This window comes from Mytilus californianus, unplaced genomic scaffold (genome assembly GCF_021869535.1).
Source record: "Mytilus californianus isolate M0D057914Y unplaced genomic scaffold, xbMytCali1.0.p SCAF_1, whole genome shotgun sequence".
Lineage (NCBI taxonomy): Eukaryota > Metazoa > Mollusca > Bivalvia > Mytilida > Mytilidae > Mytilus > Mytilus californianus.
Window position 1 is genome coordinate 122187961 of NW_026262581.1, and position 138906 is coordinate 122326866.

The following is a 138906-nucleotide window of genomic DNA, read 5'->3' on the forward strand; positions in this document are numbered from 1 at the left end:
ACAAATGTAAAACAATTCAAACGCTGAGTATATTAAATTGACTCACAAGGATTATAGTAAAACCAAACATTATTTTTGACAAAAACAATAAGATAGATATAAAGTACAGCTGTAGCATTATGAAGTGATTTGTAGGTGAAAAATATCCACAAACAGGAGATATCCATCACCAAATAAGAATGAGGAGACGAAAAGTAAAGTTTTGCACTAGTAAGACTCTATAGAACCATTTTCATTGTTTGTATTGCCATCCTTGCAGCTTCTTTAAAAAAATGAATAATGGATAAAAAAACATGCATGTAGTGACGTTTTGGATTTCAATGAGCGTAATCTATGTATTACTGGTAAATTATTAAGTCAGGGATTTCGTTACCAAAAATTACTTAAAACCTTTACTAAAATCTTCCATAGATACAAAGTCTATAGTGGCGTAGCTAGGCGGAAGCTCGGAAGCCAAGGCTTCAACATCGTTATGTCAAAAAAAAAACATAATAACAAAAAATAGAATAAAAAGGAGCTAGAGGGATGAGAGAGAGTGAGGAGTGAGAGAGAGTGAAGGGGGAAGAGAAATGGGCGATGTGCGCTTGAATAAAAAAAGTTGTAGAAATCAACGAGTCGATATAGGGATACGGATTTATATAAGTTCTTCTTGTTTCCGAATCCCTGTATTTCTATTGTATAATTGTATTTTGTGCACTTTTGAAAATAAAATATTGTTTAAACTAACGAGTCGATATCACTTCTCAGACTCCCGGCGTTCGTTCCCATCACCTGCGCTTTATTTCACCTCTTTTTATAGCAGACGAATATTGTGTCTGCGGGGTGTTCTGCTAGTTACAATGCAACGCATAATTGACAATGCCTGTGACCAATGCCACAGCTGAACGCAGTTTCAGTGTCAGGCGCCGAGTTTAAACATATCTGCGTTCTACGATGACAATCGAACGACTTTCGGGCTATGTATCTTTCACGCATACAAGGAGACGCCCATTGATAAAGTAATTGACTGTTATTCAACCAAAAAGGACAGGAGGCATGCTTTTTTTGTTTAAAGTCACTGGTGAGAGAGATTGACTCTGACTCTCTTAATAATTCATATCCACACATATATATAAGGTTTCGACCGGCTGTATCTACAAAGTGAAATGTTCCTAAAACAATTACCCTACTGATTTTTTTTTTTTTTAAATAAAACAAGACAATTTTTAGTTTATTCACTGACAAACATGGCAGGAAACTTAGAATCATGTATAATGTTGTATCATAAATATTGCTCAGCTTTAATACAACCAAAGGCAAGGATGAGCCATCACCTTCGTTTATTTGTATTTAGTTGACCTCGTAAGTTGTATTCCGCTGCCCATCAATATAAAAAAAAATAAGATGTGGTAATGATTGCCAATGAGACAACTCTTCACAAGAGACCAAATGATACAGAAATTAACAACTATAGATCACCGTACGGCCTTCGACAATGAGTAAAACCCATACCACATAGTCAGCTAAAAAGGGCCCCGAAATGCCAAATGTAAAAGAATGCAAACGAGAAAACTAACGGTCTGATTTATGTACAAAATAATGAAAGAAAAACAAATATGATACACAGCAACAAACGACAACCATTACACTGAATTACATGCTCCTGACTTGGGACAGGCACATACTGAATGTGGCGGGGTTAAACTAATTTGAAAGCGCCAACCCTGCCCTAACCTGGGTACCCACTATAATATTAAACTGAATATATTGTGTACATTCCTTTTCCTAACAATTCATAATGGTGTGGTTTTTATTATACTGGTTTTAGTAAACATAACTTTTTTACCCCTCTGGAATCTCCTGGTTTTTACAGTTTCTTTTAGGAACAATATATATTTTTTCACAAAATTATCTGACTTGTATCAAACAAAAATGCTTTTGACTACACCTTAACATTCAATATTTTCAGTTAATATTTGTGGGTCTAAAACCCTAAAATCCAGGAGCTTCCGGGGGCTTATCAATCCTTTAAACAAACTTATTCTAAAAGGTTACCAATTCAACACAGTAATTAGATCTTTGAATATTGTTTTTATTGGTATAAATATTGATTTTGTTATCAGTAAATTAAAATCATACGAAATAGTTTTGTTATACACATATGCACTTTAACGGTACTACAGTCTGTCGAAATCTTTATTTTGGCATTGCACAAGGTCATGTTTTTCTCTGATGGTTAATGACGTCTTTACACTAAATCCATTGGATGTTGGATGTGTACTAATTGATATTTTAGTCTTAGATACATGATTTTTTTTATTAGTTGTTATTGGCTTTGAACGATCTGCGAGTACTCTCAGATCTGTACTTAGTATCCTTTTTGTTGTTCTGGATGAGGGATGGATAAATACCCTGCCACGTCCGGTCTTTGTTTATGTTTGATGTATTTCTTCTTTGTATCGATCTGTAAGTTTAGCGTTTTTCAACTGATTTTTATAGTTAGTTGTGCTGTTACACCACTGTCCCAGGTTAGGGAGAGGGTTGAGAGCTCACAAAGTTAACATGCTAAACCCCGCCACATTCTTTATGTGGCGTTCCCAAGTCAGGAGCCTGTAGTTTAGTGGTTGCCGTTGGTTCATTGTCTGTCATATTTGTTTTTCGTTAATTGTTTTGTTATAAATTAGGCCGTTAGTTTTCTCAATTGAATTGAATTGTTTCATATTTTTCATGTCGGTGCCTTTTATAGCCGACTATACGGTATGGGTTTTTATCATTGTTGAAGGCCGTATTGTTGCCTATAATTGCTTACATCCACTTTATTTGAACATTGGTGGATAGTTGTCTCATTGGCAATTATACCTCATCTCCTTATTTTTATTTAGATTCAGATTTTTATTTTATCATGTATCTCTTATCCAACTAGAGCAGTTATTCAAAGGTAACATGACTACTGCTGGAATCTGTCTTCGGTGTTTCGATGTCTTGTGGTTGAAAATTAAAAATGTAAAGTATTTTTTTCGTATTTTTCATTTGTATTAAGTTTATTGACGAAAGTAAGAACTTTAAGACTAGAAAAACATGATTTATTTATTAGTTTCAATGATCTTTGAACTAGCTGTCAGTCACTGCGAGGTCTTTTTGATAAGTAATTTGTATGTTTTTTTATTAGTAAGTTACTATTTGTGCTTCTTAATGATCTGACAACTCAAACCCTTTTCACCTGATTTTTACAGTTTGTTTTCATGTTGTCCTGTTAGAACACTGTCCCAGGTAAGGGGTAGTACTAAGTGCTCACGCACCTGTGTATCCCCACCACATTATGTATCTGCCTGTCCCAAGACAGGGGCCTTTCAATTCAGTGGTTGTAAATGGTAGGTATGCCATATTTGTTTTTCATTCATTTTTTTTATCATAAATCAGCCTGTTACTGGGAGGGGGCACCAAAGCAACGTTAGAAGTATGAGTAAAGAGTATATGCATAAAAATCATCTACTTAATAATATTTGTGTAAGTTTCTGCAATACAGTTTATCGAAAGGTTGTAGTTATTCCTATTGGCATCAATTGCGCCCCTTTAATAGCAAACTTGTTCCTCTACTGTTAGGAATCACAGTTTATGGCAAAACTCAGTTTTAAAGGATCCGTCTAAATTCCATTAATTGATAAATTCAATAACACTTACCGTTACCTTGATGATACCTTTTTTATCAAGATAATTCAGAAATTCTCTAATTGTACTGCAGAAATATACCCAGGGAAACTTACTTTATATTAATCTGATATAAACAGTAATCATTATCCTTTAATTGATTTGGATATTTCAGTTTCACACAAGAAAATCAATTCCATATTGTTAATTTCTTATTTTAAACAGTGATGTTCCTTTGGTCCCTTCTTGTTCGCCCTGCTCGTGTCTGTAGTGACGTTTCAGACTTTAAGGACCTCTCGATTTCCACATTTTAAGTTAAAAATACTCCCATTTTGAGCATCTTATCCGTAATTTTAAGTATGTCTTGAATAATTAAGTAATTGTTTTTGACGGAATTTATTTCTCCCTTATTTTCACTTATTTCAGCTTCAGATTGAATCCAATCTTTTTAATTTATGACGAAGAATATCTACTTCAAAATGTGTAGAACTTTGACTAACTTTTTTACAAAAGTGCAAAAATCCCCAATTTCCAGCCTCAATTTTCTCGAAAACAAGCACGACGGCCTATGTTTTATTTGGTGATTTTTTTTTACAAATCGCCGAGTGCTACAATATATTTCAAAATTATAAAAATCCTGATAACGTGAAACTGTATCAGATGTCCTTAATGAACGTATATGACTTGTAAATTATTAACTTAAGGCTTGAATTATGTAACCATAGATTATTTAAAACTTTTACTAAATTCTTTCGTAGATACAAGGATTTGATTTTGAAGTTTAAATGTATCTGTAGAATTCTTATCAAAACGGAACTTTGTACTGATTGATACTTTAGTATGGAAGAACATGATTTATTTATTAGTTGTTATCGGCTTTGAACTAGCTTTCATTAACTGCGAGTATTCTTAGATCGGCACTTTGTCGTTTGTATTTATGTTAGTTTTTGGGGGTTTTTTTTGTGCTTCGTGCCGATCTGACGAGTCAAGCCTTTTCCAACTGAATTTTATATTTTGTTCTTATCTGGTGCTGTTACAACACTGTCTTAGGTTAAGGAGAGGGTTGAGTGCCCTCAAACATGTTTAACCCCGCCACATTTTATATGTGCCAGTCCCAAGTCATTAGTATGTAATTAAGTGGTTGTCGTTGGTTACTGTCTATCACATTTTTTCATTTATTGTTTTTTTTAAATAAATCAGTACGTTTGTTTTCAAAGTTCATTGCAGTCTATACGATATGGGTTTTGCTCATTGCTTAAGACCGTAAGGTGAAATATAGTTGCGTAAATCCACTTCATTTGGACTCGGTTGGATAGTTGTCTCATTGGCAATCATACCATATTTCCTTATTTTATATTAACCATATAGTATGTAGCTTCATAAAAGGGGGGAGGGGGCTAAATCTGCCGTTGACCTATTGTTAATAACATCTACGTCACTTGGATTTTAGTGAATAGTTAATGTCTTATTACCAATCATACCACATACCACACCTCCTTATTTTGATATCGTACTTGTATCAGTCATATTTCTACACTCTTCAGACTACTGATATCAGGTCAACAACACAAAAATTTAATTCACTAAAAGACAATACCAAAAAGACTGTAGATGAAACAAACAACGAAACATATACTGGATATCCTGACAAAATAACACCTTCACAGAAGACCTCCACTATGATTAGCGTTTCGCAAACTGATCGAAAATTATTCTCACTTTGTCGTTTTTGCATACTCGCTGTGTGATAGAATCGACCTAATACAAAGGGAAACACAATATGTGTATTGAATTTTTCATTAAATTAAGTTAATCATGTTTTAAAAATGATAAACAAAACAATTCAATTGATATGACATATTTAATTGCTATGTCTAGTATACATTGAAAGATTGTTCTACTGAGTATTGCTTGTTTCTTGTTAAAGCACTTAATATTCTTCCCCTTCTTCTTCTCCCTCGCCTTCAACTGAATCTACACCTACTTCTTCGTAGTCCTTCTCTAGAGCAGCCAAATCTTCACGGGCCTCTGAGAATTCTCCTTCTTCCATACCTTCTCCGACGTACCAATGGACGAAAGCACGCTTGGCGTACATCAAGTCGAATTTGTGGTCAAGACGAGCCCATGCCTCAGCAATGGCAGTTGTGTTACTCAACATACATAATGCTCTCTGTACCTTAGCCAAGTCACCTCCTGGTACAACGGTTGGTGGTTGGTAATTGATACCAACTTTAAAACCAGTTGGACACCAGTCGACGAACTGGATGGTTCTCTTTGTCTTGATGGTAGCAATAGCGGCGTTGACATCCTTAGGGACAACATCTCCTCTGTACAACATACAGCAAGCCATGTATTTGCCGTGTCTTGGATCGCATTTTACCATCTGATTTGCTGGTTCGAACACTGCGTTTGTAATTTCAGCTACAGATAATTGTTCGTGATAAGCTTTTTCAGCAGAGATAACTGGTGCATATGTAGCAAGAGGGAAATGAATACGTGGGTAAGGTACCAAGTTGGTTTGGAACTCGGTCAAGTCCACGTTCAAAGCACCGTCGAATCTGAGGGAAGCAGTAATTGAACTGACGATCTGGCTGATAAGACGGTTCAGGTTTGTATAGGTTGGTCTCTCAATATCCAAGTTACGTCTGCAGATGTCGTAGATGGCTTCATTGTCTACCATGAATGCACAGTCGGAGTGCTCAAGAGTTGTATGAGTGGTCAAGATAGAATTGTATGGTTCTACGACGGCAGTGGAGATCTGAGGTGCTGGGTAGATGGCGAATTCCAGTTTTGATTTCTTTCCGTAATCCACACTGAGACGTTCCATGAGAAGTGATGTAAATCCTGATCCAGTACCACCACCAAAGCTGTGGAAGATGAGGAATCCCTGGAGGCCGGTACATTGATCAGCCAATTTACGGGTTCTGTCAAGGACTAAATCGACGATTTCTTTTCCGATTGTGTAGTGACCTCTGGCGTAATTGTTTGCAGCATCTTCCTTCCCTGTGATCAGTTGTTCTGGGTGGAACAGTTGACGATAAGTACCAGTTCTGACCTCATCTAAAAGGGAAATAATTATTAATTATATTTTTATCTAATTTAATGATAAGCCTTTCATATTAGCCATATTACAATTCTGGGACTTAAATAAATTAGGGAAGATTTGCATGGCCAAGCAGTTCAACATTTGGCAGACACCTAATCCAGTGAAAAAAATAGTTATTTGTTCCTAATATCAAAACAGTTTGGAAGCTTTGGGAAACAGAGAATATAAATAGGACACGGAAACCAAAATGTATATAGATAAAACAGTAGCATTCATCGAATGCTGTTAATTCAAACAACATGAGAACATTTTCGCTACACTGCTGCAACTGCATAAGCCAACAATCACAATTTCTGTACTTTTTTATTATTTCAAATTATTTTCTTTTACATATATGTGTGACAGCGATATTTTCCTCTTTGTTTTATCTCGTGGAAATTCAAACTGTATCTAAAAGCAAGCGACTATTGTTCTCGAAATAGTTAGCTTACATGTTGAGAAGTTAATCCATTTTAATCCTAGCATTGTCCATTTCTTGTTATCATATATATGTTTTTTTAATTTTATTATTTGTTTGAATCATTAAGTGACAAATTTCATTATTACATGTAGTTACGATTAAGTAAGATTACGTAATTCATATTAGATCGTTTTTATGTAAATGGTCAGTTGGATGCCAGCGGTCAAGCTGTACGGACGCCGTGCATTCACAGTGACATTCATTGTGTTTAGTAAAGAACATTTATTGGAATTACCATTTGTTTTATCTTTTCGGAATATTACCGTTGAACTTTTAATGTAATTAGTGTATTGCACTATTGGAGAAGTTATATATAAACCATCGTAAAGCTTAACTTAGTTTTGTTGACTTTAGACAGTGACTTTCCCCCAGAATTCTAAATATAACAGGAACGACGAAAACCCCTGTTATAAATTGTCGGAGGTACCCGGGACAGTTTGCTTAGTTTCACACTTATCAGACAAACTGTACACAAGATCATACCTACGCTCTACAACTGTATAATGGATTACAAATTGAGACACAGATTTAATTGGTGGTGTCCACCTGATCTTAGAAAGATGTGCAATGTGAACAATCAGCCATTTTTCGTAGAAAACGGTTATAATCTAGAACCTTCGGATTTTCTTCGTGTTACAAATTCAAATATCGATAAAACAGTGAGATGTTTCCGCTGTGGACAATCAGGACATTTTTATAAACAATGTTGTGCAGAAATCAGAATAAAATCAAAGAAAAAGCTAGACAGAGATTTCGAAAGACTTTCCTTATTTATACAGCGTAAAACTTGTGAGAATTTCCCTTTCTTCGCCTTAAACGATGCAGAATTTCGTAAAGCAACACGGACAAATTCAATACTACATTTCCAGGTAAATTTCCTTCAAACAAGTCAAACCCAAATTTTGAAAGAAAAAGTGAAACTTGAATCAGTCGTTGATTTAATAAAAGATCAATTGAAAGAAAACAGAAAATCGCTCAGACAGGAAATCGAGTTTCTTAAGCAAGAGAACAAAACATTAAAAACCAAGCTCCAGAAAGCAATTTCTAAAAGCACAGAACTATCGCGAGAAATAGAATTTCGGAATCTTGAAAACGATAAATTGAAGAGAACAATCGGAACGCTCTACATCAAAATATCAGGCTTGGACGTATCAGAACTAGCAAACCAAAAGAAGATAAAAGATTTAACCACTAGTTGCAGGAAATTAGAAACGGAAATTAACGCTTTAAGAAATGACTCTTGTGACTGCAAAATTCGAAATAAATCGCGGTCAAGACAGAATCAAAATAAAGGACAAAATGTAAACCACGATCCATCCCGTGGAAGAAGAAGACAGTATTTTTATTAGACTCTGGGACAGAGTCTTTTTCAAGTCGGAGGGAATTTGTGACAGCGATATTTTCCTCTTTGTTTTATTTCGTGGAAATTCAAACTGTATCTAAAAGCAAGCGACTATTGTTCTCGAAATAGTTAGCTTACATGTTGAGAAGTTAATCCATTTTAATCCTAGCATTGTCCATTTCCTGTTATCATATATATGTTTTTTAATTTTATTATTTGTTTGAATCATTAAGTGACAAATTTCATTATTACATGTAGTTACGATTAAGTAAGATTACGTAATTCATATTAGATCGTTTTTATGTAAATGGTCAGTTGGATGCCAGCGGTCAAGCTGTACGGACGCCGTGCATTCACAGTGACATTCATTGTGTTTAGTAAAGAACATTTATTGGAATTACCATTTGTTTTATCTTTTCGGAATATTACCGTTGAACTTTTAATGTAATTAATGTATTGCACTATTGGAGAAGTTATATATAAACCATCGTAAAGCTTAACTTAGTTTTGTTGACTTTAGACAGTGACTTTCCCCCAGAATTCTAAATATAACAGGAACGACGAAAACCCCTGTTATATATGTATGCAGTTCTTTACTATCTACGAGTAATGAAACAATCCTTTACAAAATAAACGGTATCCTTATACGATATCAACTTACCGACAACAGTAGGTTCCAGATCAATAAAGACAGCCCTGGGTACGTGTTTACCAGCTCCTGTCTCACTGAAGAAGGTGTTGAAGGAGTCATCACCGCCACCAATGGTCTTGTCTGAGGGCATCTGACCATCAGGTTGGATACCATGCTCCAAACAGTACAATTCCCAGCAGGCATTTCCTACCTGAACTCCAGCTTGTCCGACGTGGATAGAAATACATTCCCTCTGAAATAGTAACATAAAATATTTCAATAATGATCAAAAAGAACCATCATTTTTCAAATAATTAAGAAGTGTTTTTTTTTTTTTGGCAATTGATAATTCTAACAATGTGAAATAGTAACGCAAATTGTGATTTTTATATTTCATATTTCACCAGTAGATAAAAGCTTGATCCGAGTTTAGCTTTTCAATTCAGAATGAATAACCCGAAAAAAGTCCAAAATATCTATGTATAACATCTTCGTATTCCATATCTTGTTAAAAACTGAGTAAATTCTAAATTATTCGATTTAAGCAATGATTAGCATTCCAATAAATAGATTAATAACTATAAAATGATATATTTTCATTGAAAAAATATATAAAAAATACCTAAGACTTACCATATTGATTGGCGAAGATAAATGTCAGTAAATTTGGTATAAAATCTCTTCGGGAACTCACGAAGACGTTAAAGTGTCGTTGTGAGTCTGTGTGTGCGTGTGAGACAAGTTGAAATCACTTGAATATATACACCCGTATAATCCCCTAGGTAACAACACACAATGGAAGTCTAAACATAATGATAAACAAATTAATGACTGCAGTACTTTTAATTATGTATGGTTTACAACAGTTTAACAGATTATAAGTTCATTGCCTATTGTTATGTATGTATCAAATATGGTTTTGAAATAATATTAAAAGTCCCGCAAGGGATTTATTAATGATTTTTATTGTTAGTGGTTGCAACATAACTTATATTGTTACAAACTGTACAGTAAACATGCAAATTACAATTCAAAGTTAAATACTGTGTGGCTTTTTTATTAATCAAATCAAATTGAATTTGATTTGTTATTTAATATTAATAATTATTATTTTAAATAATCAATTTTTTATTACTTTCAATTATAAAGGGCTTCACCATCGTGATATAATGTAAGAAATTTTGGAATATAAAATGTATTATAATTATTAAATGCTAAAAATTAAGGCATATACAGCTTTAGTAAGACCGACAGTTGAATATGCAAGTTCAGTATGGATCCTCACCTACAAAAAGACAATCATAAACTAGATATGATACAAAGAAGATCAGCAAGGTATGTTACAAACAGGTATCACAACACATCATCAGTTGAATTCATGCTACAAAAACTACAATGGCAAACACTAGAGGAGAGAAGAAAGAACGCTAGACTAACCCTCTTATACAAAATTTCGAATGAAGAAGTAAAGATTGATGCTGGCGACACATTGATACCACCAGACAGACTATCAAGATATACTAACGTTCACTCTTTCCAAATACCATCATGCAAGACCAGCATCAGGAAAGAGTCCTTCTATCCACGAACGATTAGCGATTAGAACACCTTACCTGTCTCGGTGACCGCTGCAGAAAGTCTTGGCTCGTTCAAGAGACTACTGCATGCACATTAGATCTCAAGTCCCATGATTTTATTTGCACAATGTATAAATGATATGTACAGCACACATTTTTCATTTCTGTTAAATTATTTTATTGGAATTGTTAAGTAAGCAAGCGCACACCAAACAGTGACAGGATAGTCAACCTAATGACGGTGGTCACTTAGAGGTAGAAGTAGAAGTAGAAGTGTCCATTAAATTCCTTGCTTGATTTGTAAATCGACTATTTCTCTGTTGCGACATTAACATGCAGGCTCTAGGGAAATGACGCCATCAGATTCGTGTGTCATTAAATAATCTTAGACGTGTTTAAGACTTCAGTTTGATTTTTTTTTCAACCAGATATACGTCTATCCTCATCAATCAAATATTACTTTATTAATTTTGGTTTTAAAAACCAATGATTATGTGTTTGAAGTCTTGGTGATCTTTTACCTTTTTGTTTAGTATAAAACTAAATCAACAAAGACGGAAAATGGAAACACAGATATTTAAGCAGAAAAATGTCAAGTGTTTCACTAGATAATCATAAAGGCTAATAATTGAATATAAGGAACTACAAATGGAACTTAACAGGAAATATTTTACAGGAATAGATGGTTTATAAGTTATTCCTCAAACTCAAAATTGACAAATATGGACGAGATAAACCACATTCTCGTCTACTAAGAAATTTGCAACAGAACTATCTACACCACCTCTATGCATTATTTTTAGACAGCCTATAATTTAGAATAAAGTCTGAACAGAAAAACGGAAGATTGAAAAAAAATAGTGCAACATTTTGATCTATAATGGTTTACATTTACAAATTGTGACTTGGATGGAGAGTTGTCTCATTGGCACTCATACCACATCTTCTTATGTCTATAACATATCAACATTTTGTTCTGGATGAAACTTGAGTGACCATCGGTCATTCCATTTATTCATACTGTTTAAATCAGATTGTAACGCTTCATGGTCCTCTTTATAGCCCCAAAAATATTGGTTTTATTCGCAAAAAAGTGGGTTTCCAATCAAATTGGAAATGTTGTATCCATGTGATAATACAATACTTCAATACTTCTGCTAATGCCGAGAGCTTCTGTCCATTTATCTTATAACTTCAATAGATGAAACCAATTGGTTTGTTTGATGAAAAAAGTTAATATTTTTAATGCACAAAATATATGTGAATGATTTCTTAAATTTTCCTCCAAAGTTATGATTACTGCTAAAGTGAGACTATCTGGCCTATAGCTCCTGCTAATGCCGGTTGTTTATGCTGTACATAGATATAAGAAGATGTGGTGTGAGTGGCAATGAGACAACTATCCATCCAAGTCAATTTGTAAAAGTAAACCATTATAATAGGTCAAAGTACGGCCTTTAACACGGAGCCTTGGCTCACACCGAACAGCAAGCTATAAAGGGCCCCAAAATGACTAGTGTAAAACCATTCAAACAGGAAAACCAACGGTCTAATCTATATAAAAAAAACGAGAAACGAGAAACACTTATGAACCACATGTTGCATGTAATATCGCAAAATCAAGGAACCAAAAACTCTTGCGAATTGAATTAAAAACAAAACAAAAGGTCACTTAAATCATACTTTTCAAGTACAGATTTAAGATCAGAACATTTAATTGGAAAAACAGTAACAAATTTTCACATATCTCATCTCATCTTTGAAAAAAGGGTATTATATAGTGCAAGTAAACAAATACAATTGAATCAAATAAAACTGATTTAATCTGCCTTATTAAGATCACCATTTAGTAAGCAATTATTGAAATAAAGTTAACTTTTGAACAAGTTATCACTGGGTTTGTTCTAACATGAGCAACACGACGGGTGCCAAATGTGGAGCAGGATCTGCCTACCCTTCCAGAACAACTGGGATCACCTCAGTTTTTGGTGGGTTCGTGTTACTCAGTCTTTAGTTTTCTATGTTATGTTATGTTTTGTTTTCTGTTGTTTGACTGTTTTTCTTTTTCTTTTTTACCCATGGCCAAGGATTTGTATAGTACTATACCTCGAGTACTCATACAAATCATTGCCATGGCGTTGTCCGTTTATTTTCAACATAAATGATTTTGAATGTCCCTTTGGTATCTTTCGCCTCTATTCTACTCAATCATTGAAATCAAATGTTTTGGATGTATCGCAGTGGCGGATCCGGTGGGGGGGGTTCCGGGGGTTGGAACCCACCCTTTTTTTTACGATCAATGCATTTGAATGGGGACATATAGTTGGAACCCCCCTTTTATCCTGGGTTAGGAACCCCCCTTTTATAAATGGCTGGATCCGCCCCTGTATCGGTAGAAACAGAGACATATAATACAATTGTATTATATGTCTCTGGTAGAAATGAGACTACAGTACTACAGAATTTGTTTGAAACATTGTAGAAATGCATGAGTTATCGAAATTCATACTATGTTAATCCGACAGCAGATTTATTTTTAATATTTCTACTGGTAATTACTATTGAAGCGAAAAAAAGAATGATTGCAAAAACAGGGAACTAGTAAAAATGTTCATAGTCAAAAATATGCTTACTTTTAGGAATCTTCGTTATTTTTGATAAAGACTTTATTTGACATCAATTTTTTTCCCCTGGAATAACTATGTACATAATCTGAAAATAGACTTTCATAGATCAATAACATAACCCTGTCCGTTGGTTATCCGTCGTGGCTACAATCACGCCCCTTCACCCCTAAAATATAGAATGGTGTCAACGTATATTTTTTCCGCCTAACAGAAGTTCCTCTGGAAACTTTGTTATAAACAATGTCATAAAATATATATGTTCCTGTTGGAACATGGAAATAATATTACCGAATATTTCTTCCACTTGGTCTTGGAACATATATTATGAAGGAACTTCTATTTCGTGACAATGGAAGCCCAAAAATTTCACAAATTATGCATCATTGACATTGAAATTTGGGAAAATATCTGTCATCTGAATTTGATAATTTGATTTGAATTATTCTTTTCTGTGTTATCCAATAATTTTGTCAGTTGGATATAAGATTTCGACTATTGGAATATGTCTGGGATAAGCCAGTATAATTTATATGGGGACAAAGTCCCAAATTACGGTAGAAAAATCAACAACAAAAAAAATCAATCTACTAATGAACTCAAAATCGTTAACTTTCTTTTTTCAGACTTATTATTTTCCCACATTTGCGCAGACATCTCTTTCTTTCTTCTGGTCTCTTTTGTCCAGAGACTTGTAAAATATTGCAAGGAGCATCATATTGTTTCCCGTAAATTTGTTGTTTTTGATAATTCCTTGATATGAAAAAAAAAAGTTACCTAATGATAGCGTTTCTTTGTTTATATTGAAAATGACGTCACAATAAAAATCCCTAACAACAGGACCATCATCAGAAACGTTTCCGTATTTCTGTTTCTTTTTTAACAGATTCTGAACTAAAATTTGCTTGAATTAAAACAAATAATGTATACAGACTTCGTCCCCTTTCACAGGTAACGCCTGCCTCACATTAGACAGAAATGTGTGAAAATTTGAGTTTTTACAAATGATATAATTTCAACAATATGTCCAACTTTCAAAGATTGACCTTTTTGGTCAGTACTTCAAGTACTATATATAAATGGAGCCAATACTAAGAGAAAAACAATTGCATTTCATTTCTGGATAATATCTTAACCCTTAGAGTGCTACGTTTTTTGTTGTTGTTAAAATACCGTTGAGTGCCATGTGATAGGCCCTAGATTTGAAATTTGAACGGAAAAGGTCATAAAGAAGTGTAACAATGCACAAATGCCATGCAATATATTGTTTCCGTATGGAAACCATTCTGTTTCGACAATTGGCGTTTGTCAGTTAGATTTCTTAAGGTAACAGGTTCATAAATGGGCAATACAACAGATTTTTTAAAGAAATTTTGAAGGCAAATTGATCCATTAAAACCGCAGATAAATATTCATAAAGTATGCAAGAAGAAATTCGACCTTCAAAGATAAAGGAATCAGAATATTCTATAAAACGTAGTACAAGTATATATATTGATGCACATAAATACCGCAAACACTATTGAATAATTTGATTTTAAATTGACTTTTCTTCAAGACATGTACAGCAAATTTTCTTTTAAAAAATATATTTCATTGTCACTTAAATTTCCGTTTTGTTGATTATATAAAATTTACAGGGGCTACCAAATTCATTTTTGTTGTATGCATCGATCTTTCAAATGCATATGTTTCATCCTATACATGATTTTGCCACAGCGTTTTCAGTTTCTCTTTGAACTCTTTGAATGTTTTGGGTGTTCTTTTGGTACCTTCCACATCTTTTTCAAAGTCAAAGTTGCTGAATTTCTTGCAATATTTACAAGTATTCTATACTTTCGTACCTCAGATTTTCAAATATCTAATTTGCTATACATATCGGAGAGTAAATAGCTACATATATCATTTTTCTATACTGATAGGTGTCTGTCTGTTGACTCTGACCTTGTGCATCTTGTGTTATCTTGATGAATAAAATATTTGCCACTGGACATTAAGTAGCCAAGAATCAAGTAGTTAATCCATAATTTCACAAACATTTGTACTTTGGATAGACTTTTAAACATCTAATGTTTAATTTTTCTGTTCTTTTTTTGTGAAATTGTTTTTTTTTGTTCATGTTGTTTATTGTTAAACTCAGGACACCAAGATCAAAATTAGATTTGCCACTTCTATGTTGTGAAAATATTTTTTTAAGGTATGAGTGAAAACCATTGCAGTCACAGTGATCATTATTTTTGTTTAGCACGGTTGTCACACGTTTGTTTTTTTTTTTAGTGTTTTGCAAAAAGTATTCGTCATCTACGATCTTTTGCTAAATCAAATGAAAACACATTTTATAAAGTATTATTTTGAATGCATATATAATAATGTATGGTTAGATTGTAACAAACTAAGAGTTGAAAAAAAAAAATTGTTTGTAGTGTATTTGTCTATTTGATCATAACGTTGTTTTCTTTCGTTTTATCATGATGTTGTCATGTATAATTATATATTTATTTTAACTGTACAACAAATTTCCTGACAAAAATAATAATTGTGTTTATATCATTAGTAGAGGAAAACGCTTCTCATAAAAAATATAATCAAACAGCAAATATGACAATTTTCTTTCTATTGGTACCAAGTTGATTAAATTCCAGCCAGAACTGATCCCACAATATTTTTTGGAAAATACAGTTTTAAGGGAAATATATGACAAAAAAAAACTACATAGGTGATGAATATTCATTGCATATCATTGTAAATGTAATCGGAACATGCTTCATTGTTATCTTTGTGCCACTTTGTCTGTAAGTATTGTTTGTTTTGTTTAGCTGATGAGAGATTTTATATAACCTCATATGCATTCAATAAAGTTAAAGAGAAAAAAGAAAACCCGACGAAATTTATCAAATTCAAGTTACGGCATTGAACACACATTTTCAATAGTTGATACAGGTAATTTTTTTTGAAAGTTACTAATGTTAAATGTTTATTTTAGTAATCCGCACTCTAGCATTATGAATTGTTCATTATTACGTAACTTCAAAATTCTGTTGGCCTTTGGGCCTCACCAGTGGTACTCAAAGATAGTGTTATTGAATAGGTCTGATAGGCCGTATGGCAGAGAAAAGGTTAAGTATAAATAAGAAGATGTGGTATGAGTGCCAATGAGACAACTCTCCATCCAAATCAGACTTTTAACAATATTAGGTGATATTGCAGCTTAGGATGAAAAGAACTTCTAGTATTGATTTTGAGATAATTTGGGCAAAGGTCAAGTAACAACAGCATCTAACATGTCTAACAGACCATAACTTGGTCAACTATTTGTTTTCCAACTTTTGAAATAAACTGTCAGGAGACAGAAAATCCAAACAATACGAAAGCACCTGACACAAATGTATAAAAGATTGCCAAATATACCAAAAGAAAATAAAAGATTGAAAGACAAATATAGTCCAAAACAATGAATGAAAACTTAAGTCTGAGTAACATAACCTCCCACATTACCCAAGATAAACCTGCAGTTCCTGCATCACTAGTGGTTCTACATAAGTTGTAACAAAGAATGAAAACTTAAGTCTGAGTAACATAACCTCCCACATTACCCAAGATGAACCTGCAGTTCCTGCATCACTAGTGGTTCTACATAAGTTGTAACAAGGAATGAAAACTTAAGTCTGAGTAACATAACCTCCCACATTACCCAAGATGAACCTGCAGTTCCTGCATCACTAGTGGTTCTACATAAGTTGTAACAAGGAATGAAAACTTAAGTCTGAGTAACATAACCTCCCACATTACCCAAGATGAACCTGCAGTTCCTGCATCACTAGTGGTTCTACATAAGTTGTAACAAGGAATGAAAACTTAAGTCTGAGTAACATAACCCCCTTCATTACCCAACATGAACTTGCAGTTCCTGCATCACTAGTGGTTCTACATAAGTTGTAACAAGGAATGGAGGACAGGTTTGTGGCTAAAACAAGAGTAGAATCAGATAAATTGGTCAGATATCTCATAAAATTTAAGATGACTCTTTTAATATAAATCTTTTTTTTTTAACATTAACAAATCCTTCATTACACTATCTAGTTATTAACAACTGCCCTATATAGCAAAACCATTCTATATGGGTTTATCCCTGTGTGTTAGTGCACAATTGAACCAGGGGATTTACTTGATGAAATTATGTTCTTCTTTGCTTAAGTTATACAATACATTATTACATTTATTTCAACTTTGTGGATATCTGTTTTCTCTGTTTATAAATCTTTTTAAATGAGACAATGCACCAGAAATCTAACTAGACCTTGTAGACTTGCTGCTTTCATTGCATAATGTGATATTAAATAATAGTGTGTATTTAATTTTGTAGAGAATTATGACAACTATGGAAGAATATAGAGACCTTCAGGAAAAGTTTGTAGCCAACCACACAGGAACCAGTGTATTAGAAATTTCAGTTGTTTTATCAGTTCCAGTTGTGTCTGTATTTCTTAGAAGAGCTTTACTGTTAGCCTTTCATATTCATGCACAGTTTTCATTGGGCCAGTCAAGTGTTTGGTATAGTATTTTTATATAAATTTCATCAATATGATTTATGTATGGTACAAGAATGAAATCAAATAAATAGCACCTGAATTTAACAGAATCTAAGAATTTATCAAACAACAAAATAGTGTTTCCTTTAAAATGTAAACTGAAGTTAGAACCTATCCACTAACATATCAGAGGATACATGTAATATGTAGCTAAGACAATGAAATAAAAGATATATGCATATTTTAGTAAAGCACATTTTTACATATATCGCTGTGATTGTTTGTTTATTCTTCTTTAAGATTTTTATACGGCGGTCGTATATTGGTATGACGTTGGCGTCGTCGTCGTCGTCCGAAGACAAATTGGTTTACGCACTCTAACTTTAGTTTAAGTGAATGGATCTCTATGAAATTTTACCATAAGGTTCAATACCACAAAAGGAAGGTGTGGATTGATTTTGGGGGTTATGGTACCAACAGTTAAGGAATTAGGGGCCAAAAAGGGTCCAAAAATAAGCATTTTTGTAACTTCCAGACATAACTTGTGTGTTAGTGTATGGATCTCTCTGACATTGTACCATAAGGTTCCATATCACAAAGGGAATGCTGGGATTGATTTTGGGGGTAATTGCCTCCAAATTTTAGGAATTAGGGGCAAAAAAGGGGCAAAAAACAAGCATTTATCTAGTTTCATGACAATAACTTGTGTGTAAGTGTATGGATCTCTCTGACATTGTACCACAAGGTTCCCTATCACAAAGGGAGTGCTGGGATTGATTTTGGGGGTAATTGCCTCCAAATTTTAGGAATTAGGGGCCAAAAAGGGGCAAAAAACAAGCATTTTTCTAGTTTCATGACAATAACTTGTGTCTAAGTGTATGGATCTTTATGAAATTGTACTACAAGGTTCCATATCACAAAGGGAAAGCTGGAATTGAGTTTGGGCGTAATTGCCCAAAACATTTAGGAATTAGGGGCCAAAAGGGGCCAAAAATAAGCATTTTTCTAGTTTCCAGACAATAACTTGTGTTCAAGTGTATGGATCTCTCTGAAATTGAACTGTTAGGTACCATACCACAAAGGGAAGGCTGGGATTGATTTTGGGGGTAATTCCCTCAAAATTTTAGGAATTAGGGGCCATAAAGGGGCAAAAAAACAAGCATTTTTCTAGTTTCAGGACAATAACTTGTGTGTAAGTGTATGGATCTTTATGAAATTGTACTGCAAGGTTCCATATCACAAAGGGAAAGCTGGGTTTGAGTTTGGGGGTAATTGCCCTAAACGTTTAGGAATTTGGGGCCAAAAAGGGGCAAAAAAACAAGCATTTTTCTAGTTTCCAGACAATAACTTGTGTTCAAGTGTATGGATCTCTCTGAAATTGTACTGCAAGGTACCATACCACAAAGGGAAGGCTGGGATTGAGTTTGGGGCCGATGAATCATAAGGGGGTTAAAAAAATTTGGGGGGGGATTTTTTTTTTCCTTTTTTTTCTTTAAAATTTTCCATTATAAATTGGTTATTTCTGATTTATATATAAAAGCAAATAATAATGATATGGTTTGAATAGGTAAATTAAAAAATTTTAAGTTCTTAGACCACATTCATTCTGTGTCAGAAACCTATGCTGTGTCAAATATTTAATTACAATCCAAATTCAGTGCTGTATCAAGCTTGAATGTTGTGTCCATACTTGCCCCAACTGTTCAGGGTTCGACCTCTGCGGTCGTATCAAGCTGCGCCCCAGCAGGAGCATTTTATTTGTATTTGATTTGTGTCAAAATGAAATATAATCAAAAGATAATTCAATTTAATGTTTATGGATGATTTTTTTTGTTAATGATAAGTTTTCCATCTTTACAAATTAAGTATAGTGCACAGAAAAATAAAATGCAAATTCATTCCAACTTTGAACAATTTAATACAAGAAGTTTAAGCTGAAAAAAATAGCATTTTTTTGTTAATTTTTATGATTCGGAACACAAAAACTAAACGAATGCTAGATAAAAATTAAGTGGAGGATAAAAATTTAGAATAGTCTGGTAACCTGAAACATAATATTCATGTTTTAAGCTTATATGAAAAGTACATATTTTGCAGGAGGATTTTTATGATTGACTTTTTGTGTTTGGTGCTGCCAACACTCTTGTCAGCTACCACTCATTCAGAAAGTCTTTATTTCCTATTCTCTTCTGTACTGGTGGTAGCAAGTGGTTCCATCATTTTGCAGTGTTACAGAATTCCAGGTTTAACATGGAAACATGCAAAGACAAGAGTGAAAGACTTCCCAGCAATCGAAATAAATGACAGGTTTCAGTTCATATCCAATTTTAAAGCCTACACTTTGATAGGAACAGTGATTTCAATATTAGCCGTAGATTTTACAGTCTTTCCTAGAAGATTCTGTAAAACTGAGACTTATGGCACAGGATTAATGGATGCTGGTGTTGGGTTGTTTGTTGTTTCCAATGCAGTTGTGTCTCCTGAGGCACGAAACAAAATGACACAAGGTCAGAATAGGTAGAGTATAATTGTATTTTTAAAAACACATTTTAAATATATCATTACAATTAGAAATCACAACCATATATTCATATTAAATCACATGTGATTTTTTTTTATCTACAGAACAAGTTTTCCTTGAGACTAATTAATACCACAATCTTGATTAAAATACTTTCTTGTGTCCATGCTCCGCTTATAAGGATCTGAAAACATTGCGTTCTACTTTCTATTTTAAAGACCTTTCTGGATCCTCTGGTTTTATTATAATGTTACACACCTTCAAAAATTTGAAGGCAGGACTTCATTGGCTGATGTAATAATTAACAGAAGGGAAAATGGAACAGAGTGTTGTTGTATCTGTGTAAGCAGAGCTTTGACACAGAATCTGGGGCTCTTTTCACAAAAAATCTTAAGACTAAAATAGGTTGTAAGTTATACTAAAATGTTCATGACTAAAGAGTATTTTTGCTTGTAAGATTTTTTGTGAATTGAGTCGCTGTATTTTAATCAGATTTTCAGTACCAGGGATTGGCTACTAGTGAAATCTCATGTTTGTCTCAAATAAGTTTTTGAAAGATTTCATATGAAATATTTTTAGCCTAAAAAAGGTAGAATGTATTTTATAAATGTAACATGTTCTTTTCCATAACGGCCCTGGAATCATCCTGAGACTCCCATATTAGCCCAAGGTGCCAGCTGAGGGCTCATATCGGTGGAGGGATGATACCAGGGGCCCATATGGAAAAGGACATCAATTTATCACATATTATACAAATGCTTAGTAGAAAGAATTTTATCACTCCATCTGGCAAGATCATATATTTTTGTCCTCCACTGAAATAATTCTGCTGTCATTTTAATCAAAGTTCCTCATACGTCATTGTTATTATAAATGCTTATGACGTCATTACAGGGCACAATAACCATTTAAATGCCCTGGGCAGGAATATGACTAGGGCAAATCTGCGTTTATTGCATATGCAAAACCCAATGTTTTCGTAACAAATATGTGATAAAATTTTAAATTGATATTTTTGCAGTTAATCTTAATATCTCCCTAAGTCAATGGAAATAAATGTATTATATCCCCCTTGGAGTGTGGAAGTAACTGTAAATAGTGTGCAGTATACTCTTATAGTACAGTGCAATGTTGTTTGATAAGGATGACATTATACAATTATGGCCCGTTGAAAAGGTGAATATCCAAAATTGTCAACACGAGAAGGTTATTTCACTGAGGGCGCAGCCCGAAGTGAAATAACTTTTAAGGGTTGACAATTTTGGATATTCATCGCTTCTAAGGGGCCAGAATTGTTTTATTATACCGAACTAACAGTGGAAGGGCATTTTGAATCATTGTAAAAACACTTACCCTTACTTGAGTCAGTAACAAACACAAGTTGACGTTCAAAAATACATGTAATTTGTGTCTTAGAATTCTCGTATGTACACCAAAGGTAGATTCTTTTTGTAAAATATTGATGGCTCTGAAAAGGACCGTTATTAGAGATATCATCGGCACAAGATGCATGTCAAAAGCCTTATTTCCTCTTCTCTCGATCAATGGGCTTCCTGTAACTTGAACGTTGCCATTTTGTTTATTTACGTCTGTGACGTCATTTTCATTAGTACAAATCAACAAACTAAAAAGGTTATTCGCCGGTGAATAATAGGGTTATTCAACGCTGGTGTACATTTTTAGGGTTATTCGTTCTTCCTTGCAATTGAATGAAAATTAACTGAATTATTCCATGTCACATGATAACGTTTTACCCAATAGAATTGTTTGAAATATATGTAAGGTATAATAATATTAGTTAGTAGGTAAATGTTATCTTTTGTAATTTTGTTTCAAAAGTTTAGTCATGCAAAAAAAAAAGTTATTGTATGAATATTGGTAAACAATATCACCCTAAGAATATTGCACTCAAAATCTTATGCAATATAATATTTTACTGTTTATTTCACCAGTATTTTCTGCAATAACCATATATTTTTAGTCATGATTTTATTATAAAAAGTAACATGAAATGAATACATATGAAAATATATAAAATTGTAAAACTGATATTTTATTTTATTTTAAAGGTTTTCCCAAGTCTATAAGTCTATCATATCAAGCCTTCCATTATTAGTATTAGGATTAGCTAGAGTTATAACGACCAAAGGAGTGAACTACCAGGAACATGCAACAGAATATGGTACACATTGGAATTTCTTCTTTACTTTAGCAACTGTCAAGGTAATTGTTTTAGTATGACAAACACAAAAAAAAATAATATAGAAACACCTTGCTTAATGCTCTAATTTGTATGAATAAGCTTCTCTTTGTCAAGAACTAATCGTTTATTCTTTATTTAATGAGTAGGAACACCAGATACCTTTGGCTATCTTTCTTTTACAAGTTGTGTCTGTTGCATGTGGGATACTACATGGAGATCATTGTTTAGTATAATTATTCCTGAACCCTAGGTCCATGATTGTTGAAATCTCTGTAAGCTGTATCACAAATACTGCGCACATGATATTTATATGATTGTTTACTGCCATTAATAGAAGGTGTGATGTAAATAAACATGGAATTGTTAGTTTGAAAATGAAGGTTGCTTACTATGTCTAACACTACAGACTGGAGGATCACATTTAAAAATATGTCCACACTTTGTCTACAGTCTTGGTCAAATTAGCTGTATTATTATCCAGATGAGTGCATTATGTATGAAACTGCCACTTTATTAAAAAAGCAAAAGTGGTCCATTACAGACTAACAGGGCTTTAATACAGGGCCATTATGAATAAACAGAGTTATAATGAAAAAAACAGGGCTATTATGAAAAAACAGGGCCATTATGAGTATTCAGGGCTATTACGGATATTTGATTGCTATCAATTCAAATACATTTCTGGTGAAAAGAAACATCAAAAATTGAAAGTTCCCAAGAATCCTGACTTATCTTATTTCACCCAGTTGTCAAGTCAATAATTACATAATAAATTCCATGATGTGTATCAATTTATTTATTTTTGAGAATGAAATCTTGTATTTTGTCTTAAATTGCCATAAATTGCCTTGAAAAAGGACAACAATAAGACTATATATACATTTACATGTTATTCCATGACATCACTTTAAAAAGTTCTTTTTAATATTGCATTTGGTTTAATTATATATATTTAATTTCTCCACAAAAAAACTGATTTGGCTTGGTTAAATATTACAAATTGACGGTTTGGATAATAAAAATGTTAAGAAATGGGTGTTTTCAAATTGACCCTGTTATTTGTACACGGTCAGTAATAATGGCCTCGGAGGTTGTTATGTACTTTGGTGTTGCCCTATGCCATTACAGGCATCCTTGTTCATTATAACAGACCTTGGACATATAACAGGGCCACTATGAAAACACTCATTAATTAATACTATATTAATAAACATATGATAACAATATCAGTGCACACTTTCTGGAATAACCTTCCAATAACCAAAGTTTGGGAAGCTTAAAACATACATTAAGGGCCTTAACAACAACCAAAGCCATCTCAGGTCAGATTTTTCTAGAGGGAGTTGCAATTTTAAATTTATTCAATTTTTGCACCATTATCCTAGTTTTGAAAGGAAAACAATGTTATTTAAAATTCCACAGATGTTGTCATTCTTGTATTTTGTCAGAGTTGTGTCCCCTATACCAGTAGGTATATTTATTGGACAACTCAATAGTTCTGGAGGATAACACTCCTAAAACAATTCATGATGAAATCAGAGGCAGACTTGAGCCTTCGGTGTTTTTTTGCAAAGTTAATGAATGAGAGTTCATGTTTTTTGTAATTTCTTTACTTTGAGCAACGCTTTAATTCTACTATCAAAACTTGACTCTGATAAAAGTTTTTATAGATATTTTTTATTTTGAACTTTTAAGATAAATTAAAAGATATATGTCTATGAAAATAGCTGTATTCCTACGATTAGTTATCTGTCATTAAACTATTCACAAATTGTTATGAAACAAAACTGTTATTTAAAATATTATAGTTTACGGCCATTGCAATGAAATGAGCGCATGAATGAAACTTTTTCACTACAGTATTAATCATTACATACTAATACATTGTATAAACTTATATAGTTGTCATATACCTTGACCTCGTTAATGTATTGATTACTAACTTATTGCATCAATTATTTTCTTTTTTCAGATATTAGCCAGTATTTTAAGTTTTCTACTATCAGTAGTGTATTGGAAGTTTGTTGTGATTTTATTGTGTGTTGTACATCAATATTTACTGACATACAGAGGCCTGAGCCAGTACATTATACAGGTAAATAAAAGAACAGTTGTTGTTTTGCCCATTGTGGATAATATATATATTTGCTATTGACTGTTTAGCAAACAACAATCAAGCAAATGAAAGTATGCCACTGTCGATTCATCTGTCAGATCACACTTTTAAAATAAAATAAGTAAAATTTACTTTTTATTTGCTTAGATACTACTAAGATTTTCTTGCCATTCAGAGAATCCATTATAGAGGCATCCTACTACATGTGAAAACAAAAATTATCCCCCTTTTTCATAATAATTAAAGTTATGTAACTCCAAAATAACAATTCAAACAACTGTCAAAAAGACACTTATCATCACTATACCTGTCTAATCAAATTTTTGAAATAAAGTTTAATGATCAATAAACAAAAATTTGACTTATTGTATTTTGTGTAAAAGTTGCTCATTTTTGTTAAACCCCTTAACTTCAAAATGACAATTAAAACAATCATCTAAACCAAAACAAGTGCTTTTATCAATCTTTCTATGCATTTTGTTAAATTTCCTGAAAATCAATCAAGCAAACTAAATTTTTTATAATAAAACTGAGTCAATCAAAAATAAAAGGTGTTATTAGTTTTATCTATAAATGCCAGGTAAGCAATACAGGCTTCTTGAAGTTATTACTTCTATTCATCTTCTATAAAATATGAAAAAAATGATAAAGAATAATTTTAGAAATTTACACCATTTACTGTTTCTAGGGCATAGATGGCCATGGTGGAAGACACGGAATATTAGACAGTAATAGAGAAGGCATCATTTCAAGTGTGGGTTATTTCATCATGTACTTGTTTGGGGTTGAGATAGGAAGATTAGTTTTTAAAAAGGAAAGGTTTGTATAAGAAATCATATATTTTTAAGTCTGCAGATCTTTCCTGACTTTTCTTCTAATTTGATCTGTGGTTTTAAAAGTTAAGAAAAGAATAGGAAGGAATAGCTAATATGAAAGATTAAAATTCCAAAATCACTGGGAGAAAAGTTTCTTGGTACAGGGTCTTTGCACCTGAAATTTGTGGGTTTAACCAGGTGTTATGGTGTTAAACTTAATGTTTAACTTCTGACATGTCTGACACTTATAGAAATGTATTATACCAAAATATCAAATAAACACAAACTTTTTTCTGCATCTTGATCTACACACAATTTACAGTAGTATATCGAATAGTCAAACTACTTATGCACTTGCATGTATGTCTTTGAAATTGCGTGATGAAACAGCATAGTACAATATAGCTGCAAGGTTCTTATGATATTTTTTGACATGTCCGCAAATTGTCAAAAAATATCATAAGGACCTATGAGCTATGGTTTTGCAGCTAAGGACAATATTGACTGATGTTAAGTTCCAAATTTATATGTACACAACCATCATATGATATGTATGGATTGCCAATTTATAAAGTAGCAAATCTTGCACCTAACCAACACAAGAGGATTCCAACATCTCTGTTTATTCTATAAATAGTGACATAAGTAATCACACAATGCACTTGATACTTTTCCACATATTTATTTTGTATAATTATTACAGGAAAACAGTATCAGATTATATGAATCTGTTAGGAGTATTAGTTATATCAGCAGGATCTTTATTTACTGTATTACCATACCTGACACAGATTGAACCTATATCAAGGAGATTTACTAATGTACCTTATGTTATATGGATGGTATGTTTGTATTTAATACAAAAACAATTTTAAAAGTTATAACAGTTCTTCATTCTTTAAGTGTAAGTTTGTGTTTACCTGTTATACATCTAATATAATGGATTCTTTGTTTCCCCTTAATGACAATTATTTACATTTTTTATCTTCATTTATAAGATTGCAACTTTCGGAATATAAATTGTAAGAGCAATTCCTTGGGATAAGTTATGCTACATGTTTTATTTATCACACAGACTCAGTCAGTTGTGAAAACACGGAAGACACTTACTTGGTGGGCAATATAAATGGTAAAAAGAAGGCATGTAGAAATCATGAACTATTTATGAGTTCTAGTGTGCACACTATTGTGTTTGTACATTTTGAAAAAATCCCTTTGAAAGATGTCATGTTGAAATCATGATTTCTTCCTGCTATACACACAAGCAAACCTGTTAAAATATTAAGGTTTGATGAGGTCCTATACATTTAATGACAAAATAAGAAGAATATGGATAAAAATGGGTAGAACAATTGGTTTATACACAGAAGCATGCAAATACATGTACAAAGAGAACAGAAAGATGGCATTCCAACAGTTAATTTTGAAAATGTTCATCGAAGACAAACTTTTTAAAAGTAGATAACAGTTTTTTCTCAATGATCTTTGATTGGAAACATAACATGACATGATGACCACATATTAGTTTTGCTATCTGATGTATTCCATAGTCATTATGTTTCTGCTTTGCACCAGCAAATTATTAAATGAATTTTATTTTGTTTTAGATTGGAATATGTTTACAGCTAATGGCTTCTTATTTGTTAATAGATTTGATTTTCCTCTTTCTCAAAAGTTTACAAAATAAAAAAGAAAAAGGTGAGTTGATTTCATGCTCTATATTGTAAATATGATTAAGTATGATTTCCAATGAGACAACTCTCCACCAGAGACCAAATGACTTAGAAGATAACAACTATAGGTCACCATACAGCCTTCTATAATAAGCAAAACCCATACCGCATAGTAATGTTTGTTTTGTTCAATGCATTATTTATTTTGATGAGCCAAACTCAGTTGTTTTGAAATCTCATTTAACTCAAGTAGAACAAACGTGTCAAAGTTTGAAATGCATGAAAATTTGAAAGGAAAAGAAAGAGTCAAATAATGAAATTTTATTTTCATGTTATATTGAAAATTAAAATGACATGTTAATTGTTTCCTTCATACAGTTTAAAACACTTGAAGTTTTGATTGTTACAGGTATAAAAGAAGATAAAGTATTGTACAGTTTAATAGATGCTGTGAACTACAATGGCTTGTTATACTTTCTGATAGCCAATTTATTGACAGGGATAATTAACCTGAGTATAAAAACTATTTTGGTGCCACCAATTTACAGTGTTATTATTATTGTTATTTATATGATTATATTATCAGTCGTATCATTTATTTTATATGTAAACAATGTTAAAATGAAATTCTGGTAACAATATATATGGTTCCTAGTGACTTGACTTGCAGACTTAAAGATAATCATTTAGTTTTGATAAGGTTGTTAAAACTGTTATAAATACTAGTGACAGACTATGGAAAACATATTTGTATAGGAGTCAGGACTGTAGTTTATGTTTTGTCTCCTAAGGCAAAAATAGTTCGTCTGTTATAAGTGATTTATACAAAAGAGTTAGCAACTGGCAATATCAATAAAAAAATAAAGATGACCGAATTTTTAGAGAGAAGACAAGCATAAAATTGTTTATGGGGATTTTTTTTCTCCAAAATTACATGAATATAAATTCTAAATTCAAAAGTAGCAGTTGGGCTTAGTGTTTCTTAGAATGATTAAAAAACAATTTAAACTGATGTCTGTATCATTTGTTCTCTTTTAAATATGTCACAAGAAAGAAACTGTTGGGCACTTTATAGAACTCCTATGTTCTAAAACAATTCAATCATTGCCAATCACGGTAACTTATTTTTCAAAGTTGTGGGATAGGTGCAATAGAATGAGAATGAATAATTGTAGTAGCTTTCACTTAATTTTTGTTTTGTTTACAAAAGCATAAACTATGTTTTGATTCTTACTGTATTGATCAATCACTTTAATGTCTAGAAAATTAATTTCAATTGACAGAGAATTTGAATTTACTTTTTTCTGATGTGTGAACTTTCTTGTATGACATTAAACGATTACTCAAAACCACAAAAAGTACCAGGCTGAGTATTCTGCACAGTAACATGCTTTGATATTTAGTGGTTGTACCTTTGCCCTGTTTTGATTATCTGACTACCAAGCATGTATAGTTGTATACATATTATATACTTACTTCTATTGCAGTATATATTAGTAATTTAGTAAGATGCAAACTATGGAGGGCCTTATCTATAAAATATTAAATACAATATAAGGTGAAATAATGTTTGAGCTCAACCTAAAAAAACTGTGGCTTTTTTGTTAAGATTTAACATTAATTTTAGTTTTAAGGTTAAACAAATTAATTTAACTAAATTGTTTTTTTGTGCAATGTTTTATGTCTGTGATCATTCCAATTTGTAATTTTGTAATAAAAGTGAAAAGTAACTACATATTTTTCTCTAATGTGTTCTTTTTCAGTATCTTACATGTTTAGCATATGTGTTTGATTTGACTTTGGAATGATATAATGGATGACGCATGCGTTATAAGAATAACTGGAGATGCTTATCATGTTGACATTGTTATTGTGAAGAACCCTAGAGGCTTTGCCTTATCAGAGTACCAATAGACCATGGATAGAGAAAGGTTGTTAGTATGGAACAAGTCCAATGCAATGATAATATTCTTAATATCCAATTCTAATTGTTGATTACCCGTTTCCTGAGGATTAATGAAACTGATGGTTAATATACCTTTTTTTATATTTTTGGAAAAGAAAGCTGCAAAAATAATTTTGTTAAGACATGTAATTATTTTGAGAAAATATTAAATACATGATATGAAAAGGAGATTACCTTAGTCATGTTCAACATCATGGTTTGATATTATTGATTTTGCTGTAAAATTATTTCCCTTCTATATCCTTAATTTTCTAATCATGTAGGGAGATATATTGTTTAAGTGGTATTACTTTTTCTTGTTATTGTTCTCATACACCTTGTCTGTGTCAAGACACCTTTATTTTTTGACATTTACTTGTAATACTTGGCATGAAGGTGTATTACCATATGAAAGTGTGTCAGTCACATCTCATCATGTCCTTCATTTGACCTTTACCATTGACCTGATGGTTAAAAAAACAAATTTGGGACATTTTCTTATACAAACCATAACTTTTTAATCAAGACCATGTGCCACATACCATTGAAGACGACCTCTGATCTAATCATTTGAATGTTTTTTACGAACATTTTCATCACTGCTCAAAACCATATATATTCTTGCTTGAAATGACAAGAACTTTTTTAGTGCATCTAATGGTAAGGACCTGGCAGAAATGCACCATACCTTTCATATAATAAATTGTAAAATATCTCTATAAAATGTTTTAGATCCCCACTCATTGACCACTTATTTTCATAATCATTATGATAAGACCTTTCTAGTGCACTATAGATTTTGCTTTGGCTTCAGGGGACATGGTTCACCACTTTCATATCATTAATTATCAAATATCTTTAATTTAAAACTGTTAAGATCACCACCAATAGATTATATACATTCTTAATTGTCATGTCAAGACTTAACAGTTTCCTTAGCTTTACCATAGGGATGTTCTCTTCTTCATTTATATCATAAATGGTTAAATATATAAAAATAATGTTCAGATCCCCACCCTAAACCAAATACATGTATATTCTAAATTGCCATGATTAGACCTTTCTTCTGCTAGATAGATTTTGTCCTGGAAGTGTTTGTCACACCCAACTTCTCTTCTCTTAAGGATGTACTTAGGTGAAATTAAAAAAATCTAGAATTTAAAATTGATACTATAAGTCAGAAGAGCATTAGTTAAGGAACAAAATAAGCTAAATTATTGATAGTTTATGGAGCTCCTTTTCGAGATATTAATTTTTTTTAAATGGCGGGAAACGGCTGACTCGGACTTTTACCTTATATTTGCATTGGTATTATTTGGGTCTCAAATCAAAAGAAAAGAAATCTAGAATGCTTAAATTTTGGTAAATAACCTTTTATGAGCTATTGAAGTCTTGTATGAAAAGAAAAATGGGTGTTATGGGGCAAAATACTTTACCCTGTATTGTAGGAAAAAAACCAAGGAGTCCAACATCTGACACAAATTCCTAAACCTGACCTAAGTACATCCTTAAACTGCTGTTGAATATATAGAAAAAAAACAGAAAAAATCCTCACCAATTTACCATGTGTAGTCTTAATTGCCATGACAATACCTTTCCAGTATTGGAGTACTAGAATTTGTTTGTTGAGCTTTCCTTTACAGGAATGACTTGTATAGATGAAGGGAGACATATATTTAGTCCACTAAAACAATTCCACTTTAATATTTTAGAAAACATATTTAAATAAAGAAAAAATACAATATTTGTTTTGTTAGAAAACTAAGCAATACTTTATTGCTATACCTTTAACATTGTCTGTAATTTCTGTCTGTTATTTATCCATTCTCAATGACATTATGAAGAAATATAATTACAGTATAGTTTTTGGTAAAGTTTTCCTGATCAGATTATCTTTTTAGTTACTAAGAGTAAAAGGTGAACTATATTTGGTCAATGGAATCTTTGTAAAGTGTTGATACGAATATAAGAATATTTACAGACAAAAGACATGCAGTCTTCAACAATAGAAATGTTCCTACCATATGTCAAGCTCTAAATAATATCAAAGATCTGCCATTAACACAGAATTCCCAAAACCATGTTTAATATTTAGACATAACATACCCTTAGTAAGTTTGATCCAAGTAGCAACAACTTGATCTCTAGATTTTCAAAATACAATGTACTATTCGGTCATTGTCGATTACACAGGTGAGTTATTTCCAATACGTTCAAGTGTTCGTTCTGGTATGGATTTGTGTCTTCCAAATGATTGTAGTTAAAGGAGTCTTATATGTCTTTTGATTCCTTGTCCGAATTTGGCTATACTTTAGGTTCTTTTTGGTTTTATCAGCTCTGCAACGTTTGTATTAGGTTTTGGATTTACAAATATTGTGGCCTCGAGCGTTACTGAAGAGACATTAATTGTTGAAATGTGCATTTGATGCAGTAAAATTTGTTCCGTTTATATTATTGATGCAAAACCATCTTCAACTGTCATATACCTAGGAGATTTGACGGTGTAAATTATGCTCAACCACACCATTTTGAAGAAACTGTGACAAAGTGTACCTCGTCAGGAATATAAGTTGGTCTCTACTTAGTGTTCTGATAGTCTTGTATTTCTATATTTTATCTCTCATGTACTCTTGAACTGTGGAGTTTTATTGGATTATTAGTTTACTTCTTCTTCCCAATGTACATTAGTTTACTTCTTCTTCTCAATGTACATTAGTTTACTTCTTCTTCCCAATGTACATTAGTTTACTTCTTCTTAAGGAATGACTGTAATATTTTTTCTGTCTATGAAGAAATAACATCAAAAATGTGGTGCACACTGAATAACCCACGTAGCGGGTTATTTTAAAGTGTGCACCACATTTTTTATGTTATTTCGAATAGACAGAAAAAATATTACAGTCATTCCTTATAATTTAATTCAAAATTCCGTTTTAAGCCGGGGTAAATCATGACAAAACGTTCATGACGTCACCGTCACATGACAAAATTATGTCTATGAGCTGATAGACAAAACACTGTCAGCCAATCAGATGACGCGTTACATCCAAAATTAAATTATTTCCCAATGTACATTAGTTTACTTCTTCTTCCCAATGTACGTTAGTTTACTTTTTCTTCCCAATGTACATTAGTTTACTTTTTCTTCCCAATGTTACTATGTAAGCTTGGGCTAAGGAGACGGTAAGCAACATCGAATTCAAATCAAAAAGACCATCAGTGGTAGACATGCGAACTTAACACATGTTAAGCACTAACAGTGACACAATGGGAGTAATGAAAATAATTTGTGGAAGTAAAAAACCTGAGGAAAGAGTTAAAGGACAAACACTAGTCCATATATATAGAACACTATACAGAAATCTTAACATTGAGCAACACTAACCACATTTAAAATCCATTGGTATGTCAATTATGAATCATATTAAAACGAGTCAAAATAGGATGGATTGTGGTGGTCATTTGTCACACTAACGTTCTGTAGCGATGGTGTGATGAATTGTGGTGGTCATTTGTCACTCTAACGTTCTGTCGCGATGGTGTGAAGCCTTAGTTCAGTAGTTTCCTTGTAAGCAACAAACCTCTATCAAGAAATTCACGATAGGAAACATTAGCTATGGAATATCGTAGAAAAAAGTAAGAAGATACCAAGGGGCAATCACAAACCACATGTTGAAGAAAGCAGACATTAACATGAAAAAGAAAAAGACAGATAACAGTCCACAATCACAACACAAAAAATTAAATTGGGCAACCCGAATACCACAAAAATATAGAGCCACCTCAGATTATCATGATACTGATACCTTCGTGTTACTTATTATAATAGAAGTAAACACCCTGAGATAAGTTTACATACGGATGATTTTATGAAAGAGGAAAGGATAAAGGAATGATAACCTTTGCTTCAATAGTTTTTGTTTCAAGTAGTAATCTTTTATGATGATATGATAGTGAACGCAAGCCCTACATATAGATTATAACATGGCATTTTTCATATCCGACCCCTTATCAGCCCTAGGTCACGATATCAGCCCGAGAGCCGACAGGCTCGAGGGATGATTTTGACTTTGGGCTGATAAGGGGTCTGATATGAAAAATGACATTTTATGTTCTTTTTATCAGAGACATATAATACAATTATGTCTCTGTTTTTATCATATACTTCAGCAGAAGCCATACAGACAAGGAAAACTTGTATTAATATTTGTTTTGCATTTTTTAATAATATATTTTCCTGTTTCCTAATATTCGTTCTTTTATTCTACTTAGTTATTATCACTAAAATGTACCACTGAGGTTTATTTTCCGCAATTTGCAGAATGACGTCGAAATACTTTGCGATAACGTTAAAGAAAGGCATGAGATAATTACCGGAAGCAGTTGATATATACCGGAAGCAGTTGATAGCTAAGACAATTCTTCAAATTTAATGAATAAATATATGTATAAATAAGTTTTATCAAGGGGTTCAATTATACTATTATTTTCTACAAGTATATGATAAAATATTATATCAACTGGATGATATATAAAACAACCCAACTCCACACAGGTGGTATTACATAAAATTGGAAAGTCCACCATGCGAAAATTGAAGTCATCTAAGTCACCACAATTTTTAGATCGTCAAACAACCTTTATGTTTATCATTAGTTGTGCATTTGAAAATTTTGTACAATCTCAATTCTTTATCCTAATAGTTTCTAATAAAAGAAAATAGATAATTTAGAAGCATTTGTAACAACACGAAGCATGTAAAGATTTCATACACATAAAAAAAAGTACTTGTAAAAAAATATCGTATTGCGGGTTTTAAATGAACTTGGTTCACTGGGTTTAACTATATCAAGATTATGATGATTTTATAAAGAGTGCTAGAGTTTGATATTGCAAAAGGTATGTCTTTTTCTAATTTTTTATTCGAACTCATACTTATCGCTCACACTAGAATGATATTGAAACAAAGGTTTCGGTGAAAAAGAAATATACATTTCTGTTATTTTTTTTACTTCCGCCTGTTTTTCTTACAGGTTAAAACTTGCTAATACTTATTTGTTTGGATTCGTATATGTATTTATTTTTTTCTACTTTATGTGCTGCAGACTTATCTGTTGAATTTATTAAATAAAATGGAAATGTCTTTAAGATGATTAAGAGGAAAAGAATTAATAGGAGAGGAAAATTTTAATTGGCTGTTAGACATATTTGATTTAGAGGAATGCTGCCAAAGTTCGTAATAGAAGTATAATACATACTCGGTAATACTACTTTTTCTATGAATAGAATATTTTGTTTGTATACTTTTAGTATGGCTGAAGGTTTTACTTATGTTCCAGAGATAGAATTATGGAAAAGTTTGAATGTGTTTTATACTTCATACGGACATCTTACCAGATCAAAAGTTTTGCCTGAAGTTGTAGAAACTGCTTACGCTATTCTACAAAAAATACAAGAAACAAGTGAAATGTTTAAAGGCGAAGTGGTAAAAGTTGGAAGTTCAGCTTCTAAGGTGTCAGCAATGTTTGATGACGAAAGTGACGTATTATTTCCTATCTATATTGAAGGACAAATTGAAGCGACTGAGGATCCGGAATATGTCAAGTTTAAATTACCGAAGCGCTGTGTGAAAATTTGGGAAATCTGTTCTGATAATGAATATTTAAGCCCAAGTAAATTTTCTAATCACTTTTATGATTTGGTAAACGATTGTTTAGAAAAACTGAAACCGGATGGTAAGATCGAATTAGAAGGAAAGGGCACAGTTGCAGCAACTCTAAACTGTTGCCATGAAAAGTTCGATTTTTCTGTTGATTTAGTTCCTGCAGTTAGATGCAAACCATGGAGTACAAATCCATATTGGATGACTGACAAAACAAGGCAGTGGCCTCCGAGAGATATACTGGCTTCTTTTATTGGAAGGGGTACAGAGCTAGTTTCAAAGTCATCTAGAGGTGGTGGAAATAATTGGCGTTTGTCGTTTTCCCATGCTGAAACGGAGCTAGTTACAAATGCAACTTTAATATTCCCAACATTTGGAAAGCTCTTGATTATTTGGAAAACGCTACGAAAGCTTTATTTCTCACCACAAAGTAGACATTGTACAATATTATTTAAGTCTTACCATCTTAAGATATTATTATTACACGAGGCAATAGATAACCCGGACAAAGAAGCATGGGAAAACCAGAACCTTGCTCTTAGATTTAAGTTGTCTTTGGAACGTCTGCGACAACATATAAAGGCAGGATTTTTACCTCACCTATTTATCCCCACAGTCAATCTGTTTTCCAATGGCACACCTCATTTCGTTTTGGACCATAAACTGTTTACAACTAGCGATTTGGCAGACGTCATGAGAAACATTCGAAAATTGGACAGAACGGACTTTTACCCCGGTGGATTTTAAAATGTTTTAAATGTGTTGCCGATTCTCATTTACCATGTCTAGATATTTGTACTCATCAGAACTTAGTTGATTTTATGTTCTTGAAATTTTATCGGCATTTGTTATATTGCGCACACTTGAATAACTAAAGCTTTCACATAAAACGAATACTCATATCAATATAAAATAATAAGATTTAAGGTGAATTTTAAATTAGAACTCAATCCAGTTTTACGAACTATAATAGATGCAAATATAATTATAACTTAAAACGTTATGTTGCATTTTTCAGACAAGGATACAAGATCAAAATGTTATTTTTATGGCTTTATCATTTGTAGATACGCAGGTAAATTTTCAACTTTGCATGGATTCGCTCAATGAGTTATACAAATTCAATGATGGTGATGTGGACCTTGTCTTCATAAATATAGAATTTATCGCTTTGAAACCATGTTTAGGTGTGTAAAAGGGGTTTCAAATTTTGATTTCTGCTTCAAGAAGTCAAATTTTCGGACCTTAAATGTAAGCAACTCTAGAATTTGTTGCGCTTGTTTTGTTGTCACAAACTTTGAGATTTTGCTTAATATAAGAGATGTTTCGACATGTCATTTTCTGACAAAAAATGTAGATGGTGATGTATTTAATCATGTGTTGTTCGCTCAAGGACCAAATTCTGAACCCGCAATTTTGAACTGATAGTATTTTTATTGTGAACTGACAACCTTTTTACATTTGCATTTAGGGGTGGTCTTTTCATAGAATTATTGTTTTACAACTACATCGCTTCTGCATACAACATTTTGTTTGTAGAATGCAATGTCCAGCCTTTTAAAAAAACAGTCGAAATATATTAGAATATAGAAATAAGAAGATGTGGTATGATTGCCAATGAGACAACTCTCCACAAGAGACCAAATGACACAGAAATTAACAACGATAGGTCACCATACGGCCTTTAACAATGAGCAAACCCATACTGCATAGTCAGATATAAAGGCCCCGAAATGACAAATGTAAAACAAACGAGAAAACTAACGGCCTAATTTATGTACAAAATAATGAACGAAAAACAAATCTGTTACACAGCAACAAACGACACCCACTGAAATACAGGCTCCTGACTTGGGACAGGCACATACAGAATGTGGCGGGGGTAAACAAGTTTGAAGGCGCCAACCCTCCACATAACCTGGGACAGTGGTGTAACAGTACAACATAAGAACAAACTATAAAAATCAGTTGAAAAAGGCTTAACTCATCAAATGGATACAAATAGAAATACATCTACCAAAAACAGACAGTGGACGTGGCAGGGTACTTATACATTCCCACAACAAAAAGACACTAAGTACAGATCTGAGAATACTCGCAGTTACTGACAGCTAGTTTAAAGCCAATAAAAACTTATAAAAAAAATCTTGCATCTAAGACTAAAATATCAATCAGTACACATCCAACATCCAATGGATTTAGTGTAAAGACGTCGTTAACATGCAGCCAGAGAAAAACGTGACCTTGTGCAATGCCAAGATACAGGTATCGACAGGTTGTAGAGCCACAAATGTGCATATGTATATAAAAACAATATTTAGTTTGATTTTAATTTACCGATAACAAAATCAATATTAATACCAATAAAAACAATATTCAAAGATCAACAGTGTTGCATTGGTAACCTTTTAGAATAGTTTATTTAAAGGATCGATAAGTTTTCCCGGATCGTATATAAATCTCCAGGCTCGGTAAACAACATCTCCGTAAAAATTAGGATGTTCTATCCCGATTGAAATAAGTTTTCTACAGGTACAACCAAACTTCAAAACTAAATCTTTATATCTATGGAAGAATTTAGTAAAGGTTTTAAGTAATTTGTGGTAACGAAATTCCTGACTTAATAATTTACCAGCAATACATAGATTACGTTCATTGAAATCCAAAACGTCACAACATACACGGTAATAGCGAACGAGTTGTGATATATAAACACCGTAAGATGTACCAAAGGAACATCACCGTCCAAAAAATGAAAATTAACAATAGGGAACGAAAAATCGTCCCTTTTATCGTAATTTTAGTGTAGAGTTTCCCCTGTAAAACTGAAATATCTAAATCTAGGAAAGGACAGTTATTACCGTTTATATTTGATTTATTTAAAGTAAGTTCTTTTCGGTAAATTTCGGGAGTATATTTAGAAAATTCTTGATTATTTAACGAAAAAATATCAAGATAACGGTAAGAGTTGTTGAATTTATCAATTAAATGCAATTTAGACGGGTCTTTACTGAGTTTGGTCATAACAATACAAGAACAAGTCTGCTATTAAAGGGGGCGCAATTGGTGCCTAAAGGAATACCCCCAACCTGTCGATAAACTTTATTGCTGAAACGTACATCAGGCAGTTTGTCGTTTCAGAAGTGTTTTTGCTCTTGAATAATATCTTGATATTTCTTTAAAAATAAAAGTTTACAAATAAGAACAATTCACTTCGGCTATGAATATAAGTCGTCTTTTTTGAGAGGTTTAATTGGTTAAAATAGCACAACCATGCAATGAGCTTACATCATAAGCTTCTCTCTATAAAAACACACTTTTAATGTTCTTCTTGGGGATTCCATTACATTCTTATATATAATTTATGCATGTCTAGACCAATTTGGTAAAACAAGGTATTTGTGTGCATGCATGCATATGATGAGGATTAAATGTTTATCTTATTGATTTATGGTTTCTTGATTTTTTTTAGCGGCAACAATGCTATGCATTTAAATGGTCATTACGATTCTTTGTATGTCATGTATGTCATGTAAATATTCGAATGATGTGTCCTGTGTAGCTATGATACCAACTATAAGTTAGTTACAACCTAAATATTCCAGGTGTCTTAATTATCTCTCTTTAAATGGTTCATAATATGTGTCTCTGTTCATATACCAATATATCATAATTTGCACATATGAACTATATACAACCACCAAAAGGCACATTGACTACATAATCAAATAGAGAATGGAAACGGGGAATGTGTCAAAGAGACAACAACCCGACCAAAGAGCAGAAAACAGCCCAAGGCCAACATATGAATAAAATCAGGAGTTGCTTATACAATAAGAAGGCAGGCCAACTACAAACAAGAGTGGACACGCTGAAATGTCTCGCCTTCTTTACTAACCGTTGATATTATGTTGATAATCATTAATGAAAGCTTTACTACAACTATTACATAAACTTAACATGATCCAAGAAAATGAAGTCAAGGTCATATAAACCAAACAAGAAATACATGTACACCTTACAATCATTCAATACACTAAATATAGTTGACCTATTGCTTATAGTTTCTAAGAAACAGACTTAACCAAGAAAACTAAACATTGACCAATGAATCGTGAAAATGAGGTCAAAGTCAAATGAACCATGCCAGGCAGACATGAACAGCTTACAATCCTTCCATACAACAAATATAGCTGACCTATTGCTTATAGTTTAAGAAAAACAGACTGAAACACATAAACTTAACACTGAGCAATGAACTGTGAAAATGAGGTCAAGGTCAAATAAAACCTGCGAGACTGACATGTACATCATAGAATATTTCCATACACCAAATATAGTTGACTTATTGCATAATAGTATAAGAAAAAAGACCAAAACTCAGAAACTAAACTTTGACCACTGAACCATGAAAATGAGGTCAAGGTCAGATGACACCTGCCAGTTGGACATGTACACCTTACAATCATTCCATACACCAAATATAGTAGACCTATTGGATAAAGTATAAGAAAAACGGACCAAAACACAAAAACTTAACTATAACCACTGAACCATGAAAATGAGGTCAAGGTCAGATGACACCTGCCAGTTGGACATGTACACCTTACAATCATTCCATACACCAAATATAGTAGACCTATTGGATAAAGTATAAGAAAAACGGACCAAAACACAAAAACTTAACTATAACCACTGAACCATGAAAATGAGGTCAAGGTCAGATGACACCTGCCAGTTGGACATGTACACCTTACAATCATTCCATACACCAAATATAATAGACCTATTGCATACAGTATAAGAAAAACTTAACTATAACCACTGAACCATGAAAATGAGGTCAAGGTCAGATGACACCGGCCAGTTGGACATGTACACCTTACAATCATTCCATACACCAAATATAATAGACCTATTGCATACAGTATAAGAAAAACAGACCAAAACACAAAAACTTAACTATAACCACTGAACCATGAAAATGAGGTCAAGGTCAGATGACACCGGCCAGTTGGACATGTACACCTTACAGTCCTTCCATACACCAAATATACTAGACCTATTGCTTATAGTATCTGAGATATGGACTTGACCACCAAAACTTAACCTTGTTCACTGATCCATGAAATGAGGTCGAGGTCAAGTGAAAACTGTCTGACAGGCATGAGGACCTTGCAAGGTACGCACATACTAAATATAGTTATCCTATTACTTATAATATGAGAGAATTTAACATTACAAATAATCTGAACTTTTTTTTCAAGTAGTCACTGAACCATGAAAATGAGGTCAAGGAAATTGGACATGTGACTGACGGAAACTTCGTAACATGAGGCATCCATATACAAAGTATGAAGCATCCAGGTCTTCCACCTTCTAAAATATAAAGCTTTTAAGAAGTTAGCTAACGCCGCCGCCGCCGCCGGATCGCTATCCCTATGTCGAGCTTTCTGCGACAAAAGTCGCAGGCTAGACAAAAAAACCAAACGAAATCTAGAGGTCAACAAATAGACAAAAGGTTGTACATTATGAAAAGCTCTATATTGCCCCAAGTCAGGAAATTTTTTAAATATATTCAACAGATACTATACTCAATATCTTCCAGGGTAATGGTCCGTTCGAAACGGTGTGCACATGGTCATATGATACCAAGATATCATACTAATGTAACTTAAGTTTGCCAAAAGATAAAAGATTAATACAATGCAGTTACGAACGGACTGACAAGGCAACCGGCCTAGTACACATACCTCACCGAGTCATATGGAACGCAGTCATTTAACGCAACTTTTTAAGATCACTCCTTGAAACGGTTTAGATCCAAAATGCTATGGGGTTTAAGAGAAAGGTTTTTGTATTAGCATACGGCAATTAGGTGAAATTTTAAATAGTCGTTCACTTTCGAATCATACCTGTTAAATTTGGAGTTAATGAGATCTAAAAGTTTAAAGATTTTTCACATAGCTATGCAAAGTTCAAATCCGGTGAATGTTGAGCTGGCCTGTCGATGAGTTAATTTTAGTGAAATATATATAGAACTTTTTTATGGTTTTTTAATTCAGAGATATCAAAATTACTAGATCGTCAATATATGGAATAAAGATATCCACCTCACTTTGTGTAAAAGAGAATGAATACAGTTTTACCAGATGATGAAACTAGTTCCAGTTTTTGACAATTTTATCCGGTTTAGCTAATATCTCCTGAAAGACCGTAATTTTCATTTATTTCTTTTTACAAAAATCAGCACACTCCCCTTTTCCTTAATATTGACCACTCAAATATGTCTTCTCAAATACTTTAGTAGTAATTTCATTTCCATTTATATAGACCTTTAAAACCAAAAAAAAAATAGGGAGTCTTAGATCGACAAGTGTATGTGTGGAGGTTGAGAGACATTTGACCGACAAGTGTGTGTGTGTGTGTGCGGGGGTTGGGAGTCATTGGACCGACAAGTGTATGTGTTGAGGTTGTGAGTCATTTGACTATAAGTTAAATCAGGCAATGTTTGGGTTGAAAATTAACAAATGAAAAAATGCAATTGTCAATATTCTTTGTCCAAGTTGAGCTATTATGATTGGTATTTTCAACTCAGTGACAAGTAATAATTTGTTGAATAATTTTAATAGTTACTACTTGGTAACAAATTATAATGTTCTTTGCTGTTATTTAAACTGTTCATTTAATACTCTTCTCCTTCTTCCTCTCCTTCACCTTCGACTGAATCTACACCGACTTCTTCGTAGTCCTTCTCTAGAGCAGCCAAATCTTCACGGGCCTCTGAGAATTCTCCTTCTTCCATACCTTCTCCGACGTACCAATGGACGAAAGCACGCTTGGCGTACATCAAGTCGAATTTGTGGTCAAGACGAGCCCATGCTTCAGCAATGGCAGTTGTGTTGCTCAACATACATAATGCTCTCTGTACTTTGGCCAAGTCACCTCCTGGTACAACAGTTGGTGGTTGGTAATTGATACCAACTTTGAAACCAGTTGGACACCAGTCGACGAACTGGATGGTTCTCTTTGTCTTGATGGTAGCAATAGCGGCGTTGACATCTTTAGGGACAACATCTCCTCTGTACAACATACAGCAGGCCATGTATTTGCCGTGTCTTGGGTCGCATTTTACCATCTGATTTGCTGGTTCAAACACTGCGTTTGTAATTTCAGCTACAGATAATTGTTCGTGATAGGCTTTTTCAGCAGAGATAACTGGTGCGTATGTAGCAAGAGGGAAATGGATACGTGGGTATGGTACCAAGTTTGTTTGGAACTCGGTCAAGTCCACGTTCAAAGCACCGTCGAATCTGAGGGAAGCAGTAATTGAGCTTACGATCTGTGCAATCAAACGGTTAAGGTTTGTGTATGTTGGTCTTTCAATGTCCAAGTTACGTCTACAGATGTCGTAGATGGCTTCGTTGTCTACCATGAATGCGCAGTCGGAGTGCTCAAGAGTTGTATGAGTGGTCAAGATGGAGTTGTATGGTTCTACGACGGCAGTGGAGACTTGAGGTGCTGGGTAGATGGCGAATTCCAGTTTTGATTTCTTTCCGTAATCTACACTAAGACGTTCCATGAGAAGTGATGTAAACCCTGATCCAGTACCACCACCAAAGCTGTGGAAGATGAGGAATCCCTGGAGACCGGTACATTGATCAGCCAATTTACGAATTCTGTCCAAAACCAGATCAACAATTTCCTTTCCAATTGTGTAGTGACCTCTGGCGTAGTTGTTTGCAGCATCCTCTTTTCCAGTTACCAATTGCTCTGGATGGAACAATTGACGGTAGGTACCAGTTCTTACCTCATCTGCAATAAATAATATAATCATGTAATGAAACCTAAACCCATCAATATGAAATCCAAAAACACGAGATTAGAATTAAAAAGGTTATGATTGATTTGAATGCAAACTCAACTGAGTTAAATAACTAAGTTACTACTTTTCCAACGATGTATGACCAAAATACAATTCACTTACCTGTTTAACGGGAAAAACTATAAAGTGATGTACATGGAACACCAATCTAAATAAACACTTGAATTTAACGATATATCAAAGGAACAGCTCTGTGTCGCTGTGCATTATCTTTAGTGTTTCTTGCACAGGCACTTGTCTCTAAAAAAAAATCCTATATACCTTAATGTTATATTAAGGTATATAGGATTTTTTTTTCAGAGACAAGTGCCTGTGGTTTCTTGAGGGGTTATAATTTACGAGCTGGTGTGCTCATGCCTTACAACAAGATCATGGAAGATATAATACTTTCATGACAAGACCTATAGACCACCTTAGCCATTTGTTTATTATGGTCTATTTGATACTAACACTTGTTTAACAATTTGTGGTTTAATCTGATTGTTTAACAATTTGTGGTTAATCTGATATTTGATTCATGCTCTCCTTAACGGTTTTGTTCTGTAACTCATTTATATATTTATTTCACTTTGTTTCTATTTTTTCCGTATTTTGGTCAGAGGCAGAGATAATGATGATTAAATCAGAAAAATACAAAATGTAATGGCAATTTAGCCCATTTGTTAGGTTTAATTTGTTTTTAATTATATTTTTTCTTGTTAAGCCGACTTAAATTCTTTTATTTTTCTGTATAAATGTTAATTGTTAATCCTCTTACATTTTCAAAGGACAATAATCGGAGAAACAATTCGTTTCAAGTAAACTTGCCACATCCCGTTTTGAACACGTTTTGAAACAATCCTTGTAAACGTTTAAAATTTAGTTTAATATTTGAACTTGTGAACTTGTATATATTCAATTGTTAATAATAGAAAACATCAACTTTATCTGCCATTGGTTTAACTACTTAAACTTTTTGGTTTTATTCTATAAGGTAAGATAAGAATAGATCAGATATTTATTCCAATTAAAGGGTCCATGACGAGCAAAGTAATTTATTTCAAGGAATTTTTTTATTTTTATAATTGAGAGACACAAATAATTTTGACAATCATATATAAATATGAATATAATCAACTTCAATGTTAAGATCTTAAACCACTTATTCTATATAATGATATAATTTGAAATATTTTTATAACCACGTTAAGGATTAAGTACCCTTTTGTTGTTTCAATGTTATACATGTGAGAATCATTATAGAAAATCCACAGCCTTTACCCTCGTACTCTTATATTTGACAATTCTGGGGAGATAACAACAACGTTTTCCCTAAAACAAGTTTTTAAACGTAGATACAAGTTGAAATAAGTACAAATATATCGTACAACATCTCGGGTGGGCTCGACTTTAGTGACTCAGCACGAGGTTTTTGGATTGTAAAGGTTGTTACTGAAATTTTTCTCAACAATAAACGCTAGCAAAGCGTGGACATTCAAGTGAGTAATATAAAGTTAAAAACCTGTAAAAATATTGGCTTTAACACAAAATTACCATTTTCTATTAGATGCAATAAAACAACAAAATTCTTACTGTGAACGACGTTTACCCTTTGGTAGATGTTCAAAATTGGCAAGTCTCTTTTATTCAGTATCATTTTATTGCACCTTCAAATTTTCGTAATACGCAATCCTACAGAAGGGTCATAAGCCTAAATGTGTTATAATATCCGACTGCACGTTCCATGTAAAATAAAAATAAAGGAGATGTGGTATACATTTTGCCTGTGCGTATATGTGTAAATCTTAAACTATCTAAATAAAACCGAAACACGCGAATGGGTGATAATTATCAAAACCTTCAAGATCAACGAAACAAATTGTCACAATTGCCTAACTATATTCGTAAACTATCCAAATTGCCTAACTAAATTCGTGTGTAGAAGAAATCAAATCGTTTAAAAGTTACAAATCTACTTTATAATTATGAATTGGAAAGGCCAATCTTAAACATCTATCAAAGTCAAGCAAACGCTCAATTAAGTCAAAGTGGGGAGCAATAGACTGAACATTATACGCCATTGCTAAGAATACATACCGACAACAGTTGGTTCCAGATCAACAAAGACAGCTCTGGGTACGTGTTTGCCAGCTCCTGTCTCACTGAAGAAGGTGTTGAAGGAGTCATCACCACCTCCAATGGTCTTGTCTGAGGGCATCTGACCATCAGGTTGGATACCGTGTTCCAAACAGTACAGTTCCCAGCAGGCATTACCAATCTGGACTCCGGCCTGTCCGACGTGGATAGAAATACATTCCCTCTGAAAGTTAAAACATAAGTTGTTAATTCTACTCAAAGTACGGAAAATGTCTTCAACAATATACAATTGATACTTTCAGAGAACGCACGATTGTTCTATTTTTTGTCTTTTAAATTGATCATTTCGATAACATTGTATTCAGAATGTATCTTTAACACTTTTGAATATTTGAATTTAAATATTAAATGAAAACTTACCATTTTTCTAGAGTATATATGTTACCAAGTAAATAAAAACAAAGATACAGCTCAGGGTGAGTATGATGCGTCACGTTGAGCAATAACTGACATCTGGCTGATTTGTTAGATACTTACTTATATATGAATCAGGGGGTCGTTATGGTAGCATGGATTTAAAGGTCTATCGATCAGTTCATTTTTGCTTTCGGCAAGGCCAAACAAAGTTAATATAGTTATGTTTAGGAATAACAGCTGTTTACTAGTAATTAAATTAACTAATTTTTTTTCAGCTTTAAATATTTGGTAAAGCTTTTTGTTTTGACATGTTATCGTATTATCATTATTATTTTAACAAACGTAAGTTTAAAATTCAAATAAAAATAACAAATATACATGTAGATGCGTTCATTTTTATACGTATGTGAATAAAACGAGGTGTGGTGTATACGTCAATGAGACTGCAACCCAATAATATAAAAATAACCAAGATTCCAATATAAAGTCTTTATAACAAGAAGATATATGTGTCTGTAATATGTCAAGCTCTAAATCAACTGAATTCTAGAAAAGTAGGGAGAGTATGTCATAGATCTGCCATCAAAACAGAATCCCCCCAAAAAGAAACACATCATATATGACAAAAGACAATCTGTTTGGAACAAGTACTAGTTCTTTAAAAATCTTTTGCAATTATGATTCGAATCGATGATACAACTTGAAGCATACAATTTATTCGAGAAAATTGTAAGCAAATATTATACATTAAAATTGATTTTAAAAAGCTGTGATTAAAATTATTCTGCAGCTACATTAAAAATGCTTGGCCTATTTAATTTTTCTCCAAATTACAAAATATATTCAAAATTTGGCCACCTTTGTTCTTGCAAAATATTTGTCTCACGTTCAACAATGCAAACAATATTTGTAAAAATCCATAAGATCTATAGAATGTTTATTGACGTTAAATTGTCAGATTACATACAAATTTTATATTAATGCGATTCAAAGCTGGAGGTTTACATTTAAAATTTAGCATTGATACTATACAAAGCTTTACATTTAAATGTGTAGTTGATAATATCCTTCCAAACTTTAAAATAAGACAATCCCATATTTTACATTGTAAAACTTTAAATATCTGTGCAAAATCTATACTTCATATTTACCAACAATAAACAAATACATTTTTGTCGTGTAACTATGTATTTGCGTGTGAATTCCTCCGTCTGACAAGCGTATATTGTTTCATTTGAACTTCTATTGACAAATTGTCAAACTCCGCTGACTAGCAACCAAGAAATAGTAACGTTCCTCTCCGTTAGTATCTGAATTGTATAATTCTGGTGGTCGTTAATTACTAAAACATAATTATTTTAATTGAAGGTTATTTGTCATTAAAATCACGACCAATTACACAGAAAAAAAGTATTAGAAATACATATTTTCCTGTTACATTATATACAGTTATTTTTTTTTTAATTTAATACTAATTAAGGCGATATACAGTGTAGTGGGTCAATGTCAGAAAAATATCCACTTTTTTGTACGAGGCTAAGAAATTGGAGAAGGACGAGGTTTACATTGACTTGCAGAAATATTGTTTTATACTGCAGCTAAAAATTGCTACTATTATATTTATGAAAATGCTGACATAAAAAAAAACGTATTTTCCATCCCTAACCGAACAACTACCAGATTGTGAAGAAATGACGACCGAGACATGAAATCGACATTGCACGAACTATCCCTTTACTACTATATTTGGTAAATGACAATAGGAAGTGTTCCAGCTACACTATATAAGGCTTACCCACTTATTATACTTTTCACATGCTTTTTTTCCCTTTCCAAACTTTTGTCTCGAGAGTACATATTAAATTTTTTTCAAAAAACACGTGACATCCACAGGGATCTTGGTATCTAAAGTCATCTATAACTGTTACAATGAAATGTATGAAATTTATATAGGCCAGAGACTTTTAAATGAAAACGTTCAATTGTGGTCTTACGGCGCACTGGTGAGGTTTCAGGTCAAAGACAGATGTGTCCTACATTTATCATAACAGACCACCCTTATTAAAGGGGCATTATCTGTCAAATTCATGTTCACCGATTTGACTCAAATTCAACTTATAACATACTAAAACGCATATCCAAATTATAAAAAGTCTAAAATTAACAATTTACGATGCATAGACTCGACAGTGTATGTCAACATTTCGTGTGTATTTTAGTCTAGACGCCATCTAATTAACCATCGAGGTGATCTAAGTTCACATGAATACGGATTCAATGAGGTCGAATTATTCACTTGCAAATGAATAATTCATTAGCGATCTTTCTTTGCTTAATTTGACAAAACTGAACCAAACAGGCTGTTACAAGCGAATTATTATTTCACTATTTCATTTTCATTAATAATTGAACAAAAAAAATCATATTTTATTTTTTTTATATCTCGTAGCCCCTTTAAGTAAAATAATATAAACATGCATTTTGGCTTGATTGTGACAAAAGGGAAAATTCCTAACAAAATTTAATCTTACTTTGTTCCTTTGACATAATTTTCTAAAGATCCAAAATAAATAATCTTGCAGATGAAGAAATTCACTATTGACAACAGTTAACTTTAATACCTTAATGCTTTAGAAGGTTTTTTTTATCACAGTTAGTAATTTCATCGGTTTGTGTTATGCTATTTATCACTTTTCAATGCAGAATTAAATTATATTAATAAATAAAAACAGTGTTGTTTTTTGGCCTTCCCTAGTGCCTCAACGAAGACCTTTATATTGAGATAGCATAAATCAGTCTCTGACAAGTTTTAAAACAACTTAAAATGGTCCCAAGGTATTTAAGATAAACATAAGGACAACTGTAAGAACACATTCGTTAAACAGATTTATGGATAAGAAGTCAATAAAAAGGAGTGACCAATTTGACGTTATAGATTCGTTACTTTGGTTTTTAAAACATTCATTGAATGTGAACAATTTGTCTAATTATGCTATGCTATTTTCAATTAAAAGAAATGAATAGCTGTTCCCTTTCTGTAATAAAGATAATACAATTCAAGAAGAATATAACGTATTTGAAAACAGGGACGTTTTTATCAAATTCTCCCGTAAAATTCAGTTGGTCACGGATACATACTGTCTATGTAAATGTATATTTGAATAGTTTAGAACTTCAAGTACTAAACTGCCTTGTAAATATATAAAGTATGATGGCAGTAAAACTTCAACATGAGGTACAGATTCTTTACAGCTATTTAATTGAATGTTTATAACTGAGAAGTTTTAATCAGCAACGCCCATAACTATGAACTAGCCTTGTAAATCCTGGCGGCGTAACTAAACCATATTCATCTTGTGTAATATGCTTTGCCTTTTCTTCCTTCACACAAGTCATTATCTATAGTATTTAATATTGATTATTTATCTCACCAGTATTGATTAAAAATTATCTAGACATGACTGTACAGCCTATACTTGAACAAAAAAGTTAAGTAGTTTAAATAAACCTTGTGCATTGACAACGATCAAGTAAACCTTTTTCATTTCTATTTTTACACATTACGCAACAGTTCTATTGAAAGATACTAGTTTGGCACATGTTTATATTCAACTTTGTTCGCAATGTTTGTCTTCCCTACGAAGAACCTAAATAAAAAGTAATTAACAATTAGTTCGATCACTGATATTCAAAATCGCAAATCCATTTGGAATAGCGTCAGTACCTATACCAAACAAGAAAGAAAAAAACCGCATGAACTGCAAACGAAGCGATACAAGAGAGTGAGAGTAAGCATCTCCTGATATGCATGCAACACCCGCCATGTCAAACCAAACTCGACAAAGAATGTCACGAGAAGAAAAGAGACACCATCTGTAAATCTTTACCAGACGACTATTCTGGTGTGTTAAGATCCAAGACTTCGAATCATACATTTCGTATAGGCCAACCACTTCGTGATGGAAAAAATACGTTTTCTTGTAAGCCTTAACAATACAAAATTTTAATGCTTTAAGCCCGTCTAGTGTTCATGCTTCAAACATTATATATACACTGAGTGCCAATAGAAACGCAACCCCTACATGTATTTTCCATTTAATAAAAATTCAAACCGACATATCTTCCTTGGAAATAGACCAATCGTTCTAAGATTTTGAAGACTCCGTTGGATACAGCACATTATCGGCCATTTTCCGTTTTTTTTTTTTTTTAATTTCCGATTTTAACATTTAAGAACTCCACATTTTAAACAACTTCGATGAATTGCGATAAAAGTTGATAAAATAACACACTGATAAAGTAACATGTAGTAAAATGATTGAGGAATGCATCAAATAAACGTGTGTATTGTTATTTAAAAAGGACCAAATGGGGATTGGACTATGATATGTTGCATTTCTATGGGCACTCAGTATTAATATGACTTCCCAAACGTTTGGTCTGAGCAGTCCTGGATAAGAATATGTATTTGTCACTGAAACAGGTATTGCACGTTCATTCATATATCTCATCCCCACTTTCACCTTTGTATATATAGGTTGAGGTCGCTTGTAATGACACCTTTTCTTCTAGTCAGTACAAGAAATTGTCACTTGACCTTGACTCATTCGCACGTTCCAATAGTCATATTACGTTTTTATTTGCATCATATCCTTTTGGCAAACACTGAGTGCATGTTCAGCAGCGCCGGCATATAGAGTATTATCTCCCAGTTGATTCAATTTTCTAGAGCTTGCATTTCCTATCATGATTTCCTTTATAGAGGATTACAATGCTACTTACAAGGAAGCTATGAAAACAAGAGTTCCAAGTGGTGTTGTAGTAATCCCTTCGAAAATTTTAAGGACGCCATCTCGAGATTGTTGGCCGTTATGGAATATATCTGTTTCACAGAAGACGATGGATATGTTCCAATTGTCGTAACCATAACCCCGTCCTCTTTTTTGCGAATTAGACTTGTCACCGGACAACTCTCCAAAAGAGACCAAATGACACAGAAATTAACAACTATAGGTCACCGTACGGCCTTCAACAATGAGCAAAGCCCATACCGTATAGTCAGCTATAAAAGGCCCCGAAATGACAAATGTAAAACAATTCAAACGAGAAAACGAACGGCCTAATTTATGCACAAAATAATGAACGAAAAACAAATATGTTACACAGCAACAAACGACAACCACTGAATAACAGGCTCCTGACTTGGGACAGGCACATACAGAATGTGGCGGGGTTAAACTAGTTTGAAGGCCCTTATGGAATATCCGTTTCACAGAAGACGATGGATATGTTCCAATTGTCGTAACCTTAATCCCGTCCTCTTTTTTTTAATGCGACCTACCGAATTAGACTTATCACCGAGTTTATACTTCCATGTGCAACACGACGACGGATGCCGCCTCATCTGGAGCACCTGAGACCCCCTCCCCCTCCTGTTTTTTTGACTTATGAGTTTGAATATTCCGTTGGTATCTTCCGCCTTTCTCTTCGAACTAAAGCACATTTATGACCAAAAGATGCATAAAGATAAGACATAGATTTCCACTAAAACCATTTTAGACAGAACATGTGGCAAATGTTTCAAACAAAAAACTATTCAGTTTTATTGAAAACGGATGACTGCGAAATATTTAAAAAAAAACCGATTACTATTAAATGGGTCTTTTGTGTCTTTTGTTATTTTGTTGATTGATTTTCGCGCTTTATTCCATTCTAATGAGTCTAGCGCTTTTATCTGACTTTAACAGTTTGTTTACATGTTGTACTGTTACACTACTGTCCAAGGCTAGGAAGAGGGCTGAGCGTAGAAACCATTTTTAACCCGTAGTTAAGTGGTTGTCGTTGGTTGCCGTCTGTCATAGTTGTTTTTTTGTTAAGGTCAAGGAAAAGTAAATGGGCTTTGTCATTGATTTTGATAAAATTTTGCTATACAACTTTGGCTCTATGAACTATAAGAGAAAATCGAAAAAAAATATTTACATATTGTAACGGGGCTTTATTTACCGTATAAACTGTCACATTAATCAAGATGAAAGATCATTAAACTGATTAAGTATTGGCCATCAAATCTTTGATGTAATTGACCACGCCACAATATATTGAAAGAATTCAATCAGTAATATTTAATAAAATAAAAGGGATGAAAGCATTATTTTTTTCCATTTTCAATAATAGTTCAACGAGCCAAAGGTGTATGCAAATTTTACTAAAATCAGTGAAATAGCCCATTTACTGTCACTTGATCTTAACAAAAAACAACTATGACAGACAGTAGTGGAACAGTACAACATTTGAATAAGTTCAGTAGTCGGTACTTCAATACTGACATGATTTATAACAAACCGTTCTAAAATTGTCCGTTTATAAATTTCGAAATTAAAAAAGAAACTAAGATTTCAACTCCCTCAGGAAGATATGACCTTAGATTGATTTGGGTATTTTTTAGATCCTTTTGATCATATAGCTCTTCAACGGTTTCGGTTTTTATTCATCCTTGGCTACCAAATATTTGGCTTTGAGCGTTCCTGATGAAGGTAAATCCAGAAAAGCGCTGCGGATGCATGACATTTATAGCGTGTTGTTTTCATTTTTTTTACCTTTTAAAAATGTTATGAGCTTAAATCAGACTATTGAACGGTTTCTCAGTTTTGCTCATTGTTAAAGGTCGTATGGTGAAATGCAGAATTTCACAATCCTGGTTTTTGGTGTATATTCTTATTGGCAATCATACACTTCCTTATTTATAGTTTAACTAGATTATATTCAACGAAAGAATAAAAATAATACTTTTAAATTACGCACAACAGACAACATATAATCATACTACATGTATATAATACGGTGTCAAAGAATAATTGTTATTGAAGGCATTTTCATGTTGTTGTTTTTTTTTATATATTTGTTGATAGTTGAAATACTCTTTAAGGAATCGTGTGTTACCTATTGCTAGGCAAAACAATCTTGACTTCTTTTTTCAGCTGCAGCTCAAATTTTCAGATCTTCAATTTGGTTTACCAGCTTTGCAGAGCATATGATTTAATTGTTATTTAAATTGTTCTTGTCCTCAATGCGCATGATATATTTTCAACTGGACAACAATAATCAAGCAATCAACCAGATTCTAATTTGTGATTTAACTTATTTTACTATCCTATGATGACGTAGAGATCGCTTCAATCAGAAACCTTTAGTTATTCGAGAGTTGTTTGTAAAGTCGATACAATAAAGATTAATTTTGTTTGCTCTGTACAAAAGTGTATCAAGGAAAATTTCTTCAATTTTTGTTTCTTGAATATATTTTAGTTAATACGAATGGCCGTTTTAAAACATTATGTTATTATATTACAGCCGCGGATGAAAAAGGGGTGGTGAAAAAGAATGTGTGTGTGTTCAAGCCTAATTTTCGTCGATTTTTTCGCGATTAAATTCAATATTCGAACAAAGAGGGATTCAAACCCCTACACACCCCTTTCACATGGATTAACAGATGTATTGACATAAAACTTCTCTCATTATATGCATATGTATATATGTGTTTACACTGCGTGAAACGTATTCTTAGTATATAAATTCTATAAAAGCGAATTTCGTTTGGAATGTTCTCTAGGCTAATAAAAATGGCATATTATTTCAAGTAAAGCTATTATTGTGATACTTTATGTCATTAAACACGTTAGCAATCTATATTTGTAAACAGAATTTTATATGCAAGCAATATAATTCCCCGAGTAAACAGAAATAAAAACTTGATAAAAGGAATATGAAAATGTAAAGTTCTCTTAAGATTTATGACCACCCCTTAATAGATTTATTACAAAAAATTTATTAATACCAATGCAATCTGTCCAAAAAATAAATAAAATAATATTAGTGACCACCTTTTATTCATTTTTGAAATTAATGTTAGATTTTTACTCTGAGGTTTATGTTCTGTTGGTTTTTTCTTATAGGTAATCACAGAGATAAGCTTGGAGACAACAACCCATCAACAAAGGACTTACTTGTATTATTAAAATACTATGAAATCATATTTATGAATTACATGGTCAATATCAGGGTTTTCTAAACTATCCAGAATAAAAATATAGAATATTTTATTGTTCCAATTAAGGGCCCTTGATGGGCAGCATTTCATATGATTTGTAACAAAAAACCTTTTTTTTTAACATTGAAATGAAATATTAAATGTTCATATAGTTATAGAGCTACATGTATTTCTTCATCTTATATAAATCATGTACATTTATTCCAGGCAGGACCAGAACCTTAAAATCATTACAATAATCATCGTTATTACGTATATTGATTGACGTTTCGTCTAATACTGGACATTTAATTAAAATAATTCCCTTAATATTGTAGGACACACAAATTTCTATTAGTAAATAACCAAACAAATTTTGCCTCATTTGAGAGATCTGAAAAGTTATGAAAAATATTGTTTATCTCCTTGAAAAATATTGTTTATCTCCTTGAAAAATATCTCCTTATCAATATTGTATGCTGGACAACTAGTAATAATATGTCGATCATCTTCAAATAAATTAAGGGTTGATGATTGGGGATTTTACCGACCTTGACTGGCTATAAAGCCCTCGCACGGTCGGTAATAAATTAAGGGTAAAATATATGTGACGTTGTTGTATGCAATCTATTTCGAAGTTTAGTGGTTAATATAATGCAGTGCAAGAGCAATACTTCATGAGTATGTATCATTAAATTTTGTCCCCATCTTAGAAAAATATCCAAAGAAGAACAAAATTCCTTATAAAATGTTGGACAATATTTCATAGATTGATAGTAACGACATTTTGTCTTGTTAAAGGGAGGTTATCCAAAGTAATATTTTGTGTATATTGAGTGAATACTTCATTTTTATTTTTTTGTTTTATTGATAATTACAAATATATATTGTAAGTGATTACCAGTGCTGTATCTAAACAGAAGAACATGAAACAATTAACATGTTTGACTATTTATAAAGGCAAATTTGAAATTTAAAATATATGTTTGTTTGGTATATAAAATATTTGCCTTACAACATATTTTCAGTTATGTATAAAAAAAAATGCGCATGCTTCATGCATTTGTACTGTACACGAGAATTATTTGATGCAGCATTTAACGGTTCTACACAAACTTTTCAAGGATTCCAGAAACACTCTCAAAATTTCATAGCACAGGAATACTCAGAGAAGACATACTTTGATTAGGAAATACAGGGGCGGATCCAGCCATTTTTAAAAAGGGGGGGGGGGGGGGGGGGTTCCAACTATATGTCCCCTTTCAAATGCATTCATCGTCAAAAAAAGGGGGGTTCCAACCCCCGAACCCCCCCCCCCCTGGATCCACCACTGCAATATTGTCATGGACAGAAATTCATAGTAAAATTAAAAACCAATTGTTCTCTCTTTCCACATCAATTTTCTAAATTATTGATGAGAAGCTACTTCCGGTTTACTCAAAGTAACTATTGGCGTCCAAGCATAGGTTTTTCATACTGATTCAATAAATAAATGTTTCTATATATTTTTTGCCTGAACTAAGGGAGATAATTGTCAACTTCCGGTTTTATAAATGTCACGTCCGGTCTCACATGATAGCTTTATTTACACTGATTCCAAAAATATATGGTTTCAATATACTTTTCCCTGTAATAATGGAGATGTTAGGTACTTCCGGTTAAGTGAAGGTCACTTCCTGTCTCAAATGATAGGTTTATGTATGCATATTTAAAAAACATTTAGTTTCTAGGTACTTTTTCATGAAATAAGTGCAAACATGGCTACTTCCGGTTTACTCAAGGTCACTTCCGGTTGATATTTTTCAAGGTCATATGTCAACCAACAGTTTGCAAAAGACCCTATGGCTTTATCATGTACCAAGTTGGAGAAATAATCAATCAACCTTAAATTGAATCATTTTAGGGACAATAACTCCTACAAGATGTCATTGGATTGTTTCAGACCAAATGTATCATATCTTCGTCACAATGAGGCAAATATTTTGCATTAGTTCTTTTAAATATATCTCTAAGATTGTCAGACGAGATCTCCGAACAATGAAAAGTCAAAATCTAGAACATGACCTTGACCTCAAATTTATTTTTATGAACCCAGGACCTCAAATACACGTACCTTAGGTCTGTATTACTTACCATTCATGTGATACATTGACATATCTCTTATGTCAAATTCAAAAGGGGAAATAACTGGCATATGGAGTCTACGAATTGATTCGGTTAAAATTTGACAAATCATCCTGAGAATATAACGAGCAATTTAGTAAAATAAATTTGTCGCGTTCTTTTACGGTTACGGAGGAGATCTCACCACAAAGAAAACAGTGTTTGGGGCGATAACTCTTACAATAAAAAGTTTTCGACTAAACAGGGTCAGTCTCAAAAGCGCAATAACTGTTCGATATCATATGCAAAAAATCTAAGAGACATCTTGAGAAACTACAAAAACAAGTTTTGAAATTTGGCGGAAGAAGAACAAAAATAATCAGAACAAATACAATAGGTCTTTCCACAAAATAGTGGAAAGACCTAATATTATTAGGGACAGTATTAATTCCCAATGTAAAATTGTCCCAAAGAACTTGACAACATGTCAAAGAGAGGACACTATATGATAATGACATAAAATATTGACATTTTTTATGCTACACAAGACGACACTTGTCGACTTTATTATTTTTATCTTTCTGTCAGTAATGCTGCAAGTATTTTTTGAATGAGTGCTATTGTAAAGCAAAATATTGTCCTATGAAATATTGCCCCCCAAGACAGACAATATTTCATGACTTTGTATCATGGAGTTGTGTCCCTATCTATGAAATAATGTCCATATACATGATAAGTGAAATATTATCCAGAATGAGGTGACAAAATTTCATGGACAACGACACTATTTGATAATGAAATATTATCGAGGACAGTTTTTCATTAATAAATATAGAGTGTCCGCGGACAATATTTTATATGAAATTTTGTCTGATCTACAATATTTCATGGGGACATTATTTTATGTTACACTATATGGTGGTGACTTCTTATAGTTGTGTCTTGATTTTCCTCAATATCAAAATAATTGACTGAAGTGTATTATTTCTGGTTTTGAGTATTATTAAGTGTTTAATGTGTCAAATGTCACTCTTAGAGTGGGTTCATTTGTTGAGTTTTATTACTAAAAAAAGGCTGCGAAGTCCGGAATCTCGTCAATTGTTGATGTTAGCATTTTATGGTTCTGTCTATTGTTAGTTTGATTTTAACATTAGTTGTGTTTTCTCTGTTGAATTCATCCACAAGTTGTCTGGCTGGGTGCAAAGAAAAAGATAAAATAAATAATTAATCTATATTGCATATCTATGACCCAAGACGATGACCTCTAAATGTTTGTTTTTGTGACTTTGTCTTATTGGAGGGTCTTAATGGGGCTACCTTCATGACGAATAACGGTAAAAATTCTTGCCCCAAATGACTTTAAATAACGGTAAATTTTGGTGCATGACGATGTACACTTTCTTTTAGACGTTAAAAAAATAGAATGGTTTTGACGAATCACGTAATTTTTTTTCCAAAAATAACGGTAACGATAATTATTTGAGACCTCTGACGAATCACGATAATGATATTTTGACGAATCACGGTAAAATTTTAACCAATTTGATCTAACGGTAGCCGAAAATGACAGTTTGACGCCTGACGGTAAAAGGAAATTACTACCCTCTTATTGAGTAGTTGAAATACTCATAAAACTGAAGAAAAAAAAACGCATAGTTCTCACTAAACTTCCTATTTCAATAACTACTTACATGACAGGAATGATAAAAAAGGTTAAACAAAATAAGCGCAAACTTAAAAGAATAGACACTAAGAATGTGTAATAATAAAAAGACGAGGAATCGCAGCAGAGTATGGTTTGATAGTTTATAATATGTCCCTCAATCTTCCGTGCCTGCAGATCCGGAAATATAGTCCTAAAATGCCCTTGGTGTTTGAAGAACCTTTTATGAGTATTTAAAAGAGAACTTTCTGATTTAATTAATGAGATATAATGTTTAAATATTTAGAAATTTTGGTTTCATTGTTTTATGATTATTATCATTATGGATATTTGGAGCAATTCAAATAATTTTAAGGGCAAACTTTGTGAAATTATAGAGATATCAATTATATCGTATAAGCTCTTTTCTTGATACATCATGTATGGGAGATGAACATAATGAACATAGATAAAAATCAAATTGTTGCTATTTAAAAATGCAATTCCGTTGCTTTCAAATCAAAGAGAACAATTTATCGCAAATCATCACGGTACTCAGTGGTGCATTCTGGTGGGGGTGTAGAGGGGCCCCTCCCATTTGATCGAGAAAAAAAATCTTAAGCTCGCCGATTTTTTAACCATTGAACACTGTCCCTTTCATCAGACCCTGGATCCGTCGTTAGTACACAATTTCATGTCGCTTCCGAAATACAATTAATAATTATATCACGTCATCTCAACGATTCGTCTATTGTAATTTTATTACACGATTTCACCTCTGAATCCTACTGAATGTCACACGCATTTTCTAGACAGAGATTTTTTCAAACCTGAATACAAGGCAATATTATATCTTTATTTCTTTTCATTTTATATAGTTGTTTACCTTTTAAAAAAATCACAAAAATGACACGGAAGACATCTGTTTTCAGTAGTAATTATTTCCAGAAGTTTCCTATAATTTTGTCCATCATAATCGATATATAAATCTTTCAGCTCCATTTGACCTATTAGTTGCTAGAATAACTTTATAACAGTTATAACAAATGTTACAATTGTTTGTTAGATTTTGGCTCAAGATAGACGTCTACGCGACGTCCAAAATCTTTTAATTTATCTTATTAACAATGATTAATTTAACTTCAGTAGACTTTGATCAATAAAAGGGTCAAAACGATTTAAAACCAATGCAGAATTTGTCACCCGTCCATTACCATGTGTTTGATAAGAGTATGATTAATAAAGAGACGAGTTTTGGTTCTGTTGGTACTATGGAGATGTCAAACACGACTGAACAAGAGTTTTCCGGAATATAAAACCGACTGGCGGTCCGATTTTGGCATTTCACAAGGTACCTCTCACAAGAGACGCATTGCTGTCTATAAGTGAGTTTTCTTGGTTGAACTTGGATACCAGTCTATTTAATTTTTAAGCATGGTAAGTAACTTTTGTATACTTTAATCGATTTTATTATCTTTTATTTTTATTCAAATATCACCGTCAAATATAAAGGTCAAAAGATCTTATTTGTCTTCTAATTTTTTTGTTTGAACGATTTGATGTATAACAATTACTAGTACTGAACTGATATTTCATTAATTTTCTTATCTTATATTTTGCTTACTTAAATATTACATTAATAATTGCAATAATGGATGGCTGCATATTTCGGAAACAAAAACGATCAACAAGGTATATTCTTCGTCCTCTAATGACCTTCAATGCACATTTGAATGTAACCTTCATTTACGAGATTCATCATCTTCTATTACATTGGTATTTTTCAGAGGGAATGTATTTCTATCCACGTCGGACAGGCCGGAGTACAGTGCGGTAATGCCTGTTGGGAACTGTACTGTTTGGAGCACGGTATCCAACCTGATGGTCAGATGCCCTCAGACAAGACCATTGGAGGTGGTGATGACTCCTTCAACACATTCTTCAGCGAGACAGGAGCTGGCAAACACGTACCCCGGGCTGTCTTTGTTGATTTGGAACCAACTGTAGTCGGTAAGTTTAAAATAAGGGTACACTTTTTTTAAATACAAAATAGTAAAAGTAATGTGAACAATGTTTTATTTAACTGCTCATCTCTTACAAAGAGACGTCTTGAACTTGCAGTGAAGTGTTAATATTTTGCTCCGTGGAATAAGGCCTCATAATGACTACGAGATGAAGAAAAACAGTAAACGCGATGATTTTTTGCTTTTTAGTTTAGTGTTTTGGGGGAATTAATGTCAAGAATCAATGCACCTCGTCCCTTCTTTTCCTAGACAAACACTTATACATACAGATATCTGTCGGTTTCTAGGAGTCAAGGTTAAACTTTTTTTGCAACTGCACTAATGAAATATTATTCAATATAATAATCAGTGACATTTTGCACAATTTACAAAGCAAATAATGATTTTGACTTTTTTCTTTGGGCGAGCGGCAACAGACTAAACTACGGACATATAAAATACTTGCATAGAAATTATACATGATATTAGATAATTTCTCGTTGATCTCTTTCTCTCTATATATGAAAGAAGTTTAACACAACATCATAATTATTTTATTAGCAATATATGGATAATAGATCTTTGTAGGAAATCATAAATCTTGGATTGAAAACCACTTCTGAAGTACATATATATACGATAACCATTTATATCTTTTTGTTGAATACACGATTGCATAATGTAAATCAATAGAACGTTTAAATACGTGTTTGTCAGTGACAAAAAAGTAAATTTTACTCTTTTAACTGTTTCGGCCTACTTCCCGTTTTTGAAATACTTTTGAATAGACAAACTTTAGTCCTATTTACATAGGTCTGCATTTATTTACACATGTCTGTCCTCACACACTATATTGAATCGTGCATTGTGTGCTATCTAAATAAAATGTTTACATTGCAACTTTTACATGTTTATTCACAAAGATATGCTTTTAACTATGAAAGCAATTTGTATAAGATTGATAAATAATTTTCTTTTGAATATATACGTTAATGACAAATGCTGTGACCCAGTATGTTGATATTATTGAGAATGGAAACGGGGAATGCGTTAAAGAGATAACAACCCGATCAAAGAACAGAAAACAGCCCAAGATCACCAATGGGTCTTCAACACAGCGAGAAAATACCGCACCTGGAGGCGTGCTTCAGCTGGCTTCCAAACAATAATGTATACCAGTTCAGCGAAAATGGACGTCGCACTAAACTCCGAAACATATAAATGAACCAAAATTAAAAAAAAACAAAACAAAACATACAAGACTAACAAAGGCTAGAGGTTCCTGACTTGGGACAGGCGCAAAAATACGGCGGGGTTAAACATGTTTTGTGAGATCTCAGCCCCCCTCCCTAATACCTCTAGCCAATGTGGAATAAACAAACAGCAATACGCACAGTAAAATTTATATTAGTAATAAATATTTGGTATAATTGCTCATAAGATAACTAGACGTCGACGACCGAACAACATTGTACATACATTTAAAACATTGCGGGTTTTTTTTCTGAAAATCTTTTTCAACAAATTACATATTAATTGATAGTGTAATTTTGCATTTCAGATGAGGTCAGAACTGGTACATATCGTCAACTCTTCCATCCAGAACAACTTATCACAGGAAAAGAGGATGCTGCAAACAATTACGCCAGAGGTCACTACACTATCGGAAAGGAAATTGTTGATCTGGTTTTGGACAGAATTCGTAAATTGGCTGATCAATGTACCGGTCTCCAGGGATTCCTCATCTTCCACAGCTTTGGTGGTGGTACTGGATCAGGATTTACATCACTTCTCATGGAACGTCTTAGTGTGGATTACGGAAAGAAATCAAAACTGGAATTCGCCATCTACCCAGCACCTCAAGTCTCCACTGCCGTCGTAGAACCATACAACTCCATATTGACCACTCATACAACTCTTGAACACTCCGACTGCGCATTCATGGTAGACAATGAAGCCATCTACGATATTTGCAGACGTAACTTGGACATTGAAAGACCAACATACACCAACCTTAACCGTTTGATTGCACAGATCGTTAGCTCAATTACTGCCTCCCTCAGATTCGATGGTGCTCTGAACGTCGACTTGACTGAGTTCCAAACCAACCTGGTACCTTACCCACGTATCCATTTCCCATTGGCCACATATGCACCAGTCATCTCTGCTGAGAAAGCCTACCACGAACAACTCTCTGTTGCTGAGATCACTAACGCAACATTTGAGCCAGCTAATCAATTGGTAAAATGCGACCCACGTCACGGCAAATACATGGCTTGCTGTATGTTGTACAGAGGAGATGTTGTCCCTAAAGATGTCAACGCCGCTATTGCTACAATCAAGACAAAAAGAACAATCCAGTTCGTCGACTGGTGTCCAACTGGTTTCAAAGTCGGAATCAATTACCAACCACCAACTGTTGTACCAGGAGGTGACTTGGCTAAAGTACAGAGAGCCGTCTGCATGTTGAGCAATACAACTGCCATTGCTGAGGCATGGGCCCGTCTGGATCACAAATTTGACTTGATGTACGCCAAGCGTGCTTTCGTCCATTGGTACGTCGGAGAAGGCATGGAAGAAGGAGAATTCTCAGAGGCCCGTGAAGATTTGGCTGCTCTAGAGAAGGACTACGAAGAAGTCGGTGTAGATTCAGTTGAAGGTGAAGGCGAGGAAGAAGGAGAAGAATATTAAACTAACTGAACAATAAAAAAATCAGGACTGTTGTTTCAAAAAAATAAATAAATTTAAGCAACGTGTACAGTTGGAGTCTTATAATTTAAAACTTGACTTATAACTGACATAACTGCGTTTGCCCTAACATTTATATTACTTCTATTGCTAATTACCTTTCATAATCTTTATAACTATTTATCGTTCTTTTCGATAGTGGAATAACACACAAAACCCCAAAAAAGACAAAACAGTAAATAAACAAACTCGCTAGAACCCTGAACATCAGAAAGGATATCATAAAAAATAAAATACTCACGTAACACTCATAGTGAATTCAATGCTACCAAAGGGTAAATATATGGCACACATTAAATAGTCAGAAGGAACATGAGTCAATCAGATATTCAAGAAATGTTTTACATTTTTGATGCTTGATATTGCATAATCTTTTTTCTATTTGGACAACACGAAATTTCAGAGATGTAATGATACATTCGTATAAAAATATGAAAATATGGTATCATTGCAGAAATGAGACAACTTTCCATCGTAGAAGTACGGCCTTCAACAATGAGCAAAACACATAGCACATAGCAGCAAGATAAAGAAGGCCTCGACATGACAAATGTAAAACAATTCAAACGAGAAAACATACGGCCTGATTTACAAACAAAACGATTAACGAAAAACAAATGATATACACCAACAAACGACAACCCCTGATCTTTTAATCGTTTTTCGTTTTTTGCCATGACATTGTAGGTTTTTCCGACTAATGATTGTGAATGTCCCTTCGGTATCTTACGCCTCTCTTTTACAGGCTCCTGACTTAGTACAGACACATACGTAGTACGAATTGATCATTCGATTCGAAATTCAAAATCTAAATAATCTACCATGTTTATCAGACTTTTTTCCATGCCCATACAACTTTGGTGTTGGTATTACCATTTGCTGTTTTAGTCCATTATTCACATACTAGTAACTAGATTCGACAGATTCTTGTAAGCTTAGAATTGTAAACGCTAGACAAAGTCTTACTATGATAAAGAGACAAAAAGTTTGTTAACAGAAAACAAATAACATACGTTCAATTAAATTCTGATGGAAAATGAAAATTCGACACAAATAACTTTGCTTCTAAAATATAGTTTTGCTTCCCATCAACGACGGGGAGGGGGATTTTAACGACCTTGACTACACATGAGGGTCTTGCACGGTCGGCCCTGGCTTGTGCCTTTTTGGGCATTTAAATAATATATTTTTACCTTATGGTAATTGATATAATTTTGAGAGACAAAAAGAAAAAAAAAACCATAACATGAATAAAAATAATGTAAAAAGTAAAAGCCACCAAAAGCCGGAACAGGAGAAAAGGCCAAGCAAACGACAGTGAGCGGCAGCAACGTTGTCATGGTACACCAGCAGCCAAGTAAAGAGCGGAGAAATTTGATATGCTTAATTGTGTATGTGAATTTAGTAGCCAAAATATTTTGTATAAACCCAAATATGCCTAAATAATGATGTGTATGTGAATTTAAGAAAAATAAATAAGTATAAGGTTTTATATGTACATAACAGAAATGAATAAGTAAAATGAAATAAAAGAAAACCAACGGGTGTATGCATTATTTTGACTGCTTTGTGCTAGCCTACTGTTAATGCAGGACTTCAAAGTGCTAGTACACCGGAATACTGTCAGCAGGAAGACAAACGCCCCACCTTCCCATCAAGATGCGAAGCTATTATTTTTGTACGATATTCACGCCATCTTAAAATTATTACATAACAAATATCGATTCTCATTGGTTGCCTGATGATGTGGGAAAGATTCTATTGGCTAGAATGAGCTATAGAATTGGGAACATGTCCCGGATGTATGGGTATTCAAGATCCGATCAATCATGAAATAATTTTGCCTTTACTGGTTTACCTTACTATATAATGTCGTCTCAGTCAAATTCATATTGATAAGTGGAAAGATGAACCCGTTTCTGAGAGCTCATCTGACTATATATGATCATATATGCATATACTTAAAATACATATTATTGCCAATGATCTTCATAATACATGTATTCCGTGTTATAAAACCAAATAATATACAAAAACCATCTAGGTCAAGAGCAGTTGATTTCTTCGCATTAGAATTGTTAGAATTTTGGGATATTTAGGTGCATCAAATAACAAGTTAGTATAAAATGGCTGTGTAGGAAAACATGCATGAGGATATCCATATGCAAATGAATGTTGCGTCAAAGGTGAATTTTAAACGTCCCATAACTCTGGAACGACAAAACATAAAGTTTTCAAAATCCAAAGCGAGTCTAGATTAACCACTACCAGCAAATTAACAGTGTAAAGATTATAGTAAAATGATCCAAGCATACTAGTTCTAGTGCATGATAAGTAGAATATTGACTTTTATTAATCTGACTGTCAAAGTCCCATAACTGTGGAATAACAAATCATAAATTTTCAAAATCAAGCAGTATCTCTAGAATGGACGCCAGATAAAAATTTTTGTTGTAGTTTACTCACTATCGACTTCTGTTTATTATAAAATACACTCTTTAGATTCAATTGTGAACATAAATGTCCCATTTAGAACGAAACATGAATGGGAAAGTAATAGGAATTCCTAATAGTGTCCACTAATTGTTGATTTATTGTTCTGAATACAAAATTACAAGATACTGAAGTAACTTCATGCACTACGTGTGCATTTGGAAAATTTATCTCTCGTCAATGGTGCTTGATACCGATAATTTGATATACAATAGTGGCAAATGGTACCACGTCCGGAACAGTTTAATCTTTTTATGTATTGGTTGGGTTGTTTCTGTTCTTCAAGGAAGACATCTTTCAAAAATTTACAGCATTATAGGTGATATCATTTTTCTTGTCAGAACTCTTATACTCTTTAAAACTTCATCCTACATTTTGAAATGTATTTGATAACACTGTCTATAAAGCTTAAACGATAAATATAACCATAATTATTCTGAGTTAAAACTAATAGTTTTAAACATGATTAAATTGGCGTTACTTTTGAATATTTCGACAAAAACAAACAGCATTTATGAATCCTCATTCAGGTCAATAGATTTACCAATAAAGTTGTTGATAGATGATTGTGTGTGGTATTTTGGGCGATATCGAGTAAGATATAACACGGGAGTAATAAACAAAAACAATGAGAAAGACCGATAATGCCGCCTCTAAAAGAGATAAAACAAACAACAGTCGTCCAAAAATACTTACACAGAAAACTTAAAATGGCGCAACACGAACCCCACCAAACTGTTGTTGAACTCGGATAATCCGGAAGGTTGAGTATTCCTGCTCAACAAATGTCACCCTTCTTCTTGTTCATTTCAACTGATGCCTCTTCACTCTTTATATATGGCAGGTCATTTTACATAGACACTTACCCTCCAGGTGTCGCTCCTTTTAAAGTTTATGCGATTCCCTCAGTTTTTGTTTGTTTCCTTGACTTGTCTATTCTTAATCGATTTACAAGATTTGAACATTAGTAAACTACTTTCGCCTTATGTATGATGATGATGTTACTTTAAAATAGGGGAAAAAACGATTTCAGTATAAAAAGATTGTTATTTGTAACAAAAAGGCGTGAAAACTGATCAGATGAATAGTTTTCCATCAAAAACAGAAATCAAGTTTGTATACGTTTGAATTTACAAACTTTATTGTCTATTGAAGTTATTCCGTTTAACATTGGATATCTTAGATTGTATGCAAAATATCTCCAGCGATTTATAAAGTATCATATAGCGCTTAAATGATGCGTCTCATTTTGACAAAATGAATTCCTAGATTATTACAATTATTTATGATTGTATTCGGACAGAAGAACCAATAAGATAATAACAGGATGACTCATTTACTATCATCATTAAATAATTTATTGGTAGGCTTCCTACACCATTTCATAGAATTAATATAATTATTTATGTATGAAAAATTGACATTATTCTGCGTTTGAGGTTTTAAGATGTAAGTTTAAATTTATCATTTACTTTTTGATTTTGTAGTTTTCATGATTACATAGATTGAAATTTTAATGGACAATCTTAAATTAGCTTCAAGTATTGGATTAATTTAGAGAAATTTAACATTTGCATCTGATTTCTTCTTCCAGTCTCTTAATATGTTTCCAATTTAACAGAATTTAAAGCATGCATTAGTGATTGTTGTCAAGACCCATTCGTGTGTTCTCGGTTGTGATTTACTCCTAGTAATTTTACAACTGCCACATGTGAAAACGAAAAGAAGGAATTTGTCTTTACCTTTCGGAGTAAGTATTTCACCCTTTTTACTTACAACTTATGATTATTTTTTGTTATGATTATTTTCTTATTTTTACTTTTTACTTTTGATTACCGTTTACACTCCCCGCCACCTCTCACACACACGCACGCCACCTCTCACACACACGCACGCCACCTCTCACACACACGCACGCCACCTCTCACACACACGCACGCACAGTTTGGGATACATCTGCTTTATTTCTGTTTCGTATATATACCTTTTTAACCCTAAAACATGTCCTTTTCACTCATTGTTTGTTATGGAAACATATTTGATAAATATATCATCGAACAAGCTTACTAAAATTAAATTAAAGTATGTTTAATAATTCTCTTGAATAGGTAAAACTTAAAGTTAACAATTGATATGTTTTTTTAGTTGTGCTAAGAATGAAATCATAGTCATCCATGTCTTTCGGGTTGTTTTATTCTCCTAGCTAGGAGCCTTATCCCGTATTCGGAAGCCGCCGAAAAAGAAGTCTCCCATGTGTGGTCTAACTGATGTCTTATAAGCATTTTCTTTCATGAATTCTGAGCTGATGTGGAGGTTTCGGCATAAGAAACCAAGGTTTCAACTGGTTTTACCTGTGCTGATATTGATGTGTTCTCCTCTATCTAGAGCATTTGCGGTGGTGCAGCCCAGGTATTTAGTTGATGTGTCATGCACCAGAGCATGCATGGTCGTTATGTTTGTTATTCCATCCGATTAGGTTTTCTTTTCTGTCCCTGTTTATCCAGATCTTTTTAGGGTTTATAGCAGTCGCTGCATTAGGTAAAATGTAAAATTAGGTAAAATAGACTTCCGTATTGTCAGCAAACAGTCTCACTGTTGAGTTGGGGCTTATGGTATAATAAGAAGAAAACAAATTGACAGTGGCTTAAAACTGGTCCTTGAGGGTACTCCAGATTCTACTTTCAATTTGTCAGACTTTTGCCTTCGACCACTTCTACTTGTGTTCTGTTTGTGAAAATTCTTTTATCTTGCCTGCGTTTCACGAAAAAATCTTACGACTAAAATTAAGCGCAAGTATACTGAATAGTTCATTACATACGATCAATATAAGTCATAAACGTTTGTGTGATAGGCAGTTTAGACTGTTTTCCAGATTGTTTGGGATATCGAGTATATTCAAGTAGCTGTGTTTTACGTGATTTGTTTACTCCTGGTAACATGCTGGAGAGTGTATAGGATTTTATTTGCCTTTGCATGCTTCGTGATGTTACTGGTTCCATATGGTATGTATTTCTGACCTTTTATGTAGACATTTGCGGTTTGCCAGTCATCGGTTATCAATCCTTTCTAGATTGAAAAAAAAATGTTAATGATAGTTAGGATAGGAGCAATTTTGATAGCTAGTTCTTTCAGTATCATTTGTTTGATGTTGTCAAGTCCAGAAGCCTTGTGTGGGTTGATATTTTTTATTTGTTTTTCAACTCCATTATTGCTGATGATAATACAAAAAGTAAAATAACAAACATACCGAATTCCAAGGGAAATTCAAAACGGAAAGTCCTTTATAAAATGGCAAATCAAAAGCTCAAACACACCAATGGAAAACAACTGTCGTATTCCTAACTTGGTACAGACATTTTCTAATGTAGAAAATGGTGGATTAAACCTGGTTGTATAGCTTGCTATACCTCTCACTTGTATGACAGTCGCATAGAATTTTGGCTGTTTGAATATTTTTCTTGTAGATCAGTCATGAGTCTGTTTTCGAATCCGGAGAGACCATCTTTGTCAGAAGTTTAGGATTATAGTATAATTGAGCTTATGCAAAGATCTTGTGTCCCTTTTGAGTGGATTCGTGCCAATAATATTTCACAGTTCTTGTGGAGTTCTGGTACTTCAAACTTAGTCATTTTTTTGGCTATGACGACTCCACTCCCAGTTTTATTTTCCTTTTCTGTCCTTCCGGTAAATGCAATAATCGGGTGCAAATATTTGGCTGTTTGTAATTGAACATTCTAGCAAAGTTATTATCATGATAATTACACCTGGATTTGTAATATATATTAAAGGTTTTTGACTTGGTGCTGATTATTTCTTGTGGACTGACATTTAACCACTGGAGTTAACATTTAAGATCCTTATTGGTCTTACCTTTTCTTCTTTGCTGCTTTACTGATGCCGTGTGCCTTCTAGTAGGTATTGAGATAAAACTGTTATTAATTGGAATAGTTGTCTGTCGAACCATAACATAAGGAATTTTGTAATTTGAGTATTCACAAATCTCAGATATGTTTCCATCATCCACAAAGGAAGCGAAATTTTTTTGCCATCGAAATATCTTGGCAGTTGGTGTGAATCCATTGATCTGATCATGAAGTACCGCAGTTAATGGCTCTGTCGTCCTTGCTTACATGCAGGTCAAATGTTCCGCAGGGGTATTTGGTGCTGTCAATGTGTGTTGGACCTGGGTTTGGATTTACATCACTTGCGTTTGCTATAAGTATGAACACTGAATATGATGTTACAGATTTACATTAATATGGATTTACATTTATTGGTGGGTTTAGCCTATTTATTGATGTTAATACTAGTATGCAGTTTATATCCTGTTTTATTTGTACCTCTTCATCTTCAAATCTTGCCATAGTTTCATTTTTCATGCTCATAATGGTGCTTGCAATGATGATTATGCCTGTGATATCTAATGCAAATGTTTTTTAGTAAGTATTAGACTCTGCACTTATATGGTGTCTATAAACCTTATCTCGGCACCTGGATGTTGCCCAATAATCTTCATTGCTCTTTTGTATTCTTTAAGAATGGTGTTCACAGTTTCATAATTATGGTAATTTAGTCTAATAAACTTTCCCTCTTCTATGGGAATATTACAGGCTGCTGACCAAAGGTCAATATTAAGTCGGTATGACCTTTGGTTGATTTGTTTATTCTTTGATCAATGAAATCCATCAGTTCAGATGTCTTTGTTCCAGCGATGCACTAGTATTTTAGTGGGGACTCTCTGTTTTGACATGCTTTTTATGGTAGAGCCTTTGCTGTCAGATACAAGTATCGAAGTTTAAATTTGTAACCGCTTGGAATTTTGAGTGGATCAGAAATATTTCTTTATTTTGTAGCTAATCTGAAAATGAGGGTTTGGGAAAATATACAGTTTAATTTTTTTATTTTTTTTGCAAACCGGAAAGGTAAGTTTTTGTTGTTGTCAATATGAACTTTTCTTCTCGCCAGATGAGCGGACTGAAAGTAGATATATATATTTTTTTTTCACATTTTCTGGAAATTTCACCAGTAATTTTGTAATACGAGAGGAAATGATAACATTTAGATTAATAAATCGCAGAATATTCTATGTTGACAATGAACTGTTTGGGGAAAAATAAAGGCCATCATTTTATGCGGCTTTTAATTACAGAAAATCACTATCGGAAAATCGCAATGACGTCTGGTCTGAAAAGGATATTAAAAGGTGAACAAAATAATCCCGTAAGACTGCATGACTATTGAATTGTATAAAACATGCACAGAAATGCATTAACATTGTACAGCTACACAAGAAAATGTTGACCTTAGAGGCGAACAACTTGTACTATAGCCTGATTTCTGATTAAATAAAACTTCGAATCGGGATTCCAACCTGATCAGACATTCCTGAAAAACCAATAAGATATTAGAATAGATAACATAGCGATTAAAACATTATAATGCTTGGTGTGTCTGAGTATTATCATTGAATGTCTCTTGAATATTCCCTCATTGTATCCTAGCATATTCCAAGAAGTTGTTTCATATAGATTTCTGACAAACTTTATTGCAATTAAGTTATTCCTGTGATCAACTATTAACAGGATTCACTTATGTATCACAGCCTATTAAAGCTGAGCCAGCAATATTCAGTTAGGGGAAGAAATTGACCATCATAAACTTACCATCCTCTTCTTTTGCTTCCTTACAAATTATGCTTACTTTTTGTGTCATTTATGTGCATATGCATGTAATCGGTATCTTCCATAGATTTGATTTCCAGTAGTTTAAATGGTGAAATTTTTTTTTGTATCCATGGCAACAATATATTCATTTGCTATAAACCATTGGAAAAAGGGGTGCGAAGACGTAATTAATATATTTCCCTAAAATTTGACCAAAATAATAATTTCAATCCCTTGCGGTTATGCCTTTTTTAAAACTTTTTACATGTATTTATCAAGAGATCAAATAAAAATCATATGCCTTCAAGTCTCATTCTTTTTAGTAAATTTGCATATAAAAGTTCGTGTGAAAAATAATGTTCGCGGACCGTTTTTATTTAGATTAATCCGAAAGTATTGGACATTGAAGTTTGTCTTGCTTTTGTTTTGCGTGTGTAGTATACACATGTATATTATAAGGGTTAGAACACTGTAGTGTACAAGTGTATACTGCAGGGGCGGATCAAGCCATTTTTAAAAGGGGGGTTCCAACCATATGTCCCCATTCAAAATCATTGATCGTCAAAAAAAAGGGGGATCCAACCCCCGGACCCCCCCCCCCCCCCTCTGGATCCGCCACTGTACTGACGTTTTATAAATATGATGCAATGTCTTGGGGCTAGACGAGATAATTTTCCAATCAGCTAATGTATGCTGCTCAATTATCTCCTGTTTTGACTTATCGTTGGATTTTGAATGAATAAAGGGATATATCTCGCAGGTAAAACATGCACTGCTTACTCTTTCTAGGTTCATTGTCTTTTTTTTCTAGATTCATGTTGCAGAATAATTTTTTTCGAGACTGTTATCTGTGTTATTTTTTTTGTATTGGTTATATAAAATACGGGGAGGGGTTAATTTATACCATAACGTAGTTTGTTCATTTTCTACTGTTAAATTACACTTGGCGTCCGTCGTCCGTTAACCTATACAAAAATCATCTCCTCTGAAACTACTGGGCCAAATTTAACAAAACTTGACCAGAAAGACTAGATCTACAAATGAGTTAACATGGCTGAAATTGTCCGACGACTCCTTTTTAAAGTAATTGCTCTTAATTCACGATTTGTACCCATTGTTCGTGTTTTTGTCAAATATTTTGAAAACTAGATAGATAGTGAAACACTTTAAAAAGAAAAGATCAGCAACAAAACTGCAAATAAGTTAAATGGCCGAAATCGTCAGTCGACTCCTTGTTGGAGTAATTGCTGTTTAAATATATTTCATTTCGTTTGAAAATGGGGTTTTCCCGTTTGCTATTAGTAGGACTTATATATAGATGGGAACTGGTATAACTAGTTCTGCAACAGTACTAGTACTACTATTTATAAAGTTTGATGTTAGGTGCATAAGGCACGAGAAAAGTTTTGGCGGTTTCTACGGGTGGGGTTTTATGGTACAATATAAAGTTTGGCATTTAAATGTATTAGTATCGAAGGTGCTCGCAGTTACGTCGAATCGAAGTTAGTCACATTAGTATATATATATACAGTTGCTGTTACGTTTATTTCATGTATTTACATGGTTTTGAATGGTAAAACACTACAATTATTTATGATAAAAAGTTTTGTGTCTCAAGAAAAAATAATATGTTACTGCGAGCACCTAATCCTATTTCTGTGATTGTATTGTTTATAGATAATTGAATTTAGAGTAGAATTATTTTTGATTCGGACGAGCAGGGCGAGGGAGAATTTAATGACAATGTTTTTGTCTTGGTGTTATCTTGGTACCACATGTGACGATTCTTGCTGCTTCTCGTTGCAAGTTTTCGAAAGATGGTTTTTTTTTTATCAGAAATATTGTCCCTGACACTAAGAATGGGCGTATAAAAGATAAGTAAAATTTTTAATATTAATTTAAATTTTAGCTTTCGGAATAAGGCTTATCGGGAAAGAGCCTTATCAGTAATAATTTACATGATTATTCCAGCCCCGTGTTCATTTAAAATAACCCCTAAATATTCACGCGACTCTACTTCTCTGATAATATTATCATTCATATAATTTGGTGGGTAATGAGGTTTGTAGCGCTTCTATTGAGATTGTCATTATTTATGTTTGATTTGGGTTGAAATTAACAATCAATTGATTAGACCAAATATATATCTCCTAAATATCTTTAGTTAATCTTTCTGCCGCTTCATATTCGTTATCAACCACTATATAAATTGATGTGCCGTCAGCAAAAAGGTTTAATATCACATTCTATATCATTAAATATGTCTGAGTCATTTATATAATATATTAGAAATAGAATGGGACTCAAGATAAACCCTTGATATAGCCCATTTGATACATGCTCAGTGTTGGGCGGTTCTCCACCAATGTCAACTTGCTGTCTTCTTGGGTTCAAGAAGCACTCAGACCAAAGTAACAATACTCCATCAATTCCCATTTGTTACGGTAAAAAATCACCTTTAAATTGTAGCCAACAAAAGACACAAATCAATAACAAAATTTAACAAGATTTATTATACACAATTTTACAAGAAATATTATACACAATTTTACAAGAAATATTATACACAATTTTACAAGAAATATTATACAAATTGAAATGTCAACTTAACTGTTAAAATATATGTCCGATCCTTTTGTCTTTTCTTTATCCGGAATTCTTCTCTTCACTGTTGCCGGAATCCAAACAGAATATTATGTCCAATAAGTCACAATCTAGTATGATGTAGTTAACGTAAATAAAAGTGTCAATCCAACAACTGCAGAGAACTTCTGAGAATACAAGAAAGTTAATGTCTAATCTGAAAGTCTAACTTTAGTGATCTTTAGTGTCTGTATAAGCCTCTGTTCCAAACTCGGTCAAATGATCGACTTATGTGGCAAAATATTACCCTTACCTCTATTCCTGTATCCAATGCTTTACCAATTTCGTTGGTTTAACGCCGAATCACCAGGGATAAAACAAGACTGGAATTTTGTTAATAAAGAATTTGTGATAATGAATTTAAAAAGGTATTCGAAAATGCACCTCTTCATTGTCTTCGCAATATTTGATAGCAAAGATATTTGACAATATGTAATTCAGTAATATTTCTAGGCCACCCTTATTTCTATAGACGGGTATAACATTTGGTAGTATTTTGTCAGCAGGGATCGATTCAAAAGTTTGTAAACGGAAGTTTTTACCGACCTCAGAAGTCTTGGTTTGGTTAAATCAATTGTTTGTAATGTAAAGAGATATTCTTCGAAATTTGGTATATTTCCATCTTATAATATTACAGATACAGTTTAAGTTTCATCGTAGTTGATACTTTTGTACAGACTAAATCCTTTCAATTTAAAAAAAAAAAGGTAAACCGTTTTCCCGCATATTTTCCTTAATCATTGACCTTGAATCGTAATTTGGTATAGATTCTATATGACATCGGACAGATTACCGCCTTTTTGCGTTGTATAGAGGTGTTGTCCTGCTTTATTGTATATAAACAACTTATATAATTCACTCTTTTTTCTTTCTTTTTTTTTGTGTGTGTAAAAAATGGAGATATTCCCAGGACTTTATGTTTTTTTGTCATTATATGATAAGTAACAGATCAAGTTTGAGTTTGGTCATGATTGATTTTAAATACTGATTAATGTATGGTTTAAAACTATACGGACGAAGGAGTTTCATTCACAAATTTTAAGCGGTATTTCTTAATCATTTATTTTAAAATACTGCTCTTTTTTGAGGAATTTTATAGTTTTACCAGTGGTGGCATTTCAATCTTTATCTGTGATGAAAAAAAAAATTTGATATTGTTTAACATACAATCGAAATTTGAAATGTATCTTTTTCATTTTTTTTAACAACAAATTCTGATGCACGAACTCTGAATTTTATAAATCGGGTGTTTTATGATATTCTTAATCTTCGTCCTGTTGCGACATTGGTGTTTTCAGAGACCAGTGCTTTTACAAGGAGGGTCACCACTAATTCTATTCTTGGCCCCTTTGCTTTCTATGCTTAAATCTTCAATTTCAAACGTTCATAGCTCATTTTCTTAAGTTCAAATAAAGTGACAGCAATTGCATGTCAAAGCAATATCTTAGCTTTCATTGTGCTGAAAAAAAAATCAACATACCTTTAATTGCATATAAGAGCGTACTAGTTCCCGGAACTTAAAAGGTAAAGAAACTGTAAATGGGCTATGTCACAGATTTTGCTAAATTTTGCATACAACCTTGGCTGGTTGAACTATAACTGAAAATCGAAAAAAAATAACGCATTTATCTCTTTTATCATCTGAAATATTACTGATTGAAATCTTTCAAAATTGGTGAACATTTTTATAGGAAGCACATATAATCGTGAAAAACCTTCTTAAATTTGTCTTAAAATCATCAAATCTCTAATTTCTAATACATAGATTTTTCTTAAAAAACTATATAAAACGGAAATTAATGTATCAACAACATATAGTTTTTTAAGAAAAATTCATGTATATGAAATTAGAGATTTGATGATTTTAAAACAAATTTAAGAAAGTTTTTCGCCGATCGTAATTGCTTTCTATACAAATGTTCACCCATTTTGAAAGATTTCAATCAGTAATATTTCAGATGATAAAAGAGATAAATGCATTATTTTTTCGATTTTCAGTTATAGTTCACCGAGCCAGAGCTATATGCAAAATTTTACTAAAATCTGTGACATAGCCCATTTAGCTTTTATTTGATACCACATTTACCAAAATGTTCTACATATTTTGAAAGTTACACCCATGCGCAAGAACTATTTTGTTGAAAATATGTACTATATTCTTTCCAGGCCCGAATTAGTGATGTTACACCTACAAGGCAATGGAACAAAATGATGTCGTAACAGAAAACAATTACTATTTCAATGCACAAACTACAGAAAATGTTAATAAAATTTTCATTTTATACATATTGATTAAAATTTTTTTTTGTTTTTTGTTAGATGAACTACAAAATACTTTTCGCTGTTATTTACTTATTTGGAATAAATCATGAATCATATCGTTTTAATCAATGCAGTGGAGAGATGATAAATCCCGATAATTTCTTTAAGCAATATGTGACGGCCTGTGGATTTGGATATCTTTGCAACAATAGTTTGGAAAATGCAACTGGTTTGTATGTGCCCAGGAGCCTAGGGCCTTGTCCATCTTGTGCATGTGATAATGGCTGCTTTTCTAGAAATGATTGTTGTCCTGATAAACTGTTTACTCGACCATGGACAGCATGTGAATCTACCTCAATTAACAGTCTATATGAAACTAATCTGGTCAAGTATCCTTTAATTAGCAGCTGCCCTGCAAATGCTTTGTATGAAGATACACTGTCATGTTATGACCCAAATAATCCTTTTACTGCATCCACATATCAATACAGGCATACACCGGTAAATTCCAATCGAACACAACTGTCTTATAAGAACATTTTTTGTGCCTTATGTCATGCAGAAGACCCGGCAGATTTAGAAAAATGGGATATATACATCAGCAACAGCAGTTGTGAACCGGAAGTGTATAACATTGAGTCTTCGTTTTCCTTTTCTGAATTAGCCGACCCTAGATTTCATACGTTTTGTGATGCCTGGTATATACCTAAGTCTTACAATATGGTTCCGCAATGTTCTAGTGAAGATCAAATCCTATATAACGATTGCAATATAACAGGAACTTGGACAGCTTATAACGTTGACATATACCATGCTTGCCGCTCAGGCTACGGTCCATCTTTTCGCTTGTACAGTAATATATTTTGTTTTATGTGTAATCCACCTAGACAACACGTTCCGCTCATATCTTCATGCAATTTAAACATTTTGAATACAATGTATGGGAACGATCTGTTCACTTTGTGCAACAAACAAGAACTGTCATTTATAACTTTTCCTTACAAAAATGTATTTTGCTACCTCTGTAACTTGATAGTGAAAGATGACTTCCTTTACAAACCATTTTCTGCAACAGAAAACGAGTTTCTTTTAAAAAAGTCCGTCGTTTACATTTACACAAATATTAGGCTGAACAATTTAGATCATGTTGTAAAACAAAACGCTGACGTTTCTACAGATTTACCTTCTTTCTATGACAAAACTTCAATCGTTTTGAATGGTGTTCATTACAATCTGTCGTCTCTGCTACTGACAAAAGTTTTATCATCTCCAACAAATATTTGCAATAAGAATAATCTTCCTCGTAATTTTCGTAACTTAACCGCACAGAACTGCGACTGTGATCCGAACTGTCTTTTTACAAACAAGTGCACCTGTTGTGTTGATGTTGCAATATCATATCCGTTAGAGTGCTTCAATTCATTATTTGTAGTAACAAATGGATGTTATGGTGATAAAAACATTGGCAAACCGTATTTTTCTACCATTAACTTCCTCTGTGAATCAAATACCGTTTACGGATCTCTTCCAGTAGTCTTTAATGGGATAGACTACAAGAACATTTTCTGTTATATTTGTAACAGTGATTATCAAGTTTTAAATGATACACTTGTTGTTTCATCCGACTATCACATCAGAAGTACGTTTATTACATGTGCTGAAACTGTTCCCATGTTGTATAGTGTCACGTTCGATGATATATTGACACATGCACGAAATTCGAAGTGTAAATTTACTTTCGAAACAAAAGACCATATTCCAAGAGGATGCGTACAGTCTTATTACCACCAAGTTTGTGATTTATCATCTGACGTACCCTTAGATTTATTTGAAGTATGTCATAGATTATCGTATGAAAATCTTTATCCATATGGTGACTATAAAAATGAGATTTGTTTCCTTTGCGATAACTATGGCAGAATGAAATCTTCGAATGACACAATACAAACATGTAGTGATACTTATAGTAATACATCACTTGCAAGCGCGTGTTATAATTTACCAATGTCACAGTCAGACATCATATTTCCGTACAAGAACTCCTTTTGTAAACTTTGTAATCAGGAATGTTTTCCTCATTGTAATTTCGGTGAACCGATTCCACCATTGTCAGACTGTCTAAGTGAACCGGGTTCAATTGGTATCGTGGATCCCCCATCTTTACGACAAGTATTTGGAATTCCGGTTGAAGAACCAAACATAGATCAAGAAGAATCACACGTCGTTCTTAATTACACGCTAATGTTTGATAAGATAAATGTAAGTAAAATCCTTTTAGGTTGATTATTATACTGTAAGATTCAGAATGATAACATAAAGCCAATATAAAGCCAGTTTTTAAAGACAAGATTGGTAAATACCGAATCACTAACAATAGAGAGAATGTCAGATATCAAAATCCACAGTACAATGCAAAAACATAACAAATAAAAGGCTATTTGTTTTCTAATTTATCAATGTGTAAAATAGGCCAATTCACTCACAAACTTGCCCTGTGTTGTGAGTAAGTTTGAGAGTGTAGTTGTATATTTTCCCAGTGATTAATAAATAAAAAATGACGTTTAAGGCTAAAATTAGTTCTAAAAAGAAATACTTCAAATCACTCTGTGTTAATGAAAATCAGTAACCTCTATTAACATATAATTAACTATTATAAGTAAGTATTTGTATTCAGTGAATACTTCAAAATGTATCGGTTTTCTTACTGTTTTGATCGTATTTATTTCATTGAACTTAAAAGAAACGACGGATGCAGTTAGGTCAGGTTCAATCTGACAAACCTACAAAATCTGTTGACTAATAAACTTTACGACGAACAAATGTTTCCTGTTTCACATTGTAAAATTTCCATGCTTAGGTTTCAATACTTGTGAAGAACTTGCATTTATCGTTTAGAAGATATAAAGTTATGCATTTTGTAGATAAATGTTTGCTGTAACAAAAAAGCTTCATAAGGTTTTTGCAATAGTAAGTTGAAGTAATTTCTTCATACGTTTCAAGGTCACAAACGCTGATAAAATATCGGAGTAACACGACAAATATATCATTTATCGTAGCCACGATTTCAATCGCTCCCGCATTCATGGCTTTTCTTGTATTTTCAGCATATGTATCGATCCATTACTTGTTTTCCTGGGCGCATGTTAACACCTGATGAATGTAAGGTACGGGATATGACGGAGAAAGTTGGAGAATATGTATTGATGGTAAAAACAGTAGGCAGAATCGTCAAGAAAAACAACTACGGATCTAAACTTCTATCCACATTAAAAATATTTTTCAGGAACGAGATGGCGGTATTCTTGAGAAATGAAAGATATTTTATAAGAGAAATACGAATGTACTCAGACGTTGCCTGTAAGGACGTGTACAGTAATACTTCAAATATTATCGTCAACTTCACGGTTTTCACTAAAATTACTATTTCACCTCTTGACATAATTTACACATCCAAAGGTCGATTAGAAAACGAACTAATAGAGATTTATAACAAAATTCAAAATAAGACTGAATTTACTTTTTGTGGACAAATCAAAAAGTGTCTAGATAACGTTCCTCTGGATTTCCTAGAATACTCTACACATAAGTTTGTAGCATTAACAAACATGTCTTTTTGCAGATATGAACGAGAGAGCAATCGACTTTCCTTTCACACACCAATTACCTATATAACAGACCTACTCACATGTCGTCATGTTGAATTTCCAATGAAAGAGTGTATCGTTGATGAACAAAATGGTATACTAAACATTCGTTCACCCTCAATTACACTTTACCCGGGGATGTATTTGATACGAAGAGGCAATTCTGTAAGCTTCTGTCTCGATCGTCTCCTCGGATACTCTTTCAATGTGTCCTCTGTTAACCAACCCGTGGATAAAACCTTGCGCATGCTTACTCTTATTTGTAGTTTGGCATCTTTGGTGTGTCTGTTTTTAACTTTTCTGACATACTGTAAGTTTGCCATACTTCGAACTTTACCAGGAAAAAACTTGATGGCACTTGTATTCAACTTATTCGTGGCTCAGTTTATCTTTATAATGGGCAATAACATGATAGAGAATCAATCATTATGCAAAGTAATTGGCGTATTGCAGCACCTGTTTTGGCTTGCTATGCTGTTTTCTTTCATCGTTACCTGCTTTCATATGTTAAGAGTATTCAATACAATGCAATGTAGACAAACATTTCCACTTCTGACATTTATTAAGTATACCATCTTTATCTACAGTGTTCCCGTTGGAATAGTAGGACTTACCATAGTGATTTCCTTGTTAACCTATGACGATATGGGATACGGGGGGCAAATGTGCTTTATTTCTCACGAGTATTTAAGATGGAGTGCATTCATATTCCCTATCCTCCTTACAATGTTTCTTGACTCATTATTTCTTGCATTAACAATGTACCGAATCATGTCTACCAAGAAAGTATCATCGTCAAATCAAGAAAGAAACAATGTGTTCATATTCTTTAAATTATTTGCAATTAGTGGTGGCTTATGGGGTTTTCAGATTTTAGATGCCTTTTTGGACTTTTCTATGTTTTCGTATGTAATCAGTGTTCTCAACTGTTTCCAGGGTTTATTTATCTTCATAAGTTTTGTATTAAATAAAAGAACGATCAAATTGATTTTGCATAGTAACGCACCATTGTCAGAAAATACGACACCATCCAATATGGAAGTACGACGGTCATGTGCCATAAACGAGGAATGTGTAACGGGTAATACTGCGAATTTTGATACTGAGCAAACAGGTGTAAATGAGAATACTCGTTTCTAAGAAATTTTGTCCCACTATTTCAATCATTGGCAGCGATAGTGCGTCTTTTTCATCGGGCATGTATCTAGTTAGGAACTAGCATTATAAAAATAAGAAGACTGGTATGAATATCAAAATATATTTGACGCCATTAAATGACTTTGTTATGCAAACAGTGCAAGTCCAGACGTTATACGGAATCTACAGACTTTCAGATATTAGTGTCTTTGCCTTTTCCCCAGAAGGAGCTTCTATAAATCATAAATGTAAATTAGACAACCACTTAAATAGAGGCTAAAACAATGTTCAATTCTTTTACGTGCATTACCTAACTTCCTTAAATGCTTTATCGCCATACCTTTCATTCATTTGAGACGTTGTAAAATTGTAGAAGTTACACAATTTGTGCATTTAAAATCTTTAAGGAAAGACACGCATCTAACTAGAATCTGACGGTATCAAAAAAGCAATGTTATAATTATTCATCAATCATTTGCAAGTCTGCTGAGACGCAGAAACAATTATCCACATGAACGTAAACTGCAATATCAAAAAGCCATGAATGAAAGGAAAGCAGTTCAATAAATATGACAAGATGACATCGAAGTCGGAAGTAACTGTATCAAAGAAAACAAAGCTAGCACACTTGTATAGCCAACTTGCAATACATACAGTTTCTTACATAATATGCACTGATCATTTGTTTTGATTATTGTTTTCTTTCTTGTAAGTGTTTAATTATGTGGTAATGTATAAATACTATGTATATGTTTTATTGTGTGGAAATGTATAAATACTATGTACTAGTATATGTTTTATTGTGTTATGTAAACACTGATTACATTAAATTACTTTATCAAGCACATCATTTAGTAAAGGTCAAGATATTTTCGCCCAAAAATTCTTCATGAGTCAGGATCACAACTTAGAAGATCCACAAGGATCTGTACCTTATCTGCTCCCTCTATGAACTCTTGTTGACTTATAGCACTGTCTGAGTTTTTATCCAGCATATTGAAGATTTTCTCTGCCATGTCCTCTGGTGATTTAAATTCTTGTGGTACTTTGCCCGTCATTTTACATATAGCCTAAAAGACAAAAACGTTCTGAACTGCTTTTTTAAAACTAAGAGCATATCATATTTTATAGAATTATGTGTTTTCTGTTTTTCTTCTACAGTATTGAGAAAACATGAAAATAATGTTACCATTGAAATACATTAAAGACTAAGTATACGACTTAAAATTATAATATAATCCATTTATTCTTACTTCGTTAAGTTATTTTCAGACGAAATATCCGATTAGGATGCTAAACAGCCGACAAAAGTTCTCTTTAACCCTAATTCCACAACACTGCTCCGACAGTGGACAAAAGAACATGCACTTATAGTCCTAGATCCTATATTTATCACTTTGACTTACCGGATTTCAACGATTGTATCAGATTCATTATCACTAATATCTCTCAGCCTTTTTGACTGAGTCAGGATTATGACGAGTGATGCATCGATATCATACGTTTATCCTGTCGACGCACATAGTCTAGCTTTGTCTTTTGGTGTTTTTTTTTTTTTTTTTTATCTTAGTTTGCATATTCAAATGAAATTAACACTTTCTAAATTTGGTGCGCCCGAAACGTTTTACCTTCGTCAGGAAGGCTAATACCTAAAAGTTTGAAAGCCGAAGATGTATGAATACTTGAATACTAGTACCTGATGAGTTATATGATCAAACGGCCCTACTAATAATTACCACATTAAACTAAGGTGAACTTTGCCTGAGTGAGTTGCAAAGTGGATAAACGCGTTTTGAATTTCTACTGCTTTATATTTACATTAAATTCCAAACGAAAAAATAATATAATGAGAGGTGATGTAATCTATTTTAGATGTTTAATGGTGAAACAAATAAAGGCAACAGTAGTATACCGCTGTTCGAAATTCATAATTCGATTGAAAAAAAATCAAATCCGGGTTACAAACTAAAACTGAGGGAAACACATTAAATATAAGAGGAGAACTACGACACAACAGAAACACAACATTAAAATGTAACACACACACAAAAACGAACTATAATATAACAATGGCCATTTTCCTGACTTGGTACAGGACATTTTAAGAAAAAAATGGTGGGTTGAACCTGGTTTTGTGGCTAGCCAAACCTCCCGCTTTTATGGCAATGTTAAATATAACATTAAAATGACAACATTACATGACAGGACTACAATACAAATAAATGGGAGAACATATAGGACAGAGAAACATACGAATAATAGATAACAAAGGTATCAAGTTTAAAATCTAATACGCAAGACGCGCGTTTCGTCCACACAAGACTAACCAGTGACGCTCAGATCAAAAAAGTTCGAAAGCCAAAACAAGTACAAAGTTGAAGAGCATTGAGGATCAAAAGTTCCAAAAAGTTGTGCCAAATACGGCTAAGGTTATATGTCTGGGATAAGAAAATCCGTAGTATTTAGAATAATTCATACTTTTGCAAACAGTAAATTTATAAAAATGACTATATAATAAATATACATGATAACACCGAAGTGGTGACTAACTACAGAATAACAAAATATTTGTGAACTAGGTTTTATCGGTTCTGACATGATTTATAACAAACCTTTCTGAAATTGTCCGATAATAAATTTCGAAATTATAAAAGAGAGGCGAAAGATACCAAAGGGACATTCAAACTCATAAGTCGAAAAAACTAACAACGTCATGACTAAGAAAGAAAAAGACCAACAAGCAAACAATAGTACACAATACACAACATAGAAAACTAAAGACTGAGCAACACGAACCCCACCAAAAACCGGGGGTGATCTCAGGTGCTCCGGAAGGGTAAGCAGTTTAAAGTTGACCGTAGATTGATTTGGCTATTTATTTTTTTGATGTCCTTTTGGTCAGATAGCTTTTCAACTGTTTCGGATCTTATACATCCTTGGCTTTCAATATCCGGCTTTGAGCATTCCTGATGAAGGTAAATCCAGAAAAGAGCTCCGGACGCATGCAATTTATAGAGTTTTGTTTTCATTTTTATTTCAAATCTATTTTGGTTATAATTTATAGCTTTGTGTGTGCCTAATACGAATTGCGGAGGATAGGGGTATTAGGAATACGTTTTACATATATATTACTACAGTCAACTCTCGTTATCTCGACGTCAGCCGGACCAAACATATATTTTGAGATACCCGTAGTTCGACTCAAACAAATACCAGAAGAACGTATATTCTTATAAAAAATATGCATTTAAATGCATGATTATTCACAATTGTTTAACATACAACCCATATCCTCATAAAAACGTATTCAATGTTTCTATATTCTTTTCGTTGCTTGTCATATCTTACCTTAAAAATGTGGGTCATCTCCTCTTTTGTTATATAACCATTTTGATCAATGTCGTACATATTGAAGGCCCACTTTAATTTTTTCTCTGCATTTTCACTTCCCGATAAACAAAGTCCTAAAATGAATTCTTTAAAATCCACAGAGTGATTTCCGTCACGATCAAACGTCCTAAAAACTTGCTCTGCGAATTCAGAGGCATCACCAGAAAACAAACTGTTGTATACTTTTATGAATGCAGTTTTGTTGAGTTCTGTCTCCCCATGCCGGAGGTCTTTTCTAAAGTCCTTATACCAGTCTTGGATCTCTTTTGAAGTAAACTCAACATCAATATGACTCCGAAGTTCTTCCATTGTTTTCGGTGTTATTTGTTTTTTCGATGATTTGTTTCCCATTTTTAGAATTAAATTTTGGTTGCTAGATATAAATTTTTCCAAGTCCATATACATTCACATATGAGACTAAAATGTCGCCTGTAAAGAGATTTAAATGTAAAATAATTAGTACGATTATGTGTGTGAATTTTGTGGTAGTAGAAACAGCTAGCTCGAATTTATAAATTAATCAATTTAGATGTATACAAATGTTGTGAAGTCCACTTTAAACCAGCATGACAATCTTCTCCACAAATATTGGTTTGTTGAAAAAGTTTCCGAGAATTCTTTTGTCATCTTGCAACAATGGTTTACTGAGAAAAAAATACGAATACCAGTGCCAACTTATCAAACAATATTGAAAAGAATTTAAAAACTTTCAGAGATATTGTAGTTATAAATGTGACTTTTTCCGTTTCCTTCTAAGGACATAATATTTTTATGATTTGTACAATGTAATAATATGAAAGTTTGGCTGAATATTTTGCTGACTTCTTATCAATTTTAAATCACATGACGCTTTATCTATCTGTATGATTGTACATCCCTTCGCTGCATTCTGTTCAGGTTTACGGATTTCTACTTTATATAACAATTGTTAGCAGCCATGTTCATTTTCTGAGTCGTACATCTCTTTACTTTCAATTCCCATGTGCAAAGATGTCAGGGGAAATATGTGTTCCATCTTTTAATATCATCGTTGTAAATAAAACCGTTGAAACTCATTATGTAAATTTAACATAAGTTTATTTAAGATAAAGAAAAAGAACCAATAGTTGACACTCTTCATATTTCATTTTACAACCATCAAATTAATCAGAGTGACGGTAGCAAAGACTCGTCAAATATACGAGGCTTATAACTTGGTACACCAGAAGCGCGTTTCGTCTACATATTACTCGTCCGAATCAAATCCAAATCAAATACAAAGTAGGAAAAGCGTTGGATAGAAGACTTAAAACCCCTTGTAAGCAGCAACTATCAATCAATAAAAGTCGGATATGTTATCAACTGTATATATATATATATATATATTATATATATTTGAAACGAATTACATATACTATTATATACGAAGCCCAGAAATTTTTTTTGTTTTTCACAAAGAACTAGTAATTACGATTAGGAATACTTAATTCTCTATGTTATCTCCCTTTGGTCGATCGATGTTTATTAGTGTTCGCTTACCCGATTTGTGTCGCGCCTCGACAAAGTCGCAAATGCGATTTTATTGCAAGCTTTTTCCGGCTGAGGCGACGAAGGCGTCAACAATATGTTTTAGTTTGTAATAGGTCAGTTTAAGGGAAACCACTAATGATAAGTCAATGATTTTTGAGTGCAGTTGTATTAACATTGGCACATCTCATTTCCATAACAATTATTGGGCCCCAACACACAAGTTATGGTCTATTGACATTAAAACTTTTGCTTAGTTTAAATGTTAAAGTTTTTGATTCTGCCATTTGAGGGGAATCACTATTAAGTCAGTGATATTTGGAATGTACTAGTAGTTGTATTAGTATACCACATCTCATTTCCATAGAGGATATATCCCCCTTAAGTCGTGGTTTATTGATACACATGCTACATACATCAATCTTGAAAGACCTAAATGCTGCAAAACACCTGTCCTACCTCCATGACAAATTTGTTGCTGTCCACGCTGATAAAGCCCCAACAACATCGTGTTTGTGTGTAAATCACGTTACATAAACTGCAGGATAAATGAATTAGGTTTTGCCAATTCACTTGGAAACTCAACATATACCCCACGACACTTAGTCACGAGGAAATCCTGGATAATCATAGGTCTGTTCTTTGTTCTTTTGGAATTTCAACCAAAAATGAAGGACTAGATCTTCCTTCACTGTATTGGATACTTAAATTATATAAGTTTCCTTACAAACAACGTTATATTGCTTGGTCTTCCAAGTGCACCACGAAACCTCTTTCTAAATTATTAACATCAATTTTTAATCAGCAATCAAAAATCTATAGATTCTGAGCAACACGACGGGTGCCATATGTGGAGCAGGTTTTATTTGGTTTTGGTGGGGTTCGTGTTGCTCAGTCTTTTGTTTTCAATGTTGTGTTTTGTGTATAGTTGTTTGTCTTTTGGTCTGTTTCTTTTTTTGCCATGGCGTTGTCAGTTAGTTTCAACTTATGAGTTTGAATGTCCCTTTTGTATCTTTCGTGCCTCTTTTATTGACTTTGGAATTTTGCATAGTTTACATATTGTGATTAGGTCAGCTTAAGGGGAAACCACTAATGATAAGTCAATGATTTTTGAGTGCAGTTGTATTAACATTGGCACATCTCATTTCCATAACAATTATTGGGCCCCAACACACAAGTTATGGTCTATTGACATTAAAACTTTTGCTTAGTTTAAATGTTAAAGTTTTTGATTCTGCCATTTGAGGGGAATCACTATTAAGTCAGTGATATTTGGAATGTACTAGTAGTTGTATTAGTATACCACATCTCATTTCCATAGAGGATATATCCCCCTTAAGTCGTGGTTTATTGATACACATGCTACATACATCAATCTTGAAAGACCTAAATGCTGCAAAACACCTGTCCTACCTCCATGACAAATTTGTTGCTGTCCACGCTGATAAAGCCCCAACAACATCGTGTTTGTGTGTAAATCACGTTACATAAACTGCAGGATAAATGAATTAGGTTTTGCCAATTCACTTGGAAACTCAACATATACCCCACGACACTTAGTCACGAGGAAATCCTGGATAATCATAGGTCTGTTCTTTGTTCTTTTGGAATTTCAACCAAAAATGAAGGACTAGATCTTCCTTCACTGTATTGGATACTTAAATTATATAAGTTTCCTTACAAACAACGTTATATTGCTTGGTCTTCCAAGTGCACCACGAAACCTCTTTCTAAATTATTAACATCAATTTTTAATCAGCAATCAAAAATCTATAGATTCTGAGCAACACGACGGGTGCCATATGTGGAGCAGGTTTTATTTGGTTTTGGTGGGGTTCGTGTTGCTCAGTCTTTTGTTTTCAATGTTGTGTTTTGTGTATAGTTGTTTGTCTTTTGGTCTGTTTCTTTTTTTGCCATGGCGTTGTCAGTTAGTTTCAACTTATGAGTTTGAATGTCCCTTTTGTATCTTTCGTGCCTCTTTTATTGACTTTGGAATTTTGCATAGTTTACATATTGTGATTAGGTCAGCTTAAGGGGAACCCATTATGATATGTCAATCATATTTAGTATGCCGTTGTTTCAGAATTGGCATGTCTCAATTCAATGGAGATTTTTAACCCTGAACCTTCAGTCATAGTTCATTGACTTTGGATGTTTTGCGTAGTTTACAAATGAAAGTATTGCCATTTTATAGTTAACATTAGCATTTTACTATCAAAATTACATACAGGCGATGCATATTTCCTTGTTTATTTGATTATAAAATGTGTTCATACAAGACATTCTTGGTCATATGAAAGATATCTAATATTTTTAGTAACGGTAGTTTACAGCACCAGATACGCAATTCGATACTTAATGTCTGTTCGATGATGCTCAATGCCAACGTATTTAAAAATCAAAAACATTATAAAAACATTGAAGAGATGATAAAACCAAAAATAGCCTAAAATATACCCAAATTTGGTCTAGAAATTAGAGCTTTGCATGAAGGATATATAGTCCTTAATTTTTTTTAAATGATATACAAAATTGTAGACTACGGTAGTCTATTCGTCGTTGCAATATGTTTAATAGTACTTATTTGTGTATTTCTTCTTTCAGGTCTTTTATGTCTTGTATGTTTTTGTATTCCTTCGAACAAGAACATTTACATCCGCTCTGTTATATGAAACCCAAAAACTAAATGGAAACATTTGATCTGATACGATAAAAAAGACAAAATGAAAACGAGGCAGAAAGAACTCCGTTCAAAAACTACAGTATAGTACATCATGATAAAACGACTTTAAATCGTAATAGCCTCAATCACGTCCAACTTGTGCAATACATACAATGTTGCACGGTAAGTCGACTTGATTATTTAAGGTGATTATTTTTATTCCTTTTAAAAGTATAATTGTTATAATTATGTGTTCAAACCCAAAGTTATTCAAAGGATGTAAATAAGATCAAGGTAGTATAACTGGGTTATGTCACAATTTTTAGTTAAATTTTTGCATACAACTTTGGCTCTTTGAACTTCAACGGAAAAAAAGAAGAAACAATGCGTTTATATCTTTCATTTTCTGAATTATAAATGAATTAATGTTTTGAAAATAGATGCACATTTGCATAGAAAGCACATTAAATCTACCAAAAAAAGTTCTTACATTTGTATTAAAATCATTACGTTGTAGGCATTTTACTGTACCTTGACCTCAAATAAATTGTTTTAAGTGTATAATATTATGAATATGCTTTATTGTATAATTTATTTGGTAGACCACTCTGATTACATCAAATTCAAGTCAGCAAGAACATCATCTAGATCAAGATATATTCATTCAATTTTCTTCACGAATCAGGATTACACTGCAGAATATCCACAAGGATCTGTACCTTATCCGCTCCCTCTATAAACTCTTGTTGACTTATACGATTGTCTGAATTTTTATCCAGGATTTTAAAGATTTTCTCTGTCATGTCCTCTGGTGAATTGAATTCGTGCGGTATTTTGCTGCCCGTCATTTTACATATAGCCTGAAAAAAAACATACATTTTATGATTTCATCTTTTTTCCACCCTATAAGATGTCAGTTTTGATATGATCAAGGTTTTTTTACAGTGGATTTATAAGGGATTTAGAATAACATTATTGAGATAATCTATTTATTCAAAAGGTATAAAAAATTTTCCCACAATTAGCAATTCTAACTTTGTAAGGTCATCTTCAAGAGAAATAGTTGGTAAAAACTATTTTATGATGTCAAAATTATATTTATATGGTTGTTGTTATAATAATGTATATTAAATTAGCATAACTAGTTGCAAATAGAACAGTTTTGCTCTAGAACCAATATTTTGTCATTCAGGCTTTTCGAAGGTTATATTAAATTCCAATTCAAGAAAACAATTATGGAGGAAATTATATCAAGAGAACTAAGTAAAATTCTATTTCATTAGTTCACACAAAAGAGGGATATAAATTAAAAATATAAGTTAATAAATTTTCAATATATACATTTAAAAAAAAATGATTTAAAAATTATGCACAATGAGAGTAGATAGAATCTTTCTTGTTTATTCCATGACGAATCACAATATATTTAAGTAAGGTTTTATACTTTCGGGTGAATTGATCTGTCATTGATGTTTTTGTGAGATTATTTAGAATTTGAAGAATGAAACTATCTAGGTATTGTGGAACGTTTTCGTACATTGTAACGGAAAACTACGTATCTACTTATTCTATGACACTTTTTATTTACACAAGTTCACAACATTTTCAATTAAAAATGTTTGATGTATAACTATTTCTTTTATTACATTAACATTTTAGCTTCTATTTATTGAATTATTTGTCTTGCCTTTAGAATGTGGGTCATCTCCTCTGTTGTTATATAACCATCCTGATCAATGTCGTACATATTGAAAGCCCATTTTATTTTTTTCTCTGCATTTTCACTTCCTGATAAGCAAAGTCCTAAAATGAATTCTTTAAAATCCACAGAGTTATTCCCATCATGATCAAATGTTCTAAAAACTTGTTCAGCGAATTCAGAGGCATCTCCATAAAACAAACTGTTGTATACTTTTATGAATGCAGTTTTATCGAGTTCTGTTTCCCCATGACGAAGGTACTGTCTGAAATCCTTATACCAGTCTTGAATTTCATCTTTCGAAAACTCAACATCAATATGATTCCGAAGGTCTGCAATAGTTTTAGGATTTATTTGTTTTTTCGATGATTGGTTTCCCATAATTTGGAATAAAATGATTATCGTTAAATGTAAGTTTTCTATGTCCGTATGTATTAACTAGAGCTTATAATCAATTTATGTTAAAAGAAATTTAAATGTAGAATAAACAATGTGATCTTCTGTGTGAATCTCTTAATATGGTAATATAAATAAACTAACATATATCATTAAACGGGCGTAGTATAGCTTACTGGTAATTTTACGTTTAAATTAACACAACGAGCATTGCTCAGGTGCTAATTAGTTTACAACTTTTCTGGGAAACTGGAGTGAAAACATGAGCATCAGTGCAACTTGTCAAACAATATTGGAAAGAAGTTAAACCTCTGAAAATGCTAGCTTATCTGTATGATGTTTAGGTTTTTGATGCCCTTTGCTGAGCATATCATAACAAAAATACCGAACTCTAAGGAAAATTCAAAACGGAAAGTTTTTTATCAAATGGCAAAATCAAAAGCTCAAACACATCAAACGAATGGAAATCAATTGTCATGTATTCCTGACTTGGTGCAGGCATTTCCTTTTGTAGAAAATGGTGGATTAAACCTGGTTTTATAGCTAGCTAATTCTCTCACGTGTATGACAGTCATATAGAATTCCATTATATCGACAACAATGTGTGAGTAAACAAACAGACATAAAAGGTAAAAAAGTCAAAAACTGGGGTACAGCAGTCAACATCGTGTTATAATCTTGATCGCTATAAAAACAAATAACTATTTCAACAAAGAAAATCAAAAAGACATATAGACACTCTATAGACAAAGTACATAAGCAAAAATGAAAGACTAGAAAACAAAAATGACCATAGCACAGTAACACAATGGCGGTTTGTATAAATACCTAGCCACTCCAAAAGTATATAACAAAAATGGACTAAACAGTAAAGGTTTAAAATATTCAAAGACATCAAAAAAGAACACTGTAACACGTAATTAAGATGATAAACAACGTCAGCACCTATAATTTATACTTCAAGACCATCATGTATTATTTGTGAAGTTGATACGGAATATTTATCAACAAGGTTTTGGTATCTTCCGATGAACTTTTTTAGAAAAAGGACGAGACGTTCTTTGACATACCCTGGTTCTGCTCTGACACTGGTGACGTTTTATAAAGTCTGAGTGAAAGATTATTCATTGTTAAACGATGGTTACTAGTATTTGGATTATTAATGTTTGACTGACTAATAATGAGTTATAAATAATGGAAAACTTATCTTTTTTATATATTATTGTATTTCCCTATACTATGAATTATGTGCGTCTCTCTAAGAGAGAATGTGATGGATTTTGTAATGATTTGAAGAAACTTCGTTCGGTGTGGGAAGTTGTAAAATTCATTTGGCAAGGGGATCCGGAGCTACATGCTTACACTTATAAAAAAACAAATGTCAAACTTGATAACCTATACTAGTATAATGTTTAGGCAACAGTAGTTGACCAATTTTCAAATCTCATAAATCCATTAAAAGATACAGATCAAGGTTACTTACAACAAACGAGGGAATCGCACGTACTTTAAAAGGGGCGAGACCGGATGCGTCGACAGGGTAAGTTTCTCCTGCCATGCATGTATTATCCACCTTTCAAATTCACACTAATTCAAAATGTGCGAATCAACAAAGGGACACATTTGGTAAAACTACAGATTAAACAACTATTCTGGTATCTATTTTGGTAGCTATCTATTAACTGTTTATACAACTTTTATCGAAATACTGAGGATATTCTACCCCCAGGAACAGATTACCTTAGCTGTATTTTGGCAAAACCTTTCGAAATGTTGGTTCCTCAATGCTCTTCAACTTCGTACTTTATTTGGCTTTTTTTACTTTTTTGATTCGAGAGTCCATGGTGAGTCTTTTTTAGACGAAAAGCACCGCTGGAGTACAAAATTTTAATCCTGTTTTCTATGATTAGCTTATCTAAAGATCTAAGTCTGCCGCGGAAACATGTTGTATGCGATTCGAAACACAGATACATCGTATTCGTCAACAAATTCGTGATTGTGACCGTTAAAGTTATGTAATGTCAATTTTAGTTGTTCTGCCTCTTAGCCCCTGTTAATGTAGTTCGTAAAGTGTGAACATGTACGAGCGTAACGTATTAATTTAGCTATGTAAACGCCATAAGATTGGGGAGAGAGTATGATTCTTCAGAGAAATTAGACGTTGACAATTTGAAAGTAAAAACAATCACGTTTATTATAGGTACTTCTAAGTCGTCCATCTGTGTTAATATTGAGGAAACTATCAAGATACGAAACAGATTTTCTAGTTTCGGTAGTATCCCTAATCTCTAATGCATTGGGATATATGAGATGTAAGTACTGAGTCTCACTAAAATGTTGGTTATTTAGTGACAGGACAAAATCAATGTACTAATACTTGAAAGTGAAATTAATTAAATTTGCAAGACATTTTTTTTTCTTTGAAAAGGTTCTGAATGAAATCTGCTTCATACGAGTACATAAAAAGTCGGCTTGTAGGGTTGTACAATGTACAATAAGTACCTATTGTCAATTCACCAACTCAACAAACAATGTGTAAGACATTTTTTTTTTCTTTGAAAATGTTCTGAATGGAATCTGCTTCATACGAGTACAAAAACAAGTCGGCTTGTATGGTTGTACAATAAGTACCTATTGTCAATTCACCAACTCAATAAATGTGTTTTCGATCAAAGAGTAACGCGTTTTGGTGATATTATGTTTGGTGTATTTGTTGTTGGAATCAGAGTGGCTCTTCACAAAGATTGATTGTTCTTAACTTAAAACAAGGAATTTGTGTATCTTCGATTCCAATTTTTGTAGAAAAATAGATTGATGAGACAATGTAATGGGTTCTTTCAATTGAACATGGGTCATAGTTGTGTAAAGCGTAGAATTGTCAAAAAATTTGATATTACTGCAAAATTGTGATGATTACAAAAAAGATTTAGGAATAGATCTTTAGAATTTATCAGAATCCATATCTAATTGACACCGCTGGTTGAATATAGCTCATCACAATATGTCTGCAGACCATCTTTTACTGTAGAAAGATGGTTAGTTGAACATCTTGATGACCGATCGGCTATTTATAAGAAAAGTAGAAGATACCAAAGGGAGAGACACAAACTTTTAAAAAAATAAAAAAAAAAACAACTGAAAACGCCAACGCAAAAAAAATGAAAAACGACCATAGGACAAACTACAGTCTACAAAGCACAGCATAGAAAACTACTAAATAAAGACCGAGCAACACAAATCCCAACAAACACTGAGGATGATCTCATGTGCTCCGGAAAGGTAAGCAGATCCTGCTCCATGGCATCCGTATATATAGGGACTGTTATGGAGTTTTTGTATCCAGTATAAAAACGTCCTTTTTTTATGTTAATACTAAAGGTGAAAATGACGGATTTGTGATTTTCTAAAAATCTCCTCCTTTTTGAATGAATTAGGGGTATGTGTATGATTCCTAGTTTCGCAGTGACTTTCGAGTTCTCTTGTTAGACATTCCAAATAACGGGTGTTGCAGATATAAACAATATTGTTTGAGGCTTTATCTGTTGAAACAACAACATATTTGTCGAAGAGAGGACAAAGCATCAAAACCTCAGGCTGCTTCTTGAAAGGGTTCTCCTTGTACATCATAGATTTTGAATGTGCTTCTGAATGTCTAAACGCATGACCGAACAGCTTTGATCCATTCAGATAAAGAGCATGTCAAGTTTTGGTTAATTGAGCTCGCATTTTAGCTCGCACTTTGATGGTCTTCAGGCATATTAACAGTCCGATATTGCGTGATGTCTAATCACTTTATATAAGTTAACATCGTATTTTGTAGGAGTATAAGTTAACATCGTATTTTATAAGAGTAACACGACGGGTGTCACATGTAGAGCAAGATCTGCAAACCCTTCCGGAGCACATGAGATCACCCCAAGTTTTTGGTGGGGTTCGTGTTGCTCAGTCTTTAGTTTTCTATGTTGTGTTTTGTGTACTTTTGTTTGTCTGTAGGTCTTAGCCATGGTGTTGTCAATTTATTTTCGGCTTATGAGTTTGAATGTCCCTTTGGTATCTTTTTTACCCACGTTCTTGCATAACAAAGTTTCTTACACATACATAATATTAAAATAAAAATCAATCAAATCAGTCTTGTAATAATAGTAAAAATTATGATGATAATAACTACTTTAATGTTACATATTTTATATGTATCATGGTTGCTTTTCCTTTTCTATTTGTATTTTAAGATCTACTTTTAAATCCTCAATCACAATCTTAACATTTGATTTTTCTACGCTTTACACTTCTATCCCCCATACTGTACTGAATTGAAAGTTTGACTACATCATTTCATTGAATACAAGACAACTCGGACCAAAGACAAGTCGGACCACTCATGAAGACAACTAGGACCACTTTTTAAGACAACTCGGACCAGTTTAAAAGTCAATTCGGACCACTTATGAAGGCAACACATAAATTATTGAAAGAGGGTCGTAATGGAAGTACCTTCACGACGAATAACAACGTTACAAATCTTGCGACTGAATAATGTTAACGGTATGTTATTTTTCTGTTTTGACGTTAACGATACATATTTGAGCGTGACGATAAAGAACAACTTTGTGAAATAATTCCGATGTAACCATTTGGAAAAGATACACGGAAAGATTGTACCAATTCTCCCATTAGAACCTAATAAGCCCAAATAAGGCAATCACAGAAAACAATGTTACATCTTCTTCTATTAAAATAGAAACAGTAGAGAGGTGTGTTCATCAGTTGGGTCATCTCATTTAAACATAAAAATATTAGACGACTAACAAACCTCCCTTTGATGAGATTTTTAACTTTTAAGGTCGGACTTAATTCATGTCACATTCTGGATCAATGATGCGATTTTATCACATGAAAGTACACAATTTATTTTTGCTGTAAAGAGTACAGTCGGCAAAGGAGGTTGGAAAAGGTTTGATAAATGCACTGATTAAAATAGTTTTCTCTGTAATTGCAAAATAGATCTAGCCATATTTGATATGTTTTTGTTCATTTAATCTGTCTTATTCACAAAGTAAAGCGGAAAATATTAAGACAGTGTTTTCTTTTAAATCTCACAGTATATCCTGATCAACACATATTTTTGATATATATGTAGTAAATAACGCGTTGGCAATTTGTTTTTTTTATATAATATCAGCTAATAATTTGTTCTGAAATTAAATAAAAATACCTCGTTATAAATGATTAGGATCCAATTAATATCCGTGTCTATTCAAATGTCTATACAAGGAAAGAGGATTTAAGTCTAGAATGATGTAATGTAATTTAAACTGATAACATATAACTACTTTATTTCTAAAGAAACATCAAACAATTTCACCTTTTAAAAAATGGGTTGGCATGCATTAAATCAAAAATTGGGTTCACAGATTTCCGTGTACTTGAAAAGATAATCTAAAGGTTTGTGAATATGTTATGTCCTTTACTTTGTAGAATCAATAATCAATTACACAACATAATAGTTTGGGAAAACAAGGTCTATTAATTAGTTAACGTTAAAATTAGGCTTTGAACAAGCTACCGGTAACTTCGAGTTTTTTTATTTATTTTTTTTATAGATTAGTACATGTTCATTTGTCATTTTGTTAGTAGTTTTTGTGCTTAGTACCGGTCTAATAAGTCATTTTGAAATGATTTTTATGGTTTACACTTATGTTTTATAAACCACTGTCTCTGGTTAAGAGGAGTGGTGAGTGCTTACAAACATGTTTAAGCCAAACACGTTTTATGTATTGTCGGAAGTCAGGAGCCTGTATTAGAGTGGCTGCAGTTGGTTGTCCTCAGTCAAATTCATTTATCATTTAATGTTATAATAACTTAAATCAGGCCTTTATTTAGTATTCTCTTTTAAATTGTTTTATACATTTATCACCTTTAATTGTTTTATATCTTAGTTCTTTGATGGTCTTATTTATTTATTCTAAAGCCAAAAACTTTTTGAAGGAAACTTTTATTTATTCTGGTTCTCAACTATAGAACAGTTTACCAAATGAGATAAAGATGAGTAATACACTCGTATCTTTTAAAGTAAAATGTTGCAATTTTTCATGAAGAAGGCATATTAATATCTACTAGTATATAAAATTGTATATTGGGTATATATCATTATAATATTGTATGTACTTTATATATATGTTATTATAATTTTGAGGACTCTCGGGAAGATAAGTTTTAACTAATGGGATTATCCTCTTGAAATAAAGATTGTTTATTTATTCATTTGAAGCATAACACATCTCCCTATTTCCGAACCGACAACACAGAAAACTGAATCGAAATAAGGATTAAACTCAAGTGCTCCGGAATGGTACGGAGTGCCTGCAAGACCAAGACATTAAAGCAAAGATCGTGTGTGAAAACAAGATCAAGACAATATAACAAAGATCATGTGTGAAAACTAGACCAAGACAATAAAGCAAAGATCATGTGTGAAAACAAGACCAAGACAATAGAGCAAAGATCATGTGTGAAATGAAGACCAAGACAATAAAGCAATGATCATGTGTGAAAACTAGACCAAGACAATAAAGCAAATATCATGTGTGAAAACAAGACGAAGACAAATAAAGCAAAGACCATACTTGAAACAGACGATACTGAAATTTAGATAACTAAACAAAAAAACATATTAACATAAAAAGACAACCAAGCAAAGAAATCATATGAACAATCAAATAATGAATGTGGGAAACCAGCAGACGATGCTGGAGAATAAACTGTCAACGTATATTTGTTCCGCCTAACAGAAGTTCCACTGGAAACTTTGTTATAAACAATGTCATAATATTTATTCCTGTTGGAACAAATATTCTATACCATTTATTCCGTTAGGAACACTTACTGTAATATTTATTCCAGTGGAAATAATATTCCAGAATATTGTTTCCGTTTGGAACTTATATTATGAAGGAACTTCTATTCCGTGACAAAACAACGAAAAAAGAAAGCGTGTGAACAGCAGACGACACCGTTTTCATAATTCCAATATTTTTCTCCCGTAATTATAGACATTTCCAAAATTTAAAGATCGATGATTTGTTTTGAATTTTCGGAACGCTTTCGATGAATGTTCCGAATAATTGAATATGAGTGTGGGTTATCACGTGGGTCATCACCTCAACTACACAGAATGTGTACATTTTGTTTAAATTGTTTTCAAATTTTGAAAAAATTGTGGGCATATTTTATTCATACTCTGAAGCCATATCTAAGCTGTAATGCTAATTAAAGATAGACCAATAAAGATCTTTTCCGAAAAAAGGGGGATGGGGGAATTTTGCCAAAAATCCCCAGCAATTATTATTGAAACCGTTCTACAGTAAATGAGGTATTATTATATTGAGAGAAAAAAAACCATATCAAAGTGCTTTTTGATTTGGTGTGGCCACCTAAAACAGTTATTTTTGTGCACATTACCAACAACAAATCTGTGTTTTTGCTAAGGAAGTATAAAGAAAACATTACATCATTTGTTTGATTGGTTATCTAGTGAAAATATTGGCACAAGGGCAAAAGACTTGTGGTAAACAAGAAATTATATTATAAGATCTTTTGTCAACTAATTGTATAATGGCCATTTAAACAAAAATGTGTAAATATTTTGACCACAAACACTTGAAATAAAATCCATATCACCTAATTAAAGTCCTCTCTTTTTCGATATGTTAACGTCATCCGTAATCGTGACAAGGACAGTTTGTAAGGTTCTCTATGTGTATAGGCCTACGTATGATATAAAGTTACCCGTTCAGCATGTTATGAACACCACTATAATTATGAATATTTACTGTTATATAAACAACGCGCCTTCTATGATTTAAATGTGATGTGAAGTAAACATATCAAAAACTTGAAGCAACTAAACACAAAAAAATTGGTTTGAAGTTGCCATCCTATATTGTACGTTATTTCCTATCGGTTAAGAATTAGCTTCTCTTATTGGATAACAAGGAGCCACATGACATTCTTTATTCTTCAGTAGTAATTTCCATCAGTCTTTAACAGAAAAAAAAACGGACCAGAAAACTGGTCGTTAACGGACTTATACTAGTACATGTTAATGACCAGTAGGGCGCGGTTTCTCTGTTTAGAGTGATGTCCCTTTAATAAAACGCAATCCCTATTCAGACGTTTGGAAGATGGCTGAACTGGAAGGCACGTCTGCTACAGACAATTCAAATGATATACTGAAAATATGCACTTAAATGAATGGCAGTGACTTATAGTTATCACTATGACTGGTCTTCACTCTTTCCTATAGAAATCGTACAATGACTCGAGTTTGCTTTGAACAATTTGAATTTATGAGAATTTTTAAAAACATAGTTCCTCAATGAAATAAACATATTAGTAATTGAAGAACTGTTACTGCAACAATTATAAGATCTTATAATTACATGAAATTCACTGACGTTGTATAAATCGTATAATAAACAACTGACGACCTGTGTTTAACACAGGACGATAGTTACTGCAACAATTATAAGATCTTATAATTATATAGTTGTTAATTTTTGTGTCATTTGGTCTCCTGTGGAGAGTTGTCTCATTGGCAATCATACCACATCTTCTTATTTTTATTTGCAACAATAGACAGGTATCTATACAATCTGTTCCAAAGAAGTTCGCTTGAACCTTAAGATATACAGCGTCGAGCGTTAATTTTCAAAGGGAAGGACCATTAATGCTTTTTCAAAATTGAACAAAAAATTTTTGATTTCACATCGCTCAAAATAAATAATCTTACTTTCTTGCTTGGGGATAAAAATCGAAAAAAGATACCCCCAATGCATGAAGTTACCAGAAGCTTCTTGATTAATCTGCGAATGTATAATGTTATAACTTATATAAACAAGGATTTCGTGTGATTGCCATGAGCCAACTATCCACCAAAAACTAAAGGGAAACAAAATCCCCAACGGAATATATGAACAATCAATATGATATAATAGTGTACAACTATATCAAAACAAGAAGATGTCACCATATGATTGCAAATGAAACAACTATTCACCATGACTAAATAACTAGATGTAAGAAAATGTGGGTCACCATACGGTCTTCAACAAAAAACAAAACCCATATCGTATTGTAAGCTATAAAGGCCGGAGATGAGACATTTATTTAACGATTTAGGGACTAACAGAACGGTATCATAATATTGATTGTTGCTATAACCTTTTTGTATCAGACAACATATTCTTTCGAACATGCGAGTTTATACAATTTAATTAAAACATTTATATGATATATTATACATCCTTATTTATAGACGATGTGTTCCTATGTGCGTATATCTATAACGTATATTTGACACTATCTCTGAAATAAATAATTTATGGAACAAAATTTGGCTTTGTCATTCTCAATAGAAGTTCACACGCACATTTTCTTGTAAACAATAAAAAACATGAATTATATGAAAGAAGAAAGGCGATACTTCCTTGTTCGTATAAGAGAATGTCTATAGACAAGGTTAGGATTCTCACCTGTATTCATATATGTAATAACAACTTTTTTTTTAAATTTCTATTGTAACTGATACATCATTTTTCAATGTATTGACTAAATATAATTAAAGAACTTTGAATTGGATATCCTGCTCTTTTGAAAGACAAATTCAATGATTAGCATAGAATCCGTCTACGATTTGGTTGTGCGATTTTTTAATCACAAGGACAGTTTTTTACTTATTTTTTTTCCATACTTTTAAATTGGTCAGGTATTTATAGAAAATGGGATTTTACTAACAAATGCCTGTGAATTGAGAATAAAATATTTCATTATCATTGTCAAAATATGTAGCTAGTGCTTGGTCATACAAACTTCTAATATCCTTACGTAGGACATAATTCCTTGGCTTGCACCCCGATTGAGAATTGTATATTGCTTAATATCTACCCGTGTTATTTAGTTTCAATATAATAATAAACGACCCAATGGCGAGTTTATTATTGTTATTAAATTTAAATAACGAGAGAAGATATCATGTCCAACTTCAAATTATGATGAGTTGTTTTAAACCTATTTCTCTTCTAGTAAAAATTATCTTTGTATGAAAAAGAAAGAAGTGGGCCGTTGTAACCTTTACAAATCACAAATGGCATAACGAAAGCCAATGAAACTGTCGTAATTTCATAACGCACTACCAACAAAATAAACGCACTTTGTATCACTTATTTGTATCACACTCCGTACAGTGTGATACGAGACATATCTCTTCATGCGGGAAATACATGGATAACAGGCCACAACCATCAGATAATTTCATCTTTATCATGGATTCTAAATATGCTGTATACTTTATATGCTCCAATTCAGTTGAAGGAAAACCTGAAGTGGCACTTCTGGTTTTAGCCGTAATATTATAGATATAAATCCACATGGCTGTTGTGGCGAGCAACATTGTTATATATCGTAGCAATCGTGAAGTAGCATTCCATTATTGTTATTGTCTTATTCTTATAAGATATTATTTACATGTACACGTCAACTTCTTTTCTTCAAGATTGAAGAATAACATCCATGCTGTTTCTCCGTCTTTTTGTCCAAATTATATTTCCTAATTATATACTAGCCCTACGGTTCCAATACTCATTCTTTTATGACAATGATAATTTTGATCTTTTTCTCCAAATAACAACACATATGCTCTCCTTATACAATTTACCCCCATTAATCGTTAGATCTAGCATATAATAATTCCTTTTGAAATCATCTCCTGTTTCAGCGTTGTGGTGTGTGGTAATTTGTTTTTTTATTAAACCTATAAACGTGGCCCTTGGTTTTGGGAATAATCTTTACCAATTGTATTAACTATATATTTTTATATAAATTACGCAATGAATTTATTCTTTCCTTTTATTTATTAAAATCAATCGCAGGACACTAAAATAACAACATAAACCACTTCAAAAGAGACATCATATTTTTCTACAAATGCACAAGAATTAGGTTCAGTTAAACAGTAATAAGAAAAGATCTTAATACCACATTATCAAATAATCTGTCATCTCTTAAGACTCGGTCTTTCAAATTGCAATCAGATTTTATTTCTTATGATTTATATTCCAGCTGAAGTATCTTATTATTTTTTCGTTTTTAAACAGGCAAGGGGTAAATTTCAATCTCAAGTTTTAATAAAGTTCTTATAATTTCAAGCCGGAATGCTTCAGGTTTTGATATTAACAAATAACATGCAATTAAAATCACATTTGCGGTTTAAAAAGTCTGATTAGAAAAATATACTAGTCAACTAAAGCAACTATACAAGGCAATGTATTTTTCATATATAATGAAATTGGATACACTGTACCAAGATAAATGATTGCCCAATTGGTCTAATATTTACAGAGTATTATTTTCTTATCAAAACCATTGATTTAAGGCAAATACGCGAATTCTTTTTTTTTTGCAATTTTTGTTATTTCAAAAATCGTATTTTCACCCAAAGATTCAAAAATCAATATTAAAACTTAAAACTTGAAACTTAAACATGGTATCTTAAAATTTTGAAAGCATTTGCAAATATTTGAATACTTAATTCTCATCTTCGAAATTAAGTGCCGACTTTTGTCATCATTTTCCGCAAAATAAATTTGACCCCTGTGTTCAATAACACGGTATTTTTCTCACTTTCCAATTTGGTCATATTCTTTAAATCATATGCATTTGCTTTGCACATGAATGTTTGTCATTTGATACTTTAACAGTTTTTCCTATTGATTATATTTTATGATAAATTGGAGTTCAAACTTGTGTATCGTTACTTTTGTTGACTAGTGTACATAATTTATAAAAATCATGAGATATGTTGACAGTAAGATTTATTTCACTGACTGTTTCTCCAAAATTTAAAAAAAGGGGGAAAAAGGAACTTTCGTAAAACTACATTATTTCTATGGTAATCATACACCTTTTTCATATATTCAATATCCTTAACTTTAATTAAAGTATCTATATCTGAGCGCTCAATTAAATATAACATCTAACCTGACGGTGTAATTACAGCAATATGTTAACAAAAATATTAACGTTATATTTTTAATGCGACACCACTTTTACTACAAAGTGATCGACAACTCTATTTGCAATATGTTCGGCACAGACGGTATGACTACGAAAACTGGCTGATTAGCACTGATATGATATAATTTGCGCAATAAACGTAGAACCACCTTCCCCTTTTACACTCAGTTCTGAAAATGGTTTCGTTGTCACCGACTTTTCAGGTGCTAATGGTATATTGAATTCCTTAAAATGTTAGTAATACTAATTATGTATTTGTCGTTCCAATAACGCATGCTTAAGATCTTCTTCATATATATATCAGTGCTTCACATTCTTTGAACACTTTAAACCTTATCTGATTAGACTAATTACCATGCTGTTTTTGACTTCTAGGTAATACGACTTATATGCGAAGCAATACATGGTTAGCATTCAGGGGGACGCTGATATCACTCCTTGTTATGATAGATGAGTGGTTGAAAAATAACTTTTAGGAAATACTTTCACCATGGTCCTTACTTTGTCACATACCGAAATAGGTAAACGTTTCATAATTTAAGTGTACCGTTATGGAATATTAATGTAACAGATTACCAATTATATGTCCAATTTGTCGTAGCAACAATCCAACATACTTATGCTACCAGTGAACCATGTTTTCACACATGATCTTTGGTTTATTGTCTTGATCTTGTTTTCACACATGATCTTTGCTCTATTGTCTTTGTCTTGTTTTCACACATGATCTTTGCTTTATTGTCTTGGTCTTGTTTTCAGACATGACATTTGCTTTATTGTCTTGATCTAGTTTTCCCACGTGATCTTTGGTTGATAGTCTTGAGTCTTGTTTTCACACGTGATCTTTGCTTTATTGTCTTGGTCTTGTTTTCAGACATGACATTTGCTTTATTGTCTTGATCTAGTTTTCCCACGTGATCTTTGGTTGATAGTCTTGAGTCTTGTTTTCACACGTGATCTTTGCTTTATTATCCTGGCCCCTTGTTTTCAGACATGACATTTGCTTGATTGTCTTGATCTAGTTTTCACACGTCACTTTTGCTTGATTGTCTTGGTCTTGTTTTCACACGTGATCTTTGCTTTATTGTCGTGGTCTTGTTTTCACACATGGTCTTTGCTTTATTATCCTTGTCTTGATTTCACACGTTACCTTTGCTTCATTGTCTTGATCTAGTTTTCACATTGTGTAACACAGTCACTTTAGACTTAAGCAGTCTTTGTATTAATAACATAAAACGTCACCAAATTAACTTTCTATAACACTAATTCTATTAGCTGACAAAAGTTCCAATATAAGTAGTATAATTACAAAGTAATGAAACTTGATAAACATTTCAATCCAATGGTAAATGGATGAATTTCCATGAAAACGGAAAGATATACATAATTTCTTGGTTCATCATGCTTTTTCAGTTTTTATATCAATGCTGGAATTGTGAAAACAGAATACAGTATACGGAACAAAGACTTTATTATATCATTTTTTAATTTCTAAGATGGGACCGCTTTTCATATGTATGTTAATGTCCACATTGTTGAAATAACTGTTTTTCTAAGTTTCCATAGACAAAGTTTTATTCTCCTATTTTCTCAGTATGTATAACCACTGTGTATCATCGCCACCGGAAATTGGGTACTAACGAAGCGGAGAGAAATGGAAAAAAAAGTAAACAAGGTAATAATTCATTCAATTAAAGCATTTCTACTGATTTGATGAGGGTACCGCTTAAGAAATGATTTTCTGGTATATAATTCTTTAAATTATTAGGCCGATAAGTACAAAATTAAGACAAGATTTTGTGTTATACTCAAGAACTTGCCACTTAGTACCTGAAAATTTCGAGGTCGATCGTCCTTTGTCGTCCCATTGGCAAGATATTCAACTGTTTTTCATTATTTTTCCAGACACTTTTTTAGATTATTATAGTGTGGCATCATATTTACTGAAATTTGTTGTCAAAATGAACGTTTTTAAAGAATATAGACCATAAAAAATAAAGTCTAGGGTACGGCAACTTGCTCATGTTGACAAATTTACTGTATGGCAACTTGTTTTCAACTGTATGGCAACTTGCTAATTTCAAAATATTTATTTGCCGTCTTTTTAAAGAAAATAAAATATTAGGTTCAAATATCTAATTATGCATTTGATAAAAATACAATTCGCTTGACACCATTTAAGATGTATACACAATATAAGGCTTGAACACAGTCCTATTACATCTTTTACATACCTGATGTATACAATATGAATACGGCATATACAAAAGCTGGCAAATGATGTAACTTTCGGAAAGGCATGTCACTGTTTTACTGACCTGTTGTTCTGCCCTGACGTAGTGTTAAATGTTACCCACGTCCGTCCGACCCGTCTCTCCCGTCCGTCCAGAAAGTCCCAATAATTGGTTTCCGTTCTCTCGCTTTAGTATGCCTTAACCAAATGTTTTAAAACTTACACGAAATGCTTATCACCACAAAACACAGATCAAGTTATAAATTGGGTAGCGTCACTGTTACCGTTCTTGAGTTATGCCCTTTTATAAATGAAAAAAAGCTAAAGCTGACGTTTCTGTTCTCAAACTTTAGATTGCCTCAACCAAATGTTTTAAAACTTACACGAAATGCTTATCACCACAAAACACAGATCAAGTTATAAATTGGGTAGCGTCACTGTTACCGTTCTTGAGTTATGCCCTTTTATAAATGAAAAAAAGCTAAAGCTGACGTTTCTGTTCTCAAACTTTAGATTGCCTCAACCAAATGTTTTAACCATACAACATTAGTCAGCATTTGCATATAAGTGATGAACATTTCGGGGATGGGTTGTGGGTGGAGGGAAGGAAGGAGGTAATGGCAGGAGAATTTTTCCGCATTGAATATTTAGAACCATTAAGTGAATGAATTCTCTTTCAACTTTCAGATAAAATGAAATATAAATGAATTATCATTCTCTGCACAAAAAAAATGTTGTATTGCTACACCACGGCACCATGTTAAGGGAGGTTTGAGTGCTCACAAACATGTTTAAGCCCGCCTCAATATATATATGTGTCTGTCCCTGGTCAGGAACATGTAATATAGCGGCTGTCGTAAGTTGCTGCCTGACATATTTGTTTATGATTTTGTCATAAATCAGGCAATTTTGATACGGTATGGGTTTTGTTCATTGTGAAGTGTATAGTAACCAATAGTTGGTCAAATCTATTTCATTTGGACTTTGTTTGAAAGTCCTCTCAGTGAAAACCATTCTACGTCTCCTTTTTCAATTAATGTTATTGTCTTATTTGTAAAAGGCAGATACATCCAATATATTAGAATAAAGAACATTATTTTTTTTAAATAACTTCATCTCTATATAGTGAGAAATGAACAAGCTCGGTGGCTAACACTATTTAAATAATTAAAAAAAATATTAACCTTAGATTAATCATTTTTGGAAAGAATGAAAGAAGAATCAGATACAAGGGAAACAAATCCGGCTGTGGCTACGGCATAAACTATTTATATAAACTTTCTACTTGGGAATAAAGATGACCTTGTATGAAGTTTTTTTTGTTGTCATCTTAATATTATATACTTATTAATACAATTCACAAAAGCTAGCATCTTCGACTTGTAAGTTTAAAGAATTATAATGAAATAAAATCTAATAAGGACATGTTGAAGTATTTTTGAATCCTGATGGTGCATACTCATAAATTCTTTTGAAAAAATCCACGTAAATTAAAATGTTGATTTGATAGCGTTCATTTATTTATTTGCCCTCGTAAACAGTTTTGTTAAAATACCGAAATCGGTAAATTCTTATCGTGAACGAATAAGTCGGGTACACCTTTTTACATTCAGGCGTGCTTAAGTTGCACTTTTTTCTTATTAAGAAAAATGATTTTGATTTTAGCATCTATCTACAGATTAGATTATTTACACACACACAAAAATAGGGCTTACTGTTGATTTTGAAACTCTATGAATTCACATTTATATTCAACCAAACAGATAGGTTGAGATCCATACCTTTATAAGTTTCAAAACAGAGAAGGTGTGTTTGAAAACAAATAATCACGTACTGCTATATCTTTTAAGGCAAATGCAAGTCTTACTTGTATTAATTATATAATTTTAATTGACACAATATCACATTAAAATTTACTGAAAAATATTATACATAGTAATCATGAAAATGTACTACTGTAACAATGAAAATTCGGACGAATACACTCCTTTTCACTACCCCTCCATCTACTCATTTAAGTTTAGGCCAAACAGCCTTAGCAACAGTCTTTTATTATTTTTTCCCTGTAAATAAAAAGATTGATTGAATTTACTTAAACTAAAAAAAAATACAATCTTATTTTCAACAAGAAACGAGAAAATTAATTCGAAACACAATTCATGATTTATTTCTCCTAATTTTCAATGAAAACAAAGTATTTTCTTCACTTTTCTTTTAACAAATTTTTCATTTCAGAAATTTAAAAAATAAACAATAAACAATATACGTACCTTGACCTATAATGGTTTACTTTTATAAATTGTGACTTGGATGGAGAGTTGTCTCATTGGCACTCATACCACATCTTCCTATATCTATTTCACCCAGCACATTCTTTATGTGTCTGTCCGAAGCCACGAGCCTGTAGTTTGGTGGTTGTCGTTGGTTCATCTCTATCATATTTGTTATTTTTCGTAAATTGTTTTGTTATGAGTTAGGCCGTTAGTTTTCTTGTTGAATCCTTCCACAATTTTCATGTCACGGCGGGGCTTTTTATAGCCGACTGTAAGGTACGATTTTTCGTTGTTGAAGGCCAAACGATAGCATATAATTGCTTACATACACTTTATTTGACCCTGGTGGATAGTTATCTTATTTGCAATCATACAACATCTCCACTGTTTATATTTAAAAAAAAAACAGCACCAACAAAAGATGAATGGTCGGGTTTTTTTATTGAACTTACAAAATTTCACCCTGACAACAAATAAGACAACAGTCGTTAGTATTATAAAATATATGAATGTATTAAGAATAATATGGTTGAAAAAAACCTTTTTGTCTTTAAAAACACAAAGTCAAATAGAGGTACGCAACGACGCCTTCTGAACGAAATTAACGGCATATATTTTATAATATTTAATAAGTAGTTTATTTTGTATATTTGTAAGCCGGTAAAGCTTTGATACAGCCAAAATTTCGTCACTTGATATTATCTAATTTATAATAAAACAGTGATTAATTTCATCTTTAAATTACAATATATTGCAAGACGCCGTACAGACAAAAGTTGTTATTTTGCAATTCGCCGTACAACGTCCTGCAATTCGCCGTACAATAAACAAACAATGTTTTGGTCCATATTCTTTAAAAACATCTTTATGACAACAGATTTCAGTCAATATGATGTCACACTATCATAATCTAAAAACGTGTCTGGAAAAATAATGAAAAACAGTTAAATATCTTGCCAATGGGGTGACAGAGGACAATGGACCTCGAAATTTTCAGGTACTAAGTGGCAAGCTTTGGAGTATAACACAAAATATTGTCTTAATTTTGTACTTGTCGGCCTAATAATTTAAAGAATTATGTTTCAGAAAATCATTTCTTAAGCGGTACCCTCGACAAATCAGTAGAAATGCTTTAAATTGAATGAATTCTTACCTTGTTTACTTTTTTTTTCCATTTCTCTCCGCTTCGTTAGTACCCAATTTCCGGTGGCGATGATACACAGTGATAACATGTCTTATTTTGATAGCTTGTTTCTTCCTAAAGAAACTTGATAGCATAATTTGTAATTCCACATAACTTCAGAAAATTTTCAATTGCGAATTTTTAAAAGTTTTGTGGTCGAAAATGTATTGGTTGACTAATGAAAGTTTTAAAGAGGTATGATAAAAGGCGGTATACGGAAAGTACAGAATGAGGTCATATGATATAAAGAAAACCTCGAAATCTGCACTTTCTATTAGTATACGTGCTTGACCAAACATTTACAATGTACAGAGCATTGTAGCATTAATAAACGGTGTTATCAAGACGGTTATAGCAAGACAATAATTTTGAAATGGTTTGAACTCGCATTTCAATTATTTACCAGTAATTATCAGGTGATAGAGATAAAGTATCATCAGAAGTTCGGACAACTTGCTACATTCACACATTGTTCAGTGATACCTTAATTTGCTGCGACATTTTACAATAATTTTTTTACTGTGAAACGAAACGTTTCATCGTGACACGCTCATGCGTTCATTCACCTGAAGATGTAGACACTAACATGTTTGAAAGGGATAATTTCAATTTAGACTGAATATAACTCTGACCGAGCAGTTAATGGTTCGAAGCTATTACGAATCAATTCAACTTTGTTAGTCATAAACCATACGCGTAACAGGTGATGCAAATAAACAACTTATGAGCAAAGTAGTAACAATATAAAAACAAGAAGATGTGGTATGATTGCCAATGAGACAACTCTCTACAAGAGACCAAATGACATAGAAATTAACAACTATATAACTAATAACAAATCCATTCCAGGAACTTATTTCTATTTCAATTTAAAAAACAAAAACATCACTCGTTTGGTTTAGAATTTCATTTCATCGTTTAATGATTTGTAAGTCTGTGAACATGTAAAAGAAGCATTGTTTTGTGAATAAAATAAAAACATCTCTAAAAAAACATCATCTTATATGAAAATGAAATAAAAGCTTTTTTAGAAATTAGCGCGAACATGTTGGAGAAGACTTTTTTGTTTCATGCAAACAAGGTTATGTCGCCGTAAGCTGAGTTCATAATTTGAGACTTCGAATTATATATGTATGTCAGCTCTTCAGAATTCAGATGTAGCCTTCAGACATTTTCTCAACATTGCAAGATAGTATAGTTTTCTCACTTTACGAGGGATGTATGATGTTTATAATCATGTGTAAGAATCCCACCGTGAAGCTACAGAACCATCTAAGTGAATGTTCAAAGACCATCGGTGATTTATTCATGAAGAATCCTGAGTCGATCAATATATAAGCTTTTAACTACTGGAATTATTTTGTCATTTTACAATTGAATATCACTTCACAAAAATATGATTTTTTTCAATGTTTTATGAAAGTTAAAAAGCTTTTCAGCTCATCTCAAATGTACATATGTAGACACAAATTGCCGAGAAAGCACCATCTCCTAACAGAAAACATTTAACTTGGCCATCAGTAATAAGCTTTTAAATATGCAAAAATGACGGCGCAGTCAATCTCTGTCATTGTTTGTTCAAGTCAAAGGATAAATTGTTTTCAATAAAATACAGCTACAATAGTAGAACACATTTCTGTTCCAATTTTTATTTGGAAAAAAGTCTATCAGAAATGTTTATATGTACTTAAACTTTAAAATTGCGCCGAAATTAATCTGTGAATACACATTAATCACCATTTACGCAGTTTTGTGCAATAAAGGCTTGTGGGTCATACCACATCTCCTTATTTCATATTGTGGGCGTTTAGACTAAATATTAACATAAACTAAATAAACAAATTATTACACATGTCTTCTATCACTTCACATTGATCTAAACACACTAATTTATTGTTATTTCACTTTAAGAACACGATGTATTCCTATCCTTTATTATCTTTATTGACACATTTTGCCGATTTGACAAGGACATTTGTAATCAAAGTTCAAAAAAGATTTCCTTAATAGATATAGGAAGATGTAGTATGAGTGCCAATGAGACAACTCTCCATCCAAGTTACAATTTATAAAAGTAAACCATTATAGGTCAAGGTACCTAAGAAATACAGTATTATGCAAAACTTCCGCCATTATCAATAAAATTATGATATTGAAAAGTAAAATATCAATCAATCGTAATATCATTACATATAAAATTGAGAATGGAAATGGGGAATATGTCAAAGAGACAACAGAAGTACTAGTACTTCAAATCAATTATGGCTGAAATACCGCTCGACACTGTTTTCTTAAATGTTAAAAATGTCTATTGCATGGAGAATCTTTTTCTTGGAACGCTTGGTACCATATTTTTCTGATTTAAAAGAAGTCCTTTTCATGAAATCATCAATCAGTCATCGGTGTAAATCTTTTGTTCCCTTTTTCCATATAGTGTACTTAAATCTTTTGAATCTAAGTAAATAAAGAAACTTTTCAAAGTATAAGCTTCTCGTCTTTATTTTCAATGGCGGATTCAGGGGGCGTAGAGGACGCTCGCTACGCTCGGCGGTATTTCTTTACTTTTATGGAATTACGCCTCCTTTCAAATATCCTGGATCCGCCCCTGATTTTTTACTTAAAGAAGACTTTCTTTGCTATGGTCCTTATCAGCTTCCGGAGAGATGACGTAAACTAGTCAAATTGAAACTGTTAATGGAGTGTTACTTTTAAATAATATCTATCGATTAACCAATCATTTAATATATATATATAATATTAAAAGGCGTTATTTCGATAATTATAGTTACATAAAAGTATAATGGTTTTGGTTTCAGAAAAGTAATTGCTTTTCGGAGACAGAATGCAAAAAAATAAAATGTTTCCTTTTATGTCGTTTAATGATTTATGATAAATCTTAAGTCATGATCTGTCTATGGAAAGTGCGAATCGAGAAAACCGTTCCTTATGTAGAGTAGCGATATTTTCTTTTGTAAACGAGATGCATTGTGGGGAAATCTCAGACAAATGTTGACATTTGTAGGAATAAATGAAAATTTATCGGAAAGTACATGTTTATTCTTTTTAAAACATAGATGTACTTAACAGGACAAACGTAGATATAACTTACCATGTATTTTGAACATTTTATCCCAAGTATGTTGTATTTATACGAGTAACTATGCATTTGCATTAGCACGATCTATAATTTTGAGGTGTCCAAATACTTTGACAATGACGTACCAAAGACATGCAGTGGAATGGCCATTGAACTTAATCGATTGCATTCTACGCCATTATCACTTGTAATAGGATAATAATGCTATATTTTCTTATATGAGTGCGACATTTTTTCTAATAGAATAGCGATATGCTTTTATTATGAAAAACTTTTCCTATACGATATTTTTCTAATATATAGAAATGCCATACTTTATTCATATGAAAAATAAAACCGATAATATGACACAATACATCCAAACAAACCGAAACATCGACCATTATTCATGACAAGTTCGATGGTACATGCAAAAATCATTGAAATTTTGTATGGATGACGTTTCTCTCCATAATAAACCAATTATACGCTTATAAAAAAGTAAACACGATGTTCAACATCCCCTGTGCGTAGATCAATTTTGGGGGTTTCCAATCAAGCATATTTCAAAACTTAATTTTCGTTTATATTTTAATGAAGGTTAACAGTTTATATGTCCATAAAGAAATCCTTCTTTGTTGCTCGTTTAACTGGTCCACTTTTTTCCTTGAAATGGAACTTGAAAGGCTAGTAATCATCGATTTCACGCTCTATTGATTAATAATAATACATAAAATTCTTCCGTGTTTGTCGCGTGAATTATTAAATTCCGGACTGAACGTATTTATATATTTTAATATTAAACATTTTTTTTATTGCAAAAAACATCTTTTTCCTCATGGAGTGTCTGCATATTTACAATTTCATATTAGAAAATATCGCAACTCCACATAAGAAACGCTTTTCTCGATTCGCACTTTCCACAGACTGATAATGTGCATATTTTTGTTCAAATAAGGTCATATTGCATTATATTGCTTTTATTTCAATGCGAACGATCAAAAGTTATAGAAGTCAAACATATGAAATATTAAGTAGCACCAACCAACAAACTCAGTGCCGGAAATTATTAATCCAAACTGCAAAAAACCAGGTACATTAGTAAGCAAGTAAGAAAGTATATTCCATACAAAGTCGGCACATACATGTAATCAAACAATAAACATATTCTTTAGAAATCTCTTACAGCCATAAATAATAACATTCAAACCGCCTAAGGCCAACAATACCTAATGCCTTTGCGTATTCAATATAGTTTTTCAGTGGTTTAAAGGGGCGAATGCTGACCAAACCTGTACCCATGTATTTTTTCTGAATGAAGTTTAAACGGGTTTTCCTTCATTTTGAAAACATCGTGTCCTTTTTAAATCTAAATGACAGAAAAGTATGCATAGATGAGCGACACATCCCCACTTATCAAACCAAAGGCAACTCTAGAAATTAAATCATATATGATTTCGTCAATCGCAAAACCAACGAAATTTATTTTAGTCCTCATCATCCTCACCATACCGACATTTGATCGGTTTATAATCGTCTACATACTAGACGTCTCTGACCAGCTTAACACTGTGCCCCTTTTCACGTCTCTGCTTCATTATTCTGAACAAGAAGCGGAAGATACCAAAGGGATATTCAAACTAATATGTCGATGACAAACTGGCAACGCCATGCCGCAAAAAACGACACAAAAAAAAAAACACACAAACCATAGTATATAAACACAACGTAGAAAACTAAATATTTTAAAAGTCACATGAACCCGGAAAAAAACCTGGGGGATCCCAGGCGCTCCGGAAGGGTAAGCAGATCCTGCTCCACAAGCGAAGGTGTTTATCATTGTGAAATAAACAGTTTATTAGGTTGCATGTTTGATAAATCAAAATTAATCATATTTTAAAATAATATAGTACATGTATCTGAAATAAAAATATGCGAAATTAATGAATAGTAAAAATCTTAATTACAGGTAATTAAGAAATAGTTTGATAACATTCTAACTCCAAAATTAATAAAGTCATACTTCAAGTTTGTTCACATTTACTAATTAAACCAAATCTTTCGAGTAGTGTTTAAAAGAATCATTTATTTGAAATCAAACATTACACAAGACACGTATAGAACGCGGAAACGGATGTAAATGACAATTGATTTTAATATAAAAGGGAATACCTATGGGTTTTTTCACCATTGTTTCCCATGAAAAGGTACATTTTTGTAATAGAAGAATTGTGTGGACACGTATATGCATAAGAACGAGTTTACGCCTTACTGATGTACAATATTAAGTATCTATTTAGTTTATATCTGATGTAATTGAATTCAATTAAAAGGTATTTTAATTGTATTTACATGCGATCTTAACAAATAGTTTGCGTGAAAGTCTCTCGTAAATTGACAAAATTATACCTTTTAAGGAAAAGATACTACCAGTACTTAAATGTGACATGTACATTTGATATTGATCTCATTATGGTTTTAGTTCTTGTTCATTTTCCGCCCAGAAATTACTCTCCGTTATGCAAATATTCATCAAGAAAAAATAATAATTTTATGCAGTTTATGCAGGTTTTCTGCGGAAAAATTACATGGTAAATTTAAAATATCGCCTAGCACTAGTATGATCAGTGAAAACTTCCATATATAGGGACTGAATTTCTTTACAACCAGTCATACATTAATAGGGACGTTAAATTCGATTTCTCGTGTAAATTGGCACACTCTCTGCATGTTAAAAAACCCACTTGCAAAACATTTGAGGGGCACGTATGGGTAGAAATTATCAGGCAAACAACACGAAAAAGTTTGGTGCTAATTTGTTTTTCTTACTGTCCAAGTGTTTTAACTACTATTAAAACAAGTTTTAAATGCTAGTAAATACTGATATTCTCAATATAACAGAAGCTACTGAAATAAAAGAAACAATAGAAAAAATCAGAAAAAAATCGGTACTGTTTATCTGCTGTCAACAATTAGTTTTGTTAGACGGATGTCTCTCGATTTTAAATTTTACAAAAAACATGTAAAATTTGCAATTTTGTTTCAAAATGCCTATAATAGCTTTTTAATTTTATGGAAATTCAAAATGTATGGGAAATTGCTGAATATTGTTTTGAATCCATGATATCGACTCTTTTATATTCAAGTTCGAATATGGTTTGGCAAATTTTAGATTTTGACCCTGTGAATGAAAGAAATACGGGGGAATGGTCCTATAGTTTTATTGCATTAAGGACATCATTAAATACCATGAGTTGATTTGTATCTAAATGACAAAACACAAATGTACTTCCAGTAGAGTATTGGTTTTGGTAAAGAAATGTATTTGCCGAAGTTTACCCACAGCAACTGTGTCCTTTCCTAGACTTAGATATTTCATTTTTACACCAGAAACTCTACACAAAAATGTACGACAAAAGGGACGATTTTTCTTTCCCTATTGTTAATTTTCATTTTTTGGACGGTGATGTTCCTCTGGCACCATCTTACGGTGTTTATATATCCCAACTTGTTCGTTATGCCCGTGTCTTTAGTGACGTTTTAGATTTCAATGAGCGTAATCTATGTATTACTGGTAAATTATTAAGTCAGGGATTTCGTTACCACGAATTACTTAAAACCTTTACTAAATTTTTCTATAGATACAAATATTTGGTTTGCAAGTTTGGCTGTACCTGTAAAAAAAACTTATTTTAGACGGAATTGCACATTCTAAATTTTACTGTGATGTTGTTTACCGAGCACGGAAATTTATTTTCGACCCAGGTGAACAAGTCAATTCTTTAAATAAACTTATTCTAAAAGGTTACCAATTGAACACTGTAATTAGATCTTTGAATATTGTTTTTATTGGTTCAAATTTTGATTTTGTTATCAGTAAATTAAAATCGTAATAAATAGTTTTGTTATACACGTATGCACTCTAACGGTACTACAATCTGTCGATACCGTTAGTTTGGCATTGCACAAGGTCATGTTTTCTCTGACTGTTAATGACGTCTTAACACTAAATTCATTGGATGTTGGATGTGTACTGATTGATATTTTAGTCTTAGATACATGATTTTTTTTATTAGTTGTTACTGACTTTTAACTAGCTATCAGTAACTGCGAGTACTCTCAGATCTGTACATAGTGTCCTTTTTGTTGTTAGGGATGAGGGATGGATAAATACCCTTCCATGTCTGGTCTGTGTTTATGTTTGATGATTTTCTGCTTTGTATCAATCTGATGAGTTAAGCCTTTTTCAACTGATTTTTATAGTTTTTTCTTATGTTGTGCTGTTACACCACTGTCCCAGGTAAAGGGAGGGTTGAGCGTTCACAAACATGTTTAACCCCGCCATTACTTAAAAAAATGCTTATATCTATATAAATTGCAATTTTTAGTCATATTTAGCCATTTAAAATGTAGTTCAATTTTACTGTTGGAACTTCGATGTGCACATGAATCTGTCATACTACGAATTTTAATAAAGATGGGAAGACGTTTTTAAAATTGCTCTTGTGTGAAATAAATTCAGTGGAAACTATTCCTATGTATACCTCTTTCACATTTCATGCACTTCGGCGCTAGTTTATATTTCCCATTAAGAATTAAACTTATCCTAACCCTTCTGAAAAAGAATACCTCTTGTGTTTTGTTGTAGCATGGGTTTTTAAACAGATATACAGGAGAAATTACAAAATAGCATGTCATGAATCTATAAATAAAACAACATTCACATTCCATATCAAATTATTATAAATAGTTATTGGATTGAGAAATATGATCATAAGATAAGATAAGATAAGATAAGAATTTTATTAATCTAATCAAGAACCCATAAAGGGCATCATTTTACAACAATATAATGCACAATATGATTGGGAAAAAAAAAACAAGAACCTAATCATGTTATGGACAGGATCAGAGCCTAACACATCATATGTCTTACATAACTATTACAATAATTTCATAATAATAAAATATTATTTTATATATTTTGTATCCACCTGGATCTTATTTCTAAACACTGAATAATATAATTGCCTAGGCACATGAGAGTTGGTAAATGCTCATTTGTGAACAGCCAGAAATATTTTTTATCCTTGGGTAATTCTTTAAAATTAGTACAAAAACTGTTTACTTTATCCCATAATAATTTTCTCTGTTCGTTATATAAAGGACAACTTACTGAAAAATGGGTCTCATCTTCAATAGAATTTGATCCATGTGATAGGCAGTGATATATATACCTTCATTGTCCGTAAAATATGCTATAAGGTTTTAACACTTCCCTAAAGTTATTATGTTGTTTCTTAAATGTACTCGATCTTTCCTTTAAAAGCATACAGTCTTGTATATATAAGTGTCTTTGCCTAAAATTGGGTTGGATTTTTTTGTGTTGTTTGGTTGCTGTCTCGTTGAAGTTGACATTGAACCTTCTTTTATTCATGTACAACTTAATAAACTGTCAGAAACAATAACAACGCTTACTTTACAACAGAAAACAACATAATAGATCAGAGCAGGATCGAATCCGTGTTTTTAACATTAATCTATCTCCATATCGTAACCTTCAGTTTAAAATACCTCGGAAATCCAACGTGTTATGTGCATATTAAGGATGTGATGTAAGAAATGCTATTAAAATGACAAATGGCAACCCTCTAATAAAGAAAAAGATAACCATCGACGAACCCAAATCATTGCACGTTTGATTGAAGTCACTATGTTATCTTTTATCTAAACTTCAGGACAAGTTAAACTAACTTTTGTGAGTTAAAGAAAAAATATCAAATATCAAATATCAAGTCACACAAGTTGCATAATAAGATTTTTAAATAATACTTATAAAACCAACTAGCAGCAGTTACTGTTTAAAAGTAATTAAAAAATACCAAAAAGGTAATAAAGAAAAAGCAGGAAACATCTGTGAATGATTTTATCAGTATAAATAACATTTATAACAATAGATGCTAGCAAATAAAATCATGCACTTACCAAACTTTTAAAGAAAAAGGCCAGTTAAATTCAATAAAATGAGACATGGGAGTATACAACTCCAACCAATTTATGAAATACTCAGAATGCATACCGGATTTTCATATGTTATTCTTAACTCCCTCGTCTACATTCACACAAGATGAATGATCGGTACCTGCGCATTCTTTAATGTTATCCAGAGAAAGCCCCCCACCCCTTTCCACACACACAATCTAAACAATTATAGCATTTCGTTTTGGTTTTCAATAAACTTAAATCATTGTGAACTGAAAACGAAAAGCAATATCATGTTAAAACTAAAATCATTGTGAACCGAAAACGAAAAGCACCATGTTTAAACTAAAATCATTGTGAATCAAAACGGATTATACCTACATCAGCACTCTATATCAGTGTGAATCAAAAAAGATAACCACCACAAATAAACTAAAAGCATTGCGAACCACACTCAATCATAAACTTAAATCATTGTTATCACAATCAAACATCCTGAATCATTGTGGTAATCGGTAATTACCATTTTCATCTTACGTTTAAACTTCTAAACAAATCAAAATAACATTTATAATTTAAAGGAAAAAATGTGCACTCAAATATTTGATTTTCAAAAATACAGACTAATAAAAATTAAAGTGAATGTGGTCTGCTAAAAATAAATATAATTGCCGCCTTCCTAAAAGGCAGTTTGTATTACTTGGAAATATATAAATTTGTAATAGGGGTAAGCATAAGTTAACAACAGAAGCATTGGCTATAAGAAGGATGGTACCATCGGAAACTGGCAGGTCATCAGGTCATCAGCAGCGGTACTGACCTTTCGGACCTTCAATCGTATTATATATATTTCTGAATGCACGATACGCGTTTCTGGAGTAACCATAATAGCAATACCCATACAAAACGACTTTCCCCCCTTTCCTTTTGTTAATTCTCCTTTCCTTGATTGTGATGTTTCATTGGCTCCTTTATTGAGTATACATAGTTGATTCGATATGGGCGTGTTTGAAGTGAATTCTCGGTTTGCAAAGAACGTATTTTCATTACTAAAAAACCATTACAGTAGGGATACATATATAATAAATTTGTCAAACATTTACTATTTTTACTGGTAAAAAATATAGAAACTGTTTGAGGGAGTTAGTTTTATCATGTCTTCTTGTACTATTTATGACGCTGTTGTATGAAATTTTCTATGAAGTTAACAGCAGTCGATAGTAATCAATAGACGGCACGATTTGTTATCACCAGATTATAAAAGTACTTTGAGCTTGCATTCAGTAACATCTTGTAAGACGGTATACTTTGTTGTTTTATTTATTTTGGTGTTTGTCAACTTTTTTTATTTTGTGCTTTATTACTAACTATATCGTCATTTTCAATTTTATGTACGTTTTGCTAATCTGTTGATCGAGATTTGAAATAAGAGGGTTGAAATCTACAATCATTGTCATGTGTCTGTCATAATAAGGATATCGACCCATGTCCCATTGTCATGTGCCTGTCCTATTTTCATGTGCCTGTCTCATTTTTATGTGTCTGTCCCATTGCAATGTGCCTGTCCCATTGTCATGTGCCTGTCCAATTGTCATGTGTCTGTCCCATTGTCATGTTCCTGTTCCATTGTCATGTGTCTGTCCTATTGTCGTGTGTCTGTCCCATTGTAATGTGTCTGTCCCACTGCCAGTTCTTGTCCTTCACGGAAGTAATCAGTCTTCCACACTCTTTTGTCATTTTTTCCAGTACAATGAATTTTTAACAGGTAGGCATAGTTCCCATTGTCATGTGTCCGTCCCATTGCCATGTGCATGTCCCATTGTCATGTGCTTGTCGTATGTCATATCGTAATATTGCTAGTTATTTAGAGAATTTGGTTTTAAGGGACGGCCTTATATTGTTTCTGTTGAATTTATTCACAACTTCGCGCTTGGCACTTTTTATAGACGTATTGTTGTGACTTGAACAATGTATGTTGTCCCAGCTCTAGATTTTTTGTTGATATTTTGTTGTTGGTTTGCTGTTATCTGTTTTGAGCAAAATCAAAAGTTGTTAAACTGTTAATGGCCCCCCTCTTGCCCCTTCTTTTTATTTGGAAATAAAATCTAATTTTGGAATTCCTCTCCATTGTTCTCAGCCAATCAAAAGTACTGATTCTTATGAAATATGTATGTTATATAATTATCAATTGATATTATTTTATTATATAAAAGGGAATATGAATATCTGAGGTAAGAAAGATTCAAAGATTAAAGTAACTTTTGAAATAGAAGAATAAGTAATGGGGAATTTCGGTTTTACAAATTCAAATCTCTTTCTTATATAACAATCGCTAAACATGTCAGAATTCCTTTATCATTTAACATCAATTCTTGAATATAGAGCGATGGCTGCTTCCTTTGATATGTTTTGCAGTAAAGACTTGGACCTGCCAGAACTTTGTTTACGGTAATGATTATATTGCCTCATTATCTCATTCAGAAGATATTTACGTTTGTGTACACTGGATTCCTCTTATTCCGTAATTCGTTTGTTACAACTTTATTGTGATATTCCTTAACGATCGGTAGTTAATATGAGTTCCAAGAAAACAGGATATGCTGGTCAGTATCTCCGGGAGGGTAAGTATAATAATTAAAGTGTATCCTCATACCGTTCGCTGGATTGCTCTGTAGCCAAGGGTAAGTTTCATCCGGGTAAAATAAATTTTATCTAGCACGACCATGCGTTATATTTATAATTAAATGCATTCGTCTTTTAAATCTGTAAATCTTATTATATTGCGAAAACTTCGTTAAATAATTTTACGCAGCATAAACATCAAATAGTGTTTCAAAAATCCTCTATTTATATAATTGATGGCGTAATTTGAAGGCGTAGGAATTTCTTTTAATCGATTACATCTAGTAAATAATGAGGCGGATATATTTTCCAAGGCGTTCAGTCATCCCATAGATTACACCCCTTTACAACTTTAACAATAGTTGTAACTTAAGAAAGTGATATTATTCTCTAAAATAGAGTTGGTTTTTCCACATATTGAATTTCCGATTTCTGTATAATTTAAAGTAAGCTGGAAGAGTTACTGTCGTCAGTTCGCCTAAATTCATAAGCACAGTTTACACAGGTAAGCATTATTCTATATACAAATGGTAATGTTTATGTCAACTCATACATTTCTTTCTAGTCTGACTTCTTTTATTTACTTTTACAACAATATTATTTAAAAAATACAAATTTTAAAACCTACCAAATTATTTTGAACGGATTTTCTAAACTAAGTTAGACGTAGCATTTCAAAACCATAGAAATCATACAGTTATGCAAATTTGCCTTGAGCTTACTTGTTTGATTGTTCAAGTTTATAGGTTCCCAGTGTGTAATTTATTTAAGATACATGAAAGAAGATTGATAGACACTGTTTGAAATGCAAATGTTCGTTTCAACCTTGTTGCACAATTAATGAACGGGAAAAGAAGTAATTCCAAGGACAGCCAAGTCGCAATTTCTACTTTGCAGTGAACATATTTCTATTATAGAAATAAGATCTAAAAGCACAAAAAGGGAGCAAATAATATTTAATTGTTTTTTCATTGTTGCAGACATAAAAGTTCCAAAATGGGCGCCAAAATATCCTCAAAGAAGCTGCAGCCTAAAACTATCAACGAACTTCAACATCACATTGATGTAGACTTTACAAAAGATGAAATTCAAGATTGGTACAAAGACTTTGAGAAACATCTTGGCGAAGGTGAAACTGCTCTTTCAAGGACAGCATTCATCAAAGTCTATAACAGCTTGTTTGACGGTGATGCTTCAACGTTTGCTGGACAGGTTTTTCGAACTTTCGATGTAGACAATAATAATATGGTTGATTTTAAAGAGTTTATTTTGGGATTGTGCATGTCTGGAAGTACAGACCCAAATGTTAAACTGAAATGGGCTTTCAGTATGTATGATATTGATCAAAATGGATATATCTCTCAGGATGAAATGAACCATATTCTCAACGTAAGTCATTGTACTTGTTTATTTATAAGCTAAATGAATATGCAAAATATTAACGATATGATACCTTTTTTCAGTTAACAATTAAAATTCTTACATGAAATTTGTATAATAGTTGTCTTTACTTAAACATCTGTCCCTTTAACAAGCATACGATGCATGGTCGGTGCAATGCATTCATGTTATTTTGCGCTTTTCTATAGATTTTTTGTTTGATTTTAGTCAAAATGTATTTGCTATTGTTTTCGGTAATTTCTAAAAGAGGTAAACAACCAATTGATGTAATCTTTACTGACAATGTGGGTTGATCCCGCCAAATACGAGAGAAACTATGTCATCTCCGGCCTTTAAATACTGTAAAGGCAACTATAATATTACGTAGCCATTAAGGTTAATCTAACAATACAGTAGTTATAAAATCTGGGACCAATAGATATACTAGTCCCGTACTGAATTATAAAACAAAGTATGAGAGATATTTTTTGTGTCTAATTTGACATTCAGCAGGTGCGCTGGAGACCCAAAATTTGATAAACGTTTCTGATTGAAGTAATATGTAAATGGTGATAATATAACCACTATAAGAGAAGGGAAGGATATAATTAGTTTTTAAATCCATTGTACAGCAACACATGTTCTGCATTTGACCATATGTAAATCATTTAGATAGCAGTTTTATTCACATCATTATATTGTACTAATTATGTTTTGTTTTTATTGGTTAGGCTGTATGCAAAATGACAAACTGCCGCCTACCCGAAGAATTTACATCAATTGAAAATATGACCAAAAACATTTTTAATGTTCTTGATAAAAATTCGGACAATCAGATAAGCCTAGAAGAGTTTATAGAGGGAGCAGAGAAAATCCAATTTGTGATTGACATACTCCAGTGTGATCCAGCTCCAGATACGTAAACATTCAATGATTTCATATTAAATACTCTCAGGTATAAAGTGCTTCCAGGACCAAAAAACCTTTAAAGGTTTCTGTGCTGGATAGGATTCATGACCTACTATCGATATTTCAACAAAGAGTCATGTTAAGTCATTGTTCTTTTTAGCTGGGACTTAAGCATTTATCTATTGGTCTCCGTCTTTAGGCACAATGAATTTGCATTAAAAACTAAAACATAACACATTATGGAAATGATGTAGAAAAAGATATTTAGTATCGGATTAAACTTGTAACAACAGAAATGCATTCATAATATTCTTTAAAAATACAAGTCCTAGATGGAAATGAAATGTTTTGGTCATTTTGTTATTTTAGCATCAATGTAGAATAAAGTTATTATAGTAAGGAAAATATACTTATATATATATATACTATCTTTGTGATTTTCTTGTTTGTCTTTATAAACAGTTGTTCCAGACCATAAACTTAATCTTGTAATAAATCATTGGTTTACAGTCCCCCAAGACTTGTCGTATAGTTGTGGATTTTCAACCAATTCAGACTGTTATGATTACTTATCATTTCATATTTCCTGGTTTTTGGTGTTTTTAACTTTTAAAATTTATCTCCGATCTAAAGTTTCAAGTATGCAATGAGGAGATGACACACTTTTGGCATGTGGAATTAGGGTATAAAAAAGGGGGATGTGGTATATAGGGGGTAAAAAAAGTAGGGTGTGGGAAAAATTTAAAACAAAAATGTGGATTTGGAAAGTGAGGATCCCTCTGCAATCATGATCTATGTAGTAGCTGCTATGTATGTGAACAATATAAGACTGTAGTAACTGCTATGTATGTGAACCATATAAGAAGCAGTTTTGATTTGTCTTGTTATTTTGGAAGTGATCATCCCTCTGCAGTCATGATCTATGTAGTAGCTGTTATGTATGTGAACCATATAAGAAGCAGTTTTGATTTGTCTTGTTATTTGGAAAGTGAGGATCCCTCTGCAGTCATGATCTATGTAGTAGCTGCTATGTATGTGAACCATATAAGACTGTAGTAGCTGCTATGTATGTGAACCATATAAGACTGTAGTAGCTGCTATGTATGTGAACCATATAAGACGCAGTTTTGACTTGTCTTGTTATTTGAGTTAGTATTGTACAAATTAATGTCGTGGCGGTTAATGTTTGGATCTGTTATGTGATAAAATTATCAAAAATTGTATAGTTGAAACATTGAGTTTATGATCAGGAAGAAAATGTGCATTGTAGAAAGCATGCACAATATGAGTACCTTCTGGTAGTATTTTTTTTACCCACTTTTACATAACAAGGCGGCTCCGTGTTAATGGCCGTACTTTGACCTATAATTGTTTACTTTTTACACATTGTGACTTGGATGGATAGTTGTCTCATTGGCACTCATACCACATCTTCTTATTTATATACCTGATTAATTACTTGGGCGCACTTTTAATCTTGGAACGATTTTTCAGTTTCTAAACTGTATAGAAACACGAGCACTCAAGGAACAATTTATACGGTATGTTCAGACAAAAAAATCACAGAAAAAGAATTATAAACTGTTGCAGTTGTAATAGGTGTGTTCAGATATATCGCTCCGGTAGCCTTGAATAGTAACCAAAAATAACCAAAACTTAAAATTACTGTGCGAGTTCACTGACATATTTATGAATCTTGATTACACCTGTAATGTGCTACATAAATTAAAATATTTAAATATTAGGATGAATAGCGTGACTTTCTGTTGAACTTTTTTCAGTGAAATGACACCGGTGTATATACAGATTGAATTCAGACGTTTTTGTCTGTCAGTTTATAGACAAAGTAAATCAAAACCAAAAAGTGTTAAGCAGACCAAATGAAGGTAGTTACTAAACGTGTCAACTAAAAAAATACAAGAAATAAAAAAATGCAAATAACAAATGCAAGCAGAAACCAAACGTGTCAATAACAAAAGCAAGCAGAAACCAAACGTGCCAATAACAAATGCAAGCAGAAACCAAACATGTCAATAACAAAAGCAAGCAGAAACCAAACGTGCCAATAACAAATGCAAGCAGAAACTAAACGTGCTAACAACAAAAGCAAGCAGAAACCAAACGTACCAATAACAAATGCAAGCAGAAACCAAAAGTGCCAATAACAAAAGCAAGAAGTACTGAACCAAATATGCTAGAAAGAACAAACGAATGGAACCTTCATCAAACGTGTCAAAAAGAAAAGAAAAAATACAATACACTTCATCACATAATGATAATAAAAGAACAAGGAAATGCTATGCAAGTTAGTTGTGATCAAACTGCACTGACGTTTCTTCAGTAAGGTATACTTTTGAAGATGAAAAAGGATGTTCGGTACATAGTCAATATCAAGTAATAAATACTTCAAAATCAGATACTCTTTACATAGATGCAATGATTTTACATGTTATCATATTATCATTTTTGAATAAGGCGACACAAAGCCGGAATATATTCGTGGTAAAGGCATGTTAACTCACAATAGTGGGTATATCAAGTTACCGTGTGTATACATTTCTGCAATATTCTTTCATGGAAAAGGTAATAAATAAAATCCTAAATTATATAAGAAGGTGTTGGTTTCGATCGGGAATATGATTCAGTTATTGAGTCAGTGTCGACAAAATATCAGGTGTACAAATCACTACCAGAACATTTTGATTTGGAAAGAGAAAAAAGCCCCCAAAATACCTATATATGGATATATTTTTAGACAATTTTAAACCATAAAATGCAGGTAAAGCAAATGAAAACGATGCAAATTTATAAAACCAAAACGAGAAAAGGTAATTTATATATTGGTTTGAATGTACCCATATTTGCAAATGAAATTGAAAAAGCAGATAAAAAATTGAAAAATTAAAAAGCATATGGTGATGATCTCATTCTAAATGAGTATTTAAACCACTCATTTCGTATTTTATCTGATATTCTCGTAAGGCTGTTTAATATTCTGTTTGTCAGCGGCATAATTCCCGAGATTTGGCTATTTTGGAAGAAGTATATAAAAATGGAGATGCGGTATTATTGTCAATTAGACATCTTTCCACTTCATACCAATTGACGAAAAAGTATTGGTGACGGCATTCAACAATGAGCAAAACCAATATCTCATAGCAATCTATAAGAAGCCCCGATATGACAAATGTAAAACAATTCAAGGAGAAAACTAACGATCTGATTCACTTTTTTTTCTTTAGATGTTTTTTCTTGGTCTTGAAGATTAGCTTCTGTCCAAGTTTCATAACAATCCATGAAGGTTTACAAATTTATCATGTAAACAAATTTTAATCCCAGACTGTCTGTAAATGTTAACTGTAAATCAAAGTGCTGGATAGCACCTCTGGAAAGTTTGCAACTGTAGATGTGTATTATTTCAAATAGGTTATAGATGTGTATTATTTCAGATAGGTTATAGACGTGTATTATTTCAAATATGTATTTAATCACAGCTTTGATGTTTTTAACTAAACCTTTGTCTCGTCAGCAATGATCAAAAATCACTTTTTTTTCATATGTTTGTCATAGAAAATTTTGATATTTTCTATTGCAACCTTAAACTGTAGATCTAAAATAATCAAATACATAGAAAGCTCTGTTAATTTCTTCATGTGCCCATGCCATGTCAAGGGCCTGTGAATTTAATATTTTTCTATTGGTTTAGGTCCTTCATATTTGTTTTTAGTAAAATGTTTTGTTACTGATTAACCCGTAAGTTTTCTTGTTTGAATTGTTCCACATGTTTCATATCAGAGTCTTTTATAGCTAACTATATGGTACAAGTTTTTCTCATTGTTGACGACAGTATGGTGGCCTATAGTTGTTAATATATCTTCCTCCTTTAAACTCTTTTGGATAGCATTGGTTCATTTGCAAAAAATACCACATTTTTTTTTTAAATAAAACAGTTAACTTAAATCAGTACAACTGTAATGAAAGTGAATTTATATTGAAGGCTGTGATCAATAAATAGGGAATGTGTCCATGACACAAATGATGCCCCCGCTAGCATTAACGTTATTAAGGGTCACAACTCAAGAACTGTAAATGTGACGCTACCAAAATTTGCACTTGATCTGAGTTTTGGGGTAATAATCATTGTGTATACATTCTTCACATTAAGTTGAGGCAAACTTAAGTTAAAGAACGGAATCGAAAAAATCAGCAATTTTTTCATTTGTAACTGGGCACAACCCTAGAGCAGTAACTAGAGGCTCTAAAGAGCCTGTGTCGCTCACCTTGGTCGATGTGCATATTAAACAAAGGACACACATGGATTCATGACAAAATTGTGTTTTGGTGATGGTGATGTGTTTGTAGATCTTACTTCACTGAACATTCTTGCTGCTTACAATCATCTCTATCTATAATGAACTTTCAGTTTCAGAGGAAAATATTTTGTAAAAATTTACAAAAAATTTACAAAATTTATGAAAATTGTTTAAATTGACTATAAAGGGCAATAACTCCTAAAGGGGTCAGGGCAGATAGAAATTGACCTGATAAACAATTTAACCCCCTTTGTCAGATTTGCTATAAATGCTTTGGTTTCAGAGATATAAGCCAAAACCTGCATTTTATCCCTATGTTCTATTTTTAGCCATGTCGGCCATCTTGGTTGGCGGACCGGGTCATCGGACACATTTTTCAAACTAAATACCCTAGTGATGATTGTGGTCAAATTTGGTTAAATTTGGCTTAGTAGTTTCAGAGGAGAAGATTTTTGTAAAAGTTAACAGACGACGGACGCCAAGTGATGAGAAAAGCTCACTTGGCCTTTTGGGCCAGGTGATCTAAAAATGACTCCAACTAAATTCAAACTTGATCTTGGTTTTATGGTTAAAAGTATTGTGTATAAGTTTGATAACATTTGGTTGAGCGAACTAAAGTAAGATAACGGAAACGAAAAAATTCAGCATTTTTTACATTTGTAAAGGGGCATAACTCTAGAACGGTATAACTGACGTCACCAACATTCAAATTTGATCAGTGTTTTGTGGTAATGAGCATTGTATGTAAGTTTCATAACATTTGGTTAAGACAAACTAATGTTAGAGAACAGAAACTAAAGACTCCAGCAACTTTTCTATTTGTAAAGGAGCATATAACTCTAGAATGGTAAAAGTGACGCCACCTAAATTCAAACTTGACTTGTGTTTTGTAGTAATAAGCATTGCGTATAAGTTTCATACAATTTGGTTCAGGCAAACTCAAGTAAGAGAACAGACGCCAATTTTTGGATTTACGGACGTACGTACAAGTAAGGGACGTACATACTTACAGTTCTAAGAACAACTCAATACGGCGGGGGCATAATAATCGCAGTATGACCACGGACTAAAAAGTTTATATACAATTCATAGAGGTGCTTATAACCCTGTAACACATTTTAGTTGCTGCTGTGAAATTTAGCATTTTGGCAATAACATTTGAGATATTTGGTTTTAAGCCATTCATTTGATATACTAGTAATCATTGCCTCTGTGTTTGGATGACACATTGTTAATCATAGGTCAATCTTAAAGAATCATACTGCCCCAAGAATAAAGTGTGAGGATAAAAAGTTCTGGATCCGCCACTGCATTGTTAAGCACTAAGAAAGTCATTTTGCTAGTACATGGACAAATTTTATTTAATCATGTTAATAATTTCTACAACACTTGTCTTGATACACTGAGCTATAATATTCTAAAAAGTAGATGCTGACTCGGTTGCTTTTAATACAAGCCTTATCCTTGTAACAATTTGTGTACAAATGTAGTTGTTAATCGTAACACTGATGTGGAGGCTATGATATTTGATACGAATTGTCGTTGAGTCAATGTTTTTCTGCTGTCAGTTTGATCCACTTGAACATGCTGAACGAGTGAAGGTCCTTATATCCTCATTAGAATGTGAAACAGCTAGTATTTAAATAACGGAATTAAAAGTTTTCAAATGATTTTGGCGGGCATCAAAACCTTCCAATCGATGTTTTGACAAAAACAATGCACATTTCTATCAAAGCCGGTATTTACCTTTACTCATCCTTGGCGTGACACATTAGCCATATAATTATCGAGTATTTTTTATTCTATCACCTGTGTATTGTCCAATCAAACCATTATCACTTGTCCGACGGCTTGGTCAAAATGTCAACTTGTTCTCTCGCATTTCAGTCAATCATGCCGGATTCTTTCGATACACTCGGGCATTTACTTATTCAATAATAAACATTTGTAAATATCGTACGTAGTAAAAATAGCGCGGGAAAATGTTGATTCATGAAATATTCATGAATGAAACGCTGTCTCGCGTAGATTTCTTTTGATGTTCTCTTCAGCACATGGCAGATCCGCGAAGTAGTGTTTGTGATACTCATTTTCAAAATGAAGTTAAATTCATCTGATTGTCGGTTAACATTCATTCCTGTTTTATTCAAGCTGTAATCTTTTCGAAAGAGTAGAAACTCAAAATTTCAAAAGCATCTTCCTAGAATCAGTATTCAAACACTAGTACTACATTATCTTGGAGCAGAACATTTGCGATAGTCTGTCACCGGAAGTTTGAGGCCGACGCCTTAGGAAAGTAGCTATAGCAAGCTATAGCAAACTTTCCAAAAACGAAGTCCATCTATCAGAAAAATACTAAAAATTCAAAGGTTTGCTTCAGACAATATCTCTTAATCATTAAAAAGCTTCTGTCAAAGTTTCATAAAACTCTATGAATGTTTGACAAAGTAATTGATGTGTAACATACGTTAACCGCTGACTATATCGATACTTGTTAACTGTAAAAAAACTAAGTCCATTTATCAGCAAAATACGAAAAAATAAAAATAAATGTTTTCAAAAATTTTACTCTGGATACTGTCTTTTGGTCATATACAAGCTTCTGTCCAAATTTCATAAATTCCTATGAATGTTTGACAAAGTTATTGATGACTGAAAAACTTTATCATCAACTAAGCTTGAGTGTTAACTGTAAAAAAACAAAGTTCATTTTAAATTTTGCTCTGGATACTGTATTTTGGTCATAAACAAGATTCTGTTCAAATTTCATAAGATTTTATGTAGGTTTGACGAAGGATTTACAAAGTAATACAGTCTATTCAAAAGTCCTTGAGATTCCAATCCTTCTTACTTTATAAATCCTTGGTTTGACAAAGTAACTGATGACCGAAAAACTCTAAACTAAGACTAAATCTGAATATTAATTGTAAAAAAAAACTAATAAAATTGAGAATGGAAACGGGAATGTGTCAAAGAGACAACAACCCGAACAAAGAGCAGAAAACAGCCCAAGGCCACAAATGGGTCTTCAAGACAGCGAGAAAATCCCGCACCCGGAGGCGGGCTCCAACTGGCCCCTAAACATAATTAGCCTAGTCAATTTAGCTCTAAAATCGCTCAATCTGCAACTAATTGCAACACAAGTTTTTTTTAGTGCAAATTATAATATAGACTTGTACTAACAACATACTAAAACTATACATTGCTATAAATTGCGGTAAAGGTTATTTTGGGGTGAAATATGTGGTTTTTAGAGAAAAAATGCTGAAAACTGGAAAAGAAGAACAATTGTTATTTATGGTTACATTTTTAGACTTAAAGCTTGTTGTAGACAGGAAACCTTATCTTAATAGAGTATTATGTAGTCCTCTAGTTATTATTATTCATATTGAAGTAATTTTGAGGTGAAATTAGTGATTTTTAGTGAAAAAAAACTCTGAAAACTGGAAACGTTGAAAATCTCCGTTGTTAATATTTTTGAAATTTTATCTATATAGAAAAAAGAACATACTATTTTATGTTTTATTTGTGAAGTCCTTTAGTTATCAATATTAATATTTGGGTAATTTTGGTTGAATATATGTTTTAAGACCGAAAACCCGGAAAACTGGAAATGAAAATATCTCGGTTATTGATGGTTAAAACTTTCAAATTGCGATCTTAACAGAAAATAGAGAATACTATCTGATGTTTATCTTAAGAAGTCCTATAGTTATAAGGATTTAAAGAATTGTAATTCTTGTGTAAAATGTGATTTGTAGAGAAAAATTGTGAAAAATGGAAATAAAAAACTCGATTATTCATGGTTAAAACTTTTAACATAGGATCTTTATAGACAGACTATATTATCTTATTTTTATCGCATATGTGTTCCTCTTGTTATCGATATCTATTAATAATCATCAATTTGTTGTGTGAAATATTTTGTTTTACACACTAACTACAAAACAAGAATATATCCATAGTACAAGGATGCCCCACCCGCACTATCATTTTCTATGTTCAGTGGACTGTGAAATTGGGTCAAAACTTTAATTTGACATTAAAATTAGAAAGATCTTATCATAGGGAACATTAGTACTAAGTTTCAATATGATTTGACTTCAACTTCATCAAAAATTACCTTGACCAATAACTTTAACAAAAAACTTAATCTGAAGCAGGACAGACGGACGAACGAACAGACGCACAGACAGCAAAACATAATGCCCCTAAGTAAGGGGCATATAAAATTAAAATTTTAAAATCTTGGTTATTTCTAGTTTGATTTTTAAAAACGAAAAAATGGAGAATGGAAACAGGGAATGTGTCAAAGAGAAAACAAGGCCACTAATGGGTCTTTAACATAGCAAGTAAATCCGGCACACGGAGGTGGGCTTTAGCTGACCCCTTAATTATTTTGTACACTAGTTCAACAAAATGGACACCACCCTAAACTCCAATACATACAAATGAACCAAAATTATCACAAAAAAAAAACACACACACACAAGACAAACAAAGGCTAGAGGTTCCTGACTTGGGATAGGTTGAATAATGTGGCAGGGGTAAAACATGTTTTGTGAGAACTCAACCCTCCCCTAGTTTCTCTAGACAATATAGAATAAACAAACACACACAGTAAAACTCAGTTTTAAATATGCATTTTGTGGAAGTTTGAAATCTTATCTTATGTTTCGGTTATGTATTTATAGTAATTATACGTGTAGGTATAATAAACAAAAAATGATTGTGTTCAAAAATAACTGTAAATCAGTTGGGTTACTGACTTTGATTTTGTCATGTTAATTGCTGGAAAAGTCATTTTTCTAGTGTCCTTGCATCGTCATTGACTGTAGTCCTTTTTGTGTATTTTTTCATTAGCTACTTTTACAATATTTGAATTGCATAAAATCATAGTTAAACACAGACGATGTGATTACATATTTCTCTTAATGTGTTGCTAATTTTATTTAGAAAGCTCTATCAATATCCACGTTTAATTTCAGATATATAAGCTTTTTAAATTTAGGAACATATACTAGTTCACTGAATTAGCATTAAAAGCGGGGCAAACGATACCAGAGGGACAGTCAAACTCATAGATCGAAAATTAAATGTAGATCTGATATTGTTTAAAGCATTTTCAAGTGTTAATAGCAACAGCGCCTTATGCGTGTACCCTATAAACCTGCATGTATGTGGTGATCTGAAACATTAACCAAATGGTGACAAAGAACTAACATGGGTTGTCTGCTATATGAAAATATTATGGTCAAAGATATATATATACTTACTAGTATATAAAGAAAAGCATTACGAAGTTATTTATTTAATATATCTTATTGAATTAATTTAATAAAAGGTAATCAGCTTTAGCCTAAGAACTGTAAAAAATGATCATGCATCATCTGTATATGAATTAAAATTTGTAGTGTCTTTGGGCGACTTTGATGGCCATGGATAGCGTTTAGATAGTCATGTCTAATCTGAAAGTATGTCAGTTGGTTTTTGTTAGTCGTTTGGGTTGCTTTCTCGTTGACTTTAAAAACCTCAAATCTCTCTTTATTCATAAATATACTCTATTACAGATATATTAATGTTAAAGACGCTGTTTTCTGCTTCCGGAATGCTGACATGTATTCAACTCGCTTGAACGAAACTATAAAAATATTTGAAAAAATACACCTCATGCCAAAAGAATATAAATGTTTAGCTTTTAAGGTCCACTAAACTCTATCAGTGATCTCTTGGTAGTAAGTTTGATCGCTTGCCAATGAAACCATCACTTATTATAAAATCTCCCCACTTTATAAACATAAGAAGATGTTGTATGATTGCCAATGAGAAAAATTTCCACAAGAGATATCAATGATGTTGGTGTGGATGTAAACAACTATAGTTCATCGTCAAAATATAAAACAAGCCAAACAAGAAACTCAAAGGCCTGATTAATGTTAAAACAATAAACGGAAAAACAAATATGCCAGACAGCAAACAATAACAACCAAGTAATAAAGGGCCACTGACTTGTGATAATCATATTCATAGTGTGCAGGGTTAACCCTGTTTTCTAGCACTCAACCCTCCAATAATCAGGAACAGTTTTTATTTAGGGGCCGGCTGAGGACCACCTCCTGGTGCGGGATATTCTCGTTGCGTTGAAGACCCATTGGTGGCTTTCGTCTGTTATCTGCTCTTGATCTGGTCGGGTTGTTGTCTCTTTGACATACAGTATTCACCATTTCCATTCTCAATTTTATTTTAAAAGCAAACAACGTAAGAACAAATTGTAAAACCTAGTTGGAAAGGGCTCAACTAAAAAAAAATAAAAAAAAAACCCAATTAACAAAAAGACACTGAGTTCTCATAGCTAGTTCAAAGCTTAGTAATTACAGTTGATGAACAAATAAGGTTGGCACCGACTAAAATATAAATAAGTACACATCCTATTTGTAACCAAAGTGAAAAGTGGATTCAGTGTTACAGTCGAAGCTTATTTATATGGTGCGTGAGTACTAAGATCGTCGAAAATTACATGAGTAGCTATTTGCTTCGAGGAGCCTGAAATTTTCATTTGTGAAAAAATATTTAACATTAAATCATTTAACACTCATCATTCTTATTTTTTTTATGAAACATTGGTTGGATTCTAAATCTTAACATGTTTGTTCCAGGAGGAAAATGAAAAAAATATATTGTTTTCTTTCTAAAGTTGTGGAGAAAAAATACATTAATGACTTTGAATCTTGCAATAACATTTTTTTTTATAAAGAACAAAACGTGTTTCTGGAACCCCTCCCCCAACAAAAAAATAAACTGTCTGTGCCTTTAACACAGGGGCAGAATTCTTTCAAATACCAAGTAAGAATGTGACTAAGTTGGTTACTCTAATTCAGTACAGTTCAGTACAGTTTTCCATTTATAGGTTACTTACCAACACTATTTTGGAGAATTCGATTAGTGATTGTAAAATAGCAGAACACAATCTCGGTCTATATCTTTATTCAAATATACAAATTTTGAGACAGGAAAGTGATTCATTTGTAATATTATTCTTTTAAATTGAAATAATTATGTATTGTATTGTATTATTTCAACTGTTGTAAAAAATACAGAACATTTTTTGTATAATCTTATTTTTTTCATCTTTGGCAAATAAGGGCTTGAAGCAACTCATAAAACCTTACTTTTACTACAAAACATTTTTATAAATTACACCACTTTCCGCAAAATATATTTTTGTATAGTTTTAGTATGTTGTTCATAGATAGTAACAGACTTGTTTTTCAGTGAAAAACTTTGTGTTGCAATTAGTTGCAGGTTATTCACTAAATTGACTAGCCTAAATATGTATTAGTTTATAGAAAAAGGACGTCACACTAAACTCCAAAACATATAAATGAACCGAAATTAAAAAAAAAACATACAAGACTAACAATGGCCAGAGTTTCCTGACTTGGGACAGGTGCAAAAATGCGGCGGGGTTAAACATGTTTTGTGAGATCGAATCTGATGATAGAATAGGTAACAGAAGAAACTAAGCAAAATGACAATGATAACATAAATTAACAAAGGACTACTAGCAGTTTCTGACATGCCAGCTCCAGACCTCAATTAAACTGATTGAAAGATTATGTCTTCATCAAATGAAAATCAAGCACAATCCCTCCCGTTAGGGGTTTAGTATCATAACCCTATAGAACATAACCCGTATCACGCCAACAAATGGTTTTAGAATAAATGTGTTTATTTCCGATGCAAAGACCCTATAAGTGAATCAATATTAATTCCAAAAAATGACATCTTTAATGACCTGACAACAGTATCGTAACTATATCCCTTCTGAATAAGTCTGTTTAAAGGTTTGATTAGCTTTTGAGGTGATTCGTGAATGACGACATTTTTGTTTTTTGTATTTAATATTACCATAAAAGATTGGATGTGAAATACCTGAACGTATAACATGTCTTGCACGTTGATTTATATTTACGAATGATGTCCTTGTACTGATGATAAAATTTAGTAAATATTTTGACAAGTTTGTGATATCGAAAATCCTAGTGTAATAATTTTTCAGTAATACAGCGATTTCTAGTCCATTTATTAGTAAAATACGGAAACAAATAAAATGAATGTTTTCAAAATTTTGTTATGGATACTGTATTTTGGTCATAAACAAGCTTCTATCCAAATTTCATGAAATTCCATGTAGGTTTGACAAAGTTATTGATGTCTTTAAAAACCTTAACCACAGACTGAACCTAAAGGTTGACGCCGACGACGGAATCTAGGGTCGCTATGTCTCGCTTTCACGAACTAAATGTCGCAGGCTCGACAAAAACTGTGACTTAAGAAACAAAGTACAGAACTGAGAGTATTCACAGTTACTAACACTTAGCTCAAAGCCAATAACATCAAATAAAATATCAAGCCTCAAGTTCGGAAATTTGCAAATCATACGAAATGCAGGGGTAGAATCTATATGTATCAAACTGGTCAGAATCGGTTTAAATACATTTAGAATTAAAGAAATATAGATTCTTCCATTAAATCGAGTGTGATACGATATTTCACAACTTGAGACAGTCAAATTTAGGACTCGAAACTTATCGAGCATTTTAAACATTTACAACTGAACTGTCAAGAGTGGAGACATGTCATATTGCGCGAAAAACCATATGTTGATTGTCATGGGCAAACTGTTATTTGTCTTTTGGAAATGAAAGTCTTTTACTTTTGGCTTTGGACTGCCCTCCTGCTGCATTTTTACTTCCACTGGTATTTTCTTTTTTTTTTTCATAATCTAAAATTGAGAATGGAAATGGGGAATGTGTCAAAGAGACAACAACCCGACCATAGAGCAGACAACAGCCGAAGGCCACCAATGGGTCTTCAATGCAGCGAGAAACTCCCGCACCCGGAGGCGTCCTTCAGCTGGCCCCTAAACAAATATGTATACTAGTTCAGTGATAATGGACGTCATACTAAACTCCAAATTATACACAAGAAACTAAAATTAAAAATGATACAAGACTAACAAAGGCCAGAGGCTCCTGACTTGGGACAGGCGCAAACATGCGGCGGGGTTAAACATGTATTTTGAGATCTCAACACCCCCCTCCTATACCTCTAGCCAATGTAGAAAAAAAAACAAACTTACAACAGTACGCACAGTAAAACTCAGTTTAAGAGAAGTCCGAGTCCGATGTCAGAATAGGAAACAAAATAAAATAAACAAAATGACAATAATACATAAATAACAACAGACTACTAGCAGTTACTGACATGCCAGCTCCAGACCTCAATTAAACTGATTGAAAGATTATGTCTTCATCATATGAATATCAGGCACAATCCCTCCTGTTAGGTGTTTAGTATTATACCATCATAAAATATATGAGAAGAACATAACCCGTGTCATGCCAACAACTGGTTTTAGAATAAATATGTTTAATTCCGATGCAAAGACCCTATAAGTGAATCAATATTAAAGCCAAAATATGCAATCTTTAATGACCTGACAACAGTATCGTAACTATATCCCTTCTTAATAAGTCTGTTTAAAGTTTTTGTTAGCTTTTGAGGTGAATACTGACATTTTTGTGCTTTGTAAAGAATATTACCATAAAAGATTGGATGTGAAATACCCGAACGTATAAGATGTCTGCATGTTGAGTTATATTTACGAATGATGTCCTTATACCGATGATAAAATTTAGTAAATGTTTTGACTAGTTTATGATATCGAAAACCCTGGTGTAATAATTTTTCAGTAATACATAAATTTCTCTCGCTAAAATCTAATACGTTGTTACATACACGAGCGAATCGTACAAGTTAAGATATATAAACACCATAAGATGGTGACAAGGGAACGTCACCATCTAAAAATGGATAATTAACGTTAGGAAATGAAAAATCATCTCTTTTATCATAAATTTTTGTATTAAGCTTCCCGTTAATGATATAGATATCAAGATCGAGGAAAGGACAGTGGTCATTGTTAGTATTAGCTTTATTTAAAGTAAGTTCAACAGGATAAATTTCTTTAGTGTACATACTGAAGTCGTCATTATTGAGAGCCAATATATCATCCAAATATCTAAAAGTATTGTTAAATTTTTGTATCAGATGTTGTTTCGATGGGTCTTTGCTGATTTTAGTCATAAATTGTAACTCATAATAATACAAAAACAGGTCCGCAATAAGTGGTGCACAGTTAGTCCCCATTGGAATTCCGATAACTTGACGATATACGGAATCTCCACAGCGAACAAAAATGTTATCAAGTAAAAATTCAAGGGCAGATATAGTATCAAAGCATGTCCAATTGACATAGCTCTTTTGTTTGTTGCTAATAAAAAATGACCTAAAAGAGTTTGAACATGTGTATTCGCATTCCGACTTTTTAAATGCCCATTTAATTTGGTGTGTGAATTTTTTCTTAATAAGAATATGAGGCAAAGTGGTATATAGGGTAGAAAAATCAAAACTTTGAACAGATTCAAAATCACCAATATATGTATGCAATTTATCAAGTACTTCCAACGAGTTTTTGAAACTCCAAAAGTAGTTAATTCCACTATTTTCAACGGCCTTATTTGAACAATTTATTATCAGGTTTTTGATTGTGTATTTTACATAAACAATTGATATAACTGATAGAAACGGAGAAACAGAAGTAAACATACCGCATAAGCCCATCTCCCTGATATCATACAAATAACACATAGCTGAGAGGGTTATAGAGCAGATTGTTACCCATAGAAAACATTGTCAACAGAGGCGATCAAACGTCTCCGTAAAGGTTAATAGAGTATATGCCATGGGATAAAATGAATTATCTCCCTCGTATAAACCAATCAAAATCTGTCAATTTAACATGAAGTATGACTAATATAAATATTAGCTGCATTTCATACGACATCACGGGCATACCGCCCGTTTCTTGTAATCTCGTTTAAAAAAAAGTAAGTAATTAAATTTTATTTAAAGTCGGCATGCATGATCAAAATAACAATGAAACATGGGCTCTTTAACTAGCTACAGTTTACCGTATGACTTTCAACAAAGATCAATACCAATAGCATAGAGTTTACATGAACAGAAAAAAATCGACTCTAATCGGTAACCACAACCGATTATAATAAGAAAACCTTACTTTCAAATATTAAAAGTTCTGACGTTGCTTACTTAAGTTGAACACCAATCTGACAAAATATAATATCTTTTTGGCAAATTGTTCCCTCTTATTTAGGTCAAAGTTGCTGTACTTTGATTTTGTCAACAATATGCTAACCAACCAATGAATATATCTTTGTTATGATATAATGGAGCACTATTGTTGGATCAAGTATTATATCAGAACGACAATAAGGAAACTGGTAATATGACCAAGATTTTTTTTATTGAGAATCAACCTTTTGACAAGAAAAAAATGTTTCCTGTATGCACAATTGTAGAAGATAAAACGTTGAAAATATCAATGCTTGATAGAAAGATATCAGTTTTTATTGTGAAACGTTGGCCATATTCAATTAGGCTAGTTGTCCTCATCTTAAAATCGGATGAATGAATTTTATTTCAGAGAGCAAACTCGATAACAGGGAGATAACGCATAAATTTTAAAATTGCTTTTGAATGTGCGATCGGATGACAATGCATAAATGAATTGGCATTGTTGAACACTCACGCCGATTACTATGGGTAGTACTTCAAGAACACTGAAAAACATCAATATCTATGGCACGCCTGAACCACTTTTATCAATTAATCTTAGATTATCTCAGATAAACTAGGATTATCTCAGATAAACTAGGATTATCTCAGCTTAATTCAAATTCGAGAAAATCCTAGTTTATCTTAGAAAATACAGAAAATTCATTATCGGGAGAAAATCCCGGTTTATCTCAAAATATTAAGAAAATCTTGGTTTTTCTGATCGATTTTCAGATAATCCTAATTTATCTCCAAATAATTAATTTTCTCAATTTCAGATAATGAATTATCTCATTTCTCGAGAAAATCTAGGTTTATCTCGGATTCTAAATATACAAAAGAACAATGTAACGAGTGTTTTAATTGGACTACAATCCGGCGTTTAACGTTTTACTTTCTCTTTGAAACCATGATGGTGACGAATTCACTTCCTATTATTGGGTGAACGGGGATGTGCCAAAATATGGGTCATAATTTTGCGAGATTTTATATAAAAATTAGCGTCCTTTTTCAGAGGAGGGGCGACATTCAGGGTTTTCATCGCGCCTACAGCCATCCAGGTGTAAAATTGATACACAAATAGATAAATATTAAGAATAGTTCACGAACAGAGCGTGCAAGAGATTTAAAAGCAGCAGTTAAGTTTCATTTGCAGAAAAATGTACCTTTTAACATAATTATTAATGTTGTATAACTTAAAACAGGTTTTGTTATTCAGCTTGTTGATATTGAATTAAATTCCACTATGCTGTTTTCGTTATGCGATTCATGTTTACTGTCTAATAATGATACCAGACTTTAATTTTCACTGTAGGGGCGATTCATTTCTATTGTACATGCGATGCATTTTCACGGAAGGAAATTAATTAATTTTCATCATATAACGTCTTAATTCAGCCGACTCTCTAACAAAATTTATGAAGTCAGAAGGATTGATTATATGTGACCCGCCACGACATTTCCAGGCTTATGGAGGTAGAACATCATTGTGAGAAAAAAGCTGTTAACTATATGTGACTGACTAGCCACTTCCAGGCTTATGAGGGTACATTGTCTAAACTTTGCTTTTTGTATATTTATCTAGAACATTCTGAAGCAAACAAAACTCTGTCATGTTATTATGACCTATTTTTTGTAATAACAATGAAACGAGTCATTTCGAATACCGACATGATAATGAGACTGTTCGATGACGAATTTTTCATTATCGAAGACAATAATTTATAAAATACAAAATTATTGTATTCTATAGGCGCTTAGTAATCTTCAACAGCGTATTTGAATAAAAATTTCAAACGAATTAAATTTACAACATTACAAACAGTTCTTAGCTCTATTTTAGAAAATGTAATTTAAACTTGTTAAAATGAAGTTATTATAAAAATTTTCAAAGAATGCTTTTAGAATTCCTTTATAATTTGTCTTTTAACTTAGATTTATGATGCATGTCTCTATACATAGTATGCGACTCGTAGCAGTTTATAAGTAGTTGTTCTCATATATGCATTTGATACAGTGCATTTATTATGGATATATTTTAGACTCCATTTATGAAAATCTATAGATCAGAGAATTTTGATTTTTTGTATCAATTTAAAATGTAGATTCAAATATTTTTATGCCGTTGATACAGACAAAAAGATCTTATCATGTCAAAATCATGATACAACAGGAAATTTTCATATGCACGATCTGAACACAAGAATTTACAGAATAAGCATATTTCTTACTGAATAGAGAAAAATGGCCAAAAGAATTACAGAATACAGAAATGTAAAACCCACCCACCCCCCTTTCACCCCCTAATCCAGACCCTCATATATCATTGTGACGGATAGTTTTGTTTGTTCTATTTAACTGTTTTTATTTTCGAAAAGAATATTTGCACAAGGTGTTGTTAATAAATGTAACGGACAATATATACCATGCCCTCTCAGCCGATG

The 138906-nt window shown here is 32.7% G+C and overlaps 7 protein-coding genes and 1 pseudogene across 9 annotated transcripts; 5 read left to right on the plus strand and 3 right to left on the minus strand.

Annotated features, from left to right (window-relative positions):
• Window positions 1-5474: 5474 nt before the first annotated feature.
• Window positions 5475-9414, minus strand: LOC127712270 (tubulin alpha-1 chain-like; annotated as a pseudogene).
• A 4013-nt stretch (window positions 9415-13427) lies between these two features.
• Window positions 13428-28967, plus strand: LOC127712211 (phosphatidylinositol-glycan biosynthesis class W protein-like). Its single transcript, XM_052218519.1, has 9 exons — window positions 13428-17323; window positions 17731-17918; window positions 19994-20413; window positions 22487-22640; window positions 24593-24715; window positions 25425-25555; window positions 26255-26393; window positions 27159-27249; window positions 27634-28967. The coding sequence occupies exons 2-9, from the start codon at window positions 17737-17739 to the stop codon at window positions 27858-27860; spliced, it is 1467 nt and encodes a 488-aa protein (XP_052074479.1). The 5' UTR covers window positions 13428-17323; window positions 17731-17736; the 3' UTR covers window positions 27861-28967.
• A 5039-nt stretch (window positions 28968-34006) lies between these two features.
• On the plus strand, window positions 34007-36008 carry LOC127712426 (cyclic GMP-AMP synthase-like). Its single transcript, XM_052218865.1, has 2 exons — window positions 34007-34068; window positions 34480-36008. The coding sequence occupies exon 2, from the start codon at window positions 34481-34483 to the stop codon at window positions 35576-35578; it is 1098 nt and encodes a 365-aa protein (XP_052074825.1). The 5' UTR covers window positions 34007-34068; window position 34480; the 3' UTR covers window positions 35579-36008.
• Window positions 36009-41439: 5431 nt separating this feature from the next.
• LOC127712247 (tubulin alpha-1A chain-like) lies at window positions 41440-45345 on the minus strand. The gene is made up of 3 exons (XM_052218573.1): window positions 45213-45345; window positions 44793-45015; window positions 41440-42646 (listed from the first exon to the last, which is right to left on the minus strand). Exons 1-3 carry the CDS (start codon window positions 45213-45215, stop codon window positions 41517-41519), a joined length of 1356 nt encoding a protein of 451 aa, XP_052074533.1. The 5' UTR covers window positions 45216-45345; the 3' UTR covers window positions 41440-41516.
• A 12909-nt stretch (window positions 45346-58254) lies between these two features.
• On the plus strand, window positions 58255-61738 carry LOC127712254 (tubulin alpha-1A chain-like). Its single transcript, XM_052218587.1, has 3 exons — window positions 58255-58414; window positions 58765-58987; window positions 60542-61738. The coding sequence occupies exons 1-3, from the start codon at window positions 58412-58414 to the stop codon at window positions 61669-61671; spliced, it is 1356 nt and encodes a 451-aa protein (XP_052074547.1). The 5' UTR covers window positions 58255-58411; the 3' UTR covers window positions 61672-61738.
• A 13132-nt stretch (window positions 61739-74870) lies between these two features.
• LOC127738919 (uncharacterized) lies at window positions 74871-78414 on the plus strand. The gene is made up of 2 exons (XM_052250416.1): window positions 74871-76301; window positions 78409-78414. The coding sequence occupies exons 1-2, from the start codon at window positions 74931-74933 to the stop codon at window positions 78412-78414; spliced, it is 1377 nt and encodes a 458-aa protein (XP_052106376.1). The 5' UTR covers window positions 74871-74930.
• A 1939-nt stretch (window positions 78415-80353) lies between these two features.
• On the minus strand, window positions 80354-115659 carry LOC127712676 (neurocalcin homolog). 3 transcript variants are annotated; one of them, XM_052219277.1, is made up of 3 exons: window positions 115536-115659; window positions 82919-83389; window positions 80354-80640 (listed from the first exon to the last, which is right to left on the minus strand). In XM_052219277.1, exons 2-3 carry the CDS (start codon window positions 83363-83365, stop codon window positions 80458-80460), a joined length of 630 nt encoding a protein of 209 aa, XP_052075237.1. In that variant the 5' UTR covers window positions 83366-83389; window positions 115536-115659; the 3' UTR covers window positions 80354-80457. The 3 variants fall into 3 exon arrangements, with proteins under 3 accessions (XP_052075237.1, XP_052075245.1, XP_052075229.1); XM_052219285.1 differs by lacking the exons at window positions 82919-83389; window positions 115536-115659 and adding an exon at window positions 88816-89338; XM_052219269.1 differs by lacking the exon at window positions 115536-115659 and having other exon boundaries at window positions 82919-83638.
• A 3351-nt stretch (window positions 115660-119010) lies between these two features.
• Window positions 119011-121387, plus strand: LOC127712703 (neurocalcin-delta B-like). Its single transcript, XM_052219306.1, has 3 exons — window positions 119011-119166; window positions 119642-120050; window positions 120773-121387. The coding sequence occupies exons 2-3, from the start codon at window positions 119658-119660 to the stop codon at window positions 120962-120964; spliced, it is 585 nt and encodes a 194-aa protein (XP_052075266.1). The 5' UTR covers window positions 119011-119166; window positions 119642-119657; the 3' UTR covers window positions 120965-121387.
• The last annotated feature ends 17519 nt before the right edge of the window (window positions 121388-138906 follow it).

Coding starts and splice junctions, on each gene's coding strand:
- LOC127712211 (XM_052218519.1), top strand. CDS start 17,737: ATGACAACTATGGAAGAATATAGAGACCTTCAGGAAAAGTTTGTAGCC. Junction 17,919..19,993: donor TTGGGCCAGTCAAGTGTTTG/GTATAGTATTTT, acceptor CATATTTTGCAG/GAGGATTTTTATGATTGACT. Junction 22,641..24,592: donor TTACTTTAGCAACTGTCAAG/GTAATTGTTTTA, acceptor TTCTTTTTTCAG/ATATTAGCCAGTATTTTAAG.
- LOC127712426 (XM_052218865.1), top strand. CDS start 34,481: ATGGCTGAAGGTTTTACTTATGTTCCAGAGATAGAATTATGGAAAAGT.
- LOC127712247 (XM_052218573.1), bottom strand. Junction 42,647..44,792: donor TCTGGAACCAACTGTTGTCG/GTATGTATTCTT, acceptor TATTTATTGCAG/ATGAGGTAAGAACTGGTACC.
- LOC127712254 (XM_052218587.1), top strand. Junction 58,988..60,541: donor TTTGGAACCAACTGTAGTCG/GTAAGTTTAAAA, acceptor TTTGCATTTCAG/ATGAGGTCAGAACTGGTACA.
- LOC127738919 (XM_052250416.1), top strand. CDS start 74,931: ATGATAAATCCCGATAATTTCTTTAAGCAATATGTGACGGCCTGTGGA.
- LOC127712676 (XM_052219277.1), bottom strand. CDS start 83,365: ATGTATATGGACTTGGAAAAATTTATATCTAGCAACCAAAATTTAATT. Junction 80,641..82,918: donor AGATGACCCACATTTTTAAG/GTAAGATATGAC, acceptor TTTGTCTTTTAG/GCTATATGTAAAATGACGGG.
- LOC127712703 (XM_052219306.1), top strand. CDS start 119,658: ATGGGCGCCAAAATATCCTCAAAGAAGCTGCAGCCTAAAACTATCAAC. Junction 120,051..120,772: donor AAATGAACCATATTCTCAAC/GTAAGTCATTGT, acceptor TTTATTGGTTAG/GCTGTATGCAAAATGACAAA.